The sequence below is a fragment of the Meriones unguiculatus genome, chromosome 1 (genome assembly GCF_030254825.1).
Source record: "Meriones unguiculatus strain TT.TT164.6M chromosome 1, Bangor_MerUng_6.1, whole genome shotgun sequence".
NCBI classification, from domain to species: Eukaryota; Metazoa; Chordata; class Mammalia; order Rodentia; family Muridae; genus Meriones; species Meriones unguiculatus.
In genome coordinates this window covers 179,384,206-179,526,316 of record NC_083349.1, presented here as the reverse complement: position 1 = coordinate 179,526,316, position 142,111 = coordinate 179,384,206, and the positions used below count along the sequence as shown (strand labels likewise).

The window sequence follows — 142,111 nt, the reverse complement described above, 5'->3', positions numbered from 1 at the left end:
AAGCATCAGGAAGGTTGATAAGCACTGTAGGAGAGGGTTCTGCCAGTCCAACTGAAGCGGAGCTGGAGAAGGGCAGACTCCTCAGGAGAAGGGAGGATTAGAGCCAGGAGTATGGGGTATGGTGCGTATTGGGGAGAAGGGGAGAGGTGTGTGTGGTAGGGCCTGAGGAATAGGTGCTGTCCTTGAGTGGAAGATGCAGGGTATAGTCTGGCTCCTCTTACATCCCTGGGGAGGCCTGTGCCTGCTAGGAGGACTGGGCAGCTGGCAGAGAACAAGATGGAGAAAGTCTTGGTGGGGATTAGGGCAGGCGCAGCTGTCTCATTACATCAAAGCGATTATTACGGTGTGCCTTGGCCCACTCTACGGAGGATCCCACTGGAGTCTACCCACAACTCTCCAAATTTGAAACTTCCATCATCTCTTCTCCCTGTGCCACAGCCTGGGCCCCTCCTCCCTTTATCCCCTCCCACACTTCAGTCTCCAGATTGAGGAGGAGGGATAATTTTGCAGATCTCGGAAGGGGAGTGGCTTTCTCTTCTGGAAATGGTGGGCCTCTCCACTCTGTTTTAGCTCACCCACCCTCAGCCACCTTGCCCACTCTTTACCTTGCTGGACTGGGCAGGCAGACGATAGACCTGGATCTACTTCCGTACCAGTGGGAAGTTATGGGATTTACCTTAGGCTCCTGTGTCTTCCCTTCACTCCCTGCATGTCTGGTGGTCATGCTGGCTGATGTACATGCAGCACAGAGGGCAGGATCCCAAGGACCTGGAGGGTGATATGTGCTGTCCTCAACTGATCACTGGGTGGTCTTGGCTCAGGCTCTCAAGTTCATTGAGCCTCAGTTTCCTAATTTATCCAGTAAAAGTCAACAGGGCTTGTGGTTTAGATTGTTGTAAGATTAAATGAAATAGTGTTTGTAGAACACTTGGCAAGAGGCCTGGGACCCAACCAGCACTCTTCACTCTACCACTCTGATTCCTTCTGTGGGAGCTGGCAGGGCCATGCTGGGCAGCGCCCAGTGGGGATGGGGGTTGCTCTCTGAGGAGTCAGGTTCATGTCACTTCTTAGCTGACCACCTAGTGGCCTCTTGCACCCTACATTGTATCAGAAGACTGGGCCGTTCTTCTGGGTGCAGTCTCCCAGAAGGGGATGTATCTGGGGCCAGGATTTAGCACCTAAGTTGGGCCTTCCCTGGCACTTCCAGCTAAGAGGGAGGATAGCTGTGCTGAGGAGACAAAGGCCTGACTTGGCTACCAGTGCCAGGAGAGAGGGTGTTATCTTTGGGTCCAGCCGTTCTGGCCTGGGTCTCCGGGTTGGCACCATATGGATGCCACCTCCAGTTCCCAAGCCTTCTGAAAGGAGCCGGCCGTGGGCAGAGGGAGCAGCCATTCAAGTGGTGCTGGCCCTGTGAGCAGCTGGGAGTGGGGCCAGGAGAAGGGGCCATGAAGAAGCTTTCTGGTTGTGGTTAGAGCCCGGAGGCTTAGGTGCAGGGTGCAAAGCTGGGGCTGGGGCTTGGGGGAGTAAGAGCCATCAGGCTGCACTTAGCTTTCTTAGAAGTCTTATCTCTCCTCTGATATATGTAGGTTGCAGCTCCCTTTTGCCCAGGGTCACTGAAATGGAGGTCTTCCTTCTCTCCATCCCTCCAGGATCTCTCTCCTTTCCTCCCTCCCTCCTCCTCCTCTGTGTGTGTGTGAGAGAGAGTACGTATGTGTGAAAATCATGAAACACATGAGCTATAGCATACACAGAGGTCAGAGGATGATGTGGAATCTGTTCACTCCTACCACCTTATCTGGGTCATCAGGTTTGCCATCCCAAGTACCTTTACCTGTACCTGCCGAGGCATCTTATTGGCCTTTCTTATTTTTGAGACGGTCTGGTGAATCCCAAGCTTTCTTCAAATTCCCTATGTAGCCAAAGATGACCTTGAGTTCCCGCCCCTGCCCCTTCACCTCCCAAATGGTGGAAGTACAGGAGGGCAGCACCATAACAGGGTTATACAGTGCAGGGTCTTGAACTTAGGGCCTTTTGAATGCTAATCATCCAGTGGGAGCACTCTACCAATGATCTATATCCCCAGTCCAGCAGCTTACTCTTTTGTCTGTTTTTTCCCTCTAAAGCAGCTGGGCTGTGGCACTGTCCTAGGGTTTAGCCATCCTTACCAAGGGTCTGTAGGTTGGGGAGACACCCAGGTCATAGTAGGGGGGCTGTAGAGACAGATCTTCTTCCTGCTGTCTCCCCAGCTCTAGGTGGAGACCCTGGAAATGAAAGAGGGAGCTGCACAGACCATCCCACAGCCTGCTCCAGTGATCCTTTCTGCCCTGGAGCTTGCTGGGGATACTTCACCCGGGTCATTGGCCCCCATCTTCACCATAGTGGTGATTGGCTCAGAGGTGATAGTGGTACCCCAGCAGGAGCCAGCCCAGGCCAGGCACCTCACACCTGCTCAGGGTATATTTTGTTTTGTTATTTAGACAGTCTCACGGGGCAGAGTATCCTCTAAGTTGCTGTGTAGCCAAGTCTGGTCTTGAATGTTCTCTCTTAATTTATTTTTTATCTTCCTTCCTACTCTCTCTTTTCAAAAACAGGGTCTCATTATTTAGCTCTGGCTGGCCTGGAACTCACAGAGATCTGCCTTCCTGTATCTCCTGAGTGCTGGAGAGACTGAAGGTGTGAGGTGCCACTGCCTGGCTTGGTCTTGAACTAATGATCCCCCTGCTTCTATATCCAAAGTGTTCTATCTTACTCAGTCCATTCCTGGCTGGGCATTGAACCCAGGGCTTCATGCATGCTGTGGAAGCACTCCCCCAATTGAGCTACATCCCCATGGATGGTTGAGAGGCAGTGAAAGGTTCTTCTGAGGGCCCTTGCTAGGATAACCTGAGTTTGTCACTTCGCAGGGTGGGGCAGGGAAAGGCTTTGACCTAACCTGGGGGACTGACTGGTTCATGAAGACACCATACTCTCTTCAGGGAGGATTCCCTCCCTGAGGCTGGCTCTCATTTTTATCCCCCATTCTTGTCTCCCCAGGCCTGGGATCTTGTCCTGTGCTGCCCTAGGCCCACCTGGATGTCCTCAGGTGCAAGTTGGCTCTGCCTTTCCGGAGGTGGCTCCAGCTTCTGGGAGGGCGACAGGTTCATTCTGGAGGAACAGAATGAAGGTGAGATTAGTATAGGCTCAAATGGTGGGTGGGGGAACCACCTTTTCCTCTGTCAGGACTCCTGAATGTTACCATCCCAAGAGCCCTGAACTCTGGTCCCAGCAGCCCCAAGTGGCCAGAGTCTGAGAAACGGATACTCAGCACGGTGAGTAGAGGCTAAGAATGACCTGTCCATCCTTTCCAGCTGTCCTTGCTATGGTTCAGCCCCATCTACCTTGGACAGTATAGGAATCCTGTGTGTCTCGGGTGTCCTAGCTGCCAGCAATAGTAAGAACTCCAGAGGCTGTACCCAGGGCCAAGGGAAGGAGAGCACAGGGACAAAGTGTGGGTCACAGGCCATCTCGGCCACCACAATAAATCATACTTAATGCAGTATTTTTCAAATGAAAGCTAATGCAGAAATCTGTGATGAACAAAATAACATTTTGCGTAAAGAGAGGATCAGTAATAGCATGCTGAGCCATATTGGAGCCTGAGGCAAAGGGGGAAATCAGTCATTCTAATTCTGTCTCTATTTAAAATGTGGATATTTTGTTCATCTTAGATTTATTTTTACACTGATTTTAATTTTAAAAAAAAAATTGTATTCAAGCTTGGCATGAGGGTTGAGGCAGGAGAATAGTTTGGGTCCATAACTTTGAGGCTAGCTTGTGCAAAATGGTAAGTCTCTATCTCAAATTGTAATAATAATAATAATGAATAATGAGTTAGATATTATTGATGGTGATGGCTAGAGTTTTGAGCGCCTTCATAAGTTTTATACCTTGATAATCTCTGTCCCCCAGTTGGTCAGTGGCTAGGCCCAGTGGTACTCAACCTGTGGATCACAACCCGTTTGGGGGTCGCATATCAGATATTTACACTACGGTTCATAACAGTAGCAAAATTACAGTTATGAGGTAGCAAAATGAAATAATTTTATGGTTAGGGTCACCGCATGAGGAGCTGGATTAAAGAGTCGCAGCTTTAGGAAGGTTGAGAACCGCTGGGGTAGGAGAAGGTCAAACTAATAGTGATAGTAGCTCCTTTGGGCTACAGTTTCCCTCACTGTAAATTGCGCACTTATTTGAGCTGCTGAGGAGAACCTGACTGCCTGAACCCCTGCAAAGGCAAGTGCTTGCTGGGAGTTTAAAAGCCGTAAGGGCTGGCAAGGGAGGTAGGCTTGTCCACACTCACCCGTTGATGTCAATTTCTAACTGGTTCTTCTGTTGCCAGCGGTAGAGAAGGAAGACAGCCAGAGTCATACCAAGGATGAGGACCATGGCCAAGGCACCCCCAAAAAGCCTGACTGTACTTCCTGGGCTCCCCTGGGGGAGGGACTTTTCTGGAACCAACACACCAGGGAGAGAAGGATAGAGAAAGAGGAAGAGGATAGAGAGAGAGAAAGAAAGAGAGATAGAGAGAGAGAGAGAGAAAGAGAGAGAGAGAGACTCATGAGCCAGGGAAAATCAACCTGGCTAGCAAAAACAGAAATTAATAGAGTCAGAACCCAGGCAGGAGTCCCCTGCCCCCACTGAGCTCTGGTCTAGGGGGGTAGTTGCCTGGTTAGGCCAAGAGGTCAGAATCTCTCCCAGAGCCCTGACTCCAGTCTGTGCTTCCATCCAGATCTAGGACATGGAGGTGTTCAGGGGAATCCAGGGTTGGCTGAGGGTGCTCAGAGATGGGGTCCCCGCCCCCTTATTCCATTTCTGGCCCTGCAGGGGAGATCCCTGATGAGGAGTTTAATTCTTTCCCCTCCCCACCCAATTAACCAAGCAAATGAGCTAATTGGAGCCCTGCCCTGAGAGCTCTGGAGAAGCCGGGGGTACTGAGGGGAAGAAGGCTAGGAGATTAGACAGGAAAGGGGTGCCTAGAGGCTCCTGAGGGAACCCTAGTCTCTTCAGTCAGAAGGGGCTAAACTCACAGAGGTCTGTAGTCTAAGGCGAGGGAGCTGAACATGCCTCCTGTCTGGGCTGGGGTGTGGGGTGGCCCCTCTCAGTTTGCTCTGTGTGGGGTATGCCGTGTCTCTGGGCCTTAGAAAGAAAAGGGCCTGGGATTTGCTGCGACATGAGGAGCTAGGTCCCAGTCTGAGCTGAGCCACCAGCCCATCCTGTAGCCAGGAGTACAAGCAGCTTTCTGGTTCTGCAGATTTGGCATGTGAAGACACCGAAGGTGCCAAGTTCTTGCCCTCCCTGCTCTGGGCTCCATGTCTCACCTCTGATCTCTTCAGCACTCTGGGAGGAAGAGACTGAGGAGAGAGTCATACGGAGTCCCTTCTCTGCTTCCTTCCCTTTACCATATTACACCTAATTAAACATGGAGAGGACCTGAATAGAGATGCTAAATTGCAGTTTGCAATAAACATCATGTAGCCAATTTTCCTAAAGTGGATTTGACGAGCATCTCCCTCCCCACCCCATCCCCAGTCCCAATGCTGTGAAGGCGAGGAGGAGGGGGCCTGTCTGGCAGGTACCCCAGCGCGGCCTGGCTCTCATAGAATCTGTGGCTCCCTCTTTGTTCTAGCTTCTGGCATTCAGAGGACAGTCTCTCCACAATGTCTCCATCTATCCCTGGACAGCCCTCCATCCCACCATCCATGCACAGCTGCTGGCCCATGGCTCCACTGGGAGAGCTGTGTCTGCTGAAGGGAGGGAGGCCTTGCATGGTAGTTAACAGCTCTTGGGGCTGGGTTGCATGTGTCTGTGCATGATGTGTGCATCTATCCACAGGGGCTCCGACTCCTCAGGCTCCTTCTTAGACGCTCTGCTGCAGCATCCCGTCCTTTGTTCATAAGCATCTTGGACTGGGATACTACACCCAGATAAACCTTGTCGGTCTCCTCTCACCCCTGGCGTCTTTTGTGAGTGTTGCTCTTCTGTATCTTTGACCTTTCTGCTCTTCCCCACCTTCTCCCAGCTCCCCACTCTCCTGCCTTGGATTTAGCAGACACACAAGCCTCTGAACCCCAGCATTCTTTTCCACCTCCAGTGCTACTGTCATATCTTCAGCTATCATCCCAGCCTACCCTCTCTGAGGCCAGTCATGTCCCCTTGAAGCTGTTTTCCACCTTCCATCCACAGATTATTTCCTTCCTCCCTTCCATCCTTCCCTCTTTTCTTTTTAAGACACAGTCTCATGTAGCTCAGGCTAGCCATAACTTACTATTAGCCAAGAGGACTCCTGATCCTCCTGTCTCTACCCCTAGGGCTCTAGGATTACAGGTGTGTGCTGCCACAGTCACTTTATGAGATGAGCTTGAATGCTGTGTTTAGTGTATGCTAGGCAAGCACTCTATCACCTGAGCAACACTTCCACCCCCAAAACCATCTTCCCAAACTGCAAATTTAATCAGGCCCCTTCCCCTTCCTCAGGAGCTCAGAGCACAGCACAGGGTCTCAGGACAAGGCCTTTGAGGCTCCTTGAGGCGTGGTCCTGATGTCTTTGCGTCCTGACCATGCTGGATCCTCATGACAGAATCCCTGCATCCTCTCTTGCTTGAGTGTTATGGGAGATGCTTTTTGTTGGGGCATCTTCCATATACCCCTCTCTCTGCCAGGTCAACCTGTCGTCTGTTGCCCTCTTATTTTCTTCCTATTTCCTACACCCCAGTGGCGATCCTCCCTGGCACTCTTTTTCGTTGTCTTGTCTATGGACAGTGAGTGCCTGGGTGACTAATTTGAGATTGCTGTCATGTGCGAATCAACTAGTTTAGTGGGGTTTGGCGGGCCAGTCCCCAAGGGCAGTTCTGGGAAAGGGTGGGCCCGAGCACTAGAACCTCACCTTCCAGCAGAGGGCGATCTCACCCTGAGCCAACTTGGTTTCATTTTTCCTGGCTGCAACCCAACTATATCTGATACCTTGGGCCCAGCTGAAGCAGGCTGGCATTTTGGAGATGCTGAGTGGTTGGAGCAGCAGGCGAATAAACACGTCCCCTGTTTGGCTCAGGGGATGTTTCCCTTCTCCCAGTCTAGCTGTGGGGCACCAGCTATACCAAGAGAACAGAAGGGAGGGAAAGCATTAGGGCCAAGAACCAGGGTCTCGGCCCCTTTTACACTCTCTGTTTATGGGTTAAGGCCCTGTCTCCTGGGCCTTCATCATCACCTTCCAGGACTACTTTAACAAGGAAGGTGGCAGCTGTCCCAATAAGGGGTCTGGTATCAAACTGTGTATCACAGAGTAAAACAAAAATATCCGGGAAGAGTTTGTATATTCCTCAAGGGTGGGGGCATTAGGAGAACAAAGGCTCAGAGAGGGTTGCAGGCACTGAGCAAGGCCTCATATGTGCCAGGGCCAGGGAGAAGGCTCCTGACTTCGTTTCCTCTGGTTTACTCCTTCAAAGTATAGCTATCCCCATTATCCCTTGGCCCCGCCCCACCGAACTGGAAGATCTCCCTCCAGCTCTGTGGAATAGGTATGAGTAGAGAGAAGAGAAAAGGAATTAAGAAAAGAGAGGGCCAAGAGAAGTTGGCTTGTGTCCGTGGCTTGCCAGCCACTCTGCCTAGTGCCATGGCTGATTTCTGGTTCATTTGATCTTAACATTAAGCTTGCAGAATTAGATAATGTTATTCTTGATGAACAAAGTCCAGCTTAGAGAAGTGAATCAGTTTGTTCAAAGCTCCAGGTGGTCAGGAGCAGACTGGGACCTGGGTGTGTGTGGCTTTCCTTGGCCCAGGCTATAGTGGTTTCTTAAGAGATCCTGGCTCCCTGACGCAGCATGGACTTGCTGTGGCCTCCTTGTCCCCTTGCAGACAGGGCCCCTGCCCCCAGTGCAGGCCCCTGGTTGCTTTGTCTCTGAGCCTCCTCTTGACAGCTGTGAGGAGGGGGCCTGGCGCTGGCCCCAGCTGGAGCACTGGCACCAAGCCCCCAGACACTCTCTGGTTACACCGTGACAAATGCGTTCCCCCGTCTAAGCTCCACAGGGTTTAGAGCAGGCTCTGTCACCTGCAGGCAGCTGGGCATGGCTGGGAGAAGAACCAGTAGGGCCAGAGGGAGCTGGGAAAGCACATGGAAGAGAAGCAAGGGTTTTCACAAAGAACCCATGGTGTGCAATGCCTAGTCTTTGCCAGCCTTGTGAGGTTGGTTGTGAGACCCTTGCTCTATTGAAAATTCCCAAAGAGGTTAAATGGACACAGTTCCACAGCCATGAGCACCACTTTAACCCAGTATGACTTTTCTTTCCTTCCTTCCTTCCTTCCTTCCTTCCTTCCTTCCTTCTTTCTTTCTTTCTTTCTTTCTTTCTTTCTTTCTTTCTTTCTTTCTTTCTCTTTTCTTTCCTGTCTTTTCCTCTGGCCCCTTTCTGGTCTCATACAGTACAGAATGTCCTTGGGCCTTCTATGTAACCTAGGCTGGCCTTGAACTCCTGCTCCTACTGACAACAGGCCGCTTTATGCACACTGAGTACCTTGAAATCCAGTGAATTACAAAAGAGGCCTGGGCTCTCTCCACAGGCCTGGAGGCTGTGGGCAGAGTCAGATAGGGCTCCAGGTTCCTTCAGGCACCAGCCTGGGGGTTCTCTGGGAGCTAAGGAGCTCCTCCCCATGTGCCTGTCTGGGTGACTGCGCTATAGCCTGCTCCCCAGCTCCTGCTGCCTCTCTTCCACAAGCATACTTCAATTCTAACTGCTAGGCTCTACCTAAGGCAGGTTTTCCCCCCACTTCGGTAAGGTGGGGTCAGACACAGACACTTCAAGATGCTTGCCTTGCGAGGTCTTTACAAAGTTCAGGATGAGTACAGAGAAGAGAGAGATTAACCCTGTGAGCTCAGGTTTCACTGTTCATGGACTCTCGCTAGGGTTTTGAGAACCTAATAAGAGTTCCCAGGAGTAGAAAGGGGCTTCAGTTTAGCGGGGTGACTGTGCTCCGAGGACTTGCATATGAAGTGTGGGGTGTGTATGAGAAGAAGCCTAATTGTTGCATATGGGTCGGAAACAGGCTCCAATTAGATATGGTGGGGCAGGAGCTGGTAGTGGGGACGGGGGCAGAGCATGCTTAGAGGTTTAAACAGTTACAACCTCTCTTATGCTGTCCCTGCCTGGGGAAGGAGACCCTGGCTTCCTGAGCAGCTGAACTGACCAGGCTTTCCCAGTGTAGCCTCCTCAAGAGCCCTGTACACAGGGCTGTCCTGGGTGGGTCACTTCCTGTGAGGCAGGCCAAACAAATGTTTCTGGAGGAGTCTATCAGTTAAGTAGCTGTCCTGATGGGAGAGGAAGAAGGCTTTCTTTTGGTAGTCTGGTTGTTTAGGCAAGGAGGAGGGTGGGGCAGAGGAAGGGCTGGCTGAGTTCTCTGCTCAGGGCCCATCCAGCAGGTCACATGGACACTTCTCCAGCCCAGATGTACAAGGTGGCCTCTGTCTGCTGGGGTGACACAGAGGGAGGTTGGTCTGGGTCAACTCCAGAAGATCTGAGGGCAAAATCCAACATTCCCCTGGGTCACTCAGCTGCCTCTAGGCCTAGGTAGAGCAGGCCTTTCATCATTACTTTTTCTCCTTGGTCTTTTAAGACACGGTTTTGCTATACAGCCCAGGCTGGCTTTAAACTGACTGTTGCAATCCTTCTGCCTCAGCTTCCCAAGTGCTGGGATGACAGGTCTGTATCAGCCACATCCAGCTCATGATTCGTTTTCATGTCATGGAAGTCCACGTTCCACAGGGACAGGATGCTTCTGATGGTGCAGGTCAGAGGCAACATTCCAAGGTATCAGGACTTCTGGTGTGGCTTAGCACAATCTGTACTAAGCAGCCATTGCCCCTACAGGCCTATGGCCTTGGAGGCTAGGCTGAGCTCCTCAGCTCCCTAAGACCATGGGGCTAACTCCTTAGCCTGATCCCAGTCATGTCCCACACAGCCCTGCAGCTTGTTGCTTGTTCCTGTTTTCTCCAACTCTCAGCCTCATTTTAGCTCTGTCTTCCCTGGACCCCAAGTGTTGCCAGCTGCTGTATCAGCATACTTGGGGGTTGCAGAAATCTCCCCTCTTTTGCCTAGAGATGAGTGCATCTCTCCCCTGCCTATAAGAGCCAACTCTTTCAGGCTCTTCCTTTTGACCCAGACTGGTGTAGAATCCATCTAGAGGAATAAGAAGGAGCAGCCATAGCATTCTTGTGTCTAAGCAGCCAATGCCTATCTGACTCAGATACACTCAAGCTCCACTAGTTCTTCCTCTTTGGGTACAGGTCTGGTCTCTATTCTACCTCCACAGTGGTCCCGAGCTTCTCATTCTAGAGCTCCTGCCTCTGTCACTCCCTAAGGTCTGTCTGGTCTTGTGCCTGGCCAGGGGGACCTTCCAGTGAAAAGAGCCTTTCTGCTTGGTCATAAAGGTTGCTTTTTGGCTTGGGACGTGGCTGGAGGTCACTTGTAGCCACCTTCTGCAGTACCCATCTCTTTGCTCTCTTGCCATTGACTTCCGTTTTGCTTACCTGGGGGAGGCATAAGCGATGGTCGGCCCAGTGCTTGGCACATAGTCAATATGTAATAAATGGTTACTATTTTTGTTATTAGCTATTCAATAAGTAGAAATTGATGGTGGTGGTTCTGGAGTTGCTGACGGTTGGGATGAGGATCCTGCCACTGGCTGTGATGGTGGTGATGGGTGTGATGATAATGGACATTTTAGTACCATTTCTAACCTCCTTGGAAGCTAGGTGGAGATAGCTCCTTCCTTCCCTCCTCCCCCTTCTCCTCTTTCTTCTTTTTTGATGTCTTGAGACAGGGTATTATGAAGCCCAGACTGGTCTTTAGCTCATGATGGCCTTGGAGCCCTGATTCCCCTGTCTCTACCTCCCAAATGCTGATTACATGTGTATATCACAATGCCTGGGTGGGAAACAGTCTATTGGAAATGACACTCTTAGCCAAATCATACTTGCCATTGAATTATCATATCAATTGTGTATTATATGTTCTTTTACTTAAATTATCTTATTTGACATCACCGCTGCTTAACCTCTGCAGAAAGATCAGTAACTGAGAAACATAGAAACATAGAAAGTTCGTGACATGGCCAAGGTCACATTGCTGGTAGGGATGAGAGAGGAACTGAGGAGTCCTGATTCGCAGTGCTCCGGGTAGCATGAAGGAGGGTCCTGCCTGCGTCGCCCTAGCTCTCAGTTTCTCTGAAAGGGATACAGGCAGCTCAGCCTTAAGTTATCCACTTTCTTAGCAAGTCACTCAAAACCTCCATGTGCCAGCATCTCATCTGGAAGACAGGAACACTGACACACATGTTTCAGGTGTTAGTCACATAACACATGTATGAAGTGTCAGCACAAGTGCCTGGACATGCTATTTACAGGCATTTTGTTCTTGTAGGGTTCCTTAGGAAAAGATTCATGCTAGTCTTTCTCCTGCCCTTAGCTTTCCTTAGTCTTATGATCCACTCATAAAGACACCATTATGAGTGCCTTTGTAAGCTCAGGAAAGAGGGTTGAAGTGCATGTGTACATGTGTACATGTGCATTTTCATGTGATGAGGACAGTCGCTTTCCACAGCGCCTATGATGTCCCTCCAACCTGGAAGGGTTTCCAGTGTCCCCAGGAGACCTAGCTCCTCCTACCCAAGCTATGCACCTTGAGTTGTCATTAGGAGCGAAGAGGCAACTTAAGCTGAGCCCCCCAATGTCAGGCCCAGCTGGAGAGAGTTACTGGGATTTCATGCACATTCCTGGGGGAGGAGGAACTATCTTCCTGATGGGGACCTTGCCCTGCAGGGACCTGACCCTCAGCCTCTTGGAGGGCAGAGTATGTCCCAGTCAAGTGTGGTGAGCGGGGGGCGGGGGGATCCACTTGTGTCACATGGCCATCCCTTACTCTCCTGGGCACTCTGGTCCCCCTTCCACTGTCAACTCCTGTTTCTTCCCCCACTGGTCTCAGGGAGCTGCCTTGATCTAGGAACAAGGACCCAAACTAGGAGTAGTGGAAGGACAGTGAGAAGATAGAGGCTGGATTCTCCACTTTTAGCAGCATGGCCTTCACTGGTTGTAGCACTCAAGAGAGCAGGCCCTGCACCTGACCTGGGCAACACAGTGGAGCTGGCCCTGATGGGGAAGGAACAGGTGAGCCAGCCCCGAGGGGGTGAGAGCAGGAGAGCTGGCCCAGGATCTCCATGACACAGGGCAACAACAGGATAACCGGAAGGCGTCCCGATGAGGATCAATCTAGACGGTGCCAGAGAAGCTAGAGATCTTGAACCAGACCAATGACTCATCGCAATGAACACTTGCAAATGAAGATGTGTGGACAGTGGTGGATATACTGTGGGACACACTGCGACGTGCTACCACTTCCACGATGATGAGATGTTGTCTATGCTTTGGGTTTTTGTTTGTGTGTGTGTGTGTGTGTGTGTGTATGTGTGTGTGTGTGTGTGGTGGGGAGGTTGCAAGGGCAAAGGGAATATAAGAGGGGACAGAAAGATGAATGGGACTGGGGTGCATGATATGAAACTCAAAGAATCAATAAAAAGTTTTTAAAAAGCTTAAAAGTTGCCTACAGTACCGTTGTTTAAACAAAAAGAGTGGTGGGCAGGGGAGGAAACCTGAGTTCTGGAGCCACTGTCCAGGGCCTAGCTGGGTGGAGCAAAGAGCCCCAGGATTGACCCATAGAAACTAAACCTCACTGACTCAGGGTTGGGGTCACCTGGGATCAATATAAATAGCAGGTTCAAGGCCCCATCCCAGGTCTGGCTAAGATCACTGAAGTTAGGTCCAGGAGCTCTGAGCTTGATCTTTGCCTAGGATAACTATCCACCTTCCTACCTCAGTTGTGATTCTGAGCAGGGACAACATATGCCCCGGGAAACCCTTGTACCCGGGAGTGAGAAACCCCAGGGAAGCCACTCTCTTGTCTAGCCTGGGGAAGGCTCATACCCCAAGGCCTATGTTTCGGGGGTTAGGAGCTGAGCTAAGGATGTTGGGAGAAGCCATCACTAAAATCATCGGCCTTGATGGTCTGGGAACGCCCCTTACTCAAGAGCGTGCTTGTCTAGCATGCCTGAAGCCCTGTGATCTTCTAAGGCAGCTCTGTGGGCTTCCTGCCACTTGAGGTACTTTAATTTGATCTTGAGGTATCCTTTGTGGGCAAGGACCTCAAAAGGTCATTGAGTGTCAGCCCATCACAGCATGGGTGTGGAGGTCAGAGGACAATTTTTGGGAGTTGTGTGTTTTGGTTTGTTTTTTTGTTGTTGTTGTTGTTTTTGTTTTTCTTTCACCATGTAGGATCTGGGAATGGGACTCCATGTGAAGATGACATTCTGGATAGAGGACACTTATTTCAATGTCTCGGGTGGCCTCACAGGGACACTGGAAGAGAGCATCAGTGTCTTTTCTTTACTCTATTAGCTCCAAGTCTCCATGTTCCTCAGAGGCAGCCTTGATGACCCCCCATGACTCCAGACCTGGCTCCACTTCTGTGCCTGTGTGTCTAGGCTTGAGATTCTTGGCTACCACTTCAGACGAGCTCTTCTAAGTTGTGAGCCAAGGGCAACCTGTGGGCCATAGTTTTAGCTCTTTGTTGTTGTTTTTTTAAACAGAGTTTTACTCTAACTCAGGTTGGCCTTGCACTTACAGCAATCCCCCTGTTTCAGCCTCCTGAGTGTTCGGTTACAGGCATAAGCCATTGTTATACTTGGGTTGCCTCAAGTATTTATTGAACTCTTCTAAGGAAGGATGAAAGGTAGAAGGAAGGAGGGAGTGCAAATAATTTACTAAAAGAATGAGAGAATGAACAAATGAACATACTTGTTTCAAGACCCTTCCTGAGTGCTTAATTAAGCTTCGGTATGGTGTGAATTGTCCATAAACCCCTCACTTCTTTAGAATGCCAGTTCTTTTATGGGTGTGTACAGAGGGTCGAGTATAGCTCGGAGAGCACTTGGCTTAGAGTCCCACGGCCTGGGTCTGGGTCCTATGTGTGCTACTCACCACAACGTAACTTTAGGCAAGATGTCAAACATCTGCAGTCTTGGGATGGTCTTCAGTTAATCGGGTTTGGGAAGACCTGCCTCCCGCTTACCTATCCAGGGGGTTAGCGAGATTACAGGACACAAGGTCCCGTTCCAGAAGTCTGAAGGACTGTGTCGTTTAAGTCCCCGTCTACTGTTGTCGTGTTCACGTAGGGCTTTGTTCTGCCCTGGTTCTGTGAATTCTACCATTTTCCCACTTCTATTTCACAAAATCACCCCGATACCATCTTTTCCAAGAAATCTTCCGTCATGGTTCCTGCCTGCCTCTCATAACTCAATTTGATATTAAACATGATTCTCACAAACTCAGACTGTGCCTGCCTGCCTGGGGCATTTACCATCTTTGTGGGTGAACAGAAACATGTATGATGTCTGCATTCCCCTCTCAGGAGTAAGTAATGCCCGCTGTCTATCCTTAGTGTACACACACACACACACACACACACACACACACGCACGCACGCACACACACACACACACACACACACACGCACGCACACACACACACTTTTTTTCTTTTCAGAGTCTCCCTAGGTCGCAGCCTGGTTTTGAACACACTATGTAGTCCAGACTGGCTTTGAACTTATGGAAATCCTCAGGCCTCAGCCTCCTCAGTCCTTGGATTATATACGTGGGTCACTGTAACTGTGAGTTCCCTTTTTTCCTGAATTTGTTCTTTGACAATTTCGTACATGTACAAAGTACATTCTGACTGACTCCTGTAACTGCTCACTCTCACATCCCGTTAGCCTGCCCTCCTCCCTACCAGTTCCTTCCCACGTTCATGTCTCACGTAGCCAGGGCTGTGTGTATGATGTAGCTGCGGGTGGCCTTGAACTTCTGGTTTGCCTGCCTCTGCTTCCCGAGCACTGGAATTTGGGGTTTAGTTGTGTACCATCATATGTGCAGTGCTGGGGATTGAACACAGGGCTCCGTGCAGTAAAGTGTTCTGAGCAGAAACCGGTCCTTGGAGATGCTGTAATTCAAGCTGTTATTAGAATATCTGGTCACTGATTGATTTCCGCACATCATGCAAATGTAAGGAGTTCTTTTCACATGTAGGTTCCTGGGGCTCAGTTTCCTCATTTGAGGATGGGCGGAGATTATTGCTGAGGTATCACTCGTTCTAGTGCTTTATACCATGAGCTCTCTGTGTCTGTGATCTCCCATCTCCGAGTTATATCCTGAGGATATCCAGGAGGCTGCTGAGATGGTTCAATGGGTAGAGAGATGCTTGTGCACACAACCCAGTGAGCTGAGTTTGATATCTGGAACCCATATGTAATTGGGCCTGAGTGTGACTGTGTGTGGCTACAATCTCAGCACGTGAGGGTTAACTAAGTGAGGGCAATTCCCATCCGGGTAAGGGCTAGGGTTATGAAGGCTGAGCTAAGTGGTGAGACTACCTTAAAACAGAAATAGGGCATTGACTACTGTTTGGCTCTGAGAGGTCTGCCATGGACTCCTGTTGAAGATCTGGCCCCTGGTGCTATCGGGAGGCCAGTATGTCACTGACCTCACCGTGGATTGATCCACTGAGAAGTTCACAGCTCAGTGGGCTGTCGGGAGCTGTGGCTTGCCTAGAGGAAGTGGGTCTGTGCCCTGGAAAGACACAATGTGACCGGCCCCAGCTTCCTGGCTGCTATGAAGTGAGCAGCCTTCCTCCACCATGTGGTATTCGGTCTCTCTCACACTGGCCTAGAGACAGAGCAGGTGGGAAGTCTGAAGCCGGGATCCACAAGAAACCTTTCTTCCATTAAGTTTCTGTCATGTATTTTGTCTCAGAGGTGGAAAACTAAGACCACCTTTATGCTGAACATATGCCGACTCTCTTCCTTGTCATTATTCCTGAAACAATGTACCATGACAACTAATTACATGTCACTTAACCGTAACCGGTGCTTCAAGTAATCCAAAGATGACTTGAGGTAAGCAGGAAGATTACGTGGGTTCTGTGTGAACACTGCACCCTTGTGTATAAGGAGCTGGAGCATCTGTGGACTTTGATATATGGAAGTCCTGGATTTAACCCTCTAACGAGATCAAGGGATCTCATTAGAAACTAGACCATAGATCTTTTGCTGGGGGTTTTCATGTGTTGAGCTTTGAGGACAAAGGAATAGGGCACAGGACTCAACACTGGTGGCTGAGGCTTTGGAAATAGTCCCTGACCTCTGAGAAGGGATGGTGGCAGCTGTTGTGGGGCGAGCCTTCCCAGTTAGTTGGGCTTTGGGACTGTCCTTATACTGGATCCTCCAGGAAAGCCAGTACCAACCAGCTGAGTGCCCTTGATGCTATAAGGTTTGGAGATGTCTCCCAAAAGAATTCCATGTAAGGGAATCCACTTTTTGTTATTTAAACCCAGCTTCTTCCTCCAGTAAACAGAGAGGAAACCTCTGGGGACACAGTAAAGGCACAATGTCTGTCTCTGCCTCCGCTGTGGCATGGGAAGCCACCCTACTGTAGTTTTCCCTATAGGAATGGCTTTTCTTCTCATCTTGTCATGGCGGGGGGGGGGGGAGAGGCTTAGGATCCTTCACTTCTCTGCAGGGGAAAGCGGGGGGGGGGGGCGTCACTGATGAGGTGGCTCAAGCAATGTGACTGGGATGTCCCTCCCCCACTGCTGCTGCCGACCAGATTCCTCTGCAAGCCTCCGGCCACTATCACCCCAGGCACCTGGTCTCAGCATCCACCGAATTAGACAGAGGGCATGGAATGGGGCGTGGTGATTCATCACTGTCAGGCTGTGAGGAGCTTGGGCACTTGCTGTCCTGGCCCTGCAGTTTTGTCTCCAGAAGCACCTCAGGGGAAGCTCCCAGGCTCCCACGTCCCCGGCTCTTTGTTCCACATGCAGAGAGGGACCATACCCTGTTCAGTTCTGTCATGGAATCAGATAGCTCACTTGGTGAGATGTGGCTGAGTAGGGGAGGGGAGCCCAGCCCTGGGATTCCATCCAGCCCTCTTCAGTGATTTCCCTGCCTCCTGCCTGGGCCCCAGTGCTAACCAGTGCTCTTCCCCTGCAACTCATGACAGTTGCTGGAGAAGAAACATGAAGCATTCTCCCTGTCCAATGCCATCCTTTCTCCCCCCCCTCCCAGAAATTTGAGTTATTTAGGACTGAACCACGGGGCGGGGGGGGCAGAAGGTTTTTCAGCAGACTCCACCTGCTGTGGTCAAGGTGGCTCCAGTAAAACCTCATGCTGGCCAGCCAGCCAGCCACTCCAGGTTCTTTACTGCTGGTGTTTTCTTGCCTCTCTGGGACAGCAATTTCCCCAGGGTACTCATGGCTTTCCTCCTCTTCTGGCTCTCCCCATCCTCCTCTGGCTCCCAGTACTTCCACAGTCCCTAAGAAGATATCCAGTATCAGGATGGACAGGTACCAATCTCATTTTCTGAACTCTGGGGAACATGTGCCAACAGGCCTCCAAACTCTGTGTGTGTGTGTTCATGTAAGTGTGCAAGTGTGTGTGCACATGGTTTGGAGGCTGCATGTGGGCACTGGGTACCAACTTTCACTCTCCACCTGCTGTTGGCTACACTGATTTGGCTACACTGTCTGGCAACAGTCCTCAAGGATGCTCCTCTCTGTCTCAGCAGCACTGGAATCACAGATGGGCACCAAACTTTAAAAAAAATTTTTTTTTTTTTTTATTATAGAATCCTTTCAAAAGCCCAAATCATTTATAGTTATGAAAAACCACTCAAAACATTACTGGTCATTGGAAAATGCAAATTAAAGGCACAATAAGACACCACTAGGTCCTTGCTGGGACGACTAAAAGCAGAAGGAGACGACAGCAAGGCAGTAGAGCCAGAACTCACGTGATGCTGCAGGACTTCCTCTTAAACAAACCTGGCTGCGTCTGTCTCCAATACACTCCCGGGCGAGGGCAAGCAGACAGAAATGTGACGAGTTCCAGTTACACACAGTGCGTGTAGCCACTGCACGAGGGATCACCTCACACAGGCGGCCCCTGGCCACAGAATACACTGTAGCCTACACACACACACACACACACACACACACACACACACACACACAATGGAATAATACATAATGAGGAAACAAACACCAGAAGAGAACTGACACCTCCAAACTGTCCTCTGACCCCTACACACATGCCATAGTGCATACATATATGTGCAGCTGAACACACACACAAATAATAATAATAATAATAACAATAATAACAATAAATATTTGAAAATCATTTTTAAAAAACACAGCGCATGGCACCAGATGAGGTCATGCCTGGACGTGTGGTGTGTGAGCGTCTGTCTTGAGGGGAGCTGGTGTGTGTGTGTGTGTGTGTGTGTGTGTGTGTGTACAGGTGGAGTCTGACCCCGACAGTCTGAGCACTTTACCCTTGGTAGATGAGGAAGTCTAAAAATTACAACTGAAGAACTCTTACAAAGAGTTCTGATAAGTAAAACTGACCAGAGTTGAGACTGATCCTCTTGCTTCTCCTGGGATAGTCCTATTTCTTTTTTAATTATTTTGCAGTGCTGGGACCAAACGAAGGCCTTCTGCATGCTAGGAAAGGATTCCATCATGAGTTGCAGCCCCAGGCTGCATTTCTACCAAGAGAACTTTGGAGGGCACCTAGAAGTCTTCAGTCTGAAGTAAACATAGCCTTTTGTTTCTGCCGGTTGGTCCCAGTCTCCCACTGATGAAGGTGGACCAGTACGGAGACCCTAGCCAAGGTTACATATGCCAGCTACTACACCAAGCTGGAAGTTGGGATGATGCAGAGTGGGGAGGGAAACACTAAGAAGGTGCTGGCTTCCATAGCTTGCGTGGTGCAGAGCTGGCATCTCACCTATGATTTGACAAGTATCCTGACAGTTGATGTTTTCATGACTGATCCCTACTTAGGGAGACACATAGTTCTAAAAGTTATGGCAAGAAATGATATTGTCTTGGCTAAGCCTGACTGAGCATCCCATCTGTCCAGGGATATATGTTGAATACTTGACAAGAAGGTTGTTTTCAGTTGATCTACACAACAGCTGCCTGTGGTGGGTACCACTCTTATCGGCTCTCCAAATAGCTAGCTCTCTGATATATCTCTACTCATCCCAGCAGCTTGTTGACATAGACTGAAACAAAGCTCAAGGACAGCCAGCAATGTACATAGGTCCATACAGCTGACACTTGGACAAAGGGATTGAATCCTGTCTCCTTCTTTTCACCACATTTCACAAATATTCACCGTAAGTATGTGTAATCAGAACTGATGATAGAATTACCTTCCCCAAAAATGGCAACAGGCTAAAATGCTGACCCTGATCATTGGGATAAAATGTAGCAGAGCCCCATGAAAACCAGAACAGGTGATTCAGAGAGGTGGCCCCAGTATAGGGAAAGGGAAAACAGGTTAGAGCAAGCACACACAAAGACTCAAAAGTCTAAGCATCCGTCCATCTGTCTGTCCATCCATCTACCCACCCATCCATCATTGTTTTCTCCCCATCTACTCATCTACTCATTCACTCATCTAATCCATCCATTTTTTTCTTTCCTCCCTACCCATGCTTTTACTCGCCAAGTCTATCTGTCCCTTTCTCCACCCCAATCCACCCACCTGTCCCTCCTTCTCTTCCTCCATCTTTGCTTATGCACATATCCATCCATCTTCACTCCCTCTTTATCTTCCCCCCAATCTTTCTCCTTTCCTCCCTCTCCATATACTTAGAAATGCCTTCTGTGTTCCATGCCATCACTCTGAAGTCAGCTGCTTTGGCTGTGGCCACTGTCCAAGAGTGGATAAGTCAGCATCAGGCAAGACACAAAATTTCCACCCCTGCACCCTCATCTCCTCCTGGTCGGTCAGCTGCAGGCAACAATATTCCATCTGTGCTCATGAGGATGAGAGGGAGATGGTGTTTTGCTTCCCCAGGAACACTGGAATGACCAGTGACTTGTCAAAAACTGACTTTCTTTTTTGAGTAATTTTAGGGTCACAGTAATACTGAATGGAATAGAGATTTCCCAGAGACCCCTGCCCTTCCATACAAACCGCCTCCTCCACTCTCAGCAGTCTTGCTATAGAGTGCTACATTTGTTACAATGGATGAACCCACACTGAAACCCATTATCACCTTTGGTCCAGAGGTGACTGGGGCTGGGCAATGCCAGCTTGAGTGCTGGCTCTGTACTGGCCTCGAGATCATGCTTTCCCAGGGTTTCTGACCAATTGCACCAAGACTTAAGTGGAGCCTTGCTTGATTCCCTTGGGCAGTTGCCTCACCGCTGTGGTGCTCAGTGGCCTGATGATTATTGTTCAGGTCAGGGAGAAGCATCTAGGTAAACAGTAACCATCTCCTAATCTTCACAGGACTGTCCTAGGAAGCGGGCTGAGTTATTCTGTGTACCCAGATCAGTGAGTGAGACCTGAGAAGGATTTTTTTTTTTTTCTGTAGAGCAGAGAAGAACAGAACCCTGCCTTCTGGGAAGGCAGGGTTACCCATGAACTAAACTGATCCATCATCAAAGACAGCCATCAGATGCTTGGGGATAGCCCTGCCTTGGAAGAGGTTGACCTGTGTGATCCAAAGGTCTCTTTTGCCTGTCACTTTGACAAATTCAATTTGTATTTAATTCTACCTACTTATGTCCCTCTTCGCTTAGCAATGGGAATGAGGTAGACACACACTCTCTGTCCCCTGGGTCTACTGTCCAGTGAGGAAGGCAGCTTGTCTCTATATTACTTGTTGCTCCTCAGCTTGCCGGTTATGGGGTTCTCCTGAGGTCAAGGGTCCCAGGGATGTTGTAAAATGCAAAAGAGCTTATGTGTTGGCTAGCTTTATGTCAATTTGACACAAGCTAGAGACATTTGAGAGGAAGAAAGAGCAATTTAGAAAATGCCCCCACCGAGTAATCCCAGCATTCAGGGAGGCAGAGGCAGGCAGATCTTTGTAAGTTCAAGGCCAATCTGGTCTACAGAGCTAGTCCAGGGCAGCCAAGGCTGAACAGAGGAACCCTGTCTCAAAAAACAAACAAAGAAAACAGGAAAAAGAAAGAAAGAAAATGCCCCCATCAGATTGGCCGGTGAGCAACCCTGTGATGCATTTTCTTAGTGATTGATGTGGGAGGGCTGGCCTATTGTGAGTGCTTCACCCATGGGCAGGCGGTCCTGGGATGTTAAGAAAGCAGGCTGAGCAAGAAGACTTGGGGGAACAAGTCAGTGAGTAGCATTCCTCCATGGCTCCTCCTTCAGCTCCCGCCTCCGGATTCTTGCCCTGACGTCCTTAGATGATGGACTGTGATGTGGACGAATGAGTGAATAAACCCTTTCTTCCCCAGGTCGCATCTGGGCACAGTGTTTTACCACAGCAATAGGAAGCTAACCAAGACAAGCCAGATCCTTCGGCTATGAGGAAATTGGGTGTGAGGAGGTCAGGGGACCTGCAGACGTCTGAATCAGCCATCCACTCAAGGTTTTTATTCACTGTGGAACGCATGTCTTCTCAGGACCTTTGGGGATGGTCCTTAGGCAGGGAGAGGGCTGAAGAGCACTGACACCTTTTCCTTCCCTAACATGAGGGCCCTTTCTCGTTTTTCTAACAGGGCCATAAGGAAACTGTCAACTTCCTTCCTGATGCTCATTCACTTCTTCCAGCCCCATGGATCAAAAACCTTCATTCACAGAGTGCCTATGGAACCTCCTTTCTCTTCTAAAAAATGTCTGGAGCCCCCACATCCGGGAGTGATGTCACATCAGAGCACCTGCTTACAGCTATGCCTATCCCCTGGCACCCTGCTTGCCTCCAGATGGTGGCCTCTGCGACATGCGTCATCATCCAGGTCATTATATCTTGGAGGAGGATGATAAAGGTGGTTAATAGTGATAATAAATGGACTATTGCTACCTAAGCTTCTATGTGTACTACTTTTCCAGGTCACCCAAAAACCCATCTACTTTGATGTTCAAGATACTACACTTGTTACTAGCCAATAGGTAGGTCTCTCTCTCTCTCTCTCTCTCTCTCTCTCTCTCTCTCTCTCCCCTTTCTTTCCTTCCTTCCTTCCTTCCTTCCTCCCCTCTCTCTCTCTCATTAGGATCTTGCTTTCTATCCAAGGCTTGCCATAGAACTCACAATCCTACCCTAGCTTCTTGAGTTCTAGGATTACGGACAAGCACCACCTTGCTTAATGATGCTCCTATCCTAGGACCCTCCTCTTCTTCATGACTGACACCTGAGGATGTTCCCAACTTCATGTTGGAGGCTTTGAATCTGTTTTTTTTTTTTTTTCCTAAACTGTCCCAGGTAGCTTGTTTAAAGCTCCAAGTTCCAAGGCTCTGCCTTATCTGCCTGGGGCAAGGCTTAGTGTTTTAAAACCTCATCTGATTGATTGTCAACTTGATACTATCTAGAATCACCATGGAAACAAATCCTTGGCAAGTCTCTGAGGAAGCATCTAGATTAGGTTAATTGAGTTGGGAGGATGAGGATCCGTTGTGGGTAGCACCATTCCCTGGGCTCAGGTTGCAAACTGAATAAAAAAAGGAGAACTGACCATGAACACTCATTCCTCGACGCTTCCTGACTGTGGATGTAATGTAATCAGCCCTCGAGCTCCTGATGCTGTTACTTCTTCATTGAGATGGACCACACCATCAAACAGTGGGTTGGAATAACCTTTCTTCTTTAAGCTGCTTTGGTCAGCTGTTTTGTCATAGCAACAAGGCAAGCAATTATTGTACTGGGTGATTCTGGATTAGGGAATCTGTGCTCAGTGGAGCTTGTGATGTGCATAGATTGTATTATGTTGGCTCCCGAGGCAGACATAACAATTGTGCTCGTCTTAGCCTGGAGTTTGTGAACTAGATGTGATGTAGCCAGAGGTGGGGCAGGGTATGAAGTGTGGAGAGAGAGTGTGCATGGGGGGGGTACTTGAGGAGGAATGGTTGTGAGAGGGAGAAAAAGAGGGGACAAGGCCTCTGACTGTCATCTAGGAACTGGTGGTACAGATGTGGAATGAGACAACAACCCCCAAAAGACCAGGGCCTGGCTGTCATCAAGTTTATCGAACAGGGTTTGAGGACCGTGAAAGGTAGGACCAGGTTCAAACTCGAGGACTATTCCCTGGAAGCTCCTGGACATGGAGGCAGGTACAGAGGTGTTCCAGCAGCAGAGTCCAACTGGTGGTGTTTACCCCGGCTGTCAGAGGCCTTCCTCCACGCACTGTCCTGCCACCCACAACCCAGTCATTTACTTATCTATCTGTCTGTCTGTCTGTCTGTCTGTCTGTCTGTCTACCTACCTGTATCTATGGCTTTCTCTGTATAGCACTGGCTGTCCTGGAGATTGCTTTGTAGACCAAACTAGCCTTAAACTCAGATCTGCCTGCCTCTGTCTCCCAAGTGCTGGGATTAAAGGTGTGCACCACCATCAATTGACCCTCTTTTTATTTTAAACCATCTTTCCCAGGAAGTGTAGCTCAATGAGTCTAATCTGGCTGGCACTGTACTCAAAGCTCAATGTAGCTCCTGCATGCCTACCTTATGCTCCACTAGGGGCTCATATTGCTTTTTGGTCAACAGAAACTTGTTTTTCCTTCCCCACAGTTTCTTGATACCCTACTTCCCATTCCTCACTCTCAGAGGTGGCCCTGCCCATGAGCCTGCTCAGCATACCCTTACAGGGGTATGTCTGGGTTCACCCCTCATTTCCTCTCTTGACTTCAGCTCTCCACAAACAGAGTGAGGGGGGTGGACTGGCACCGTGTCTTTGGAACAAAAATGTAAGGTCTGAAGTCTTCCCAGAGTACCTGTAACCCACCAATATCTACAGAACCCCTATGTATTCAAGGTCAAGGTAGAAGGTCATGTCACACTCTTTCAAATAAAATTAGCAATTCTCATCCTATTCGGCCACAGCCTTTTGCTCCATAGCCCTTAGCCAGGTAGGCCAATGTCTAATTTGCAGTCTAGGGTCCTTGGTGTCTGAATTCTTGGAGTGGGGATAATAGTGGCCTAGCCTTCAGAGAACCAAAATGTGATGTAGATGTAAGAATGTTTGATCAAGTATGCGAATCCTGAACATCAAGTCTGTTCGCTTACTCATCTGCGACAGGAGACGCTCTCAGAGAATAGCCTGTAGAGAACAGGGTACCAGCTGGGAGTGGGCAATGGCCACACACAGGAGGCAGACTTACCCCTATTCAGACAGGAACTACCTCGGGCCATCCAGCCTTGGGTTCCCTGCTCTGTCTGGCTGAGGCACTGGCCGAAGGTTTTGGGTTTAGACAGGAGAACCTATGGCCTAACTAGCATGAAGTTTCTCCTAAGCCCTAATTCAACTAGAAAGCTGAGCTCGGATGCTGGTATCCGCAACTGGGCATCCGGCCTCAGGCCTAGAGAAGGGGTGGGTCTGGCTTCTCCAGCTCAAAGCTCCGCCCACGAAGGCTGTTCCTGACACTAATTGGCTTGCCCTCCTTCCTTGAAGCCGCAGAAAAGTCTTGCCTAATTTGCTGGAACGCTCTAGTTAAATGCCAATTAGGATGTCCTGTCCACTGCTCTCTTCCAATATATTAATAATGTAATTAAGCATTTATTGCTCGCACAAATTAAAAATTAACTTAAACAGACAGCCTAAAAAACTGAGGAAATAACTGCTTAGACAACCAATTTGCATCTCATTCGAATATCAACACCTAAACACAGCTCTGTCTGTCCTGGGTGCCTTGGTTTAGCCTTCCAGTGAGGAGCTCAGCCAGCTGCCAACAGCTGCAGACTCTTCCTTTTACACGCTGGATTCTGCCTTTCTGTACTCCCCCAATCTTAGGTGAGGAGGAGGTGGACTTGTTCCTGAGTGGACCTAAGGGCTTTTTGCTAAGCAGCCCTCTTGTCATCTGTGGTCCCTCCCCCTCCCCCACCTAGAGCCCATGGCTCTATGGTGTGGATCTTGAAGAGAGATGCCACCAGGGGTGAGTAGGAGGGGCAGTCCCTGAAACCCCTGTCCTCCCACCCTCAGGATCGATTTGTCCTGCATTCCAGCCCAGGAGATGGGAAGCAGATGGTGCTGGCATGGGGAGGAGGAGGGAATGGAAGCTCCAGAAGGGCTCCCCCCAACCAGCCCCCTGGAAGAAAAGGGGTAAGGCTGGGACCAGGGAGAGCTATTGAGAGATGGGGCTGCATCCTCAGAATAGAAGAGGAAAAGATAGAGCCCTCCTCTTCTCTGTCTCCAGGGATCTGTCTAACACAGCAGGTGCTCCACTGCGGGTCTCCTTCTCCTCAGAGCCACGGGGGACCTGGTGGGGAGAAACAGGACTCTAAGGACATGGGCAAGAGGGGAACAACCTGGGGAGGGGTGGTGACTGAGGAAAGAGCTCTGGAACAGGGGCAGCCTGTGGCTGTAGCTAGAGCAGGCCTTCCTCAGCTGGGTACCCTGTCATCCCTCTCTTGATCCTTTTCCCCTAACCCCCACGTGCCTTGGCCCTGGCCGGTGGATGCCAGCCATCCCTCTGTGTCCATCAAGGCTCACATCTTCTCATGGAAGGATGGCTCCATTACAGCCTGCAGGCACTGAACCAGGGATGCCTACCGGGTGGCCAGTGGGGCACCTCAATGAGTCCCTGCCATAGAACCACCGGGTGCCCCTCTGTCCTCCCACTGTCTGGCTGTGTCTCCTTCTCTAGCTTTGCTCACACCCCACTGCAGTGACACCAGGCACACAGGCTTGTTTTAAACACTTTATTTATAAAAAAGTACATTTTTTTTTCTCAGTACATTTTCAACCCATCTTTTTTTTTTTTAATACAAGTAAAAGGGGGTGGGGCAACCCTCCCCCCTCCAGGTCAAGACCAGGATCTGCTGGGCTGTCCCCAGGACCAAAGAGGAAAACAGTGAGGAAGAAACTGAAGTAAAGGAAGCTAGCCACACTCAGAGGTGAGGGTGGCAGCTTCTCCTGGATTTTGTTTCCATTTGTTTAAAAAAAAAAAAAGTCACCTCCCCCCCCAAGCCCATTCCTCACAGCCAGGGTCAGAAAGCAGCATCGGTGAGGCTGGGTGCCTCACCTCTGGGTATCTCTGGCCAGGCTCAACTTGAGCCACCTGCCCTCACCAGGAGAGGGTTTCAGTTGGCAGTCAGGCTTGGGGATGTCTCTACCTGGACCCCCAGAGGCCTGGGAGCACCCCCCTCCTCCCAGGAAAGGGAATGCAGTGTCCTGCTTGGCTCAGAGGAGTGGTCCCAAACCCCCGACATGAGTCCTGATTCTCCCACCTCAAGGATGGCAGAAAAGTTATTGCACCAGTGACCGGGGCACACAGGGGTGGCTGGCAGAGGGGCACCTTCCCGGGGCTTGGGCCCCTGTCCATCTGTCTTGGGCCTGAGCATTAGTAAGGGCTTCTCATTCCTTACGTGTTGTGTGCTCACACCTGCCTGTGCTTGGTCTGTGGAAGGCGTGTGTCGGTGTGCTGGGCGTGTATTCACTGACTATGTGCTGCTGTTTTATTTTTCAGGTCCTTCTGGTAAAAGAGACTCGGAGAATTGTTTCACGTCAGAACAATATCAAAATCTGTGGGTAAATGGGAGTCCAGGAGCAGTGGAGGGACAGGAGAGGGGGGCCAGCGAGGGACAACAACTGGAGAGAGAGGCCTTGGCGGTTGACACACCAAGCTGATTCTCAGCAGTATGACAGGAGCTCAGCTGTGTCGGGGTCATGAAAGTGAAGCAGAATGCCCTCTGCTCTGCTGCACCCGGCCTTCCGCTGTCAGCTGACTGTGTCCACTGCCCCACAAACACAGGAGCAAAGAGAGCCCCGCCTCCTTAGGCCCAGCTATTGGCCCCTCCCTCATGACCTCTCTCAGCCCAGGTGGCAGCTGCCACGGCCGGGATCCTGAATCCTGCTGCATGGACCCTATAAATTGTGCTTTGCTTGGGGGAAAGGTGTGCAGGTGTCTGCGGGGAAACTTAGATGCTTGTCCCAGCCCAGGGCCTCCTCGGGCCATCACAAAATAAGGGGATGACAGTGAAAGGTAAGAGAGGTACAGGAGGGTGGGTCCTTTCAGTCTTTCGGTTCCATAGGGATAAAAATTCCTCTATGAGGGAGTCAGAGTTCTGCCTCCTGCCTTGGGGGTCAGAGGACCAAGCAGAGAGGCCAGAGTGGTGCAAGGAGCAGGGAAGTGGTATGACATGGGAGGGACACTAATACTGCTGGAGGAAGCAGCCCAGCTCCATCTTACTCTGCCCTGTGGCTGGAAAGGCCCCAGAACTTTCTTCAAACTTCACCCCATCCAGCGTCCCCAGTGCCAAGAGGGGAGAGCCGCCACAGGGCTGGCATGGCTTCAGACTTCTGCTACATGGCTACTGGGAGGCCTGGGCTGGGATTAGGGCAGTGAGGGCCTGGCAAAAGGGCCCCAGTTGGTGGGCTGAGGGGCACCAGAGATAGTGTTTGGATTGGGAATTCAATAGCAGCACCGGGAAGGGAGCAGGTGAGGGCTGGGGCTCCCTTAGGAAGCCTATGGCAGGGTGGTCAGTGCCCCTGGGGCACAGAATGGTCTGCCTCCCTCTCCCCAACATTTGCTATTCCTCAGAGAGTATCACCTTGGGCTGAGTTAGCCGAGATCCTAGCAGGCAGGCCCTAGGGATCTTGAAGTCCATTTTGCCTACCCCAGGGCATAGGCATACCCATTTAGAATGCGGGGAATCTGGGGTGCACAGATGGAGAAACTGAGGCACTTTGAGCTTGGGGACGCAGGGTTGGGAGGGGGGCCTTTCTCTGTGCACTCAAGGGAAGGCCCAACCCCAAATGGCTGAAAAAGCCAGAGTCCCATTCAAAGAGGCAGTCTGCATGCAAAGGAGGGCCCTTCCATGGTCCCCCCTCCTCTCAGCGTGGCACCAGGAGAAATTGAGCAGGGATCAGACTGTGGATAAGCAGCAGGCTCCCAGGTGCCCCCGCACTTTCTTTGAGACCGGTGACATCTAGGCTGGCCTTCCTGTGTGAGACGCTAGCAGTCCCCTTCAGTCTACCAGATTGTGTTTGCAGAGCTTCCACAAGGCTGCCTTCTCCACACAAATTCTTCTTTGCCTCAAATTTCTCCCTGGGATCCCAGCCCTGACTTTCCAGAAGAGTCAAGTGTTGCTCACACCTGACAGATAAGGTGAAATCTGAGAAACATATACGCTGGAAGGAAAGGTTGGAGCTCTACCAAAATCTTAGAGTGGCAGCAGCTGGGTGGTTCATCCTAGCTGTCTCTGAATGCTTATGTGGGCCAACACCTTCCTGAGGGGGAGAAGCAGAGAGTGCCGGAGCACAGGCTTGGGCCCAGGGCAGTGCTCAGCCTGGGCAGGCCATGAGAGCACTGGGGAAGATTGGCATAGACCCAGGGGTGTGCACATGGATATGTATGCATGTGTTGGCAGAGGCATATAGGAACTGTGGGTGGAGTCCACCTGGGGTCACCCACTGTGTTGAGAACAGACTTGGGGATAAAGGAGAGGGATATATGAGAGCGAGGCCAACTCCATTTTGTAGGCCAGAAGGAAGAAGGGAAAACATAAAACTACCCTCACCAAGAAAGCACACTGCCCAGGACCCTAGCAAGAACCTCACTCAGCTCCATTATTTCACAGACAAGACTCCCGTGGGTACCGTGGAGAACACCCCTAAAACCTCTTAGGTGCACTGGCTGCATCAGCTTAGTGGGGGGGCATTGGGTTACTTCTCTCTGGGAAGAGGAGCAGCATGTGGGGTGGGGGTGGGGGTGCGCTTCATCTTGAAGCTCCCTTTGCCCTCCACCCCCAATAAAGAGAACACAAACAAATTCCAGTGTTGGGGGGGTGGGAGAGGACTGGCTCCCCAAACCCTGGAGGGATGCCCAAGTACACAAGACAAGAACAGGGCTCCCTACACAGTGGAAGGGGTCCTTAAAGGAAAGATACGGCAACACCAAAGCCACGGTCGAACACAACACCATGGGTAAGGGGGGGTGAGGGAGGAAATAAAAAAACGAAGCCAAGTGGGGTCTGCCCTGAGCTCCCCTGGCTCCCCAGGAGTTTGGGGCTGGTTTTAGGGCAGCTGGTCAAGTCTTTGTCGAGCTCCTGGGGCAGTGGGCTGTGGGGGTGGGCAGGGGGCGTGCGGGTAGGGGCCAGGGAGAAGTGGGCACAGACAGAGGCTTCAGAAGGCGGGGCTACACATACCACTCCTTCTTGGAAATGAAAGACCCGTCGTTCTGAGAAACCATGTTCTCAGCCAAGTCCAGCTGTTCAGGGTCATACTGGTAGCCCAGAGTCCGGTCCGCATAGCCGTCCTGACGGGCCTCAGCTTCATCCACAGTGAAGTAGGGCCGTTTGGCGTCCTCGTCATATTTGGGGTGCGGTCCGCCCATTTTGCGATCACTTCCTCCGCCGCCCTCCTCTTCTTCTTCCTCCTCATAGCTGCTCCCACCCAGTGGGCCAGCCTTCTTCTCGTCATCCGAGTCATCTGGGTACTGCAGGTTCTGTGCCATAGGCGGGTGGTGCTGGGGGATTCCTGCCTTGCTGTAGCCATTGCCGTACACATGCTTCTTGGTGCTGTAGTCACCCTTGAAGGTGTGCCTGCGGCGGCGCAGGGCCACCACGATCCCTCCAACCACAATCAGCACCAGCAGGACACTCCCTGCCACGCCCCCAATGATGGCCGTGGGCATCTGGCCCGCGCGCCGCCCGTGTTCAGGAGACGGGGTGTAGGGGAACTCTGGGTGAGGAAAAGAGATGGGGGGGATACTGTCAGTGTCTGCTCTTCGGAAGTCAGCAGGGGTGTAGGGAGGCAGGGGAGGGAAAAGCCCAGGACAGGATGTCCGCACCCCATTTGAGCAGTCCTGCTTCTAGAGGCCCCTCGGTACCCCACCTTCCTGGGGTCAAGCCTGGCTGCAGCATTGGCAGCTAGAATAAGACAGGTGAGAGGAGAGTGGCAGCTAATGTATGCAGAGCACCCAGCCTTCCATCCTGACCATCCCTGGAGGTGGCACCAGTCCTGTTCTATCCCACCGTGGTGCAGAGACACACCTGCAGGTAGGAAACTTTGTGTCCCTCACTGTCACCACCCTCCAAGGGTAGTCTGCTGTTCATTTCTATTCAGTGCGGGAGGTGGTTAGGGAGGCTCTTACCAAGACCACTTAGCCAATTAGCTATCATATTGGTTTTGTTTGTTTGCTTGCATATAAACCCTGTGCGCACATCACCAGTGTCCTTTTGCCTGACATGTAGAAGTGATTGTCCCGACACCAGAAGCCTAGTGGGTCTTCCAGGACTCATTTCTTTTGCCTTCAGGATACACAGAAAATAGGTTCCCAAGTAGACATCCTGTGAGTCAATTGTCTGCACCCTGTGAGTGTCAATTGTATGCCAATGTGCTACAAACCAGGGCTGTCACTCTTGGTTGTGGTCTGGCTCTGCAAGGTAAGCTGGAGACCTGTTGGGATTGCCAGCTTGGGCAAGAGGATTGAAATACCCAAAGTGACAGGTTATAGGCACAGGGCAGGGACAGGCTGAAAGGGGTTGTAGAGGCCTGTATGGGTATTACAGCTCAGGAACATACACACGTAAGAACATGTTTAATCGCCCACTGGCCTTGCCAGGTACAACAAATGTGTTCAAAAAGAAAATGAGAATAATAGCCAGAGCCGGGTATAATGGCTCATACTTGTAATTTCAGGATTTGAGAGACTAAGGCAAGGGGATTGTTATAAGTTCAAAGCCAAATCTGGGTTACAGAGCAAGACTCCCCCCCCCCCCCCCCGGAAAAAAAAAGGACAAAAAGAAAAAAAGAAAGGACAAAGAAAAGTCAATAATGCAGACAGAGTGGAAATTAAAAAAGGCAACATAAAAGACTAGAAGGAAGAGGTAGGTGGCTTTTTTGTCAACCCTGTCATCTCTTTCTTTCCTTTCCAGGCCTGGGAAGTGGATGGGTGACTATGAAGCTGGGTTAAGCCAGGCCAAGCCAGAGGCCAAGAGGTCCCAGGGCAAGACACAGGGAGATGGTTCCCAGCACTACCACAGGGTGGCACCGGAGACCATGACTGGCCTTGGTAGGGAGCTAGGGTGTAGACCTGGAAGGCTGCTGTCTTCTCCCCAGCCTGGCCCAGGAGGGCCGAGGCCAAGGTAGCAGATCTGTCTGGGCCCCTGGGTCTGCAGCTGGGAGCCTGCTGCAACCAGCTCACTCCCTGATTCAGGATCACTCACTCCATCGGAATCACACTCCTCCCATGGGCCCCTTGTGAGTGTGTGGGGTGCGATTGGCAGGCAGGCAGGAGCAGGGCGGAGGTTCTGAATGGGGGAAAAGCTTTCCCGTGGCTCAGGCTAGAAGGGCTAGTGAAAACATGGGGCCCCAAAGAGGGGTGGGGTGGGGGCACTTGCCTGAGGTCACATGGCCACCCAGTTGCTCCTGAGCCTGGAGCTGGGCGGAGGGAAGCACAAGCCCAGAAGATTCAGCTTCCCGCTTGCCACCACTATGTCCTCCAGAGTGCAGGTCCGTAAGTGTTTACTTTATCTGTCTTTACTGCCTATTTCTGCAACACTCTCTGGGAGCAGTCTCAAGCTCATCATGGTCCACTGGGTCCTGTTCGCTCACTGCTTTAGAAAGGAGGTACCTTACTCTCAGCTTGCCTCCCCCACCCCAGTCCTCAGATCTGGTCCTCTACATCTGCCTCCAAGTCTTCTCGGTTAATTCAAAACAAGGCCTCGCTAGCCCAGGCTGCCTTTGAACTTGAGATCTTCCTATCTCAGCCTCCCGAGGGTTAGGGTTCCAAGCCACCACTCCAGGGGAATCTTCACCTGTCTACTTCCTTATTCGGTCAGCAAATAGGCCCCATATATATCTTTCTCTCTACTCCACAGCATTGCTACAGAGGAACCAAATGACATGCTTTGAGACGCAGCAGCAGGCAGCAAGGGGGCTGGAGGTGACATGCTCAGGAGTGTAGGAGAATGCTGAGGTTTGCACCTCACGTTCACTGGGTCTCCACTCTCTTAGCTGTCCCACCCAGTGAGAAGAGTAATTAATTCCCACTGGAGAGACATGACAACTCTTTTATCTCAAAGACCAGCAGCAACTGCCCATTGCCTGCTGGGACTTAGAACCTGGCCTGCCACCCCCCCCCCACCCCCCACATCACGCACCTTCATGGATGACTGCTATGATTTGGAAAACTTTCCCCGCCACTCTAACTCACATTCTTTCCGTGATGTGCTGCCTCATCACAGGCCCGAAAGCAACAGGTCTAACAATCTTCAACCGCAACTTTTGAAGCTGAGCTAGAATGAACTCTCTCCACGGCCCCCATCACCCCCTCGCATCCATCCCTTGACAAGTATCTCACTGTGTAGCCCTGGCTATCCTGGAACTCGCTAGGCTGGCCACAGAGATGTGTCTACCTCTGCCTCCCAAGTGCTGGGATTAAAGGTGTGCAAACCTTTCCTCTTTCAAAATTGATTATTTTTAAAGATATTTTGTGACAATAACAGAAAGGTGATTAATACGTTATGCTTGCTATCTAAATGTGTTCTGGTTTGTGTGTGTGTCTCTAAGGATTTAATATAGAGCCTGGCACAAGCTAGTATTCTACCACCAGGCTATATTCTTAATTCTTCTACTTTATATTTTGAGGTAGGCTATCACTAAGTTTCTCAGGCTGGCCTTGAACGTGTGATCCTCTGGTTTCAGCTTCCCAAGCAGCTGGGAATACAGACCCAATGAGTCCCTAAATCACCAACAAGGCTTTGCTTATGCCACACACCCTGCAGCAATGCCTTCCTCACGTGGGCTTCTCTTCTGTAGCTCACTTTGTCTCTGTAGACTTTATACGGACCGATATATGCATCCTTCGCTCTATTTTTAACAATTTCAGAGCCAAATTTGTTAATCACAAATTTATTAGGATTAACCACAGTTGGTCCTGGCTCTGCTTTCAGCCGGAACAAGGAAAGAGGTAGGGGAAGTGGCTCTCCGTCCTCTGGGGCTGACTCACTGCAGCATGGCTGCTGTGCATAAGTTCTCCAGCGGTTACTTTCTTGCTTTCCCAGCAAAGAACCAATGAAAAATACCGTGCTCTTACATTTAGCTCAGCTAGATTGGATTTTCTGACCCCACTAATCACAGGATGACAGGGTCTGCTGTACCATCTGTCTGATGAGAATGGTTGGTGTCCCAAACTACTCTGTAAATTATATTTTGAAATAAATCTGGAATCTAACTGCTTCTCACCATTCCATCCCAAGCACCCTCATCTGAGACACCACCATCTCTCACCTGGATTATTTATGGCTATCGACACCTAACTGCTTTCCACCCTTTGCATCTACAGACTACATTTGCTACAGAAGCCAGTAAAATCCCATTAAAGCATAAGTCGTATCCCATCGCTACCCTGTCCAGAGCCCCTAATGTTTTACTATTTTACTCTCAGAGAAGGCCAAAGCCAGGGAGCCTAGAATGTTCTCCATGAACTGCATCCTGCCTTAACCCCTGACACCATCTTGTCCTGCTTTTCAGCAGGTTGAGGGCTATTTGTGAAGGACCTGAGGGAGACTCACACCATCACCTACTCCAGGGCTGGGCTCGAACAGCACTTCCTCATAGACACTTTCCTCATCCACATTTAAAACTGTGATGTGCAAGTCCCTCACCCTTAACACAGTGACCTCCTCACTGTTCTCTTTCCTGTGTCATCTTCAGGATCCCATAAGCTTCACAAGGATGGACTTTGGTCTGTTTCACTCACTGATTTATCCCAAATGCTGAGATCACATGGTGAAGAAATTCTTGTTGACTAAAAGGACATATTCTCTCATGTCACAGTTCCACCTTGGAGGGGAGCCCCACTTTGGGCAGAGCAAGCATTTGGTCCACAGATAAAGTGGATCTGGGACACACTGGGGACCTCAGGGACAGATTATACTTGGTTCTCTACCTCTGACCTCCCCACCCAGGTCCTCTACTTAATGTTTTTCCTAGGCTCTAATGAGGTTTACTGTTCCTGGGGGATCCCTTGGGACCAAAGGAAACCCACGCTATCTTGACTACTTTAAGGCAGGTCTGTGTACAGCAGAGGGATAGCTAAGATGTCAAAATAAAAGCACCAAGTGAGAGAGGCAGATGGAGGGATAGTTATGGGAACTTAATTCATGTGCAGACAAGGAGAAGGTGCCCCTCGCCTCTACCCCTCCATTTGTCACAGTCAGCCAGCAGCTTCTTTCTGTGCCAGAAGCAGAACTGCTAGGGGCAGAGCTGGGTGGAGAGGAAAGAAATGAGCACTGGGGTCATTCGCTTTTGCTGCTGGGGGCCCAGCTGGTCCCTCTCACATCCTCTTACAAAGTAGCCCACTTGGCCCTGCTTCTGAAGGGCTGGAGGCTTCCCTCTGGGAACCTGGGATGGACAAAACCTAAGAGCAATGAAACTTCTCATTCTGGATCCCCAGTTCCCAGACTAAGGGTGACTAGGTGTGTGGGGCTTTGGATGGACCTGAGGTGAACTGGAGTTAGGATTTATAGTTTGGAACTAGGATCTAGGGTCAAAGAAGATGTCTGTGCTTGCTTCCACAACCACTGCATAATGTTTTGGCAAGCAGGAAATGACCTGCATCAGATCAGGCCAGGAGATTGTGAGAACTACATTTCCCAGCATGCAGTGAGGCCAGCCACAGGGAGAGCGGGAAGGCCTGGGGTCATTCCCTGAGAAGCCTTGCTGCCTTCCTGTAGCTGAAGCAGCTATGTAGTTCCTCCATTGTCTGACAGGTCTCCTGCAAGTTGGAGGAAGGAAATCCCAGAGGTACGGACGCAGCTGCATCCTTAGACTCCCAAACATGCTGCCATTTGCTGGCTTGGAGACAGGCACATTCACCCCCAGCATAGCCCCAGGCTTCCATTTGCACACTCAGCATGCAGACAGGGCTTGCCTGCTCACACTGGCTCACAGAAGAACACACCCACACTCGTGTCTGGGCATGCATGCTTGCAGAGACACTCTCTGTGAAGGCCCACCATCCTTGGTCCAAAGAACTGGCCTGACTGGCATGCCTCATGGGATGAGTCCAGACTTCAGTAGTAAGAGTTGGGACAGACACAGTGAATTTGAGTGGCTTTCCTCCCTGCTGCTCTAGATTGGTAGAGGCCAATCTACCACTTTCCTTCTAACCCTGAGGGGCAGAAGCTATCCAGTTTGGTCAAGGTCATACCCTGGACTCCTCCCTACCCTTGAAGTTAGTCCTTGTGGAAGAAGGTAGGTACTACATCTAGTATCTTGTGGCACCACTGACCCAGCACTCTGAAATTGCTTCTCAGCACAAGGGCCTTGCAAATGGGTTTCTCTGAGTGGTCAGATGCTGTTAATGGCATCCACAAATTCCACTGCGTTGTCCGCTCAGCTTTCTCATCCCTATGGCCACAGCTTGTGCCTATTTCAACTAGGAGTCATTCCCTATGACAACCCCTAACTGGCGTCCTGGTGCCACCGCACAGCCACCTGAACACAGTCAGCAACCCAGCCCCGCTATGCTGCTCCACAGTGAGCCTTCCAAAGGCCCTCAGGCCCTTCTTCCATGCCCACCACCGCCGTCCCGCTGCCTCACCTGATCCCCCTGCCTACCCTACTCCAGCTGCTCTTCATTCCCCCCTCCAGATGTGCCCAGGCCAAAGCTATTACCTGAAAAGATGGATGCAATGAAATATTAAATTTCCACTTATCCCTCTTATTCATGCATTGCTTTAGACCAGTGAGGCTGGGAGCACAGGGCTGGGAGCACAAGGCCCGGCTATGCTCCTTGGGTTGTTGCCAGAGATGCAGAGGGCACTTGCTGGTGTGGGGAAAAGAGCAACGAGGGTGTCTGCCACTTAGGAATAAACAGCACTGGATCCTTCAGAAAGGCAACCCACAGCTCCTGAGCCTATCAGGAGATCAAGGAATGTCATGCTTTTTTTTTTTTTTTTTCTCTTCTCTTGGCTCCTGGCTAATAGATATGCCAGCACAGAGCACTTGGTATGGCCCTTTTCCAGTTGGTGCTCCGGGTGGCTTTAGACCACCTGTCCTTGAGCACACTCCAGGAGTTACGTGCAAAAGAGCACAAACCACTTCCCAGACCTGACTACAGGACCCACAGCAGGTACCAGGTACCTATATCAGCTTCCTCCTCATGGCTAGTTTTCTCTTCTTTTTCCTCCTTTCTGCTCCTGGACCTGAGCCCTAAGGAGCAGCCTTTCCTCATGGCCATTGTCTTTGTTACTTGGCTTTCAGAGATGGATGCCACTTTCCGGCATTCTTGGGGCTCTGAGGCTGAGTATACTTGCAGGGTCTCTGATCACTCTTCTCATACTGAGAAGCAGCATCAATGAGAAGATGCTTTTGGGCTCCTTACTTCCTCCAAGTTTCCAATCAGCCATTTTCCCAGAGTTCCTGGGTGGCAGAGTAGAATGTCATGGCATTGGTGACACTGTTGGAGAGAGTACTCCGTGGTCATACAGAGGATGAGACAAAAGTTCGACTATCTCCGAATTACAGATTGGGAAGCTCAGGCTCAGGGGCAAAGAACTTGCTCAAGGACACGCAGCCAACAAGAGTCCTTCCATGAACGCATACCTGGTCCTCAGGTGACACTGTTGGTCACCCTCACTATGATGACTCCTCGTAGGAGGCGGCTGGGATTTTCCTCATCCAACCCCACAGCCTCAGGGCCAGAGCTCAGGCCCGTAAGAGGCTCAACTTGTTCCAGAAGGGAGCAGAGTGTGGCAGGCCTCTTCCGCTTGTCTGCCACCCTACAGAAACTCCCAAACCCCATCCTGGCCTGTCACCTTGCCTGTCACCAGGCTCCAACCCTGGCCCCTCTGCAGGGGGTTGAAGAGAACAGTAAGTGACCATGCCCTCTTGTTCCTAGGTGACAGGGCAGTGCAGTCCCTGGCTATCTCCAAATGCTCTCTGTGCAGACGGGTTTGAAATGTACCCACAGAGGATGCCTCACTCTCTTGGGACAGATGCTCAGTGCCAGCGAATTCTCGGGGCCCCCAAAACCTGTGTCTAGCTAGAACTCTTAACCATTACCTAGTTTCCTGGAGGCCCAAGGCCGCTCTTCACATGTTATTATGTCTCCTTTGGTGGAAGCGGGATCTGCACATGTTATTATGTCTCCTTTGGTAGCAGCGGGATCTGCACGTTATTATGTCTCCTTTGGTAGCAGCGGGATGTCCCTTCCTGCTTTCAGAGGTTCTTGGTGTCATTTTCTTATCCTACTACCAGCTTAGGTTTGATACTAAAAACACCCCCCTCCCCCGTGAAGTTTGGTGGCAATTTACTCCTTGGTGCATTTGTTTTGATGCTTCTGTTAATGATAGTGATAATGATAGGGGTCATGACAGTAATCACAGAGCCCTGGCCACTTACTGACAGACGAGGTTGTGCTAGGTTATGTGACCTACATTATGTGGCATTGGACAGCAGCCCTTCCTTCAAGGCAGGTCACACTGCCCCCATTTTACAGATGAGGCCTGCTCGGGTCATGTTCTGGGTGAGGTCTCCCTTAGGAGCATCACAGAACTCAACCCCCGTTTCCACCCCCCCCCCCCCGACTGACTCACCCCCTCACGTAATGAGAGAAAGATCTGGGAAAAGAGCTGTTTGGTCTTGAGACATATGTATCCAGTGCCTTCAGGGTTCATACTCACTGTAGCCTCTACCTCACTGTCTTATGTTCTGCTTGAGGCGAGCCTCTCCCTGCAGCCCTACAGGTTTCCTCATCTCCACCCTGCAGAACTTGGAGGACATGTGCTCCATCTGCAGACCTGCCCCACCAAGCCAGCATGACTCCCTGGTGCAGGCGGTCAGCTGTTGCCCTTAAACGCCATTGCTAAAAACAGCACTTCCTGCCCCTCTCTCACTGAGGGTCACTCTGACTGTACCCTTTAGCTCCCCGTAAGGCAGAGAGAAAAACACAAAGAAAGAACCATGGCCTGAAATCCAGAGAAGCAAGAGCGGAAAAGAACAAACTTCCCATGATGCAATGAAAAGAGGGTGGAGCTATGGAGGGACCTTAGGATGGGGAGTGGCAGGGGTGGCTGAGGACTCCTACCTGTGATATTGACCTCCACCTGGCCGGAGCGGGTGCCAATGGGATTGGTGGCTTCACAGATGTAGGTTCCTGCCAGGCTGTAGTTGATGGGTCCCCGGAAGAAGAGGGTTCTGTTCTGGGCCTCCACACCCTTGGGGAGAGAGCCATTCAACCTGTAGGTATTGAGAGACACAGTGATGGGTTATGACTCTTCAGCGGCAAAAAGTAGCCCCTGGTGCACCTGCTTGGCTCCGGTGCTATCTGCCACCTCTTTTGCTAAGTGTGTATCTTAGGGTGTGTTTGGAATGGGGAAAAAAAGTAACAACAATAGTCTCTTGCATCTCGAAGTTTTCTATTATTTAGTAATTTATGGGTTTTTGTTGTTGTTTGAGACAGTTTTGTTATATAGCCCAGGTTGGTTCTCAGCTTGCAGCAATCCGACTGGGCTTCTCTGGTGCTGAGATTACAGGATTCGGGCCACCATGCCTGTCAGTTCATGTTTGATCATCACATCACTGAAATGTAGTCAAGGCAGGTGGGTACCACTCCCACACCACAGATGAACCCGAGATCCAAGGCCAAGGACACACAGCTAGGAAGCAGCAGAGTGAGAGCCAGCTGGGTCGGCAGGCTTCAGTACAGCGCTTGCTCTACTGCTCTTGGGTCCTCTTGGTCCTTGGGTCTCCTTGGTAGTGGGCTGACAACAGAGACACCTGGGTCCATAGTTCTCCTCTAGTGGGGCCGCTGGGGCCAAGTGCATCTGGAGAAGCTAATCAGATGGGCAAACTGACATGGCTGAGCTCCTTCTCATCATCTTTCCGTTGCTGTGCGTGTCTCAAGATGTTTCCATGTGGGGTCCATCCTGGGAGTTTGCCAAGTACAGAAGACCTTCATCCTTCCCTTTTTCACTGTTCTTCAGCTAAGCCAGCAGCTACTCCAGCTACAGGGCTGACTGGCAAGCAGGTTCTGCCCACTGTCACCTTCTGAAGCAGTTTTGTGCCTAGAAATGGAGGCTAACAGGGCTCTCTACTGCCTAGAAAAAAGGCTTAGACTCACTCTGAGCTGCTGCCTGCTGGCCACCCATGTCAACGTTCTTAGCTTCCTCCATACCCTGTCTGAGTTCCACCTAGCTCTCTGTGGAAAGGATGTTGGCTTGAGATGTTCAAGTTGGTTGGAGGGGATGTATTTCTCTCTAAAGGTCAAGTACCAGACTGTAATGCCAAGCACAAGATAGTGGGACAGAGGGTCCACTGCTGCCTCCACCCAGAGAACCCGGTTGCTGTAGAGAAGGTCTAGGAACAGAGAAAGACTGGGGTGTTCCAGAACACCAGCTTCCCAGGGGACACTTTGATAAAAATAAAAAATGGGGACTGGGGTGGGGTGACTCAGGCTGAATCACCAAAGGAAAATGGCAATCTTCTTTATTAGTGAGAGAAGGGAAGCAGGTTACAAGAGAAGCCCCTGCCGTCAGGATTATTAGTCCCAAACCCAAGCACTCAAACAAATGCAGAGATGTATGTACACAGTATGTGTGTGCATGTGTGCGTGTGGGGGGGGTGGGGGGGAGGGGGCATCTCTTAAACTACCCTCTATGGAAAAATGTGAGCCTAGATTCTAATCCTCCCTACTCCTCGGAGGTGGGTGGTTGAGCCCCCGTGGCCCAACAAGTGGTATTTTCAGGGGACGGGCCAGCCTACAGCACTCACGTGGTCCAGTGGTACTCAGTGGCTGGAGGGTTAGCATCTGCTTTGCACGTAAGCTTCACATCTGTCCGCTGCAGGTACCAGTTGCCATCAAAGCCCTCAATGGTCACCTCAGGCTCATCTGTGAGGTAACGGAGGATTTTGGAAGAGGGTGAGGTCAGGAGGGCAGACAGGGAAGGGCTAGCAGGGACAGTTAAGGATGGGAGACGGGACGCAGGAGCAGCTTGGAGATTAAGTTGGCATTACGGGACCTCAGCAGAAGTGACAAGGGGAAAGGTTAGAAGGAGAGGAGGAAGTTACCGAGGGAGAGGACAGGGAGATCGCAGCATCTTGGGAGGGAAAATAGTGGGGAGAGACGAGGGGACAGAGGAGGAGGGCAACAGGTAGGAAGGGCCATGACTCACACTGCACGTTGAGTGTAAGGCTCTCCTTGAAGCGGTCCAGGTGATAGTTGACGATACAGGCCAGGGACTGCCGGTGGGCTTCCCTGCTGGGCACCAATCGGTAGCGGCTGATGACTGTCACCGTGCCATTGGGGTTCCGAATTTCCTGGTACTCTGCCTCGCCCTTTAGCCGTGTCTCCCAGGACACCACACTGGGAGGCTTCCCGTTGGCTGAGGTGCAGGTGGCCACCAAGACCTTGTCATCCTGACCTTTCCTGGCTCGAAGCACTGCCTGGGTACCCTCGATCCAGTTGGTAGGCTTGGCTGTGGGGAACAACACCATGGCATCAGTTGAAATGGCCTGGGCGTCTGCTAGGTAGTCACCCTGGCCACCCCTGCTTCTCAATCATGCTTTGCCAGACCCCTTGCCAGAATTTCTCTTGGGAAGTTCTTCATGTCTCCTTGCTCCACAAACAGTCCTGTTTTTAGGCTTCTTAGAGTCTTGGGATGCTTAAACCAAGCAGCTTCCTTCTTTACCATGGTATCTAAAGCACCTGCCTGCTTCCTGGTCTCCAACACATGAGGAGAGGTCTCTTGGAGGGAGCCCCAACCTAAATACAGTTCCTGACCCTGTCCAAAGCCACGGCTCCCCATCCCTGATCCTCGGGGAATTGTGGACAACACAATTCACTTGGCTAGTCAAGTGAGAGGCATTGTACCTGGAGTTATGGGAACATGCCAACCCAACAGGGATGTCTGTGGCCACTGAGGTACATGCTAAGGATAGCCAAGCCATTTAGACAGGCAAGGGAAAGAGCCCCAGGGCAGCTTACCCATCACAGTGAGGTTGAGCTGGCTTTCACGGTTGCCTGTAGGGAAGGTGGCAAATTCACAGATGTACATGCCCTCGTCCTCCAGCTCCAGGTGGGAGAGGCGGATGGTGCCATCGATGAAGGAGGGTCGCAGGAACTCCACTCGTTTCTCGTAGGGGGGCAGCACCGACACGCCCATGGTTGGGTTGTAGATGGCCATGTTCTGCTTAGAGCCGTTGGTGGCCTTCTGCCAGGTGACCTGGGTGATCTTCACACTGGGCAGTGGGTTGGCAAAGCTACAGTGCAGAACCACATCCGTGCCGATGAAGCCATACATGGAATCGTTCACCTGCACCACCTGCGTGTGAGAGCCTGGCAGAAGGAAGGACAGGAAGTGGTCAGTGCCAGGCACTACCCCCCAGCCCCACCCTTCTCTGACCCCTGGTCTTGACTTCCTCAGCAGTCACATTCCTTTTGTAAATCTTCTTGTGGAAATAATCACTGGGTCTGGTGTCTTGTGCCTATAACTCCAGCACTTGGGAGGCTAATCAGGATGTTTGCTATAAGACTCCGAAGCCGGCCTGGGTTACATATACATAGTAAGTTCCAGGACAGCCTGCGCTACAAGTGAAACTCATTTCACATCCCCCTCAGAGTAGACAAATCACTTCCTTGATATAAAAACCACCCATAGGCTGTTAAGATGGCTCAGTGGGTAAAGACATTGGCCACCAAACATGATGACCTAAATTTGATACCTAAAACTCACACAGTGGGAGAAGGTACTTCTATAAATGGTTCTCTGACCTCCACACATACCCACCATGGCTAATGCATACACATGTAAAAATAAATAAACGAATTTAATAATAAAATCCCTCTCTGGTATCTTTCACAGAAAGATACCTAGACGACGATGAATGACATCATTCACTTGTAGCTCAGAATGCCCTTGAACTCACAATCCTCGCCCGAGCTTCCTGAGTGCTGGGATTCTCTGTGTGTGCCACTGTCATGCCTGGCAATGATCTGTACGTATTTTTGCATGTGTATGTGTTATGCATGCAAATGTGGGTCTGTGGTTGGTGTTAACTATCTTTCTTGATTGAGTTCCAACATATTTTTTCTTGATTTTTCCTTTTTTTTTTTTGACAGTGTCTTCCTATGTAGTCCTGGCTGGCTTAGAATTCGCTGTGTAAACCAGGCTGGCTTCAAATTTGTAGATATCTGCTTGCCTCTACCTCCTCAGTGCTGGAGTTAAACACATGACCTTCTCAGCCTCATATTTTTAGGCACGATCTCTCAGTTGGACCCAGATGGGGTTAGCCAGCTTGCTCCAGGGACCCCATCTTTGCCTCCTGGCCAGGCCACTATGCCCATCTGGCCTTTGTGTGGGTGCTGGGGACCCTCAATATGCTCCTTTTGCTTTTATGGCAAGCACTTTGCCCAATAAACCATCTCCCTAGCTCTATACATTAAAAAGAAAGCCAACCCCTCCTCTCCCAAAAAAACAAACCAAACCAAAACCAAACCCCAAAATCCAAACAAAATCAGAATCACACTGTACAGATTGTTCCAAATGCTGCTTTTCACGGAGTGATACAGGCCAGTGTTCCAAACATACGCATTAGTATCCATATATCCACACCCTAGCTTTCCCCCTTTTTTCTGGTTCTTTGGATGGAGCCCAGGGCCTTGCTCAGGCCTGTCAAGTTTTCTCCCACTGAGCTACATTCAAGCTCTGCCTCCCCCTGCCCTCCCAAGATGCCTTTTAAGGCGGTTTCTGGCTTTATAGTCAAGTCTGATCTTGAACTAAGCAACTTCCTGCCTCAGCCTCCAGAATGTTGGGATTACAGGTAGCAGCACCATATCTGCCTAGCTTGCCATCATTTTGTATGAAGGTCAAAAGCTCTCCTTTCCAAGAATAGCTCTAACTAAGAACTTTCCTGGGCTTCGGTTCCCTCATCTGACAAATGAGCCAGATAATCCAGTGTTCTCCACCTTACCCGTTGCTGGGGAACCAGGCGGCATACAGGTAAGAAAGGACATGGGGGTGGGGGCAGGAATCTGGAGAAGCTGCTGAGGATTCGAAGCTAGAGGGCCCTTCCCCTTCAGCTCCTATGAGGAGCCCACACAAGCCTTTCCATTCAGAAGCTGCCCAGTCTGGTCCTCCAGGTTCCTCTGAGCACAGCCCTCCCTGTCTCAGAATATGGCTGCTTATACCCCTGACTTCTCTCTGGACTATGAACTTCTACAGTTGGTTCTCTTCCTGAGTCCCCAATGCCCAGCGCAGCTCAGTAGCTGGCTTACAGATGCTTCTGTGTTTCATTTTCTCTAGTATAGCAAATATTTATCACTGGGCAAACTGCAGTGGCAGCCAAGAGAATGGGTATTCCCAGGAAGGGGCAGGCAGCTGGGGCTCCCTCATCTAGAAGGTTTTTTTCCTTGAGCCCCCTTAGCCTGAGTTTGGTGCTGGCCTGGGGCCACCATGCCAGACCCAAGCTCTGTCCTCTACTTCTCTCCATCTCTAAGTCTGTCACATCCCCAAAGCTGCATCTTTGTCACATGACTGTACGTACTTCCTGTCATTGATGAGAGACCGCGTTTGTGGGCTTCGTATCTTGCATCCTGAGTGCCATCAATAATACCAGGCCCTCTACAGACCCAAAGGCAGGGGGATGGCCCCAGAGACCTGGGGTCCTTGCCTCCTCTGTGTGATGGAGAAGTCGGGATTGCTGGGTAGGTCCCAAAGCCCATGGTCACTTTAGTACATTGCTCCCAATTTCACTCTTCCAGAGATCACAGTGACTGTGGGATCTCAGGGGCTTAGAATAAAGCAGGCTTTCAAGAAATGCATGCTAAGCCAGGCATGGTGAGACGTGCTTGTAATATTAGCATTCAGGCAGCAGAGTCAGAAGGATGGTAAGTTCAAGGCCAGTCCGGACTATATAGTAACACCTTGCAGGTGAGTGGAGGAAAGAAGGGGAGGAGAGGAGATGGGGGAGGAAGAAAGGGAGGGAAAGAGAGAGAATTGCTGAAGATATCTGGTTTTGGCTTTCTCGAGCCATGCCCTCAGCACTGAGAATTTTCCATATCCCCGTTCTTTTTGCCATTCATACAGCCTTACCAAGCACACTGAGTGTTCCTAGTCCCCTAGCTGGCCCTTGGCAGCAACAGACGTCTCAAGCGGAGATGTTGGGGGCTGGAGAAGCTGCGAGGGGGGAAGTGTGGCACATAGTTGGGGACTGAATTTCCATCCACTTGTGGGATCCTGGCAGCCTTTAGAAAGGAGTAGGCCGGATGCCCTGGGTCTCCTGTTTCCTTCTGGCTCTGTCTGACAGCAGCCCAGCCTGTGCCCCACCCAGAAGCAGCCCTGAGAGAAGGTCAGTGGGTCAGATGGTCTAGCACTCTTGCTGACTGGTCAGCTGGCAAGCAACTAATTCCTCCATCCTCCTTGACAGGATAAATGGGTGCTCCCTGATGCTCCTCCAGCCTCCACTCCCCAAGCCTGCTGGAGGCTGCCCAACAGCTGAGATAATGTGGGCATAATTGGGGAACTTGCGCCACATAAAGCCAAGAACTGGAAAAGCCAGTTGGGAGGGCTTGGGCCACAGGTGAGAGTTGGAGGAAGGGGCATGGGCATCAGGAACCATCTTGGTGCTAGGTCTAGTGGGTCTGAAGGGGCACATGGCCCACTGAGCTCCACTACCCCATCTCCTCTCATCCGTTCTGCAGGTGTGGGGAAGACAAGGGGCTGGCCCTTGTACCCAGGCTGAACCTTCCTAAGCAGTGACCTCACCCTTCAGGGATACATCAGTGCCAGGAGGGGAGGTTGCTAATGATGCCCCATGAAAGTTGGGGTGGTTTCTGGTGTGTGTGTGTGTGTGTGTGTGTGTGTGTGTGTGTGTGTCCCCTCCCTACCTAAACCTACCCTGGGTAGAGGCCGTTTTTCTCTCCACTGGGTTTTCCCAGAAGCAGCTTCAAGGTGGTGCAGAAAGAAACATTCCTGGCATCCCCTCACGGTACGCAAAGGCATTCCTGGCCCTTTCTGTCCCTATGATGGGCTGGGAGAGGACAGGGAGGACCTCTTGGTAGCGGGCATGTTCACTTTCACTCTCGGCCTCTCCCATAGCAGGCTGTTAACAGAGCCTAGGGGGTGGTTCATGGGTGTCATGTGGGGCTCCTGGAATATTGAGGGTAAAGACCCCAGTGTCCTAGAGTTGAAAGAGGATGATTAGCAAAATTAGGCCACTCCTCAACGCTCTAGCTGGAGGGACCTGGTTCCCAAGCTTCTGCAGGGGCTCCCTGGCTTGGCCAAATCATGTCAAGTCAGGTCTAGGTACCCAGCTCTTAGACTGTGTGGCTTTTTTTTTTTCTTTTTTTTTTTTTTTTTCAAGGGTGCAGGGCTCACCCTTGAACATGGAGAGGAGGGGCTGAGGAAGCCTGGGAAAAGGAACAGGATTGATGGGTGCCTGCTGGGGCAGGTGGCAGGAAGTGGGGGTTTTAGAATATGCTCATCTTTCTCCATTTCTGTTCCAGCATCATAATCTGGAAAATGATATAGGTGGCTGCTGAGCTCTGAAGGGACTTTCTGGCACTCTCTTTTGCGAACAGAGGGGCTGGGAACAGTCTTCGGTGTGAGTTTGCATTCTGCCTCTGGGACATCTAGTGGGCTAATGCTTAACCTCTCCATGACTCAGTTCACACTGAGGTGCACATCTGCCAAATGGGGATTCTAATAGTGTATGCCTGCCCCTAAAGGACTGTTGCAAGGATGAAATGGAGTACATAAGCAGAAAGCAGTATTAGGACAAAATAAATGCTCAATCAATGTTGGTTGCTGCCATCATCATCATCATCATCATCATCACCATCATCACCATCATCATCTGTGAAACAGTAGGTCTCCCTCTCTGGAACTTCATTCGACAAACGTTTACTGATCATCTACCTAGCGGTAGGCACTGTACAGGTCCTCCTCTTCTAGGGCACTATGATGGTTCTCATTCCTGACTCTCTGATGGGCACTTCTGCTAGGGCCTCACTGGCACAGTACCTGCAACTATACCCATTACTAATTCCTGCCCTTGTTTGGAGTCTATACTCTGTCACTTAATGGAGGTCTAGCTACCATGGAAGAGCAAGGACATGCTTGACCTTGGGCTGTGTTGACCACATTATGCCTGACATGGCAGGCCCAAACCTGGGGAGCCTGCTGACTCTCTGGTTACCCAAGCAGTAGGTCCTCTGGCCCTGCAGACTACAGACTGGAGCTTCTGACGTGTTAGTACATGAGAGTTCAATGGTTCAGGCAACTTTCCACTAGCCAAGTCAAGAGGGACTGGGTCATCTGCCAAGTGACACAGAACAGCAGCCCCCTGACCTAATACAATGCCCATCCTAAACCAGGGTCTGGCTCAATCTGTCTCTCTAGGAGCTTTATTCTGTGTGGTGTCCTTCAGAAACCCCACAATACTTTGAAAATGACACAAATGCCAATTTGTGTCAAATGACACAGTACTCTTAGGTAGCTTGTGCTGGGGTCCAGAGACTGTGGGTCAAAAACTGGAATCCGGGAAGCCCAGTGCTGGAGTGCACATAACAAAAAGCAGTTATGTACACAGTGGAAAGAGTAAAGGGCAGGGGCAAAGGATGCAGAAATCATGGGCCCTGTACCTGCACAAGAGGGGTCTTACACCCGAGGGTACACAAACAGTCTTTTCCCATCACTACCCAGATGCCCCCTGACCATCCTTAGGTGGTCAGGTCAAGGTTCAAGACACAAGCCCTTGGGACTCATGCTCTGGTGCCTCAGTTTCCTTAACAGAACACAGGCTAGACAGTTTGGGGTGACCTGGCTTCTCAGAAGTGCTGAGCCAGCAAGGCAAGCATCAGACCAGCCCACCCCTCAACGTCACAGGCCTGCAAAAGCCCAAGCTCAGCAACAAAACACAAAGGCTCCTCAGTTGTGGCGGACGAACCTGCTCCCCAAGGCCCTGCCCTGCCTGCCGTGGAGCTAATCTGTAGGGGGGTGGCAAAGGTTCCCACGCATCGGGCGTGGCCATGTGAGCTGCTTGTCTCCATGCCCTTTCTGACTTTAGAACTCCTGTCCTAGCTGGGCAAGCTGGGTCTGGGCTCAGAAGGTGGGTGTGTAAATGGGAACTTTTGTGAGGACCGCTGTGCCCTGGCCTGGCTACGCTGAGCTTCTCCGGGCCTTCCTTTCCTGAAGTTTTCTTCCGTGTCTCCAGCAGTGGCTTGAGCCGAGGGTTGGCACGCAAGAAAGGAGAAGTCTGTGTGTATAGGTGTAGGGGGCTGGGCCCTCTGACAAGGACCTGTGCCAAAGCGACGTCCCTCTTTTCTTTTGGTTTTACTTTGTGGTGAGAGAAGAGTCTCATTACTGTAGCCGAGGCTGCCCTAGAACAGGACTATGGAGCATAGGTTGGCCTCAAAGTCATGGTAGTTCTCCTGCCTTAATCTCTTGACTGAGCTTCCTGACTAATGGGATTAGTTACATGTGAGAGGTACCATAACATCTGGCTAGTGAAAAAGTCAACCCTGTTTCCCCCAACTCCGTGTGTGTGTGTGTGTGTGTGTGTGTGTGTGTGTGTAGATCAGGGACCACACTGGAAATCCAACCCAGGACCTTGTATATGCCAGCTAAGTAAGTGCCCTACCAACAAGGCACATCCCCAGTTGAAGCCAATATCCTTTGCTTCTAGGGCTTTCTAGGCATGCTCCCTCCCTCCCCTCCAGGAACTGGCAGGCAGGACAGGACTTCCGGTGGTGAGAAACAGCTAAGTGTAAGTGGGAATGACTCACTGTGGGGAGGGGGAAGGGTCCCTGAAACTCTGCTGAGTCAGCAAGGTGACCTAAAGCTTTAGGACCCTCCCCTCAGCACAGCTTCTTTCCCAAATGTCAACTCTCTGGAAGCCCAGACAGGAAGCATTTGGGGAGCTGGCAAGGAAAAAAGAATGGGATCAGGAGGGAACTCCCTTTCTGGGGTCACCTCCTCTTGGAAGGTCTTGCCAACCTGTCATCTGGACCCGATCATTCTGCCAGGAAGAAGCCATAAGGGCAGGGTGCTCGCTGAAGCCCTTTGAACTTGTTCTTTCCTGTATCTATGCCCCAGGCATGGTTCCCCATTAATTCAGGAGCTCCTTGGCTCCCAGGCTGCATCACCTCCTTCCAAACTCCTCTTCACAGCCGGGATGGGACGGGGCCACAGTGACTTAGCCTACAGGGCACCAGGAGGAGACACAGGCAATAGCTGTCCTATTCCTTGTCCCAGTTCCCAGCCAGTTCTCTGGGGAGGCACAGCAAGAAGGCATAGTGCGTGCGCTGGCTCAGCACAGTGGTTCGCATCTCCAGTTCAGGGACCTCTGCTGGTAAGAAGGCCTTGGGGGAATTCTCTTGGGGACAGAGCTTCTGGGATGACTCTGTATCCCTTCCACTCACCACCAGCCACTCACAGTAGTGATAATGTCCTATGATCCCACAGTCAGGGGCTAATTGCTACTGTCTGAGCCCAGGCGCCTCCACCCCCAGCTCTGGGGTCACAGAAACTGCCCATGTTTTCCTCTTGGCTGAAGGCTTGTTCCCCCCTCTCCCCGACTCCCCACATGGAGTTGGTTAATGATGGGCTGTGGGGCTGGCGCCCAGTTGCCTTGGGTGGGGGAGCACAGTGCGTGGGAGAAGAGGGGGCGCGGCAGCCTGGGAAAGGACCTAGAAGGAGCCAGGGCACAGGATCTTCCAGACAGACTGGGCCAGCCCCACTTCCCTGGCAGTACAGAAGCCCTGGGGGGTGGCAGCAGCCATAGGGGTGCCCTGACAAGCTCTATCTTTCCCTGAAACCTGGCAGAGCAGGATGGGGGACACAGATGAATCAGGGAGCTGGGCTTCAGGCTCTCCCATCAAAGAACAAGGAAGGGGTTGGGATTCTGGACCACTCTCCTTCAGGCCCATTTCCTGTTGTCACCCCATCTCCAGGGTCTCTGGTAAGCAGGGACTCTACTTTGGCACACTAGGAACATAGTATCTCATTCCTGGCTCTCCACCTGTCTCCATCTCAAGCCTTCATGTTGTTAGCTCTCAGTCCACTCTGCTTCCTCTCTGGTATCATTTCCTCTGGGCAATGCATAGGGGAAGGGTACCCTCAAGAAAATGGACGAGGCAGGCTCTAGCCCCTACTATCTGGTCACTGTTTCCACCTAGGCTTGAGTAGGGCCAGTGTCCTTTTCTGTAAATGTGAGTAGCTGGACCTGAGGGTCGGGGGCAGGGGAGGGGGTCGTTCTGTGGCCCTAACCTGCTCTGCTCACTCTGCCTCAGCTTTTCTCCTCCTCTGGATTTACCTTCGGGAACCTGAATACTGACCAGTTGGTTCTCAGTCTTTGTAGGCCGGCTAACTTCTCCTGGAAGTCCTCCCAGATCAAATCCACGTTGCACCACAGCAAAGCTGGGGTACAACAGCTCTTCCATAGCCAGGCAGTCACCCAGACCAGCCTATGGGAGCTCCTTAACATCTTTGTTCCCTCTGCCGCATTAGTCCAAATCCGAACTCCCCCTAAGCTCCTCCCACCAGGACCCTCATCTCTGCAGTCTCTCACTTCATTTCCTCAACCCTCCTGGGCTGGGACCCCATGCACAACCCCTTTGTAACTTCATCACCCAGGTCTTCTGCCTTCTTCCTCCGAAAGCCTTGACCCTGAGTGGCCCACCTCTCATTGGTCCACTGCAGGGCAATGCTGAGTGTATCGTCCCCTGGCTGGAGCTCCCATGTTGTAAACTTCCTGAACCCAAGATCAAGCCCAATGCTGCCTAAGTGCATTTATGTGTGTGTGGTTTTGTTTGTTTGTTTTTGTTTTTTCAAGATAGGGTTTCTCTGTGTAGCCTTGGCTGTCCTGGACTCACTTTGTAGACCAGGCTGGCCTCGAATTCACGGTGATCTACCTGCTTCTGACTCCCGAAATGCTGGCACTAAAGATGTGCACCACAACACCTGACCTGCTTAAGCGGGTTGTGAACTCATGGCAATCTTCCTGCTTCAGTCTCCTGTATGCTGGGACTATAACTGTGAGCCACCATGCCCAAAGGAAGGCGTTGAACAGAGTTCCAGACTAGAAATGTTGAGAAAATGAGGGCATGAAAGAAAGACTGCTAGAGGTCTGTGACTTCTGTACTTCCTGAATCCCCTCAGGGGAGGTAGCTTCTTGGAACCTTCTCTTCTCGCCCCTGTCATGGGGTAGGTGGTACTGTATGCTCAGAGTTGACACATGGTCATGTACTTGTTACAGCATGTCAGTACAAAGCCTGGCACTCAGAACTCACAGGGCATCTCCACTGGTTTTTGGAGAAGGCTGTGAGCCAGTTGTGGTCCTAAGCCAAGGCTAACCATCATCTCAGGGCTAGTGGCAGCTCCTGGGAAATGCATTAGCCAAGGGGCAGAAATGGAAGGTGAGGCCTGACCTATACAGAGGGGACACAGCTAAAGGTCTGACTCCTTCCTTGCCCGAAAATGGGAAGTTACATCCCCATAGGGTGTAGGTCGTTTTGATCACTTGCCCACCTTTCAATCCTATATCGTCCTGGTTGCTTCCCAGCTGAGAGTCTTGATTCCTTTTCTCTCTTCTGTCCCAGTTCCTAGTACCCTTCCTTCCTCACACCAGAGCATAAGGTGAAAAATAGTTTTCTCACTTAAGCAAGCTGCTGCAGAGAGGCCTTGCTCCTGCCACCTGAGCCTGTTTATGTCTGTATGTTCTCCAGCTTCACCCCGCCCCCCCCCCCCCCCAGCCCTGGGTTGCTCCTGCCTGACCTGGCCTTTCTTGACTTGCAGGCCCAGAAGCCTCTGGCTCTAAGGCCAAGATTCAGAAAGGTTTGGTGCCATGACGGCAGCTGACGCTGCAGCGAACACTATTGTCTCTCAGCAGACGCAGCCGGGATTTCCCTGTGAGCTTGCATATATTGCTACTGACACATTTGGGAAAGTGTAGGCAGCAGCCTCTTTGGAAGACTGGCGTTGAGGAGGGAGAGGCTGGGGGCTGCCGAGAAGGCAGAGGAAGAATTCCCTCGGCTTCCCCAGGGGAGACTTCACAAGGCTCAGGATTGGCATGTGCCTTCTTTGCCTCAGTGCTCAGGGTTCCAAACTACAGCGAAGTCCAATCCCTGTTTGGCAGTGCAGGCCTCTCGGGTCTGCCTTGTGTCAGGAAAGGCAAGGTGGGCCACGCCAACACCCAGCTCTGCAGATGCTCTGACTTTCCAGATGGCTGCAGGGAAGGCAGGCTAGCAGCGGGTACAGCTGCCTGCCTACAGGGATGGCTCAGTCTAAGAGAAAGGGCTTGGGTGGAAGGTGTGACAGGCTAGAAAAAGGGTTGAGAAATAGAGTGGGGTCTAGAGACAGGGTTGGGGTACCTGAAGGAATTATTAAGTCCATGAGCTCTGACTTTCATTTCAGTTCAGGCAGAGGAGGGTTGTGTCGCTCACATCAAATTGCATGGATCTGTCTAGGCCTCAGTTTCCTCACATATAGAGTGGGGATAGTGATAGTACTGTTTCCTGGGGCTGATATGAGAGTGAAAGGAGCCCATTCCTAAGTGCTCCTACATGGCACCTGGCACATGGAGATGCCACATAAGTGGTGGCATTGGCAACACGCAGGGAAAGAGCTGCCTGGGATTCAGGTGAGCTGGCTCCCTGGGCAAGAGCACCTAGATCACTGCTGACCTTTTTGGGCTGGACAAAAATGTGGTGGGGTCTGTCTTGTACCCTGTAAGACACTTATCAACACTCCTGGTATCTACACACTAGATACTAGAAGCACCATCTTCACTTGTGACAACTAAAAAAAAAAAAAAAAATCATATTCAGACACTGTCACATGCCCTTTAGGGGAAGAAAATCACCCTAGCGAAGACCATGGGACTAGAAGAGGGGCTGATGAGCTCAGGCTGGGGAGATGAAATGTATGATGGGTATGTAGGGCCAGCCATGGCAAGCTGGGTGTAGAGGGAGTGAGGGATGCCCCTCTGGGATTCTCTGTTGGGGAGACCTTCCTTGTATGTCCTGGGTAAGAAGAGAGAAGCAGTCCTTCCTGTCTGAAGGACAGGGTAGAGCTATGCATAGAGACACAGGTGGTCAGAACAAGGGGCTCAAGGGTTGCTGTTTGACAGACACAGGCTATAAAGAGGCTTTCGTGTCTTCAGAGGATACAAGGGATGCCAGCAGGGAGACCTGCTGAGGGAGTGTGGCCAGAACCTCTCTCTACTTAGGGAGGGTAGGAGGCCGTGAAGGCAGAAGGCTGGGGTGTGCTCAGGGCTGTGCTCAGCAGAACCAAGGAGAGGCAGTATCTTCCTTCAAGGGTAAACTGCTATCATTTTGGAAGGATTTTCACCTCATTTGGTTCCTGCTTAAGTGAAATCCACAACATGTGTTCTCTGCATTAGTGGAGTGTTTGTGCTTAATTAGTGGCAAATTCTTTCATATTAAAGTCATTGAGTTTTGCTGTTTGTTCTCCTCACCCTGGGCCTGGCTCTCCTGTGTTTGCTTTAATGTGGGAAGGCCTGACTAGAGATAGCCAGGTCCCTCCAGTGTGTTGAAGTCAGAAGATACTCAGGCAAACACGCGCATGCATAAACACACCCATGCACGAACTCTGTGGTATTCAGAGTCCACTGCTCCCACCCTGCTGGCTGTCCCACCCAGGACCAGTGTCTGTCCCTCCTGGCCATTTGTACATATCCCCGGGCAGCTGCACGTGGCTGGCAGCTCTCCTTTGGCCATGCCCCACCTCTGGAGGTACCTTCTAGGCCATGTTAAGGGTCAGAGGAGTGCTCCAGACTGCTGAGTGTGGTGGGCCTGCTCTTCCAGAGGAGGGACAGGAACAATGCAATGTGGAAAACACTGCATAGGAGGCTGAGTTCTCATAAGCCAAGTGGGCAGGGGGACTGATAGCAGACCAGCGCCAAGGGCCACTGAGGGATGCTGGGATGGGGGAGAGGGCAGGCTTTGCTCCTGCTCCAGCCTCTCTGGAAGGACTGTCTTATCAGTTCCAAAGACTGAAATTCATAACTTGAGAGGGAGGCTTTGTAGCCTAGAAGGCATGGATGCCCTTCGACTATTAGGTTTAGGGGTCGCAGCCCAACTCCCTAAACACACCACTGTAGACCTCCAAACCACTCTCCCCCAACTGCCCAACATACACCCTCACAACAGTTCCAGCCTGAACTAGTGGCAACCCAGACCACAGTGAAACCAGGGTCATGACCCCCACCTGAGTGCTAACCTCTTCCAGGTTTTAACCACAGAACACAGCAAACTGGGGAGCATTCCAGCCCTGTGGTGACAGTCCTAGCCTCTCTCCCTTTTAGACAAAGGTTTCCCAGGGCCCAGAATGGAGGTCTTGGGGGATTCTCTTACCTCAGCTTTCTGAAAAGAGCCAGACTATAGGTGGGTGTCCCTTTGTTGGCTGCCTTTCAGCTTTTGTGGAACTCTAGGTCTAAATTCAGCCAAGCTTACCATCACAGGGAAACGGGACACTTACGGACTTTTTTTTTTTTTTTTTTTTTTAAATTTAGCAGCCCCCAAGTGATGTGGAGAAGAAGGCAAGATATTCAGAGGGTCCGATATGGTGATTTAGAGTGGAAGATCGACTCACTGGAGCATACCGCTCCCACCTTCAGCAGGCCTATGGTCATGTCCAGGTTCTGCACAACTGTCCCTGGTGGCCTTTTCCCCTAACACCCAAGAGGCTAAAGGTGGTCGTGGTGGGGTATGGGCTTTCCTAGCTGACCTAGACAGCTTCAGTGACTTCCAGTGTCAGTGCCCATGCCACGTTTCATGACCATGCCCAAACCCAGCCTTTTCACCTATACGATGAGTCCCAGCATATCTATGTCCCTCAGCGGGGGTGAAGTCACCTCCCCAATACTGGGCAGCTTCCTGTGTTCCTGGCACATGGTTGTCACCGTTCCTTCCCTCTTTCTCCACAGTACTCAAACCATCACCTTACACTTGGCAAAATGCTGAAGGAACACCTCCCTGCCTCCACTGCCTCCTGTCCTCTCCCTGCCCTGCCTGGCAGGGATGCACAGGGTGAGGAGACCGAAGGGTCAGAAAAGTCTCTGAGCCCAGCCACCAGCCAGCAACCTTCCATGTCTCCTACCCAGGTTCCTTTTGTGGCGTCACGGTTTCGAGTGTGGGGTCTTTCCCACTTTGCTCCCCACACCGACCATCCCTCTGCCCCACAGTCTCGCAGGGGCCTCACCCAGTTCCTCTTCCAGCTCAGACTTGTCAAGGTTTCAGGAGTCACTGGTAGGGGCTGGCATGCCAGGGCCTGTTCCTCATCCTGCCTCACAGAAAGAGCCAGCACGTAGGCACAGGGCATGGCGCCCAGCTGCGGAGAGGTAGCCGGCCTCTGTGGCCACCTGTTTCCCTTGACTGTCCATCCTTCCTATTCCCTTGTCCTTCTGACCCTGCCCAGAGCAGCCTGAGAGCCCAGGGGCAGCCTACGGCAGTGGCGTGCTGTGTGTGTAGGCACCCTGTCCCCTTGAACACCCCAAGGTTGGGCAATAGCCTATGTAACAGAAGCCTGTGGGTCCCTGAGAGGACGTGGGAGGGTCATGTTCCCCGCTGGGCCCTTCCTGGAGATGGTAATTCTCAAAACTCCTAGGTGCTAGGTGTCATATGAAGACTTCAGAGAGGGCAAAGAACCTGCCCAAAGCCAAACAGTTTGTGAGGCCAGCTCTGACCCAGACAGCCTGTCTCCAGAGGCTATGCCCCCCATCACCGAGCCTGTTGTTATCTGTGTGTCTTGCTTCTGCTCCTTCTTGAGGTAAGCGGTGGTCTACACCTTCATGGCAGACACATGGAACCTGCCTGGGGCAGGATGGGTGAAGAGTCCCTATGATAGAGGGAGTGTGGGCATCACCCCTCTGCCTGTGACCCTGGGAAAAGGCTGAGTCCCTCACCCCTGACCCCCACCTTTGCCTCTGTCAGGCCCGAGGGCCAGCTGAGCCACAAAGAGACCTGACTGAAAACTCTAAGCGCATATAATCTCCATTCTTCCATGCTGCCTGACTCCAGCTTAGATCTCTATCTTTCCAGCCCTCAGCTTCTTAACCTGGGAACTGTAGCACGAGCTCTAAGGAGACAAAATGCCAAGTATTTCCAGGAATCATGGAGTGGAGGGTAATGTAGCTCCAAGCACCAAGGAGCTACAGAGTTGAGAGTGAGTGAGTGCGTATGTATGTATGTATGTATGTATGTATGTATTCTTCACAACCATCCCAGGCAGGGAATTCCCCTCAGCCTCAGACCTAGAAAGGTGAGTAACCGCCAAGCTGCCTTTTCCCAAGGCTGGAAGTGGAAAGTGTTCTTTCCTATCTCATCTCATCCTCGCCCACCCTACTCTCATCAGCCAAGGCTAAGGAAGCCAGAAGCAGGGGATACTCATGAGACCCCGGCTCTTCCCTGAGTGGACCTGGAGTTCCAATGCAGCTCTCAAGGTGAGCGGGGCTTGTTTCACCTCTACCACTATCACCAAGTGTTGGCCAGCTCCATTGCTGGCCTTCCCACTAGAGGCTGCTGGGATAGCATGCCAAATTAGCTTAATGAGTGAGGCCCCAGCTTTAATTGGGGCCCTGGGCCTTGCAGCACTGGCTCCTGTTTTCGTTTTTTTTTAAAGCTGGGAAGGGGTGGGTTTTCTCTCTCTCCCTCTCCCATGCATTTTTCACCCTGCCTAATGGTTCCTCACTCAGAAAGGCCCCTACAACTGCTAATTGGGTTTAATTACTGGGGTAATTAATGATTTGATTGGGAAACTGAAATGTGGTGGGTGAATTCTGGTACGTAAATAGAAAAGTCAAAGGGACAGAGGACTCAGACTGAGATCTAAGGGAAGTCTAGGGGAAGAAGCAGGGTATGCCCCCTTCAGTGGTCTCCTTAGTGGGGGACCAGCTGCTACCGGCTCCCCAATTGTCCACGAGAAAAGAAAAATAAAAAGTCACAGAGGAATTAACTGGTCCAACAGCTGTAAAGAAGTTGGGTAGAGATTGGAACTGAGGAGCTGGCTGAAGGAGAGGGTTAGGAAGGTATGCTTGGCCTGGGACGGCTCAGTGTGGCAATAATAACCATGAGGGCACCGGGGGAAGACCTATCAGCCAGCCTGCCACAAGACCATAGAAATGTACCATGCTTGTTTCTCTTGTTGTGGTAACAGAGGCCTTGCCTCTGGGTCACCAGATAAGCAGCTAGCTCATCCAAGAAGCCAGGTGCAGCAAAGGAGCAATGCACAGTGTGTGTCTAGAAGGCCACCACCTCTAGCCATACTTCTCTCTCCCACTTTGGCCTCTTTCTCCAGGTTCAAACGTTTCCCAAGTCTCTTGACCGCCCATTTCATGCATTGCTGACTCTGCCGGACTTCAGCATGAAGTGACAAGAGTTCAAGAGAACTTCAGGGAATGAGGATGGCAAAGCGTCAGCTCTCGGAACTTTACAGCGGCTTAAGGACTTTCTACCACTCTGGGAAGAGGCAGATGGGGACGGAGTTAGAGAAAATAGAGGAGTGGGTAGCTGGACTGCAGCTGGGTCTTAATCCCAGCTTCTCAGGGACGCTGAGGTAGGACTGTAAGTCCAAGACCAGCCTGAGCAATTTAGCAACACCTTGTCGCAAAAGCTAAAGTAACAAAACAAAACAAGGACATGAAGACGAGATGGCACAGGCTGCTCTTACGGAGGATCTAAGTCCAATTCTCTGCACCCATGTGACCATGGTGGCGCACAATGATCTGTAATTCCAGTTCCAGGGGATCTGATGTGCCCTCTTTTGGCCTTCATGGGCACTCTAATGAATATAAAATAAATGCCACTGAGCATATTGCCTGCCAACTAGTTAGTTCCTCACCACCCACAAGCTTCAATTCTTCAGTCACAGAAGTATAGCAGTTTAGCCCTCCTTGGGAATTTCTAGACCTGTGCTTGAGCTTCCTATCTTTATGAATTATGGGTAATTCTGAAGACATAGAAGCTTTCCTGAGAGGCAACCACCTCCAATGGTGTGAGGTTAGGCAACAAAGCTCATGAACACTCTGTTAAGGCAGGTATCATTTGTCATGCTGGGAAACTGAGGCTCAGGCTGGGAAAGTGATTTGTTCAGGTGACACTGCTAACAGGTGGATCAGATCTTATGACAGGGCCTCCTACCCTCTCCACTGCCTGAGGGTAGATCTAAACCAGTATCAGGCCTTCAATCTAGCGATGCTTAAATTCCCAGCTTCCTCTCCTACCCCTCCCATGTCCCCACCCACCACACCTCCTTAAAGTGGAAAACTCCTACTTCAACACTCAGGTCCTACAGAATATCTGTTCTGATATTCCCACAGCCCCTAGCTCCGCCTTGCTCAAATAACAATCCTTCCCCCATCCTCCCCACACCCCCAACCCATGATTGGCTGTGCCAGACTCCGGAAACAGAAGTCCCAGCCGGCCTGGTGCCTGAAGTCTGCACTGGGAACGCACTCCATCAGATCTCCATAGCGAACTCCTGCACAGGAGGAGTCAAACCCTAGGGAACAGACTCGGGGACATTGGTCCCCACTGGCTTCCCAGGTCACAGAGAGCTTTTAATCAAGACTTCTTAGGAAGCTGCCTGATCAAAGAAGCACCTGGCTCCCTGGCAAAGACCAGGGTTAAGTTGCCAAACGAGAAGATTCTCTGCGAGAGGAGGGCTGAGAGCCACAGGGGTGCGGAAGCTTCACTCTCAGCTCTCCTCAGCGTGAGGAGGACAACCCTCTTTCCCTCTGCTGGCTGGGGTGTGTGTGTGTGGGTGTGTGTGTGTGTGTGTGGGTGTGTGGAGGGGATGTCACATCCTACCCTACCATTATTCTGTCCAGCCTCTTCAGCTTTGAGCATCCAGAATCCTGAAGCAATTTCAGGATGATAAAGAGTGAAGCGGCTTACAGTTATACAAGGAATGAAAAAACCAAGGAAACCCCCTGTTCAAAGGGGCTGCTCAGTTTCCAAGGGGGTTCCCTAGTAAGGGGTACAGGGACTATCTCTGGCATGAACTCAGTGGCCAGCTATTTGATCACCTTCCCCTGGGTGGTGCAGCCTTGCCAGGCCACAGAGGAAGATGATGCAGCCAGCCTTGATGAGACCTGATAAGCTAGGGTCATACAAAAGGAGGAGGTGCCCCCCTCCCATGTCAGGGGACTAAGGAAAGGGCATAGGGGGAGGAGAGGGAGGATGGGTGGGACTGGAAGGAGACAAGGGAGGGGGCTGCAGCGGGGATACAAAGTGAATAAATTGTAATAAATAAAAATATAAATAAAATTTAAAAAAAAAAACAAACAAGGAAAATCGAAAACCCTTTTCGCTTTGATTGCAGAACGGGGAAGCGGGGCCAGCCACTGGCTGACAAACAGCCCTCTGAGAGTGCAGGCTTCCTGGTAAGGGTCTCTGGGAGACAGGGTGTCATCCTGAACACTGCCGAGAGGCCCAGAACAGCAGGATTAGGGCGAAGAAGTGTGGTGCCCCATGCCTAGGCTGCAGGTGTCCCAGGCGGGGCCTCTTATGGGTGCAAACAGGAGGTACTCTAGAGTTCAGTCCTGCCTGCCCCCCTCAGGGTAAGAGGGGGGAAGGAGGCCTGAAGAAGCAGGTCAATGCCAACTCTCCCCACTGCCCCACCCCCAGCAAGAGCAGCACAGCCAAGCCTGTAGGACCAGAACCCAGCACGCTGTCCTGACATGTCCTGGAGACACAGCCTGAGTGGGAAGTGAGGCGGTGAGTCAGGGCTTGGAGGTGGGGTAAAGGGGCATAGAAGGGAGGACAGAGGTCTGTCCACCTTAGAGAATCAAGGGGCTGGCAGGCAGCAGGCCAGGGCAGCTTCCCCAGGTGGGAAGGCGGCACCTGGACTCAGGGGTTCCTCATCCCAGACCTCTGCCTCCCTAGTATGGCTCAGGTTGTCAAGCAAGGCTGCCTCTGATAGATAGGGGCTAGGAGGGAGCGCCTTCTTGCCTCCATTGTGCAGGGAGAAATCAGGCCTGGGCTAGATAAAAGTGAGAGTCGAGCCTTGTACTCGGAACAATGCGCTTCAATCAACAGGAAGCCTGGCTGAGTGTCCCCTCTTTGCCAGCACCCCAGGCTCTGCCCCTCATGGTGGCACAGTCTGGCCTTAGGAGTGGCAGAGCCTACACTCCCCAGAGAAAAGCCGCTTGCCCACAGTAGAGGTGGGTGCAGGGAGGTCCAAGTGAGGATTAGGGCGGGGAGACGCTTTGAACCCCAGAAAGACTGGTGGGAACTGGTTCTTGACTCATGGCAGAGAAGGGGGGTGGGGAATGGCAAAGCTCCTGCTTTATTATTATTATTATAGATGTGAACTCGAGCAATTAAAAACACACATCTGACTTTAGGCCCCATTGGAACCGCCAACAGTTCTCAGCAACTTTTTCTTTCTGAAACACAGATTGAGTAAGCTTGTCCCCCATCATTTCGAGACTCTGAACCCTAAAAATAAATAAATGCTGGAGGTCAGAGCTTGTGCTTCTGGCCTTTGGAATTGCTCTATTCTGGACTCTTTTTTTTTTTTTTTTTTTTTTAATGCATTGGCTACCCAGAAGTGCTTCTCTTTTTCTGGCATCTTCTACTTTCGCTACCATCTTCTGGAACTAGTCTTGACACTCCTATTTTACAGAAGAGGAAACTGTGGCCTGGTGTTGGGTGAAAAATCCACCAGGCTGCATAGCTGTGGTAGTGAAACCAGAATTCAGCCCTAGTCTTCCTTCTGAGCCATGTTCTGGGTCGAGGCCTGGAGTCCTCTTCTCTGTCTTGCATGGCAATGTCTTTGCTCAAGTCTGTAAATCTCTTTCCTAAGAGAATAAGGCTGAAGCGCTCAGTGGCATACCTAGCCTGGGGTCCTTTTGGTCCCTTTTCAGGGACAGGGAAGGACAGAGGGGCAGTGCTCTCAGCAGAGAGCCAGCTGGTACCCTGACAGGTAGCTGGGCCACACCTGTCCAGCCTGACATACTACCCCAGGCCTTGGCTAGCAAGGGTCCCCAAGTGGACTGGAACAAAAGTCTTTGGGAAAGTGACGCTCAGGTCAGACTCTCCTGGCCAGGTAGCAGCAGACAGACGTCAAGCCTTTCTGACTCTCAGAAACCTCCCAAAGGGAGAGAGGGGCTGCCATACGCCACACACTGTGTCTGGCAAGGCTGACCTCTCACTCAATCACTAAGTTTTTTCTTCTTTCGATGTCTCCAGAGAAAGGTACTTTACCACTGCCCCTGGGAGACTGATAAACTGATTTACACTCTTTCACTCCTGATGTCTGTCCTCATTTCTTCCTGCTGCACTGGAAAGCTCACCCTGTCCCACGGTGTGCCTAGACCTGTTTGACTAGCCAGCAAAGCTGGGGATCAGTAAGCTCTTCCTCCTAAGGAGAGAAGTGGTGGGGGGGGTAGGGTGAGAGCTTGGTAGGCAAATAGAGCTCGGGCTGGGTCCTTCCATTCCCTGGCAAGTTGCCTCAATTGGGAGCCTCAATTTCCTTATCCACAAAGTGGACTTGATATCTTAGCTTAAAAAAATGGGGGGGAGGGGGGAAGCATGTGATTATCCAGTTGCTTGGCTAAGGAAATGCTCAGGACTGGGAGCCTAACAGAGCTACTGTGGGGTCAAGGCTGGAGCCACAACCTGATGCCAGCTTTTCCAGCTCCCTAAAGTGGCGCCTAGGTTCATCTGTCTGGATTCTCTAGGCTGCCTCAAAGCCGGGCAGCTCAACCACTCCCCATCAAACCCACATTCTCATTTTGACTAGAGCTGGGCCAGGTCTTAAGGACCCACGGCCAGTGGGACAACAACCCAGGGGAGCTCCACCAGCCACTGGGTGTCCTTCTTGCAGAGATTAAGTGCAAGTAGCCCCTAGCCTGGGTGCAAGGGTGTGGTTAGAAGCTTGAGGGTGTGGCTCCACAGGGCTAAGGGGCCTCTCAGTCTCCCCAAGTCCAAGACAATGCCAATTGGCCTCTTGGATGACTCCCTTCCATGTCCAGCCCAAAGACACAGACGCCAATCTTGCCAGACGCTCTCTGTCTCCAGCCCCCTCCTCACTGGCCATCCAAAGTCCTCCTGCCTAACTCTGAGAGTGGGAGTACAGAGGCCCCCATCCCCGCTGACTGCTCCACCCCTGTGCTCCAGCACCTCTTCTGGGCAGGTGTGTAGCAAGGCAGCCGGGCAGCCCTGGTTAGAATCATAGGATGGCCGCGAGGGCCCCATTCCATCTCTGCCTGATGTGGAGGGAAAGTGGCAGGAGGCAGGGAGGAGCCTTTTGAAAGCCACTCTGGAGATCCCTGGGCACTGGATCCGCCCCAAGGGCACCACACCCATGGCTCCTGGAGTCCTTCCATTTCAAAGCAGGAATTCTAAGACAGCTGGAAAACTGAGGCTCAACTGCATTCAAGGACAGCAAGGTCACAGTTGCGGCAGAGCCAGGATGAAAATCCAGGTCTGCTGATTCTAGATACTGCATACTGCCAAAGCAGAGATGTGGCAGGGCCCTAAAGTGTCGCCAAAATCACAGGGAATACATCCAGAGCACATGTCTATAGAGGGTGAAACTGACTTTACCCCTGGACAGTCTGTAGTCTGACCCCACTGGGCATATGCCCCATATGGGTTTTCTTGGTTCTGAGAGTCCCTGATGTGACAAATTAATTTACTTCCAACGTCACTTACGAATCCCTGACACCTGTTTGTGAGAGGCATGGCCTGGGAGTCAGGAGACTCAAGTGCCAATTCTGGGGCTACTTTGACCTAGTAAGTTATAGCTCTTTCTCTCTCTCTTCAGTATCCTCATCTGAGCTGTATACAGGGGGGCTTACTCTGCCCTCTCCCCCTTTAGCCTCTTCTAGCCAGTCGGGGGTGAGGGGTGTCTCAGGTCTGTGTGACCTCCAATCAAGTCCAGGGGATGACAGGCCTGGGGAAGAAAGTTCATCTCCACAGTTTCTAGGCTCCTAGGATCTTGTTGGCTCTTGTCAACAGAACACCTCTAGATGCTGTCAGTTCAGTGGGACCCAGAGAATACACTGGATTTCGCAACCCTCCAAGGCAGTGTCTACTACAAGGCATGGCCATGGAGAGGTTTCTCAGAAAATCACTCTGACACAGCAGGGCTGGGCCCGACTCTGGGAAAGGAAGCCAGGCTCTCACCCAAATCAAGGGGCAGCTGGGGCGGCTTTCCGACTGGGAGAACTTGCACTCACAACCAGGAAGTGAGACAACTGTTAGTAAGACTCCTTGAAGTGAGTCAGGCACTGTGGTGAGTGAAGTGGGCAGGGAGGGCTCAGGAGACTCTGCCAGGGAGCTCTTGGGAGCTCTGTCCCTTTCCAGCCACGAAGGCACATTTAACCAATTAATCTGTATCCTGGAGACGACTGCTAATGTGAAACCCTAAGGACCTTAAGGGTGAAGACTGTTTTTCTTTTTTTAAGACAGAGTCTATATAGCTCAGGTCTTGAAATAGCAACAATCCTCCTGCCTCAGCCTTCTGAGTGGAGGATTATAGTGGAACCCTTCCACAAGGCTTAGGAAGGAAGAATTCTGAAGTGGTTTCAGTACTTCCCCTACGCTCTGTCTCCCAAGTAACACTGAGTCCTGACTGTACCCAGAATGGCCCTGGACACTAGGTACTATCCCCACAGCCTTGAGTGGGTCAGGCTTAAGTAGAGTCAGCCTTAACTCTACTTCAGTGAGTGTGATCTGAGCGGAGACAGGAGAATGACCACCATGCCATGACAGACAGGGATGCTCTGGAGGCTCAGCAACCCAGGGAAATGGGCAAGGGTGTTGGGTCTCTCTCAACTGGACTCTAGGTGGCTTTGCTTTGAGTGACCCCTTTTCTGTCCTCTACTCTAGGGTTAGGTGCTGTCAGGAGTGGTCAGGACAGGGACCCTGAAGCCCAAGCCTGACCTCTGGCAGTCTTTCCTCCTTCCTGCTCTGAGGGTATCTGGAGAGGAGACAAATCTCAGGGAGATGTTAATTAGTTCTGACAAATTAATAAAGAAACCCTAATTTATTTTCCGTATCTAATTTCCTTTTCTGTGTTTTATTTTCCTGCCCAACAAGCTGGTGCTGGGAAATGGAGGGGAAAGGCGGCAGCAGTGGGGTTGGTCTGAAGACAGCCCAATCTACCACCCCCCATTTCTAGCTCCCTACCCCACCCCCACCCCACCCTGCACTGCTCTAGGAAGCCAGCCCCAGACATTAAGCTGTCAAAACGCTCCCAATTATCTCCCTCTATGCCCGCCGGCTCTAGGGGCGACAGTTGTAGCAAGGCGGTGTTGACTCATCCTGTCACCAGCCTGCCCTACTCTGGGAAAATGCAATTTAATGAAGTCCAATGGCAGGGCTGGGGCAGATGGGGTCTTGGCAAGAGGGTGGTACCAGTGTGGGGATGGCCAATAGCCTCTTGTCCCTGTGGGACAGCATCTTTGGTCTGAATGACATGGTCTTACCTCCAGACCCTTAGAGAGGTCAGCTGCGCACCCTCCCTCCATTCACCTCTCCAACAGCTCTGAGCAAGGACAACATTAACCTTCTCTGCAAGGGCCTCCACCTTCCTGGGCTGCCTGTTTTAAAAGCGTATGGTCCTGACAGCTGGGAAGTTCTTCCTGCTGTTTAATCTCCATCCTTTTTTGCTGAAGGGAAAGTCCATTTCCCCATGCTTTTTGATACTGAGCCCAGGAGTGGATCTGTTACTGCCAGACACCACCCAGGCTAAGGCTAGAGATGGATACTGTCTACACAGTGTCCAGCCACATGCTAAAATAGTGGGGGATTCCCTTTTGTTTTGGGTAGGGTCAGGTTCCTGCCTCATGTTGCCTTCCTGTTCCATGAAACCAGGGACTTTTTTTGTCTCCCTGTATAGCAGAGAGCTTTCTATTTCCAGTTGCTGAATCCAAAGCCCACCTCTGTAATTGCTAGCTTGTTTGACTTTATACTTTTGACACCTGTGTCCTCATTTATGACAATGGAAAGAAAGCGGAGTATGATGGCACGTGCCTGAGATCCCCATATCTTTAAGCTAGCCTGTGCTACCTAGCAAAACTGTTTCACAAAGGGAGAAAGGAGAGGAAGAAGAAGAAGAGGAGAGAAGACTCATTTCCTTATTCATCAGTTGTTGGAAAGGTCAAATGAGCAAAAATAAAAAACATTTTAGGTACATTTTTATTTATTTTGCGTGCATGTTTGTGTGGCTAGGTGTGTGCCATGGCATATATGTAGGTCAGAGAACAACTAGCTGGCTCTGAAAGATCAAATAACTCTCTATAAGCTGAGTCCAAGAAGCTGACCCTGGCTCAAAGCAAGTGCTAGGTAATGGCTATAAGTGTCATGAATACACATAACTCTGCCTTGCCAAGAGTGAGTGCTTGGAGCCTGCCAGGATGTTCACTTGGGAGACCAACAGTGAAGAGCTGACATGAGCAGTGTGACCAGGAGGCCAGGGCATTCTGATGCTTCCCCGGCCCTAGTGGAAAGGACTGGGGCTTAGTTTGAGAAGAGCTTTGACCTCAGGTTTCTCTTGTCTAACTCTTTGGAGGCCCCAGCTATCAGGAAGGGCTCCTGAGCATAACAAAGATAGCCAAGTAAAGGTCTTCCATAAGAGACCCTTCCAGGTCCTGCGCCTACCTGTAACTTGGCTGGCTAACTGTCAGGAGGGCTCAGAGTGAGTCCTCCTTGAAGAAGGGCTGAGGTCTTGGAGACGTGGAGAGCCCTCAACCCTCAGAGCACCTCAAGAGATTCTGGGGCAGACGGAAGACTCAGAAAAGGGACAGAAAGCTCACTGTGGCCATGTCGATACTGTATCAACGCCAGTTTCCTGGAGCCAGCCCAGGTGAGCAGGAGATGTGTGCACATGCGTGCAACATGAGCCCGCACAGGAAGGTCCATGCGTGCAAGGGCTTTCCTCTGGGGCGTCCACTCGTTAAAACAATACTGGAATCACAGGGTTCCTAATAGGTCCAGGGGTCTAGCACTAGATAAAACACGAAAATTCCCTCTTCCTGGGAAGCTTGGGTGTCAACAATGGAAAAGGCAAGAAAGGAGAGGAAGTGTCTGTAGGTTATCTGCGGGGCCTGACTGAGAAAAGACGTTTGAGCAAAACATCAATCGTGACAAGTATTTATGGGAGAGAGCAACGCCACAGTGGAGTGAGCAGAAGGTGCAAAGGCTCTGAGGCCAGAGGTCTGGAATTTCTGGCCTGTGTTGGCTGAAGTGAGAAACACAGGAGCCGCATGAGGCAGGGCCCAGACAGTTCCTCTCAGTGCACTGGGAGGCACCTGAGGGTGAGCAGAGGAGGCACCTGATCTGGCTTGTTCTCACAAGATCACTGATAACCGCTGAGAATAAACCTATAGGGAATGGGGGCGGGGAACCATGGTAGGCTATTGTATCAACTAGGACACTCCTGTGGCTTACTGAGCTCATGGTGGAGCAAGGCTTGGGGAGGCCTCCAGCTTTCCATAGCCTACCTCTCCCACCTGTGCAGGTGACAGCTGGCAGCCCACCCTCTGTCCCTGCAGACAAGCTGTCTTATCCATCCTGGCCTGAGGGAGGAGGAACAGGGTAGGGGTTGGGGGTGCACTGCATAAACAATGGCCTTGGGTCAGCTGTCACACAGAGAATAGAGCCTTCTGGGGTGGCCTCCCCAGGGTCTGTAGCCTGGCCCTACTCCTCTCACTTTTTACACTGTTCCTGGACACTCAGAGATCAAATAACTTTTACTCAAGGGGAAGTTTTCCTTTCCACTCAGCACCATACCATCAGCCCCACACCCAGATTAAAAGGCAATTTGGGGGCTTGGCTTCTGTTGGGGCAGGGGGTCTGCTTGACACCTTTCTTGGGAACTGAATCCCCCTCTAAGACAGTAACCTGGGCCCTGGGCCAACCCCTACTTCAGCTTCAAGAAGTACAGAAAGGCAGGTTTCCCTATGCTTTGAGAAGTCCTGTCTCTAGGCTTTTGGACGGCCCAGGAAGACCCTGCAAACCAGGGTCCTGCACTGTCTCTCTGCTCATCTGTACCCTCGGAGCAGAGGTGGTAGAAAAACCCATTCCTTCCCATACTCAGAAATCACAGCATGGGCTGCTTTCCAGTCAGTTTCAAATGCACGGCCTAGAACTGCCCCCAACTGGGGCTTTCAAACCTTTGGGAATGGCACAGAGGACACCAGAGGCTTTGATGTGGCCTCTACTTCAGCTATTCAGTTAATGGTGTCCTCAGCACACCTGAGGGAAAACTCTGGCATACCCTTCCAGTTCACTGGAGGCTGCCATTTCTTTCAGTCCTCATGAAATCCCTAAGGAGTTGGTAGCGTTGTTATTTTTTTTGTGGGTGAGTTGAGAGACAGTGTCTCATGATGTAGTTCAGGCTAGCCCTGAACTCCTGATATTCCTGCTCCAGCCTCCCAAGTGCTGGGGTGACAGGTACACATCACTATGGTCAGTACTCCTGAAAGAGAAACTGAGGGTCAGGGGTCTGGCATAAAGCCCAAGGGCATAGGCTTGCAGGTGCCAGGGACCCTAGATCTACTCTTGTTCCTCAATTCATTTTTATTTTTAATTATGTGTGTGTGTGTGTGTGTGTGTGTGTGTGTGTGTGTGTGTGTGTATCTGAGTACACATGGCATGAAGTCAAAAGAGATCGTTGGCCCTCTGGAGCTGCAGTTACAGGCGGTTGTAAATCATTTGACATGGGTGCTGGGAAACAAACTTAGGTCCTCTGCAAGAAAAGCAAGTCAGCAAGTGCTCTTAACTGCTGAGCCATCTCTCCAGCCCCAATCCCTTTATGCTTCCACTAGGGGCTATGTGGGTGAGGAAGGAAAGGGATTAGTATCTACCATTTGCATTCTAGCATTCTCCTTCAAGCAATCCATCCTTAAATGATCCTGAAGGGTGAAAGGTGTGATGGGTAATATCAATTGTCAATTCGACAGGGTTTAAAATCACTTAGGAGATAAACCTCTAGGCCTATCTGAGAAGGTAAGGGACTTTCTAAATTAGGTTAACTGGTGTGAGCAAACCAACTCTCAGCTATGGACTGAGGTCCAAGACTGAATCAAAGGGAGAAATCGAGTAGAGTTTCAACCAGTCTCAGTCTGTCTCTGCCTGCCTGTCTGTCTGTCTCCCTCCACCCCCACTTCTTGAATGGGACTGTAATGTACTCACCCACCTTCTTTCCAGCTGTTATGCCTTCCCAGCTATGATGGATTGTATCCCCTCAAACTGTGAGCCAAAATAAGCCCTTCTACCCTTGAGTTGCATTTGCCAGGTATTCTGTGTGACAAGAAGTCACACAGGGAGGTTCCCATCAGGTGCAGGTGTAAAGAGCAGCTGATGCCCCCTCACTCCATCTGCCCAGATTCACCACAGCTCTTTCCCTCTTCTATGCCAGCATATTTTCGGCCTTGGCTCTTTCCTCCTTGTGGGCCTTTGCACCTTCCCTGTCTGCAGGAAGTGTCTTCTCCTATACCCACTACTCCCACTTTCTTGCCCCATCTTTTGTATCTAAACCCCATTCTGCTCCCACCTCTGCCAAATTTTCCAAACCCACTTTCCAAGCTACTGACCATCTGGACATATTACAGAAGCACCCAACTTAGGACATGACCCACCCACCCCCATCCTTTGTCCCTCAGTGTTTCTCATAAGACACTACTGACCACACACTGTTACAAGGTTGTTATAGGTAGGGATGACAACAGTGATGACCACAAGAAAACAGAGAAATGAGAAAGAGAGAGAGATTTTATTTTTCTTTGGAAAACTCAGGCTAGCAAGAGTCCCAGACATGAAAACAAACAATTACTGCATGCCAAGTGCTGGCTTTTGTTGAACCAAAACTGAGGGAGTTTTGAATGAGGGAGTGTGCTGTCTGAGAGCAATGAAGGTACTACTACAACTAAGATGAGGATTTTAGTTGGGTCTCATGGAAGTCCCTCAGAGAGGAAGACAAGAGGGGACAGAAGAGAAATCGTGACTTTAAAAGCATGTATGTGTGTGTGTGTGGGGAGGATATCAGGATCTCTGGCAGAAGGGAGTGATGGGGAGGAGGAAGGGAAGGTAAAAAATAACTTTAAAAGAGTCTTGGGTAGCTACCATGCTTGAATCCCTGGGTTCAATCCCTAGCACCAAGTAACACTGATAACTCAACTGTGACATTGGGAGGTAGAGACAGGGAGGTAAGAAGTCCATGGACAGCCTCTGCTACATGGTGTATTCGAGGCCAGCCTGGTCTACACGAGGCACTGTCTCAAGACCAAAACAAATAAGTAAATAAGTAGGTAAGTAAATAGTCCTTGTATTAGACAAGGTTGTAAACTGTACCTATGAGCCACTTGGGTACCATTAGTGCTTTCTGGGCAGAGTCGTGTGACATAGTCACTTAAGGAGGAGGCTTGTGGTATGTTAACTCAAAGAGGCCAGTCATTGTATGCTCTCACTTATGGGATGTGCTTAAATAGGAAACAGAGTGGATGAGTGGGCACGTGGGCAGGAGGGGAAGGGGTGACAGGTCTAGGGTTTTTCTCTGAGGAGGCACAGATGTTTTGAATGCCAGGATGGTGATGGCTTCCCAGCTCGATGAATATAATAAAAGTATACTTTAGAAGGGTGACTTTTATGCTATGTCAATTATATTGTTTTTTTAATGTACACGGAGAAGGTTGGACCACACTAGCATACCAACAGCCCCCTGCTACAGTAAACATTTCATACATGTCCCACGCATGATGTCTGGGACCAGCATAACAAACAGGTCACCTGACAGGCTACAGCACTTATTTTTGAAGACAGGCAGGTCCCCTGGCAATAGAGCAGGCACGGAAAGGCTTTGCTAGACATGAGGAAATTAGGGCAGAAAAAAACATCATGAAAAGAGAACTGGCTGGTGGATATGAGAGGGACCCCACACCCCCTCACGTCCCAGGAGACCCGTTGGAGCTCCTGGGAGATCAAGGGTCACCTGACTTCAGACTGCCATATTGTCTCCATGGAGTCAGAGCTGTCTGAGCTATGGTACCTACAGGGGCCTAATGTGCTCTCTATGGCAGGAGGGGAAGGGATTCAGAAGCCAGGTCATCTTCTAAAGGTGGTCCCTGAGGTAGAACACTGAGTCACAGGCTCCGGGTCTGAAGACACTCCCCAGTGGGGAGACACAGAAGGCCTTACTCCTTACGTGGTTCATACGTGACAGTTGGGGTTCCTCTCACACTAGCTGCAGACAGCGAAAATGTGAGGGATAGATGCCATAGGGAAACTCTGGATGCCTTGAGGTGGGGTGGGTAGGTAGATAGAAAGGTACCGGGAAGACTGTGGCAGAAGATGTAGACTCTGTCTGCTGGGGCAAAGGACAAAGGGAACCCTACAAGCCCCAGGGTGCGCGCATGGAAAGTACTCATGAATGGAAGTGAAGGGAGGGGGAGCAGGGTGTGTGGGAGGCCAAAAAGAAGCCTGGCAAAGGGCTGGGGAGTTGACGGAGTGATGCAGGGAACTCCAGCTCTGGGGCAGGGGCGGTTTTTATGGAGGTGAAGGCATGGCAAAGACAAGAGGATGAGACAGAGCAGGTTGAGGGGGAGGACCTAGCTATTTTTTCCCGGCATCCCCCAGGCCACTTCTCTCACCACAAACCTCAGTCTCAAGCCACTTGGTTGTCATGGAAACGGGATGGAATAGAACAGATGGTCTCCACTAGCCAAATTCCAATTAAACAGGGCAGAGATAGATAGGAAAGGGGGTGTGATCTGATGGGGCCAGGAAGGGCTCTGGCCCCCCGACCCACTCGACATATACTCAGGGCTCCCTTAAGATGGGGGGGAGGCCTGGGAGGAGAGTCTCACTGCCGGACACCCCTGCCCTCATGGCTTCATTTCTTGAGGATGTGGGGGCAAGGAGGTTGAGGAAATGTCAGCCGTGGGGAGCAGCACTGGGGGATTCACCTCTAAATTCAGAGCATCAAAACGGAGGCACACACATAGACCCAGGCACGCCTGTGTACCGAAACACATCTACATGAACAGAAGCATGCAGGAGCCGTGCGGAAAGGTTAAGCAAAGTCATTACAGAGACACACTTTTAACACAGTACCAAAAAAATGCTTTGGAAACAAAATAAGCAATTTATTCCCATTTATTTAATTAACATCTTGGAAGACTCTTATCAAGAGTCTGCAAATAGGAATATAAACATACACCTGTGATTGGATATAGTCCCTGGCCTCAGAGACACAGGACAAATGGACTAATAACATGAGCATTGCTTGGGTCAGACTGTTCGCAAAGCGCTGTGGCCACAGAGGAAAGAAATGATTAGTTTGTGGAAGGCGGCTGGACATGAAAGGCCATATCCAGAGAAGGCGCTGGGCTTTGAAGGGTGAGTAGGAGCTTGCCAGGCAGTGAGGCAGGGTTCCCCAAACAGAAATGACAGCCAGAACAAAGCTGGGAAAGGATGTAGCTTGCAGAGGAATAAACTCATTTCAGTGGAACTGGAGTGCAGAGCAATTAGTGGGAGAGAAGACCCCTAGACAAGGCCTGGCACAAATGGCATCATTTCTGATGCAAATGCCAGTGCCTGACACACAGAAACATGCCACCACTCGGTTCCCGCCCGCAAAGCCACCCAGCCACGCAAGGCTTTGCACATACAATCATGGTGCCCCTGTACTTAGCACATGGAAAAAGATGATCTTGTTTGCTGTGTGTGGAAAAAAAAGCGAGGTGGGTATAGAGGTGTCAGGGAAAAAGGAGCATCCAAAGTTCTGTGTTGGCTACGGGGTGAGAAAGGGTGCCAGGAACGGCACAGAGAGGGGGTGCTCCAGAGCCAGCTGGCTTCCGTGGTGTCAGACATTCGCGAGGCACCTGCTGCTTACAAGGCACTGAGATGGGCCTTGTGAACACCCTTCTACCCCACCCCATAAGGAGCGGAGGGTCTCGAGGAAGGCACAAGAAAAAGTCCTACTGAGTAAACTGGGTGTTTCACGGGCAGATGTGCTAGGGCTCAGGGCTCAGCTATCAGCAGGAGGCAAGGCCCAGGAACAGGAGTTAGAGCTGTTCACTTTATGCTCAGGTAACAGTGGGGGAGTTAGCCTTGGAAAAACAGGTCTGGCTGCAGCAGGGGGCTAGACCAGCAATGCTCAAGATGCTGCCTGTGGGAACTGCAGCCTTGTTTTTGGTGGTTTGTTCTGCTTTGGTTTTGTTTGCTTATTTGACTGAGACAGGGTCTTCTCACTCTGTAGCCCAGGCTGGCCTCAAACCTACAGGGAACTGTCTGCCTCCACCTCCCGTGTCCTGGGAGTACAGGCATGTACCACCATGTCTGGCTTAAAGACATCTATTGTCATAGTACTCAGGGGTAAAGGAGTGGATGCTATTGGCCTCTAGTGAACAGAGGCGAGGGACATGCTAAACATGCTACAGTGTGCAGGATGGCCCAAAACTTGCCTGGCACCAAGAGAGCAGCGCTAAGGCTGAAAGGCCTGGCCTAGGTCATGCAGCATGAGCTGAGGTCAGCAGCAATAGAGTTCATGAGCACTTCAGAGTAGGGCCAGTGATAAGCTCAAACTTCTCTTCGTTCTGCCAGTGATGAGTGGCTGCTTGGGAATGGGGAGCGATACTGGGGGGAAATAACGGTACCAGCTCAGAGTTGTCCGAAGGAGGATAGTTCCAGGTCCTGCAGTGGCAAAGTGGGAAGAGTGAAGGACAGGGAACAGAACTGGGTGTGTATATATGTGTGTGTGTGTGGGGGAGGGGTTCCAATAGCACAAATGGGAAGAATTTAGGGTGAGCTGTAGCTTAAGAAGGGTGTGTGTGAGCATCTTGGGGTGAGAGACTGCACACGGTCAGGCTGAAATAAGTGGATGGTTTGTGTCTCTAGGGTCTCCCGAGGCTCCATGCCCACCTCCATCCACAGACTCCAGAAGACACAGGGCTTCCCCCTGGAGCGGTCCTGGTCTGTCTCTGGCATCTGGGGACCCACTCTCACAAAGGCCAGCTCCTGCATCTCCACCCCAACCTCTTCTGCATCCTTCAGCCACTGAAGCGGCTCTGCCGTTCTGCACCATTCCCAGCAGCCAGGACCCACCTGTGGGGGACTGCCCAGCAGTGAGCACATGGATGCCAAGCATGAGGGAGAACAGGAGAGCTCACCCCGGTGCCCTGACTTTACCCCTGGTCTTCGTCAGGCTTCCCTTCCCGCCACCCTGTCCTCTGAGGACAGGCTTGTAAAACCAGCTAGGAGAGAACCGTTCTAGTGGCCATCAGGATAGGATTATACCCAAGATCATAAGTCAGAGGTGGAAAACCTGGCCAACCTCCAACCAGCAGAAGTGCCCTACCAGGCAGAAGAAGAAAATTCTGGAATCCCAGAACATGTGACTCTCTCCTCTTATTACCCTAAATGGTAGGATCTGGTATAACTGGTCTCAGGTGCCCTCAACATGTACCAGCTGAATAAAGTCTCTAGTCTCTTTTTCTAGTTGCTTAAAGCATTTCTTGTTGATACATGGTACCCAGCACAAAGGAGCTACCTAAAGACAATCTATTGGCTCAGTCCTCTTACAGGCACCATAGGGCTGTGGAAAGGGTCCACATGTAACAGGGCATGGGGCTGCTGGTCACTAGGGCACCTGGAGACCCTCCATGGGTGGTCTGCTCTCCCAGCAGCAAGGATCTAGGGGTATCCACAGCCTGTGGGGGAGGGCAGTGAGGGCAGGACACTAATCTCTCTTGGAGATTACACAGCAGGCCGATTCTGGATGCCAGAGACCAGCTGGGGGGTGGGGACATGATGGGATGCTTTTGCCTGGGGATGGATGGTCCAGGATGGGGCAGATGAGGCTTCTTTTCTGGACATAGCCAGAAAGACCCCTAGGCTGAAATTTGGGAACAAAACTGCCAATGATTTATTAACCAGAGTTATCAATGATTAACCCACCAAATGCCTGGATCTTTAGAGCTGAACTCTTCCCTCCCCTCCAGGCCATTTCTGGTCTGGATCTTATCTTCCGGTGCCCTGATGGCCACTGCTATTCGGTGAGCCCCTACACCCAGGATTGACAGTTGTTTGGGATAGGTCCCCAGCTTGTCTGAGTGATGGGGAGGTCCTCAGTCTTGTCCCTTCATTTCCAAGCTCCCCCACAGCTTCTCAGGGTCGGGCCAGCAGTCTGAAGGAGAGGAAGACCGCACTCTCAACCAGTGTCTCTGCTATAGGGGGATGATGACGGAGGGTGGCAAGAGGAGTGAGTGTCCTGGGGTACAGGTTCTACCCAGGGCTGTCTCAGGGGGAGGGGGGGCTGGATGAGGTGGAGGCAGCTGGGGCAGATCCTGGGGGACCCCTCACCTTTCGCTTGGCATTCAAAAAGGCTTCTGACTGACCCTGAAAGTAGAGGAAAGTCGATTCTTCACCTTAACCTTCACTCTGGAAACTGGGTGGCCGGTGCCTGTGTGGGTTTCTAGGCATCCTCTGGGAAACGGCCTCCCTGAGGCAGGCAGTGAGGCTCACCTGGACTCATTTCAGGACAGTTCTGTCAGATCCAACCCTGCCCCTGACTTCAGAATTTGCTTTAGTATCCTAGCGCCAAAAAGTGAAAACGCCCCACCCTGCCACATGCTGGGGCTGGCCCTTTCTGTGCTGTGACACGCCACAGAGTTGCTGGACTGGGTCATGAAACACCAGACAATGATAGAAGAGACTGACAGATCACTCCCCATGTAGCACCCCCTTCCCAGGAAGTCACCACACTCTCCAAAGCAATAAGGAATCTGGTCCTTAGGAGGGCAGAGGCAGCTTGTAGCCCAAGTCACCCACCCACAACCTCCCCCCACCCAGGTAGTAGATGCAGGCAGAGAGGGTCCTAGCCCACTACCCTGACTGCCCCCCAACCACACACCCTGATCCTCTGCAATATGCTCCCTCCAACATCCCTCTCTCCCATCACTAACTTAATTCCTTAATTCCCACTGGAGATAAGCCGATCTTTCACTGCAATTTATAGTTAATCCAAAAGAAAACAGGGATGGGAAGGGGTGAGGGCTAGGAGAGAGGATGTGGTGAGGATGGCGGGAGGTGTGAAGCCAGCCTGCCCACGCCAGAGATCCACTCAGATCTCTCAGTCTATTGGGAATTGAGGCCAAAACGCCAGGCTTCTCAGTCCACTTCAGGTGCACTGGGCTCAGTTTGGGGCAGTTACTTGCTCCCTGTCACAACAGGGGTTCACACTGAAGCTGGAAGCTCTGTCAACTGGTAGGGGTCCAGGATGTGAACGTGACAGGACTTTATTTGATTTTGCCTCCAATGCTGAGCTTCCAGGATGTTGACCCACCTGCTCTGCCCTCTACTGCAGGAAGTCGTGCAGAGATGGTGCTGGGAGGCCATCTCTAGACCTGGGTCTGCTGGGGAAGCAGGGACTCTCCCTGAAGGGTAAAGGAGAACACAGCACCTTGCCTAGCCCTGCTGTCCTCAATTTCTATACAGAGAAGATTCAGCGAGGTCAGTGCTGACAGGACCCACCAGGTTGCTGCAACACTCTTGTCTACACTGCCTTCCAGGCATCTGTGCTGTGGGCATTCTCACTTAAAGAAGCTGGCACCCTGAGGTGTCATGTGCTGTGTTTGAGGGCAGAGGGCAGAGGGCAGAGGGCTGATGCTATCCACTGCTGGCCCGGAATTATGTCTGCTACTGTGTCCTTGGCTGTCATCTCCAAGAGAATGTAGGGATGAACTCGCCCACCACTGTTGCACAGTGGTCAGGAGTGTGTGGGAGAGTCAGAATCTTGAGCCTCTCTCATTGAATCCTCACTTCCAACTACCTCTCAAGAAAGATCACCATCTGAGGTGGGGGCACACCTCTAAGGGTACATGTTTGACCCCAGCCTGAAGGAGGGAATCTCCTGACAGTGTGGTACATTAGTGCTGAGAGAAGGGGATCCTCCTTTGGAGTCCGAACCTTTCCCCTCCAGACTTGGCGTCCTTAGGTGAAGAGGTAATGATGGCTGATGGTGTGATGTCAGACTCTCTCAGCCATCAGTTACTTTCCCATTAAGACCCTTCACCCCAACTTAACAGTTAAGGGAGCCCACATTCAGAGATCATATGGCATCGATCCAGAGGCCAACACAGGTCACTCATAAAATCTTGACAGCAAAATAACTTCAATGTTGAGAAGAAAAATAGTGAAACAAGTTGTTTGTGATCCTATAGACAAAACAATGATGTGAGTGACCTCCGGGTATCTCTGCATGACACTGGAGGGACAGAGCAGATCCTGGCTGGGAGAGTCAGCATCTCTGGCCACCTCTGACCTCCAGTTCCTGGGCTCTGTACCAGCATCAGGAGACGCCATTCTATGGTGAGCATCTAGCTGGGAGCACGTACACAAAGCACACGATCTCATGTGTGCACACATACACACAGCCATTAACCTCCCTAGCACACACACAGAGGATATAAAAACGCTCGTGAAGAACACACATAAACCATACCAATTATTACCACCGTGCAAACTGCATCCACGGTGCTGAGGGGGGTGGGGTAATGGAATGATAGGAGGCAGACAGGGTAACAGGAGACACTGCCTGGGAATGATATGTCCATGCAGAGATCAGGGCAGTGTCGGTATGGAGACTTCCCAGCTATCCCTGTGACAGCAGCACTGTGAGGTAGGCGCCAAGGACGGTCACTGCCTCCCCTCCTTTATCACCCCTGCTTCTCTTCAGCACAGACCCAGGCCCATTATCTGCCTCCTGGGAGGGCTGAGAAGGGTGCTGTGGCAGAGGGACAGAGGAGGGAGCAGGGGGGCAGGGCCTGCTGCCTAAATTCCCCTAAAGGCCCATCCATCAAGCCATCGGAGATAATCAGTACTCAGCTGGTTGAGGACACTGATGACTCTCTGGGCACCATAGACACAAAGAATAAATTTAGGAAGGGGCTGTGTATGAGGAATCCGGGTAGCAGGCCTGCTGCCCTGCCTGGGAAAGGAGAGCAGGCCCATCCATCATTGTGAGAGATGCAGCAATCTAGGCCAATGAGATGGCGACGCTTCGGGGCGGGGTGGAAGGCAGTCACAATAAAATCATCCTGCGCATGGTGTGGCTTCTCTGTTAGCATCCTATTTACACTTGGGAGATGCCTGCCCTTGCCTGAGATTCCCCAAAATACAGTCACCATTGATGCAAACCCCTCCAGGGAGTAGAGAAAAGGAGTGTGGAAGGACGTGACCCAAGAGCAAGCCCTGGGTAGGGGCCCCCTTTGTGATCACTGGGCAATCCCTGGGTTTGGGGAGGATCCAAGCAGGTCCTAAGCCTGCTTCTTCTAGGGGCTTTTAAGTCTGGGGAACGCAGAGCATGGCTCCGGCTGGTGTCTGGGCCACAGGGGCCACATCGTGATTCAAGCTAATGGAGCATGGACAATCAGAGGGTCTGGGAGGAATTTCTCTTTGGCTTCAAAGCTGATCAGATGACTCTGCTTCAGCCCAGCTAACTTCCTAATTAAGCCAGTGGAACTTTGAGGCCAGAGTCCACTGGGTGACCCATACGGTCATGGGTGTCAGGAAGAGCTCCAGCTCTGGGTGACACTGAGAGGGCAATATGTTCATGCTCTGTGTGCAGGCCACAATTGGTCCCCAGACACAACACGGGAAAGGTCTGATTTTTCTGCTCCTAAAATTGTCTCTGCTAGGCTCAGTCTCTATTCTGCTGTGCCCTGCTGCATGGTTGAGGATCCCAGCCTCCTGGGGGCGCACTGACTCCACTCCAGTTCCTGGCCCTCAGCCTCCCTGGGGCAGAGGAAGCACTGGTCCTTTCATCCTAAGGGATCAAAGCTTCCTACACAGGTGAACACCCTAAATCCGCCTGAGCAGAGGCCCCTCCCTTTCCATCTTTTGGGATCGCTGGGAGACAGCAAGAGAGACCATAACCTTCCAGAAGTCTGGGATGAGCTCTGGACCCGCCCATGATCCATGCCCAACCCAGGAACCTTTATAACTGCTGCGAGCAGTTCTTGGCAAGTTCTTTCAGAGAAGCCACTGCGCTGTTTCTTGGCTCTGTGTGGAGCATGGTAGGAGGCCCCCACGATGAAAGAATGATAGCATCATATCTATTCCATTCCAGCACAGCCAACAGATACTCCCAAGGTCCAAGAGGGGTAGGGACAGGAGAGGGGCAGGATGGCCCAGGAACATATTAACTGAGCTTCTACTACTTCTAATGTAACCAGAGGACGTCACAGGACTCTTGAACATGCGATGCTCAAAGGCCATGCAACCACAAGAACTATGTGGGGACCCTTTCAGGCTGTGAGGAAATGCTCAAAGGGACACAGAAATAAGCGGTATAGAGAGTGCTATGCACAGGAATTGAATGGCTCTTAATGTACTGTTTTGTGAGTACTCCAGGCTTAGCAAACAGGCTCCTCCACCACTTGCCCAAAACGCCTTTGAAAGAGAAGCTTAGCCAAGTGGAAGCATCATGGGCACTGGGTCTGACTGGCTCTAACACTCATCCGCCCAGTGGCCACAGGCAAGTCACCTAACCTGTCTGGGCCTCCTCTTTCCATATATAAATCAGGCAAACCACATCTATCGTGAACATCATGTGATCCATGATGGTCATTAAGTTATTAAATGATGCTCCCAACAGTGCCTAGCACCCAAGATCTCTGAATACAATTTTGCTTTCACCACCATTTTCATTCATACTCATGTCTATCCTCACAACACCACTCTTAGCTGACTTATGGGGCTGGCTCTGTTAGGCTATGGGAGAGCCAAGCCCTATCAGCAATGGCACTCTTAGCCTTGGGAAGAGGATGAACCAATGAGGTACAGGAACACTTCAAGATGAGAGAAGTCATCCTCAGCTGGAGGGCAGACCATGAAGGCTTTGATGCTACTGGCTTGGATTTAGTGCTTAGAATTGATATTTAAAGGAAATAGTGGACAATGTGCAGGGAAAAGCATGTGCAAAGGCACTGGGGTGGGAAACCTCTTGGCACAAACTGAGGAGTGTGCAGGTGAGAGCAGTGAGAACTTGCAGGGAGGGAGCAGCCATCACATTGAGCTCATGAGTGTCCCTCTCAGGTGTATCCTGGAAGTGTAGGCACACTGAAGCCACAAGTCAGGGCCTGATGTAAGCCAGGAGCTGCAGTAGCAGCCCTCCGTGGAGATAAGGTCATCAGAGCCTCATCAGAGCCATCACAGCAGTGTCTATAGGGCAGGGTTGGCCATGAGGCCCCTTCTCTAACACTCTGGCTCAGAGACAGAGAAGGGAACCACCTCCTCACCCCAGTGTCACTTATATACCAGAAGTGGCTTGAAGGGGCTCAGAGAGAATGCCCTGGAGCCATTGCTGGCCTCTTGCTCCCTTCTCCTCACTGCAGAGTTGACCATGTCTGCCCAAACAGATCTTGCTCCCATCTCCACTGACTCATCAGGCGGCCATACCAGCTTGCCTGCCAAAGTATGGGCTCCCCTGCATGACCCCCTTATGGGAACAGGGCAGACCAGGGAGCCTGAGTGTGAGCCTGAGTTATTTGGGTCTGCCTTGCATTTTCCTAATAAGCCTGAGGCAGCAAAAGGGATTGTGTTTGTTTTTCATCACGACATCCACAGAGCCATGCTGGTGTTCTGGTATGCTGGGTTTCAGTCAAGAAGCATAACACAGCAGCAGAGGGTACAAGCAGAGCAAGGCTGGAGCCTGCTATGAAACAGACAACCCTATCTTTGGGGGGAAAAAAAACTCTAAGGTGGACTCTGGGTCCCTACCAGTTACTAGGGTCAAGGTACCCAACTCCAGGGAGGAAGTGGGACATGAAGACCTAAAAAGGCAACTAGGCAGTTCTTAGTAGCAGTTGGCTCTTTCTTTCAGTTCTGGATGAAACTCCAGTTAGAGATGGGGAAAATGCTTTTACCACAGGGTCTCTAAGTCTCTATCTAATAAGTCTCTAAGCCTTTGGGATGGAAGACAGGCCAAGATTTTGCCCAAGCCCACTGAGGACTCTGGTTCTAATCCCACCGTGTATGTGGGGTTGGTATGCTGTCCCTGTCCCTAAGGTCCCTCCTCCATAGAATGATGATGGGTGGAGCCTATAGTCAGCTCCTTCCAGAGAACAGCCTGGAAAGGAGTTGGCTCTATTCCTTTGCAGGCAGGGGCAGAGCTGAGAGTCCATTTGGTTTCCAGCTTTAAAGCGCATGCCTTCCAGGACTCTAGAGGGATGGCCTCCATTTAAGTCCATTGATTGACCTTAGTCCCTCAATGGGACAGTCCTGTGCCCATGCCCAATGGCCCATTTTGCTTCCCGGACCACGCCTGCAGCTGGGTCCCAAAGGAGCCACGAGCCAGTGGAACTAATGTCCTCTAATGAGATTCGGGCCAGAGTGGTCAGGCGGGTTTTATTGTCTGTGGCTGGGTAATGAGACTCCTCATAAAATGGGAGTGATTTGGGGTCTGTGCACACTGGAGGTGGCAGGGGTTGCCTGGGCAAGGGAGTTGACTCAAAGTGCCAAATTGTTATCTCCAAGCCCCTCGTGGGTGCTCCATCCACCCCCATGGTGCTTTCTGGGTTCCTGCTTCCTGCCTGAGCCAAGCCCACGCCATGTCCTGGCATGCCCATGGCCTGGGGCTCCAAGCTCACACCTCAGGGCCCTGCCCTTGTCTCAGCTCACATTCCCAGAGGAGGATTCTCACTGTCCCCCTGCTCCTTCACTGCTCCCCTGTTAGGCACACTCTGTGCCAACCTGGGCTCTCTGGTCATCTCCAGCAACACTTTCTACTCACCTATTACCTCCCCCAGACCCGCCATACCTGCCCTAGGCAGCGACAGTGGAAGCTGGGGGCAGCTGACAAAACCAATGACTGCATCATGGACACAGTGATGCCCTGGCTCAACCCCTTCTGTGTGCCCATCCCAGCTTGTTTCTCCTGTCTGGTCTAAGGGATTTACCCTCAGAAGGCCCAGTCTCTAATTTGGCCACATGAGATAGGCAACAAGTCACAAGGCTAGGAAACAAGTCGTTTTCCTCATCTGTAAAAGGGGAACGCTATTAATTCTAACACAATTCACGTGAACTCTGGGTGAAACTCTGAGTGGAGAGGGGTACCAACATTACTGCCATGGCCACACAATCCCAGGGCTCCGTCTGCAATATCTTCATGACAATTTAGTGGAAGTGTTCCATTTGCAACAGGAGACCAGGAAGAGAAGGGGACAAATCCAGGAAGGACTCTCTCTATACCTGGCCTCTACCACCTCACCAGAGCTGTTACCTCCCCTCCCCTCAGATGCGGAAGATTGAAGAAAAAGCGGGAGCAGAGAGCCCCAGGCTCTCCCTGCCAGCCCCTGGCTGCTGCCTCTGCAAGCACTCCAGATGGGCAATGGCGCCCCAGCTGGGCTGCATCCAGGGAGCAAAGCGGGTGCCTGGAGAGCCCTGAGTGACAAGCTGCGGAACAAAGGCTGCCCAGCCAGTGCAGTACTCCACAGCCTCCACAGGACTGGCCTGGGCAGGTACCTTCAGCCAGTCAGGCCACCCGAGTCCTCCCACCAAGCCCTCAGCTGCCAGGTGGCTGCTGTAGCATAATATCCAAAGAGGGCCAGGTTGCAGAAAAAGAAAAGTGAGGCTGGCAGTGGGCAGGCAGCTGACTGGCTTTCTCACAGTAGCATAACGGTGGTACTACCCAACGAACAGACACTGAGGGGCAGGGACACCCAGAGACCCATGACAAGACCCGGGGCTCTTCATTCATTTCACATTTTCACACACTAGCTAGCCTTGAGCACTTTCCATTCATTAGTCCCCACCTTGTCTTGCAATCTTGTGTAGCATTAACAGAGCCCCATTTTGCAGATAGGAAAACTGAGGTTCACACAGACACTCTGCTAAGGTTTCTCAGCGAGTCTTCAGTAGAAATGGGCCTCCAGCCTAGCTTGGCCATTTTTACTAGGCTGGACCACCAAGATGAGTTGAACACCTGGTTACAGGAGAAGGACAGCTAAGTGACCTGTTTCTCTGCCCTCCACTAAGAGAATGGGAAAGGCACAGCTCCCATGCCCCACCCCTGAAGAGGAAAAACCTATAACCCCCCCTTCTGCATTTCCCAGGATGAAGACGACCTACCTATCCATTACCTCAGGACCCTACACCCTGTCACATCTTTGTGTCTGTCTCGGGTCTCTTCTGCTACACTGGGGTTCACCTCCACTTGTAGGGAGGGTCAGTGCTCTGATAGCATGTCTTGCTTCACATTTCTCTTCTTCTGGCTCCACCAGGCGCTTGGGGCTTAGAGGGTTAACTGGATGCAGGGGTGTTATCTACAGCTCAGGGCATTCCCTCTGCAAGGTGATCCGCTCAGATCTTAAGTTACCTCCTGCGCCAGGCAGCACATCTGCTGTTGGCTCTGCGGGCCTGCTCTCTGTGGAGTGGGGCTGGCGGCACAGGGGTATACTTGCATGCTGGGCTTGGGCAAGGAGGCTAAGCTCCTGAGACTGCTGTTTACCTAGTCCTTGTTCCTCATTGCCGCCTCCTTTTCTAACCAGTGGGCTCTCTCCTGTCCCCCAAGCCTCGGATTCTATTCAGGTACATTCCTGCTGCTGACCTGGCCACCCACCTGGCTCTGCAGGCTTCTTCTGGGGACCAAAACTCTTACTCCTGTTGTTTTAAAAAGGACGGTGAGGTACCGAACTTCCAAAAATTCCTTTTCCTAAGTGCCCAGGCAGGAAGCAAAGATGCCCGAGGAGGAACTGAAAACCTATATCCCTTGGCCCCTTCCAGACGCTTCAGGATCTTGAGAGCCTATGGAGCAGGCTCTAGCATTGCTCTGTTGGCCAAGGAGACAAGAGAAGGCTGACGAGAGGAAAGCCTTTCCAGGTGTTGTCAAGGTCTTGTGTTCCTCCCAGCAAGGATTTAGTGGAAAGCCAAGGACAGACACATGAAACAGCATCAAGGCTTCCTATCCCCAAAGGACTGGGATCCATTAGCTTTCCCTAGAGCGAGTTAGCTAAGAGCAAATCCTGGGTCTCCTCCCAAAATCACCCTCAAGTCACCGACACAGACACAGGCATCATCAAGGTTCAACCCATGCAACCCATATGAACGCCGTAAAAAAATCAATTATGTGTGAACATGCATTTGGTACTCACAGCTCCAGTTCCGTGGTAATCTGCAAATATACACTCCCTAATTCTAGTCCCGACAGATTTATACTCATAACAGTGAATTGTAGGTGATCAACACCATCACACAAAGCCCCGGGCATATGTATAGCACACCCACGCTAGACCAAAGGTGAGGCTATCAGAAGTGTTAGAGGCCAAGTGCCACAACTGGCTAGTGCCCATTCTCACCTGGTGGGCTGGCTAATGTTCAAAGTTAAAAAAAGAGAAATGCCCAACAGGTGACTCTGCAGACACCTCTCTGCTCCTCCTTCAGTTAGGAGGTGTTCAATTTGCCAAGTTAACCAGGAAAGATACAATCAGAAGAGTGGAAGCTACAGTCACACCTCCCTTGGGTGTTTTCTATTTGTGCTGAACAATGAACATTAGTCAGCTGCCAAACAATGGCAGCATCATAGATGCAGCAATGCGAGCCAGCCCTCTGACCCTCCGTGCTGGCCCCCTGGCTCAGCTGTGAGCACAGCCATGCTGGCAGCCTACAACCGGGCCCACGGGCCAGGCAGTGCAGGCAATCCAGGTGGACTCATTGTGCAGAGCCAAGCGGCCAAGGAAGGAACTGGCAGCCTACAGATGGTCCCTGCTTGCATTAGGGAACCAATGGCTACATGTCCTATGGTCCAGCTTCAGAAGCCACTCTCTGGGCCACTTGGTCAGGGCTGCTGGGTCCAAGCTCCTCAGTGCCTAGCCTTCCTTCCAGCCTTGATGAGTAGGCCTTGAATCTGACTCAGATGCTCTCCACAAGGCTGCCTGACTGAGAGGCCTAGAGACGGCTGTGTTTCACAATGCAAGCCCCAGGCCAGCAGAATGGGTTCTGCTATAATGCCTGCCCAATCCCACCATGTCTGTGAGCAACAGGGAAGAGGAAAAGAACCCAACAGCGTGGCTCTAGAGGCTTCAAAGGAGAGCACCAGGAATGACAGGTGATGTGCACAGGCAGCCTAAAAGGAACGAATGCTGAGGCATGACAGGTCTATGCATGGTGAGCTTGACACCTAGGGTGTGGGGTTTCTTTCTAGACCAAAGGTGTGGGGAAGCCAATTAGAGAGGGTGTGGCACAGGTGGGACACTTACTTCCCAGACGGCTTCCCCACCCCTTCCTCTTTTGATTTTCACCCCTCAGTGGGTAGCTCAGACCCTCTCCTCTAAGTGAGGCCTCTGGAAGGAGCCCATCATCCAAGGAAACAAAGGCAGAAGCTTCTGGGCCCTTTCTACCTTGCCTGTGCCATCTGTCACATAGAAACATACTCCAAGAGCCAGGCCAGCTGTGTTAATAAAGTCAGGAGCCATAATCACACACTGGAGCCTCCTTCCTCTCCACTTCCTCAGTGCTCCTTGCCACAGCCCCGGAGAACCCAGGAATGCGCAGCAGACTGGCAAATCCCCAGAGAAAGGCAGGAGCAAGAAAAAGCTGAGGAAGGGAGGGGGGGAGGACAGAGCAGGGACTGGTCACCAACTGGTCCTCCTAGCTTTCTCAGCCCAAGGATCAGAGTGACCGTAAGAATGTCCATCTGCTTTCTGCCACAGCGGACCTCAGAAAGCAAGCAGAGGAGGCAGCAGGTGCACAGAAGCAGGCTCCATCTAGGAGGCCGGAAAGTCCAGGAACTTTGGCTGCCTCGGCTGCACCCATCCACCAGTCAGTCAGCAGCAGACAACTTCCATTTTAGGGCCTCCTAGTCCATGGTTGGGTTTTTGGTGGGAGAGCATCTCCTGATCAGAGCCAGGTAAGAGTCACCTCTCTGTTGTCTCCACCTCTTGTGTGGGTGGAGCACGGCCGGCCTCTAACCCCCAAAGATGGAATTGAACATGCTTCAACCCAAAACTGGGGAAAGGGAGCAACAAATAGAAGGTAGGGAGCTGATCCTTTCTCAAACCCTCAGGGCCCTTTGTCCATCCCGGGATTAGGTTAACCCCTAGTGTGCTAGGAATACTCTGGGCTCTCAGCAAGTTGCTTGCCCTGGGTTCCAGGAAGCTTTGAGGATTTAAAAGGTGCTCTGAAGCCCAACCTATGCTGACATGTAAATTCAGAGGCCGAGTTGAGTTTCTGCGTGTTCTGCTCTTGACACCATCGGCAAGAAAGTGAATGAAGATCTCTCACTCCCACCCAGACCACAGCGCTGGAGGGTTCAGCATGCTCCGGAAGTGGACAGTGCTGTGGAATTTTCCCACCTGGGACACCCACGAGGGGTGCATTCCACACTGGCCCATATTGCTTCCCTGGCATCCACCACTAATGGAGAGGTGCAGTGCCCCGGCAGTGAGCTGGCTGGCAGGAGGAGGGGGTGCTACGGGAAGCAGAGGAGGCCAGGCTCTTGGCTTCCAGGAGTGCATCGAAGCCACACCTGGACAGTCAGGCCAGCCTCTCCCTAACAAACTGCCTGGCAAGCCTGCAGAATCACAGTGGCTGTGAGTCCGATGTTAATCCAGGAGGCTCTGTCTATATTCCAGCCCCCTATTCCGCCACCCGTATTCTGCCCCTATTGACGACCGCAAGCTACCTTCAGGCTTTCTCTGGCTTCCCAAGACCCCATCTTGCTAGGGCCAGAGCTCACCTCAGGTTTCTTTACAGGGGGTGGGGTGGCTAGAGAGCTACTTTCCCCACTTTGACCCAAATTAGTGTCCTGATGGCAGCCTAGCTACCTCCCCAGGGACACAAGGAGTTAAACCCAGGCGAGGGGACTCGGTAGGATTTGCCTCCTAAACGCATTTTCCAGTTCATTCCCCAGCACAATATGCCTGGGCCGTCCCCGCCTCCGCCCCCACCCCATCCGTCAGAACGGGCCGCCACGGGCCACCCCAGGGTCGGGCACGGGGTTAACCCCTCTTCTGCCGGTAGCTCGCACCTCGCGGAAAGACACGCGGGACAGCCCTCGGGGCCTCTCGGGAAAGTGGGTCATACGGCCACCTGGCTGGCACGAAGCCCGCGGAGCCTCCTCCCGGGAGAGCCCTCCGCTTCAGAAGTGGAGTTCTAAAGGCGGAGGCCGGTCCCGCGCGAGGCCGGGAGTTTGGGATCCCCGGGCGGCCCGGCCTCACCCCTCCAGGAAAGGAACCGCAGGTGAGCAAGAAGCCGCTGGTGCCAATGCCGCAGGAGCCGGCTCCGAGCGCCCGCTGTGGGGCGATGTGGGGCAAGAGGGGGCTCCCGCGAGCCCGAAACCCTCTGACAAGAGGCCGCCAAAAGCAACGAAGTCCGCCCCCCCCCCCCGCCACCACCCTCCAAGCCCACAGCCCACCAGCCAGGAGACTGACGCCCTCCCCCTGGGGCTGTTGTCTCATACCCCAAGCCCGTGATTACCGTGATTATTTTGCATTTATGTAACACGCAGTGTTTCCAAACTGCTTCTCGCGCTGAGAACTGGTTATTAAATAAATAGAACCCTATTACATATTATTATTTTTGTGAAGAACCGAGCGGAGAAAGTGCTTTCTTGCCTCATGGGGACGTGCATCCGACTGCCTCCCTGCGGGCAGGCTGTTGGGCTTCTCAACCCCTTTCTCCTCGGTGCCACCTCCTTGCCCCCCCATCCCCTTATCCAAGCGTGACCCAACTTTTCTGGCTCCGTTCGCTCCCTACAACCCATAGCCGTGCCCGTCATCCAGGTCGCAGTCCCGGGGAGGTTCTGGTTGGGTGGGGAGCACGGGGCGGGAGGGGGGGAGGAAGCAGAGGCAATCGCCTTACCTGGGAGGAAGAAGGCGGTCAGGCTGAGAGCGAGTCCCCACCAGCGTCCAGCGGCGCCCGCAAGCCCCATCCGAGCCATCGGGGGGCGGGGGTTCGGCGAAAGGGGCGGCCAGGAGGGCGCTCCTCGAGCTCCAGAAACCAGCCTGGAAGACGAGGGCGGAGGGCTGGCGGCCGGCGGGCGCTCGGAGGATCCAGGTCAGCCGCAGCCGTCGGCCGGGGCGGGGTGGGCCGGGTGGGATTCGCGCGGCCGCAATCCGGGCCCGGGCTGCCGCCGGCTCAGAGCCTCGGCAGATGCCCGCCGCAAGTTGCACGAGTCATGCCCCCTTCGCCTCCTCCGCTGCTCTCCTACTTGCCCCGGTCCCCGCCCTCTCCTTCCACGCAGAGCCGGGCTGGGGAGAGGGACCCACCCCCGGCGCGCCCGGCTGCCGGGCTAGCGCGGCGCAGGCTCCCGGCCCTGGGCGCGCTGCTCACACCCTCCCGCTCGGCTCCAACTTGCAAGCGTCCATGGCCGGCCGCTCTCCGAGGGTGGCCGGGCGCTGCGGAGGGCTCCGGGCCCAGGCTTGTGGTGTGCGGCTGCGGCGGCCAAGCTGCCCGCGAGGCTCGGGGCTTCGCGGTCTTGGAGGAGCGTGGGGAGAGGGCCGGGGGGCTCCGCGAGTCCCCGCCGCCGCCGCTGCGCCCGGTGCGGGCGATCCGCAACAATGTGGAGCTGCCCGGGCGCCGAGGCGAGCCGCGCTCGCTGCTCTCCCTCTCTTTCTCTCACTCGCCGAGCCAGCCTCTCACCCGCTCTCCCGTGATGTCAGCCCGGGGGGAGGGGTTAGCGTTAACCCCCTCCTGGCTCCCACGCGCCCGGCCCAGCCCTGGCCCGGCCTCCGCCCGGGCGCCCGCACCTCCCAGCCCTAGGCAGCGGCAGCGGCTGAGAGCGTGGTCGTGGGGTTCTGCTCAGGGCCCCTCGCTGGCGGGATACCCCTTGGATCGCCTATCCATCTTGGAGAGGGCCGGAGGGCGGGCTGCCCTCCTCGGTCGCTGACAAAGGGAGGCAGTGACCCCTAGCGGCCGGCAAGGGGGAGAGGCTGCTCGGTAGGGGTGGAGTTAAGATGGGGAGGGGGCCTGCCGTGGGAAGCCGTGTGAACGCAGGATCCGGCATTGTCCAATCTCCGAAGGCTTTCCGAACCCTCTCCTCCTACCCTGAGCCCATTTCGCAGATGAGGAACCAAAGGCCCAGACGGAGGCGTGGAGAGCGGTCCCGGGAAGAAAGAAGCGGAGCACAGTCTAGAACCCAGCGGCCAAAGCTTCTGCTCCCTGAGCTCTGCACGCCAGAACGAAGCTCCTTTGCGGAGGTCCAACCGCAAAAGCTGTAGAGAAGCCGAGGGAAGGCATCAGTGAGTGAGATCAGGGCACTCAGATTACTAATGGGACTTTTTCTAGAATCCTCGTTGCCTTCAGGGGCTTCCTTGTCCCGAAACTGAAGCAATCTGCTTTCCCTCAATGGACGAGAAATCAAGTCGGCTCCCATTGCCTGCACCTCATTTCCGAACGATTTGCGGGATTCCCGCGAAAGTGGCCCATCCAGTCGGTGTCCCAGACAGGCCAGGACTCTCCGCCCCATCCTGTTCGCCACCCACCACATCCGGGTGGCTTCTTGCCAAGGTGACTGAGCCCGAGGGGCCCATAGCACCTTCAAGCCTGGACCGTCTGTCCCCATCCTCGGTCTGGGAGAGGCGGAGACAGGGTTTCCCAGTCTAGAGATCTGAACATTCCTCGGACGCCTCCTTTGCCCTTTGCCCAGCCCCAAGGGCACAGAGGCATAGGGAAGCAGCCAAATTCTGATAAAATGTAAATTTTCCTTTCCGAGAGGGAGAGGGGGACAGGAGGATGGAGGAGGGTGACAGTTTTCTACTCTTGGGCCACTGACCTCGGTCTCCTAAATAAGTCACTCTGCAGGCTTTTCTGTTTCAGGCGTGTAAGTCAGGACGGACTTTGGACCACACTGCTGCCTGACCTGGAAATGCACTGCGCGGTCTCATTGTTGGTCCTTGCCCCACAGGAGCTGGGTCTACCGGGGGGGAGGGGGACTCGGAGGGGGGAGTTGAGGGGAGGATGACACAGAAACAGAAGTTCTGGAGACTCATTCACCGCAGCGTGGTATGGGATCTCAGAATCAGGACGAAAGCATCTAGCTTAGCCTGGGCTGGGCTGGGCTGGACCAGAAAGACTTCCGTGAGAAGGGATCCACAGGGGCTGACAGAGGTATCTATCAGACACAGTCCTTCAGGTAGCTGGATGTAAGGGAGGGGTCAGTGCAGGGAAAACCGTGATAGTGAGCAACAGTTAGGGTCCTGGGGAAAGGGGCTCATAAATACTTGCCTCAGGTAGAGTCAAGCCTGTAAATGAGAATCATGCCAGGTAGCCACAGGAGGGTCTTAATCCAGGGAACGCCCTCTCAAATTCAGCAAGTTGGTGGCCAGGCTGGCAGCCAGAGATCTCCCATCTGGCTGGCAAGTGTGTTTAAGCCTGCCAAAGCCAAAATGAGTTTCTTGCTTGTGCCTAATATATCATAGTTGTTGAATGGTTGGGTTGAAGAGGGTAATTCCAAGCACACCAAGTTCTGTTGGTTCTACTTTCTTTACACTTGCTGAGCATTCCTGGATCTGTTATTCTTAAAACGGCATCCAAGCCCAGTAATCCCAGCATTCGAGAAGGCAGAGGCAGGCAGATCTCTGTGCGTTTGAGGCCAGCCTGGTCTATAAAGTGAGTCTAAGACAGCCAAGGCTGCACAGAGAAACCCTGTCTCAAGAAACAAAACAAAATAAAACAAAAAGGCATCTAAAGCCAGGGATGGTGGCTCACACCTTTGAGGAACTCAGGAAGATCTCTGAGTTCAAGGCCACCTTGGCCTACAAAGCGAGTTACAGGACAGCCACAGAAAAACCCAGTCTTCAAAACAAACAAACAAAAGCCAAACTAAAACAAGGCATCCAAAGTGAGTGTGTCTTCAGGAGGGACATGGTTGCCTAAGGGTGGAGAATAGGCGGGCAAGTGGCTGAGCCAGTGTAGCTACACTGCAGTCAGCTATAAACTTGCAGGAAGGCTGCTTGAAGAGGTGACAGTTAGCTGCTGCCCTTGAGGATGAATCAGACTTGAGCCCAGAGAGGCAGAAAAGAGAATTTCAGGAAGACGTACAATTTGTGCAAGAGTGTGGAGATGTTTGAAGGCAAAGGTTCTGCCTTTGTGGGAACAGCAAGTGCTCTGGCTTGTTTTGCAATCTGAGGGAGTGTGAGAGGGGCAGGTAGGAGCAATAGGATTGCAAAAGATCGGAAGATAGGATCAGGCATCAGGAGGGCACAGGCTGTACTCCCAACCCCACCCCAACACACAATCACACACCCCAGATGGTTTCTCTCTGTAGTCCTAGCTGTCCTGGAACTCTCTCACGGACTAGGCTGGCCTCAAATTCAGAGATCCTCCTGCTTCTGCCTCCTGCGAGCTGGGGTTAAAGGAGATGCCACCATTGCTAGGAGCCCAAGTGTCACTCTTGCTTCCTCCTGCTTAGCTGTCATCTTTCAGCTTGAAAACAAAACCTGATATTTCTGCTGGGTGGTGGTGGTGCACGCCTTTAATCCCAGCAGAAGTAGGCAGATCTCTGAGTTCAAGGTCAGCCTGGTCTGCAGAGGGAGTTCCAGGATAGCCAGGGCTACGCAGAGAAATCCTATCTCAAAAACACCAAACAATAACCCACCCCCCAAAAAACTCAAACAAAAGTGATGGTTCTTCCATGTCTATGCTGTATACATGATGATACTTCTTTTCTTCTGCTTTTTTCAGCCTTGTCCCTGTGCACATTTCTGTGTGGTCTTCACACCGAGGAGAAATATATTGGAAGATATATTGATCAGGCACATGGGACTTTGATGCTCAAATGCCTGGATTCAAATTCATCCCCCCCCCCTTTCTTTTGACAGGGTTTCTCTGTGTAGCCCTGACTGTCCTGGAGCTCACTATGTATACTAGGCTGGCCTTGAACTCACAGCATTTCTGCCTCCTGAGTGCTGGAATTAATGGTCTGAGTCACTACACCTGGCTGAAGAGGTGGTATTTTGTTTGTTTGTTTGTTTTTTCTTTTCTTCTCCAGTCCTAAAGATTCCATTCTTGTTATTTGTTTTGTGTTTAAGACAGGGTCTCTTTATGTAGCCTTAGCAGTCCTTGAACTTGATGTATAGACCAGGTTAGCCTTGAACTCACAGAGATTCCCCAGTCTCTGCCTCCTGAGTGCTGGAATTAAAGGCCTGGCCCACTACACTGTGTTTTTTTGTTTTTTTAGACAGGGTCTCATTGTGACCTTGGCTCGCCTTGAGCTTGCAATGTAATTGAGGCTGACATCTTACTTCCTGCCTCCACCTCCCAAGTGCTAGTCTTATAGCTATGTATCACCATGGCCAGCTCTGGATTCAAATTATTTTATTATTATTTTTTTTTAAACTCTGTGTATGTGCATGTGAGTGCAGTGACCAAAGTGGCCAGAGACATCGGAGCTCTTAGAGCTGAGTTACACGTGGGTGTTGCGGGGCTCAGGGGCTAAGAGCACTGTCTGCTCTTCTTGAGGTCCTGAGTTCAATTCCCAGCAACCACATGGTGGCTCACAACCATCCATAATGAGATCTGGTACTCTCTTCTGGTGTGCAGGTGTACATGCAGACAGAACATTGTATACATAATAAATAAATAAATAAATAAATCTAAAAACAAACAAACAAAGATCAAAAAACAAGTGGGTGTTAGGAACTGAATTCAGATCTTCCAAGAGGATATTCAAGAGGGCGACTGAACAGTCTCTTCAGCCCTGGATTCAAATTCTTTTGGGGGGGGGGGCAGGAGCATTTGTTTGAGACAGTTTCTCTGTGTCACAGCCCTGCTGTCTTGGATTCATTCTGTAGACCAGGGTGGCCTTGAACTCACAGAGATCCTCCTACCTCTGCCTCCTGAATGCTGGGATTAAAGGCTGGGATTCAAATCCTTAAATGGTAGCACTTTTCAGTAATTATGTGTCTTTAGACCTCAGTCACTGTATCTTTAAACAAGCTCAGTCCACATGCTTGCACAATCCCATTCACCCACAATTCTCTCTTTTGCTCCTCGTGGTTCAATCAACTGTCAGCTTAATTTCCACGTCCTCAGCTTCTTTATCTGTAAACTAGGAGTAGGTAACACACAGTTCTCAGCATTGTGAGGCTTAAACCCGGGACACGCTCGGAACAATGCCTAGTGTACGGAGAGAACTGTTAAATAGTGTTGGTCATCATGGATCCTGTAATCTGCATTTCCACATATGCTTTTGTTCTCTGTTAGGGGGATTTATGCTACACACAACGCATGATGCAGACATTGCCTTCCCGTACTGTGCATTTAAGGTATATTTTGTTTTGAAATAGGTTTGGATTTACAAAAGAAGTATAAGGAAAGCTAAAGAAATGTCGCCACGGTTAAACGTATTTGATGCTTTTCCAGAGAACCGGAATTTGATTTCTAGAGCCCACATCATGTGGTTCATAAACACCTCCAATTCCAAGAGAGTGGATATACTTTTCTGCATTTACACATGCCACAACCACATGTGCACACACACACACACACAAGCATAATTAAAAAAAAATCTTTAAAAACAACAACAACAAAAGATTGTAGTTTTCATTTATCCTTCACTTACTTTCCTAAATGTTAATGGCTTAAATATGAACCATGTAGCAAAACTAAGAAATTAGCATTACTATGTCACTATTAAATGAACTACAGAATTTATTTGGATTTTCCTCGGTTCCTCACTGATGTTCATTTTTAATTCTAAGGTCCAAATCAGGACAGCACGTGGTATTTGATGCAAGTGACCTTGTAATGCAAATGGTCAGCTCTGTGCATGGGAACTTCCCTGGCCTGCTGGACTGAGGCCATTGTCAAGGCTTGAGGTTTGTGATTGGATCCTGCCTCCTCCAAAAGCCTGACATTCCTCTGTCTTAGGGATTTGAGTAGGACTGCGCTTTCCTGGGGTGCTGGCCATCAAGTTTATTTCCCGTGCAACTCTCTCCCACTCTTTTTGGGTCAGCTACCTCTTCTTTTGGCCTCAGAATACTTATGTCAAGTCTTCATGGTAGATGGGGCTTGTCTTCTGTGTCATCCCACTCTTTGCATTCCCACAGCCTTATTGGTGACTACATACTTTGCTTGACCTGCTCTTGGACAGAGACCATACCTGTTTTGTAGCTAGAATACATCTCATACCCACTAAGCACTAGATGAAACTGTCTTTTTGCTTGCAACCTGTGTCTCCTTCTGCCAATCACATGCCCTCTCTGGCTCTCCTTTTCTTCATTTGCAGGCTGAGGAGGCTGATGTGCCCACTAGCTTTCAAATTGTATTTTAAGAGTCCTACAATGTCTTTGGGTCCCAGATCCCTGCTTTAATATGAGCCATATTTAAAGAGCATGTTGTTTTTTATACACTGTAAACACTAGCTTTCCTGAAAAGTATTTCCTTTAATGGAGTTTGAAAATTTGGTTGTTCAAAAAAGTTTGAGACTCCTAATCATTATTGCATTATATGTTATGTTTGCACAAAGGTGCATGATTTCACAATTCCATGATGGTTGGTTTAAATCTTTTCTTTCTTTCTTTCTTTCTTTCTTTTTTTTTTTTTTCCAATAGTGAGCCATTGAAGATTTCTGAACAGAGAAGTGCTTATTGGGAACTGGGCTTTCAGGAGATGAATCTGGCAACGCTGTGGGTAGGACAGATAGATGATGATTGGTCAGTGAAGGAGGAGGGGAGCAGAGAGGATGGGTTGTCATGGAAGCCAGTAAGAAGAGGAGGGGATTTAGCTGAAGAAGAGGAAGGAGAGAGAGGGGCAGGGTGGGGGTGGGGTAGGGGAAGGCCACCACCAATAGTGATTCTGCAGGTGCAAGGGATCAGACGGCTCTTGAAAACAGTGCCTGAAATTCCAGGGACCTTTGAAAGAATGGTGTTGACCTCCAAGTCGGAGCAAAACCCAGATCCTAGTGGGGTGGGGGGTTGGGTGGGGTGAGGAGGGGATGGGGGTCAGGGAAAGACTGAGGGGAGTAGTAAGTGTCCTGCTTTTTAGAAATTCAGTGGGAGGAGTAAGCAAGATGATTAGAAGAAGCTGAGAGAGTTAGCCAGACAGGTCAAGGGGCTTAGTGTCTCCTTTTGGGTGGGAAATCAAAAACTACCAAGCATCTTAGCATCCCAGGGGGAAGAGCTGGTGGACAGTGGGGGCTGGGAGCAAATGGTGGAAGAAGTGAAAGTGAAAATCCTTTATGGAGGGAGCCCTGCAAGGCGGTGGGGGTGGGGGAAAGGTGGGGCCAAGGGTTATAAAGAGATGAGGCCCGTATATCTGAGCCTGAAGGAGGAAGTGAAGAGGGCAGAGGGGGAGAGAATTTTGGGGACAGAACACCGGAAGGATGAAGAATAAGGTCACTGCAGGGAGGTGAGGGCTGGAGTTACCTGCCAGGAGAGGCTGGAAGGCGGCTTCAGATTTCATAAATGGGAAGGCTGGAGAGAGTAGAAGGGAGGTGGGATTAGCAGTCTCCCAGCACTATGGAGGAAAGTAGTTCACGTGATGGGTGTGCCTTTCCAGGGGAGTTGGGACCCAAGGCATCTGTTTGAGCAAAGTCGGATCCAATTTAATCTGGCAAGTACTACTCAGAGATCCTGGCTGGGGGGGGGGGGGAGATGAACTCCGGGTCTTCCCTCTGAGGCTGCAGTCCATCAGGAATGCTCCTTGAGGAATTTTGTTTTGGCTTGGACACCAGTGGGTCCTACTTCCCTTTCTGGCTCTGGGACCTGACATGACACGGTGTAAGAACAGGCAGCTGGTCTTTCTTTTCTTGCCTAGTCCAGAGATAGGGGTGGAAAAGGTGGCAACTGAGCTGCTGGAGAGTGGCTCTGAGAAGGAGCCCTCCTAGGAAATTCTCCCTGAGGCACTCGCTTAGCTTCCACAGGCCCTTTCAGACAGGCAGCTGTTGGGCTTGGAAAAGGCCCAAAGTCAACACAATAATGACTTCCCCTCCCAGCCATCTCCCAGGCCCCTCTGTGTCATTCAGTAATTAGCTAATAAAGCTTACTTTGATGTAGGAAGAAACTTATGAAATCCTCAAGTTTCCCCTAAACCCTGAAACCTATTGGCAGGAGAAGATAGATCAGAAGCGCTATCTTTAAAAAGTTATCTCTTCCAGGGTCACCAGCCCTCAGGGTAAGGTCAGTTGAGGCTGAGGTGTGAAGGGAGGAAGATGAGGGTTGGAGAGGAGGAGGAGGAAGAGGAGGAGCACAAGCAGGATCAGAAGAAGGGATCCCATGGAGAAAGCATGGCCAAAGCTCTAGAATCCCAGAGATGCCCCACCTCCCCTTCCCTTCCCTGACAGGCCAGCATCACCCTAGGCTGTGCTCCTGGGGGCAGCTAGAAACCACAGCCCCTAATTACTGTTATCATCACCATGGTAGCTGTGGTGATTATGATGCTACTTTCTGTATCCCACAGTGCTTAGCAGCAGTTAATTATTGTTATTCCTAGAGAGATCACTGTAGAGCTTCCCCATTGCTATGGCTGCCATTGCTCTTGGGACCGACCAGCTAAATACAACTGCACCCCACCCCAGCACCTGAGATCAAGTGGAAACTGAACCAAGATGGTTAACTGAAGGGCGGCCTCAAGAGATGTTCCGGGAACTTTAATGGCTGGTGGAACGGAAGTCTAAGTTCCAGGGATTGTTGTTGTTTGTTGTTTTTGAGACAAGTTCATATAGGCTTCAAATTTACTTTGCAGCCACGGGTTACTTTAAGCCTCTGCTCCTACTGTCTCTAACCCACAAATGCTGAGATTACAGGTGTGTGTCACTATGCCTGGTCTCTGTACTGCTAGGGAATTGAACCCAGGGATTCATGAACACTAGACAAGCACTCTACCAACTGAGCTACATCCTGTCCCATCTTGAACCATGCAATTCTCCAGAAAGAATGAAGTCTGGAAGAAAGTCAGTGCACTTTTGGCTTCTGGCCAAGAGGTCCTCCTAGCATTCCTGCCACTCTGAATCCCAGGGAATTCTGCATGTGACCGGAAGTGATGTACCTGCCTTGGGTGGGGCTTCTTAAATTCTGCAGTGGTTCGGAGAAGAGGGTTATGACAGGGTCTGCATAGACCAGTGAGCTTAGGTCATGAGGGCAGGAAGGATTGGACAGAGCTTCAGTGGCAGGGAGCGAGGGACAAAAGATTTTGAGAAGGGGACATTTCATCTCCCTTTCATCTAGGGGTCAAGGAAATTATAAGGTGGTGTCCTTTCAGTTGGGGGTCAGACTTTCCAAAAGCAGTATAAAGTTAAGCAACAGAACTCTTAAGTAGAGAAGAGTGTCCAGCGCAGATCCTGTCCAGCAGAGAAGGGCACAGTGTGGACACTTGTCCTGGGCCTGCGAAGCTGAGGCTGGCCCAAGAATTAGGCCTTTCAGACTTCTTAGCCTCAACCTTTCCCAGGAAGGATAGAAGAAAGCTGTATTCCTCTGCCTGGTTGCCCACTCACCTGTGCAAGGGCTGTGTCTTTGTGGCAAGCTGGCTCTGATGAAGGAGGAGTCTTTTGCAGAGCTGCTGCCCTGTGTCCAGGCTTCCTGTCATCTGACTTAATGAGAGAGAGAGAAAGAGAGATTAGTGAGCCAGAGACTCTGGCAAGAAGAGAATCCATATCAGATTTTTGTGGTGTGAAAAAGGAACAACCCAGCAAGGTTCGTACACCACATTGGAGTTCTCAGAAGCTGGCAGCTATAAGGGAGGCAATGTGGAGAAAGGAAAATAATTTGTGGGTGGAGATTTCTTATTTTAATTTTATTTAAATTTTTAGTTTAATATCATTATAGAGTTACTTTAATAATAATTTTAATTTTTCTGTATCATGCAAAGTGCTTCTCCTGCAGAAATGAGCTCTGAATTATATTTGATTTAGGTTAATGTCTGTGCCCTGCACTCCTTGAACACATGCCTCTGAGAAGAGGTGCTCCAGGGAGGTGGCAAGTGGCATGGGGTGACAGCCAAAGGGTAGACGCAGCCCACGCAGGTAACTGAGTTTTAAAGGGCCAGGGCATGAGGGTGTGATATGAAGTCAAGAGAACTGGGATAGGGTCCTGGAGCAGCCATTTGCTAACTGTGAAGCCTGGGACAGAAGAGTCACCCGCCTGTATTGGTTTGCCTGGTATTGGGGGAATCCCAGGACATGAGGCTTCCCTTTGTTAAAACTGGGAAGGTAATGGACAAACTAGACAGGCCATTCACCTCTTAGTGAGCTACTGGATGACTCAGGACCTGCACCTCTGAGATGGTGCATTGCCTTTGAGAATCTCTCTAAGTGCACTGCAAACTCCATTTTTTCTTACTTGTTGGGGATGGTGGTCAGTACTGGGGTGCGGGTGGATTTAGGGGAGGAAATGGGGGAAGAATGCTTCTCTCTGGGCTCAAAATCCCGTAGATCAAAAGCTTGTTTGGATTAACACTGCAATTTATATGTGGAGGGTTTCTATGTATGGGGACCAAGGGACTAGCTCAGTGGTAGAGACTCGCCTAAGGTGAGAGGCCCCAGGTTTAATTCCTAGAATCCAGAAAAGGAAGAGTTACAGCCCATCCACGACCGGGCGCTATGCCCCTTCTTCTTCCTGGGAGCAAAGTCTAATGGGTAGGCAGGGCTCAATGAGGAAGTGGGATCATAGGGAAATTAGGGATCTGTGTGAATGTCATGTGTGCAGGGACTTGTTGCTAGTCCGGGAGATTGGGAAAGGCTGGGAAGTGTCCTGCCTAGGTGAGCCAAACCCTCTGAGGTGAGGACAGCTCAGAGTCAGGCATGTGAAACTGAGAGGCAAAGCAGGTTGAGGAAAAGCAGGAAGCCCACAGGCTGGGTGTGTGGTTGCGGGTAGGACAGGGGGCTGCAAGAGGTTATTGGGGCTGAGCAAGAGGAGAGCGTGAGGGGGCTTGCTGAGGAGATCCTTGCCTCATTTAGGGGATTTCTGCGCTGCCTCCAGAAGTCTAGAGTGAATTCCGGGGCAGCCAGGAGCTGTGGTAAGGCTGCCCACTCAGCAGCCCCTCACCCCACGGCTGCTCAGACATTGCTTTTGTCCTGTCCTCACCAGGTCCTTTGAACATGGTGGCACTGGCTCTGTCTGTCTTGTTCTGAAGGCTTTGGAGTGTTACCCCACTGCCCTCCCCTGTAGCCCCTAACCTGGTGCATCAGCCTAAGCCTTCCCCTGGCAGGAGTCCCTCCACCTTCACAGGCAGTGACTCCCGAATGCTGAGTTACCCCTCCCAAACACGCTGCTGTCACCACACTGTGTCTGTGTGGGCTGGATGGCTCACAGCGATAGTGTTCAGAGCCTGCCAGGGGACTGCTCAGACCAGGCAGCTGAGAGACAAGGAACAATTTTACTAATCAGCCCAGGGGTGGGGAGGTAGGTGTGCATCAGTGTGTGTGTGCATTCACACACACACACGCACACGCACACACACAATTAGTCTGCCTGTATGCTTACATGTGCACTGAAACTCAGGCCCTCCCTGCTACTTGGGTGAAATGAGTAGATGTTAAATTACATTAGGTTCACTTGTGACACTCCTTCCAACGCTGACGTACCTGTGTTGAAAACACTATTATGCAGTCTCGGTAGACGCTTGTGTAATATGTTGGCCTGTGGGCCTTTTTGTGTCCTTAAAGACAAGTCAGAGAGGTTAAAAGGTGCATCCACACCAATGCCTGACATGTAGGAGTTTTGTATTTTACTGCAGTGCTATTATCTACAATTATGTGGAGACACTTCAGTGTGCGTGCACATACTGGCACACGCATGTGTATTGCCTCATCTGTTGCCTTTGGAAGCAGGTGCAAATGTGAGAACCCCACCCTTCCCCAGAACAGGTGGGTGCTCTCCCTCACCCTCATCACTGCCTCTCCTTGTGGCATCTGCACAGAAGCGCATCAGCAAGGATAGTCCTAACAAAGTCAGGTTTGGTGACTGCTTTATCTACTTCCAAGGCCTTTTAGGCCTGGAACCTCACTGGAGTCTCACAGCCAGTCTTGGGGTAGGTGGGAGGAGCGACACATTTGCAGAATAAGAACCAGGGGGGTGAAGTTCCCCATCTGGGAGGCAGACAGCTGTCAGAGGATGAGCTTTTTTTGGTAGTGAGCTTCCTATGTTCCTTGGATGCCAGTTTGATGACTTCCATCCCTCATTAGGAAAAGTGGTGACCAGGGCAGCGCCTGCTGGAGTCTTGATTCCTGGTCAAAACATTTCCTGGAGTCAACCCAGGCCAGCAGAGAAGTGGGAATTGGAGGCTGATAAAGGGAAACCGCCATCATTAGAAATCCCATAAAGTCTCATTTACAATCCCTGTCAGATGAAAGGAGCAATTGAGGGAAAAGCAAATACCGATTTTCCTTAGGGCGCCCAGCCTCACACAGCTGATCCCAGAGGCTCCAGAAGGGCGTGTGTGTGTGTGTGTGTGTGTGTGTGTGTGTGTCTTCCTTAGGCTCTCCCTAGCTCTCCATACTTCCTTGTCCTTCTGTCCAGGCTGTCTGTGAGTCCCCAGGCTCTGGTTCAGGGAAGAAAGGAGGAAAGGACAAAGAGTGGATGTCCCCTCCCTCAGGGCCCTCTCGTGCCACACTTACTTTGGCTAAAACGAAGCACAGATCGCAAGCCCCCAAACACCCACTTGTCATGTTCTCTGAGGCTCTCAGACTCATCAAGAGGCCATGAGGGCAGCTCCTTTTCAAAGTAGATACCAGTAAGGAGGCTGGCAGGGAGAGTGACTGTCACTGACGTTTCACTCTTCTTGGTCATCACTATGGACCTCAGTTTCTGCAAAATGGCGCCTTGAGGGCGGGCACAATGAGGTGTGTAGAGCTTGGAAAGGTGCCTGGCACAGAGGGCTAAACCGTGCCCTCTGTGTTGCCAGCTTCCTGGTGAATGCTTCCACTGACAAGGCTGGGCGGTGTCCGGGTGAGAAGCATATCAACCAGCCTCCTGGGTGTGCCTGATGGGGTTGGGAAGGAGGGAGGAAGGAGGACCGGGAAGGAGACATCTGTTTGACACTCTTGTCGGCATCCGTTACCTGGTGTGTATTTTCCCAGGAGCTGATTACATTACAGCATGTGTTGATAAACATTTGGAGTCGGAGCAGAGGGAACTGAGCGGAATGTTAAGCGGATGGTGGCACGGTCAGGAGCTCGGAGAAAGGGCTGACTTAGGAGAGCATCCTATCTAGAGGCTTCTCAGCCTGCCTGGCCCTGATCTCCTGATTTCTCCCCTCCTCCGACGTTCAGGCTCTCAGGAGCAAGCCATAACGTCTTGGGCCAGAATCAGACAGACAGGACCTATAGCAGAAGAGGTGTGGGACTCAGCCTGTCATGGATCCAATTCCTCACTCTGCCATGGATTGGTCTAGTGGTATTCTGGGTCAGTCCCCCAAACCTCCCTGAGCCTCAGACTTCTCCTCTGTTGTGGTCTTAACACCCATTCCACAGTGTGGGGAGGGCTAAAGGAGAAATTATCCACCGTGCCTTGGTGGAGTCAGGATCTGCATTTCTTGGTCCAGTTTACCGAGGAAGACAGCCCCTTCAGGCTAGACGGTGTTCTGGATGTCAGACAACCTTTCTCATCTCAGCCTTGACCCAAGAGGGGAATGGCTGGTGTTCCTTCTGATACTCTGCTCCTTCCAACCATGGCTGGGACTGCAGCCTAGGCTGAACATGGAGGGCATTGTCCCCGGAGATGAGTGCTAAGAGCTTTCTCCGCCAGCACTTGAGCTCCAGGGCACAGACTGTCTGCCGGGTCACAGAGCTTTGGCTTCGCTCAGGGCAAATGGGACAGGATAACCCATCGGACTTTAGGAGCGTCTCGTTCCTCTCTGGGTCTGAATTCCCAGCTTTCCCCACAGGACCCTGGGTGACCATTTCCTTTGTGCGGCTCTCGTCTCCGAGGTTGTGACCTTGAGGACCGAAGTTTTTCGATCTTCGGGGAAGTATAACTGACTCTCTCTCCAACTTAAGGGACATGTGCAAACAGGAACGAACGAGTGACTTAGTGAATCTGGCCTCCGATGTCCCTCTCATCCTTCTGTGGCCACCATTTCCAGGTGCTCCAAACACCTCTGCAAGCGGCTGTGCCTGCCCCAAGTGGGCTGAGCACAGTGGGGCTAGCGCCACCTAGCGGATATGGGGCACGGGGACGGCACGTCCGGGTCTTTCTCAGTGTATGGGACTGCCCACCACTACAGGCACAGAGCAGCGCCGGGGAGACTTTGGCCACTGCCCGTGCTGGTCTCGTGTTCTTTGCTCCCAGAGAGTGCACAGACGTTCCCAGAACGAACTCTTCCCAAGCTGCGGGGGGGCACCTTAAAGGCAGCAGGCTCAGGTCCCGCGCCCGGGTGTCCCAGAGGCAGCCTGAACCCCTCCCCCAATACTGCGTGTCCTAGCTCTTCTCCTCTCTGCCACAATGAGGCCATTGATTGGCAAGAGTAGCCGAGGCTGTGGTAGGGAAGCTGAGGGGACCGGAACGCGTGCATGCGGGAGTACACACACACACACACACACACACACACACACACACAGCCTCTTTGCAGCCCCATCACTGCGCGGGAGGACAGAAAGACAGAGTGGGGATCGGGTGTGGAGGAAGCGATCTGCTTCGCGATTGCAGGTTCTCCGCCCCTCACCCTCCACGCCTCATTTTCACACGCGTCTTTGGATGCGTCCTCTGCGCTAAACCTCCATTCTGGCCAGCTAACCACCCTCATCTCCCACCCTCCCCTGCCGGCTCTCCACTCCCTGCAAAGCTCTTCTGTGGCACTTAGGGGCCCTTTTTTTAATACCAGGCAAAACCGATCCTGCTAGGAAAGAGGAGCTGCTTGCAGCTGCCGCAAAGACAGATACGTTGCAGCAAAGTGTGTCGACTGCGGTGCCTCACCTGGCCCTCCCCAGGGATGCCCAGGGGGAGGCTGTGTGCAGGAAGAAGTCTTGAGGCTGGGCAAGGTGGGGGGAGGGGAGGAAAGGGAAGAGAGGAGCTGGGGCAGAAGTCCTTGAGGCCTCGTCTACCTCCCTAATTGGAAAACTGCCAAAGCCTAAGGCTGGCACTGGATTTGTGCCCCTGTGTGTCTGTGTGTGTCTGTGTGGGGGTGCTTTCTGACCCATCCAAAAAGGACTTCATAACTCTCGCTGGGATAGCAAAACTTCAACATTCTGGGTCCTATGACTGCCTGGTTCCTTATAGGTCCATCTACATACCCAAAGAGCTGGCCTTGCTCTTCCTCCCTGCCCCCACTGCCTCCAGCTGGACATCTGGGGTCAGGGTGGGGGCAGGCAGCTGGTAAAGGTAAAAGAGAGCTGTGGGAGTGGAAGGGAGCAGACTGCTGCACATGCTCCTTGGTCCCTCCCTCAGCTCCTGCTGGCCACCTGCCACTGGTGTGTACACAGGAGTTGGCTATGGGGTGCTGGCTGCCATAGTTTATAATGTGTCTTCCTGTTATCCCCAGCCAGTGTTGAGGGAGTGTCCCAGTCCATGAGTGTCCCAATTCATTCTCGTGTGGGTGCTGAGAGTGATACTTCTCCCGCACATTCACAGACTTTCAGGACTGGGAAGGACTTCACACGCACACAGGCACGTGCACACACACATACACACCACACACATACAGCCCCACACCGCCACCACCGCCACACACACCACACCGTACCACACTACGCCATACACACAACTAGACCCTTCTTGATTATTCGCGGTGATCGGGAGCTCACTTCTTCTCCAGAAGGCCCATCCTGCTACAGGATGAAATGCTGTACCGGAAACTGCCAGGCTACCTGAATGAGAGCTTCCCCCCTCCCCCATCTGCAAGAAAATAGGGCCAAGACCACAGGACTGGGAACAGAGGCCTGGAAACAGTACTCGGAGGTAGTGACAGGTGGAATTTACTGCTACTAGTCTGATGCCGTAGGAACCTATCTTCACTCCCATGGTGGTCAAAACACTCTTCAGAAGCATTGAAGAGGTAACCGAAGGGGAAGCTGAGGGAAGTGAAGGCACTTACCTAAGTCTCATGGCCAGAGAGTAGCTATGCTTCAATTCAAAGCCAGGAAGTGTGTATCTGAATTTAATCCATACACTATATCTATCTATCTATCTATCTATCTATCTATCTATCTATCTCAGTGCTGTGGACTGAGAGGTAGAGGGATAGTCATGTTCAGAGAATGAGCAACATCCAGAGAATGAGTAAGCAGGCACATACACACACACACACACACACACACACGTATGTTTGGGTTCAACACTGTTTGCAAGAAGTAGAGCTTAGATGGTTCCTGGGAATCCTAGGTAAGAAACTAAGGTGTTGGGAACTGCCTTCTCCTCCTCCCTGCCCCTTTCTCCTCTTCCTTTTTCTTTTGCCCTGGTTCATAGTTAAATCAAGGGCTTCCTGCATGGGAGATAAATGTTCTACCCCATGAATGCCCCAGACAGACCTCTCTCCTTTTTACACTTCTCTCTTTCCCTCTCTATCATCATTGTCATCTTCATCTTTGAAAAACAAAACCAAAACAAACTGCCTTTTTTTTTTTTTTTTAATATGGTCTCCCTCTGTAGCATAACGTTGCCTCACTATGCAGCCCAGGTTGACTTTAAACCCATGGTAATCCTTCTGCCTCTGCTGGGATTATAGACATGCACCACCACGCCTAGCTAAATTGAAAATCTTCTTTTCAGCGTGAGGTTTTCCTAATCCCAGTAACTCTGCCTGGGAGTTGCCAGGCCAAGCAGAAGGCACTAGTCTACCCAGACATTACGTGCGTTACTCACTGAGGTGCTATGTGGAATGAATGTGGTTGGTAGAGGGAAAATAAATAGGGGGCTCTATATTTCTGTTCCATGCCAGCCACAAGTTGGGCTGTGCATGGTTCAGGGAGCTTTATGTTCAATTTTATGTCTAGACAGAGTTTGGGATGAGGTTATCACTTCTCCTCTAATTGGTGCAGGAAGGCTTCCCCGGGCGCTGCTTTCGGGAGCTCTCCTGCTGTCTTGGCTTCCTTTGCCATCTGTCCCCAAGAGTAAGACTTGGGTAGAGAGGGGCAACGGAATGAACAATGAAATTGTAGTCAAGGTCTGTAATTTTTTTTTCCCCCAACCTTGGTTTTGTCATCAGATAGCCACATGGCGTTGGATAAATTATCCTCTCTTTGGGTCTTCACTTTCTCGTTTGCAATATAAAGGGGGGGAAGCTGGTTCTTTTACTGGGTGTGTTTCCTGAAGTCTGTCAAATAGGATTATTGTGTGCAGATAGGCAGGCTGTATCCTGTGCGAAGACACCCGGACCAAGGAGTAGACAGGAGCTGAATCTAGTCTGTGAACTCACCAATCATACTGCCTTTTGGGTCCCTGCATCCACTTGGCAAAAGGAGCACCTTTTCTGATTTATGGGGCGGTGCCATATGGGCAGGTAGTAACCCTGGGAAATCCTTTTTCAGCTTGGTGTCCTGCAGGTGGAGCTGGAGCTGGGGTCCTAAGGAGCTTATCAGAAGGTAAGATGTGAGTCAGGGTTAGAGCAAGGGCAGTGGGAACATGTTAGCTTGGAGCTTTGGATATAAGGAAACTTGGGATAGAGAGGCCTCCTAGGCCACCAGTGGCTCCTACATAGGATGGGTCCTTTGACAGAGGGTCAGTGTGCCCCACAGAGCAGTGGTTTCCCACCCCACAATCTAGCTCACTTCTGCTTTGTTCTCACAGGCATCTGCTCTAGCAAGAGTGGCTCCCCCTTGAGCTCCCTGCTGTAGGGGCCCTGGGCTTTCTAGCGCTCCTCTTCAGTGGGCATGTCCTTCTCTAACCCCTGGGTTTGGGTTCCGTGTTGATTCCTAGTCTCCTTCCTGTGGGAAAATACAATAAGGGCAATTTCAGGAAGGCGGGGTTTGTTTGGGCTCACCATTTGAGGGTGCAGTCCATCCTGGTGGGGGGATGCATGATGGCAGGAGCTGGTCATGCCGAGTCCACAGTCAGTAGACAGAAATGAACGCTGGTGCTCACCATGCTTCCTCCCTGGTCCCTCTTATTCCCTTTGGGATCCTTCTACATTGGATGCTGCTACCTACACTCAGGGTAGGTCCTTCATCCTCAGTAAGACCTCTCTAGAAATGCCCTTCCAGATGCCCCCAGATGTTTCCTGGGTAATTCCAAACCTAGTTAAGTTGACAATGAAGATTAACCATTGCAAACCCACCTCTTGTCAACTTGATACCCAAATACATCATCTTAAAGTTGTAACATCGCACCCCTGCTCCTCAGTGCTTCATGAGAATCTTTTTCCCCCCATGGGAATCTTAGAATAAATTGTTTAAAGTAGCCTCTGAGACTCAAGGCAATCTCCTAAGTGTGAGCTCCTGTAAAATAATTTAAAAAAAGTTAATATACTTCCAATACGCAATGACATAGAATCAACATTCCCACTGGGAAAAAAAAAAGAAAAGAAAAGAAAAAGAAGAGTCAGAAGCATACCAAGGAAAGATTGGACCGAAGCAAGACTGAAATCCAGCAGTGCAAACTCCAAACCCTGAAGATCCACAGCAGCTGGGATTATGGCGGCCTCGCCTGGGCTCCCACAGCTGTGCGCAGCCCTGCTTCTTTAATTCTGCATGTGTATCACACATAGCTGCTCTCTCAGCTTGTTCCACACAATTCTTATAGCTTCCCTCAGCAGACATCCTGTAATTGGAATCCCCCAAACCTGGGATCTTCGCTGACACCTAAGGTTCATTGCAGCCTCACACAATTGTCTCTGAGGCCTTTCTTGCTAGGAAATCCATCCCTGCTGCATACTCCATGGCCTCAGCAGCTTCCTGGAACTTTGGTGTAAATCTCTCATTATCTTTTAACCCCCCCCCCTTTTTTACACACCTGCAAAACCATCACTGTGTGAAAGCTGCTGCCAAATTCTGCTATCAGCTCGAGATGTATTCTGATATTCTCTACCATGGCTGTGAGAGTTGGAGCCGAGGAAGATGAGCATGTAGCATCTTCAGTCAGGAAGCAGAGTGATGAAGGCTGATGCTCAGCACAGGACCCAGCTCACAGGATAACGCTGTGCATATTCTTTCTGGGTGAGTCTTGCCTCCTTAGTCAACTTCTTTGGAAACATTCTCACAGACATGCCTAGAAATTTATCTTCTAGGCTATTTCAAATTCAGTCTCAGCTGGGCACAGTGACATATGCCTTCAGTTCTAGCACCTGGGAGGAAGAGGCAGAGGCAGAGGCAAGTGGATCTCTGTGAGTTTGAGGCTAGTTTGGTCTACACAGTGAATTCCAGGACAACCTGAGCTACATAGTGAAACTCTGTCTCAAAACAAATCAAAACAAAAACAAACAAACAAAACATTCTCTCTGGGGATCCTATGGTGAATAAGTAGCCAGCAGCAAGCTCTTATCACCCAGAGCCAGTGTGCCATGGTCTGACAGAAAGTGTTCCTGGCCCAGGTAAGTCTGTGAGCACTAGACCATTCTGCTATCTACACTGGGTTCAGTCTGCTTACGTAAGAAACCTCTTACCTTAGAACCAAGGATTATGAAAGGCTACCAAGTAGAACATCCCACGGGGGACAGATGTCTGCATCTCTTCACTCTCTAGGGAAGTTGTGAAGTTACTGAGGGAGAAGGCTGGGATCTGCAGAGGAGAATGTGAGGCAGGCGGGAGGCCCTGGGCAAAGCCTCACTCTTACTGGCTAGAGTAGTAACTGAGAGGTGCATCCTGTGAGTGGGGTGACCAATAATTGATTAGCCAGACTAAGCTTCTGGGGGCCATCTCATCCCCTTCCCCATTCCCGCCTTCAGCTCATAGCAGGACAGAAGAATAATTAGCCCTTCTCACTTATTCGGGTCTTCAGAGCAAGTCCTACCTTATCTGGGCACCAGAGAAGTTCTCCTTTTGTCTAACTTCAAGTCCTACATATGGCATGTCTTGTTCATTTGCACATTGCACAGTGGGTACAAGGTTTGATGCCAAACCGTTCCTAGGGCCAAGCCTTCCTCAGCCCCGTATCCCTGGCAGTTCCATTGTAAGAGGTAGGATGGGGTACAATTAAGCTCCCAAACATCATCTCTGCAGGGGCAACTCTAGCAATATCTTTGTGTGTCTATGCTGGATGGGTCCACCCCTCTCTCCCGGGTGCCCAGCACTCCCATTCTCTAAAATAAAGGACTGCAGGGATGGTTATCATCTGTCTTATATTTACAAAGTAGCTGTGCCAAGTGACATTTTGTTTCAAGGCTGTCCCTATCCACTGGCAGTATTACTTTTAGTTTCCACTCTCCACAAGAGCAAGATACAGGTTCTGAGCAGTTCACATAGGAAGCAACTGCACATCCTCCGTCCTGTCCAACCATAAGACAAGGAAAGTGACAATTAGATGATATCGGTTGAGCTCTTGTTGTGTGCCAGACACTCCCAAAGGGCTCAGCATGTGTTTCCTATTGATGCTATTAAAAAAAAAAAAATGGTGCAAACTAGGAGCTTCCGGCAACACCCAGTTCCTATCTTACAATCCCGTCCAGGGTTAGAAGATTCTCTTGGATAAAAGTCAAGGTGTAGCACCTGTTTCTGGGCTCCAGAGTCTAGGCTGGGCTCTGCTCAAGGGAGGCAAGAGCTGGGTGTCTTGTTTCTTAGGGGACCCTGCTATATCAGCTCGAAGTGGACAGGCTGGGTCAGCTGTGGGCTAATGGGGATGGCTTATTGTTCCTGGCCATCCGTCATGACAGAGAATGGGCCTTGGACAAGCTTGGGACCTGCAAATCACAGAAATTATGGCCAATTAAAGGGGGACGCGGCAGCCCCTGGTGGAGCTTAGGGCCACAGAGGCAGCTCTGGAGCTTTATAGATGCTCTTTCACATTTTGTGGTCCAACTGGGAGGCAGAAACTTGCCAGCTCAGCACAAGGCCACGTTCGGATGCTCTGTGTGAGACGGGAGTGGGTATCCTTTCAACAGAATCCACAGTTCCCACCTGCTGCCTCTCGCAAACATCCACAGGGACTGCTAATGTCAGCATTCATTCCGTGGAGCTTTTTCGCCTCCTGCTACAGGCTACTTTGTCTCCACACTGGCTCTGTCCTTCACACAGACCTCTAGAGGGTGGATCCTGGGGACCTGGAGGAGGAAGGAAGCATATGTCAATCACCTGGAGGCTGTGGCTCAGACAGATCATCTCTGCTTCTGCCTCCCTCGGTGAGCCTTCCCCACATCAGCTGGAGGACTTTATTTTGCTTCCCGGTGAGGATGACTCTGGAACAAACCAAACATCTAGTTTTATATTCCCAGGAAAAAGGAGGGGTGAAGACCCTTTGCATTTGTGGGGCTCTGGCCACATAGTTGCCAGAGGCTAAAAAACAAAATCCAAGTTAATCCTTCAGGTTCCCACGCTCTCTACGGCTCTCACTCATGTCTCCTTATGCTCTAGCATTTCATTAGACCTTCCCTATTCTCTGATGAGGGGAACAGAGCTGGACCTTTGCAATAGGGGAGAAGGCTGGCTCTGAAAGGTCCCTTGAAAAGCCAGGACTGATGGGAATTGGGTAGAGTGTGTGGGATGAAGTTGAGCTGGTTATTGACCACCTTCTTTGTGTGGAGGCAGATACTGCAAGGGGCACCGCACTCTCTCTGTCCTGGGTTCTGGGTTCTCTGTCCTGGGTTCTGGGTGCTGGGTTGAGGTCAGCTTCTGAGGAGATAAACCCAAGCAGAGTGGTAAGAGGGGGTTTCAGTGTTGGGCCACCATCTATCAGAAGCCTCTAAACAAACCATCAGCTGATTCTTTTTCATCACTGAGGGCAGAGGAGCCCTGGAACTCCAGCCAAGCTGGTGGATGACAGAGCTGGTCAAAGCAGTACCCCAGCCATCATTAGCCTGGGAGAACTGGAGGGGAAGAGAAGGAGCCAAGTCCAAGAGAGAGCAAGAAAAGTATTCTTGTGGTGGGGCAGGCTGGGCCCAGCCTATCGATGTCCCACCCACTCCTGGACCTATCTCCTCCTCCTTCTGAGACTGTGGTCTAGGCTGGCTAAGTGGCTCCCGCCTCTTCCAGTCTGACTTTGGACAGGAAGACTCACCTTGCTGACCTGGAGTAGGTGGCTCAATCTTTCTGTGTATCAGAATGAGCCCTTGTCTCACGGGTTATGACGGAGATTAAATAATTTAAGAACGTACAACTTGTAGAAAGGGAAGTGCTATGTAAGTATTAGCTATAATAACAAACATTACTCATACTATTTAAAAGACCGTATTATCAGGCCAGGGAGATGACTCAGTAGGTAAAGGTTCTTAGCTATGCAAGCTTGACAACCTGAGTTCAACCCCCGGACGGAACTCATGGTGGAGGGAGAAAATGGACTCCCCAAAGTTGTCTTCTGAGATCTACATATGCTGTGGTACGTGCATGCAAAAACACATATTAAATTTAAAAGAAAAGCAAAGAAAAAAGTACATTATGTCAGCTTAAGGTTGCAAAGTCCCAGGGAGGGAGACAGGGGAATGAACATCATCAAAATACATTATGTATACGTACAAAATTGTCAAAGAATATAGTTTAAACATTTTTTTTTGAAAAGGAAGAAGATTGCAGGGTTTCAAAGCAAGCAGGGTTTCCTCTCTCAGCTGTGACCTTGGTAAAGTGACTTCTATGTTCTGAGCCCATTTTTTCATTGGTGAAGGGGAAGCAGAGCCTGTAACACACCTTGCAGGGACACTGTTGTTGTTGTTGTTTTTTTTTTTTTCCTCCTGATGGGTCGTTGGCTTGGGACACTGGGCAGTAAACTGCTGTGACCCACAAGGAGGCCAGTTGGTGCAGGACACCCACAGGAAGAGGACCTGCTTACAAATGGACAATGGAAAGCATGGGAGCAGGAAGCCTGGCTCGGCCATGCCTCATCACTGAGGCTGCCCTCAGTACCCCTGCCCTGGGACTCTGAGGTGAAGTAGCAACAGCTGAGGTGAGAGGGTCTTAGTTCATCGACCGTACGTGCCTTGGCTAGACCAACAGGGCACCGCTGGGCTTTGCTCCCCTCATGTGCCTGTGGATGCTGATGTGCACACAGATGGGCAGACTCAGTGAGGGTAGGTGAGACTTGTCCCTTCCAGAGAGCCTGACCCAACCCTTCCAGGCTCGTTTGGTTTCATATTAACCCCCTCCCCCCATAGTCGATTCTTTACTTCATAATGACTTGTTAAATATTTAGTTTTTACATGATTATTGAAAGATTCAGGTGGGATGGAGGTTGGTGGTAGAGTGCTTTCCTGGCATGCTAGAGGCCCTGGGTTCTTCTCCAGCATTCCACCTATGGTGAAGCCCCTGGCAGATGAACCCAACACTTTCTCTTTGATAGCTGAATAATAATAATCACAGCTAGTGCTTACTTAACTCTCATTACGTGTCGTGTTATTCTAAGCTCTTCATAGGCCTCTATCAAATTAAACCTCATAAAACACAACAGTTGTGATGATTTATGCCTATAACCCCTGTGCTTGGGAGGCTGAGGCAGGAGGATTGCTGCATGTCTGATGCCCATCTGGGCTACATAGTGAGTTCTAGACCATCGTGGAGGGAGGAGCCTCATCACTTGTGGCTCGTGCACCTAGTCCTCTCAGAAACCTCTCGGGCAGGGTGTGACAAGCCCAAGCAGGAACATGGCTCCTGCTGTCCTCAGAGCATTCCTCCCCTTTCCTGGGACTCTTGCTCAAGGGAAGGACAAGTCCCGGCATAGACCTGCTATCCTTAATGTTGTTGGTCTTGTGGGTCAGAGCTGAGGTGAGGAGCAAGGTAGAGGCAGGAAATGGAGGGGATCTGACTTGGACCAGAGCCAGAACTGATCAAGACTCCTGAGCAGGGCAGGGTTGTATCCTGAAGAGTACCTTTTTTTTTTTTTTTTCCCTGACCTTTGACTCCCCTCCCACTTCCAGGGCGCAGTGTTGCTTCCAAGCCAAAGGGAGCCAACCTGGGAAGATCGAGGCTGTGCCTCTTCTCTGGCTGAAGGCTGAATGCTAGGGCTGCCTGCCCAGGTGACTGCTGCAACCTGTATGCTGACCTCTGCTCCATTATTAACACTCACGCCCCTCCAGGAACCAGAGTCTTCATTCACAACTTGGTGAGGTGGGGCCTAGAACACAAGACTTCTGAGGTCACCCCCAGTTTCAGGCAGTAGGTGTGACTTGGGAAGCCCCTGGAAGTTTTAACTGATTTACTCCTGGGAGAGTGAAGTACAAGCTGAAAAGGAAGTGTTTGCTTTGTAATTGGTGCAATGTCAGGGGCTTCACATTCTTTATCTCCTTATCTCATTTAATCCCTTATGAGGAGGAGAAGGAGGAGGAGGATGAAGAGGAGGAGGAGGAAGTAGAGGAGGAGGAGGAGAAGAAGAGAACAACAACAAGAAGAACAAGCAAGGGGGCTTGGGTGGGTCTAAGTAGTTTGCACAAGATTACAAGTTTTCAGAGTCAAACTCTGATGCCAAGGCTGTGTCTCAGTGTCTTTGTTTATTAGGTCCATTATCTGGATTCAGTCACATGAGGTGGATGGAGATGAGATTGGAATAGGCATTTGGTGATTGCTGTACTGGCTGCAATGCCATTGCTGTCCCCAGAACAGAGAGACTTGTCACAGAGTTAGGGACTGTCATATTAGCCTCAAGAAAGGAGGAAGTAGAGGGCAGAGGAGCGTCTGGGATTGAAGGCAGGACAGGTCCCGAGTAGTAACTTAAGGAGAGTGTGTGTGAGCAAAGACCCCAGAAAAAATGGGCTCTGACTAGAAGTGCCTGACTCCCTCAAAGTGTGAGAGTACACTGTAGGCTGTTGGCTGCAGGGGCAGCCACGGGTTCCTGAGGCACATACTCATGTGGGCCACAAGTACAGACATGCTCCGTCCTCTTCTGTCACAGCCTGCTGTCACAGGCACAAACAAGTCAGCTCTTGGCTCACTCTGACAGCAGTTCAACTCTTGGCTCTCACCTTGGCTTTCTCATTCATGGTACCACCTACACGCAGCCTGTGCGCATTTATGTGTGTGTGTGTGAATGAGTGCATATGTGTATGTGTGTATGTATATATATGTACATATGTGTGAACACATGTATGTGTATATGCATGCCTAGTTTGTGTGTGTTTTCCTTGGCCTGCAGAATTCTCTGCTAGCCTTTCTTGGGTGTGCAAACCCTTTCAAACAACACAGCTTCTTGGCTGATGTCTTCTGGTCTTTCTGTCCAGTCCATACAGAGCTCTTGGTTCTGGAGAATCCCTTCACCTTAAGAGCCTGGGTGTGGTCTCTTACGTTCTTCTTTCTATTGCCTCCAGATTTCCCAGTGGGCTCCGATTGCTGAGGAGGCTGTCAGGCCTGCCATTGATCCTGAAGTCCCTGGAACTCTTGGACCACCCTCTAGGCTGGCTGCAAGTGGGGCAGGTTTCTTCCCGGAAGTGGCATCCTTAGGAGCAGCTGGCCAGGGTATGGCGACGTGGGTGGGGACGGCACGGCTGGAAGGGATTTGTCTGCTTTTGATTCTTTCTGTGAAATTTTTGTCTCTTTGCCACGGCACTCCATTCATTTCAGCTGATGTAACCGTGGTGTGTGGGAGCTCCTTTGACATCTGTGTAGAGCTAAGGCAGATCTCTGACCCAGCAGCAGGAAACCTTGGTTCCAGTTGCAGAGGAATCCCTGCCTTCTTATCAGATCCCCTAGGCCCAAGAGTCTCGAGGCTAGGAACTGGGGGTCCAAAGGGTTTGGGAGTCTTCTTCTTCATCCTCTCTGTCCCTTTTTCCTCCTCCTCTCCTTTCTTCGATTCCTCTTCCTCTTCTTCCTCCTATTGTATCTCCTCCTCCAACTCCTCCTCTTCCCCCTCCTTTTCTTTTAGACGAGGTTTCATTACATAGTGCTGGCTGTCCTGTAACTTATCATGCAGGCAGACTGGCCTTGAACTCACAAAAATCTGCCTGCTTCTGCCTCCTGAGTGCTGAATATAAAAGTGTGCTCTAATAATATTCAGCTTTGAGGAGGCCACTTTCATTTAAATTTGTCTGTACCCTGATCACTCCAATCAAAACTCTCTTGGTGATTTTTTTATACGCAGAGGCATCACATATACTTATTGCTTTGCATGTGTAGATGCCACTTAACCTTGTCATGCTTTGCAGGAACTGCCTAACCCAGCTGGGTTCCAGGCTATTTATTATTTATTTCTGGAGGGGATCTTGAGCAGAGGAAAGAGCCTGGTGTGTGGGTGTGTGTGTGTGGGTGTGTGTGTGTGTGTGTGTTTGTGTGTTTATAAAGCCATACTACATCATGGTGCATCCCTGTTGAAATATGCCTGAGGACACAATGATCTGGATCTGGAACTCACCAGATTCCTCTCCCCTCCCTATGTCGTCTCCCCTATAATTCAACACCTGTCTTTGTTTTCTGCACCCCTTGGTCATGAGCACAGGCAAGCTGGAGGAGCCTGGGAGGGGTGTGCAGGGACTGCAGGATTCTGGAATATCCTGGCAAGGGACTTCCCTGACCTCTCTTTTAGTTGTCGGGCTTCCAAACTTTTTTTTTTCAGCTTGGACACTCAGTGGTTATTAAGTCTTGCTTAGACATGTAGACAAGCAAAACCCATAAAAGCCATGACGCTTGTGGTAAGGTGGGTCCTGCCCAAGTCTCTCCCATCTGCATGCCTACATGCCCCTGCTTGAGCTTCCTGCAAACACAGCCTTCTTCTGGCAAAACAGTTCAAACCCATCTGCTAGCCCTCCCCCTCTCACAAGCTCTTCACCATCGTTCCCTTGGCAGGAGCCTCAGCACCTGGAGACGTATTCTTAGGTCAGGCATGATAGTGTAATAGATGTAAAGCTCTGAGCCCAGCACTTGGGACACAGGCAGAAGGGTTGCTGTAAGTTCAAGGCCATCCAGGGCTACCTAGTGAAGTGGAGACGGAATGCAGATTTGGGCCCTTCAGAGCTGTTCAGTCAGAATGATGGGGGTAGGCCCGTTTGAGAACCAATGGTTGTTGGCATAGCACCCTCCTTCTCTTTACAGGTGACACCCAGAGGCCTCGAGGGCAAGATGTGCCTTGCTCAAGGTTAGCATGCGGCGTCATGGACAAGCCACAATGCCGGGTGTCCCACCTGTGATACCCGAGTGCTGAGGCTGGGGGTCATTCCTCTGTCTTCTCCCCCGAGTTGGCATGGATATTCAGCAGTGGCTGTGTTTGGAGACATTTTGCTTCAGTTAGGTTGAGTGTTGCTTGGTGAGGGGGACTTCCAGGCCTGGTCATTCAAGGAGGGGTGTGTACAAGAGCCCATTTGGGGTGAAGACTTAGAATGTGGCTTGTCACCACTCATAGGATACGTCTTGGAAGGCTTCTGGGAACAGGTACATTTAGGAGAATATAAAATTTGAGGAAGGAGTCATGTGTTTCAGAACAGCCAGGGAGAGGAAGTTCTGGGAGCCTGCTGGGCATGGAGAAGGCCCTAGTATGAGCATGGTGAAGAGGGGAGGTGTTCGTGAGGTACAGTGGTAGTAGAGGCCCTGCTACCAGGTCCCCAGAAAACCAGCAACTTCTCTCTCCTAGAGCCAGGGAACATTTAACATCTCCAGCTAATTAGCCAGTGCCTGCTAGGGATGAGGGAGGAGAGGGTAGCTCAGAGCCAGGAGGCTTTGAAAAGGAAGGGCTGCTCCCTGACAAAGCCGGCCTGCAAGGTTTCAAAGGCAACTTCTGAGCAGCCTGCACGTTTCATGTTCATTACACCCTCACTTCCCAGGTTCCAAAGACAAACAGTGGGATTTAAGGGGTTTCGTTCCTTTTTAGAGTCATTTCATTCTGAGCTGAGCTTTCAGCTGGGAGGAGGCACAGCAGCCCTCTCAAATCCCCAGCCTAGTGGGAACTCAGCTCTAGCCTCTGGGTACCCTTCAAGCTTCCAGCCCCTGCCCCACCCCCTGCCCGTAGTTCTTCAGGGCTCCTGCTCCAGACTGGGTGAACAGATGCCTCTGGCCAGCTGTGGGTGTATGATGTAAGATACAGCCCTGGTACTGCTGGATCCTAAGTGCTTTGAGGACAAGACCCAGCATTCTTCTTCAAATCTCCCTGCTTGTTGATGCTCAATAAATGCGAATGAGTGAATGGTTGGGAGGAAGAGTGAATATACCCATCGTTTGCTTCCTGATCACATCCTGCTGTTCCCAGCTCTGGTTTGTATATCCCAAGGAAACTACATTTCCCAGACTCTCTTACCTTCTGGCTTCTGGATGAATCCAGGCAATTAAAGAGAGCCACTGGAAGAAGGTGGTGGGAAGAGAAGCTGAGATCTCTCTCTGTCTCTGTGGGTCTACAGTCTACACTATCTTCCTCTCCTTCTTGGCTTCTGTGAACAAGCCCCTCCTCTCATAGCCCATTTCCCTCTGGTTGACTACACTGGCTCCATGTCCTGTCTGGTGGTCTCAGCATTGAGCCCTTAGAACATTGCTTCAGTTTTAGCTCCATGAAGGGAATGGCTTCCTAAGTTGCTAATGTGGGCTCCCTACCTCTTCTGTCGTAAGCCCGAGTTGAGCCCATCAATTAAATCCCTCTGTTTGAAAGGCCTTGAGTAGTTTCTGATTTCTCCCTGGCCTCCCTAGGGTAAGTACACTGTGTGATCTCTTCAGAAACACATTCTACATGAACTTCCAGCTTTGAGGGGGCTGGATCTGTTGGGGACCTGGAGCCCCCCTGAGGTAGTAGCCTGCCTGGTGGGAGCCCTCGAAGGCCTTTGGCAACTGAAGACACCACAGCCCAGGGGACCCTGCCTTCCCATCATCTTGGGACAGCGCTTTCATTCCCTGTGAGCCTGGTTCTGCTCCAGGCTGAAAAAGTGCAAGCTGGCCCATCTCACACCCACCAGGATAAATTCTAGCAAAGAGTCAGGCCACAGTAAGTGTTAATGAAGCCCTTACACAGCTGGTAATGGGGAGGGGAAACGGTGCAGCTGGAAAAAACTGTGGGGGTGCCTCAGGAAGTTAAACATAGAAACCATCACATGATCTTGCAATTCCACTTTTGGGTATATATTTTTAAAAACTGAAAACAGAGTCATCAAAACTTATTGTACACTCATGTCCTTAGTAGCTAAAATATAGAAATAATCCATATTTCACCTGACCGCTATGAGATAAATAGACACGAAAAATGTGGTGGTACAACCAGAAAAAGGCTATTCACATTTTTTTTTTTTTTTCGAAACAAGGTTTCTCTGTGTAACCCTGGCTGTTCTGGACTTGCTTTGTAGACCAGGCTGGCCTTGAACTCATAAAGATCCATCTGCCCCTGCCTCCGAAGTGCTGGGGTTAAAGGCATGTGCCACCAAGTCCAGCTTACTATTCACACTTAAAAAAGAATCTACCTATCTATCATCTATGTACCTATGTATTTATCTATGTATGTTTGTATGTACATATGCATGTATCGATTGATCTATCTATCTATCTATCTATCTATCTATCTATCTATCTATCTGTATGAGACAGGATACTCTGAAGCCCAAGCTGGCCTTGTAATTATAGCAATCCTCCTGCCTCAACATCCTGTGTTGCAATTATAGGTGTGAGCCACCTATAATTCCCATTCCTGACAAGGAATGGGAATATGGCATAGGCTACAACAAGGATAAGCCTCAGGATGTTTTGCTAAGTAAAATAAGCCAGGCACAGAAGGACAGATTTTGTGTGATTCCACTCATGTGAAATAAAAACTTCAGGAGTCAAAACTCATAGAGACAGGAAGTAGAACTTCGGTTGCTCGGGCTGGGGGAAGGGCAATGGAGTCAGTGTTTGCCAGGTACAGGTTTTCAGTTTGCAACAGGAGCATAATTATGGAGATGGATGGTGATGACTATACAGCCTCATGCATTCAGTATTGTGGAGCTGTGTACTCGGCAGTGGTAAGTTGTACCTGTGTATTTTTGTGATATATATAAATTAAAAGCCCAATAGTATAAGATGTGGCACAAAGGCACAGCAAGATGCAGAGAGAAAAAGCCATCTCTGCCGGCCAGACCCTGTTCTGGCCTTTCAGTCTCCCTCCACGAATGCTCACAATGACCCTGCTGGGTAGTTCATCTTACCCCTCATTTTACAGAGCAGGCTGAGGCTCTGAGAGCTTAAGTGACCTCTTTCTTCATTCACAACCAAATGGCTGCTTCTCCTCTCACTCTTGGCCTTCCTCTGATACGTGCTGATCTTCACAGTCCCCACCCCCTATACTGCTTCGCTCTGCTCTCCTCCCATCTCCTAATGGTCTGCCTGCCCCAGCTTCCCTTCTCCCTAGCCCATCTTCCTCACCCCTGCAGGACCATTTTCCAACGCGGAGATGAAATGTATCTCTGCTTAAATCCTTCCAGCAATTCCAGTTGTCTGGGAGTAAGGTCTGACCTCTCTCTGGCAGGAAGATCTGTGAACTGTCCCAGCTCCTCCCCTTCACACCCTCACCTGTAATCCAGCCTCATAAAACCATGTCTTGAACAGAGAGCAGAGGTGGGATCATGTATCCTTATCTTTGTGAGGGTTGTCCTCTCCAATCAGGGATCCCCCTTCCTCATTGCCATAGGGTACTCTCAAGGCACGGTCGCAGCATCTCCCTCTCCAAGATGCCTTGCCCAGCTTCCCTGAGCTGGGTTGGGTCCCTTTCCCTTTGTCTACGAACCATCTATCTCTTTGTTCTGTGTTGTGGCATCCAACACAGAATATTGTAAGAGTCCATTCATATCTCAACTTTCCCTCCTACATGTCAGGCTCTTGGGGAGTAGGAGTGGTTCAGCCATTCATTCATTCAACCATTCATTCAGTCACTCACTCACTTCAGACTATTGCTTAGTCACTAGCTTTATGTCAGGCACCACATCTGCTTACACCCTGGAACAGCCTACTGTGTGCTGAGCAGGCACAACCACAAGCACGTGATTATAGATCGAAGGGGAAGCCAAGGTCATGGAGCATGTAGATACATCACACATTCTCCTTCTTCAGGGTACCAGAAGTACTTAACAGTCCAGAATACTCGCTCCTTTGTTCCCTGTGGGCGGGACTCCCTCTAACACATGTCTTCGGGGCCTGGAGTACAGAGACACAATAGAAAGGTGAGTTGCCGTGACAGTGCTGAGGTGGCTCTAGGTGCGAATAAGGATGAGATTCGCCACCTGGATGAGCCCAGGTTACCGGGCAGGGGGCTCAGGGCAGACTTCCCTCCCTCTCTCTGAGCACACTTCCCAGGAGGAGAGAAAAAGCAGAGTCCTTCAACTCCTCCCTCACTGTGTGACCTTGGTTTTCTCATTCCTTAAGGGGAGGTAAGCGGGATGTTGAGTACAAGGAGGTTTAAGTTGATAAACAAAAAGCTTCAAACCGAGGCCTGGCCTCGAGTGCGAGCTCTGAGCACCTATTGTTCTTCCTTGAAGGTTCCCAGCAAGTACCCAAGTCATGTGGTGCTCCTTGCAGACCCCAAGCCCGCTCAGATCCTTCTGGCTCCGAGTACAGCTGGAGTCCCATCTTTTCCTCTCGCTCAGAGACGGGGGCTTAATAAGCATGCTTGACTGGGGTGTGGTTATGGAGCTCCGGGTGACTCAGCAGAGCGGCCAGGGTGGGGACAAGGGTGTTAGGGTGGCAATTGCCTGGGCACCAGAGTTCTGTTCACTTGTCCACGATGTTCATCCTGGGCAGGAAGGTGAGCAGCCCTTCAGTTGTTCCTGTTTTCTGAGCAGCGGTCACCGAATGTCCTACCTCCAGTGCTAAGACTGCACTTGAACTTGCTGGGCGCTGTGGGTGTCTGAGCGGAATGATCAAAAACGGGTCCCATGTCATCATCGCCCTCATGAACCATCCCCATTGTACGTAGGGATAGGTTAGATCTCCACCCTGAGGCACATGGGAGATCTACAGGAAAAGAAAGAAAGAAAGAAAGAAACAAACCACAAAACCCTTTCGGCCTCTGGTTACCCTGTCCTAAACGGCCTCCCAGCATGCACTGAGCTGACAGTATGTGCTTACCATCAGTCTTCCCCAGTGCTGTAGGCCCCCCGGGGACACGCGAGAGAGGCAAATGCCTCCAGGTCTTGACACAGGCTCAGAGTAGCTGTGCAGTCTCGCCTGGTTAGTTGGGTGAACCTCAGCCCAGGCAGCAACCGGCTGCTTGAATCCCCAGGACAGGGGTCGGCAGACTGTATCTGAGGCCCAAATCCCACCTGCGGCCAGCCTGTTTAAAGGTGACCCTCAAACTGGGAAGACACAAAGTCTGTGTGTGTTTGTGCATGTGTTCCTGTGTGTGCAGCCCCATGTACACACGTGTGCACACACACCTGGAGGTCAGAGGCCAACCCTAGCTGCCATTCCTTAGGTATTGCTCACCTTACTCCCCTGAGACTCACCACGTAGGTCAGAATGAATGTCCAGCAAGGTTCAGGGGTCTGCTTGGCCATAACCCCCCAGTACTGGGACTAGAAACACACAGCTACCCCTGGCTTTCTCACACGGACTCTGAGGATCAAACACAAACTGGGCACTTTAGTGAGTCATTTAAAATGAGCTCTTAATTGACAGGTAATAATTGTACATAGACAAGGAGTACAACGTGATGTTTTGACACATTTACTCATTGGGAGTGTCTATGTTGTTAAAAGAAGGAAACAGCAAGATCTGTTAGTGGGTATTTGTTGCCCGCCCCGTTGACTCAGATTGACCCCCAAGACCCACATGGCAGAAGGAGAGAACTGACTCCTGCAAGATGTCTTCTTCTCTCCACATGAGCTCCATGGCATACGCCTACTACCCCCAAATAAACAAAAAAAGCGGTGACAGAGGTGTAATTCTGTGTTCATCTTCAGGGGGGCCCCACTGTGCCCCTCCTTCAGCATCAACACCCCATCGGTGTGTACAGCAGGGGCTCAGGAAATGCTGACTGTCGATGGTAGGGCGTGGTCATCTTCGATTCCCCCAGCTCTCCAGCAGACAACACCCAGCCAACACCCTCCCCTGGGGACCCCACCTGTTCCGAATCCAACACCCTCATGCTTTGTGGCCTGTAATGTGTAAGGCATATGCAGGGCTCTGTGAGGACTTTCCAGGGTGTGGAGGATGAGGAGGGAGCACTCACTCAGAGCTGGGCTCCGATACCACAAAGTAACGGGACCCTCAGAGACTTCGTGTCTGCTCCTGGCACATATGGAGAGTGGTTCCATGCCTCCTTTGCAGGGTCCCGGGAAGAACTAAAAGAGGCCATTAACGGGAGGCAGGCGGTTTGTGATGCGGGGAGCTGCAGGTGCCATTACTGTGAGGGCCGGGGGAGCTCTGTTTTGCTATTAGTTCCACTGATATGATAATGTAATGTATTAGGTGGTCCTCAGAAAGGCAGCCAAGGTGGAAAGTCTCAGGGTGAGTGGGATCGAGAGGTGTTTGTGGCCTTAGGGAAACCTCTGACTATTCTCTGTCTTCTCCTCTAAGAGGCCTGAGTAACATGGGGAAGGAAAGTACATAAGGACTTGGGATGGGCCCCCTGATAGAGTTTTCCTGGAGATAGGATAAAATAGGCAGGGCCTTCACCATTGCCTCTGCCTATCAGGAAGGGAGGTCTGGCTTTGCTGCTTAACCCCATTACCCTCCCATTCCCTAGCAGCTTGTACTGATGTAAGATCTGGCTTCATCTTCCCAGAATCTGGTCTTTGTTTGGCATTTTCTTTCCAACAAATGGCCTGCTCTTTAAACAAAACAAAACAAAACAAAACAAAACAAAACAAAAGCTACCAACAAAAACTAAACAAACCCTATATTGACAGGAATTGTAACACCCTCCTCTGATTTTCATAGATGTAGATAGATACTGATTTCTATAATGGTGAAGTCACTTACTTAAAGGGACTATCCCAGGATACCCTGTCCCTCATGCTCCCTCCCCTTCTCCCCAATAAAAGGGTCTCAATCTGAAGCCCAGGCTGGCCTAAAACTCATGGCAATCCTCCTGCCTTAGCCTCCCAGAAGTGTTGGGACAGTATTGGGACATGTTCCACAATGCCCATCGAGGTTCTGATCTCTTTATTTCTAGGGTTCTCTGTAAACACCCAACTGTCTTTCTTCATCTGCTTCTGGTTTTCCCAAGAATCCATCTCCTTCTTGCCCCACCAGGGCTGCGGTCCTTCTGCCCACCCGGGTTGCTACAGTGCAGCTGGCTCCTGCTACATAGCCCATGGTGACAAGGGTGGAGCTTTGGGGACCTCCCTCGCTTGGCCCTGACACATGCTGGGGCAGCAGGGAAGAGCTGTCAGGCTTGATTACCGTGACGTGGAATATTGTGCTGCCAGGGGGCCCTGGTGTCACACTGCATTAAATGGCACTCAGGGCCTTCTCCCTCCAGCCAGGAGATCAGCTGGTCAGCCCTCCCCTTGTCCCATTCAATCCATTGCTCAGTGGCACTCTTGACCCTGGGGAGACAGTCAAGGCCACTTCATAGCAGCTGAGTGCCCAACTTGGAGACATCTCGATCCCTCGACAGTCTTGTCTGGCTTCTCAGGGACCAGGTTGTCACCCTGTGGTTGGTGGAGAGCTCAAGGCTTAGGGACTTGATCCTTCTCCCTATGGGCTCATCTCACAGATGCTGTCCAAAGGAAGGGTGGGTGAAGAATGGACGAAAGCCTCAAGCCCTCCTGACCAAAGAGGGGACTGCCTGTGTCCCTTAGGGCCCCCTCACCTGCCTCATTCACCTGCAGCCTGTCTGTACCTCCCCCTTTCCTCCATATGCAGTGTTAGGTGGGAATACCAGGGCGAGATGAGAGTACAGATACAAAGAGCCACAGTCACCGGAGAAAGCCATTGGTGGTGGGGGTCACGGCTTTGGGTGGCCAGCAATAGGAGAGGAGACATGCGTACTGAGGGCAGATGGCCTTTGCTGTCATCTGCCCTCCTCATGAAGCCTTCCCAACTGCCCCCAGTCTGGATCTGACAAGGACCCTAGACCTCGTCACTGTTACCAACATGTCAATGTCTCCAGTGCCCTTCTGTCTCCAGCCTGACTTCACCCCCCACCATAGCACATAACAGGGTGCTGAAACCCTAAAATGTCCAAACCTTCCCTGGCTTCAAATTCCTTACTAGGTCCCACCACTGAGAGGCTGACATATTAGCCTGTGAGCATAGCACATATACAGCCCATAATGGGTCAAGTTCAGCCTTGTTCTCTGCACCTGCCACCCCTACCCCATGCAGCAGCCTCAGCCACACAGTGCTGGCCCGAGCTGACGCCACTGCCTGGACTGACGGTAACCTGTTTGCACTTGGAAAGTCCCGCCATGCTTCATCTCCCAAGATAACACCCCCCCAGTGTGCAACCTCTGCTGGTCTCTGAGCCCAAATGAGCTCGCCACACAATTGGTCACAGCTGTGTTTCCATGTTCACAATTATTCATAGTGTTTTGGTTGCTTGATGTTTCTCTCAGAGTCCTGACAGGGAGCCACTGAGTTTTGAGACAATATCTTAATCACCTGTACTCTCACCAACAGCTCTGTGCCCTGCCAGCACGGCTGAGACTGCCAAATTAACACACTCATTAAAGACTAGGGTCACTGGAGAGTTGCTTCAAAAATCCTTCCTGTCCCCCATTCCTGCCCCCATACCATGTACTGAGAAATTTGGGGTTCAGACCATCCAGATGCCCTAGAGGGGATTTGGAAACCGATACTGCCCCTACAACAGGAGAATGGGGTCTCCAAAGAGCTATTATCCCCACTCCTATTGCTAGGCTCTGTCTTCATCACTCTGCCCTGGGTAGCACTCTGCCCAGGTTCCTGGCATTCAGAACCAAAGCCAGCCCCAAAGTTCGAGCTTCACTGACGATGACATCATTAGCCTCGACCAGCACTAAACTAGGTCAGGGCTTTCTGGCAGGGGCAGCTAGCACTGACTGCCTGGCGTGTCGGCCATGTAGTTGCAGTTTTTGATGGTGACAGCCAGAGCCTGCTACAGTGGGGCATAGTGGTGAGGGGACGGTGGTGCAGGGTAGAGCAGAAGGCCCAATGCCAGGGCCAAGGCAGGCTAAGGGGCTTTTCCTGTTCAGTGCTTGTGAGCCAGTAAGCTACTCGGCTATTCATTCTTCTGTTTCTTTGTGTGCATGTGTATGTGTTCGTGCATGTGTGAGTGACTTCGTGCATGCATGTGCGTGTGTGTGTATGTTTATGTGTGTGTGTGCTGCATGCTTGAACATACATGCTGGTGCTCATACACTTGCTTGTGCGGATGCATGTGAGGCCAGGAGTATCTTTCTTTACCGCTCTCTGAGACCATATTCTTTGAGACAAACCTGGAGACCACTGATTTGGAAGGACTGATTGATTGATTGATTGATTGATTGATGAACTCCAGCAATACTTCCTGTGGCCCACCCCACCTCTATCTTCTGGGGTTATGGATGCTCACTGTCACGCCTGGCTTTCACGTGGGCACTAGGGATCTGGATTCAGGTCCTTGCTGCTTATGTGGCGGGAGCTTTACTAACTGAACCGTCTCCCCAGACCTCATGGTTTTCCCCCTTGTTCTTTACATAGAGCAGCTGGCCTCAGGCTTACAGAGATCTGCCTGCCTCTGCCTCCCAAGTGCTGGGATTACAGGTGTGCGCCACCATGACTGGCGTTCTCTTCTACCTCTTTATTTAGCAAATAGCAGCTGCTTGTCTTGTAGTCACTGTTCTAGGTGCTGGCGTAGGAAGAAGAGATCTCTGTCTAGATACGGAGGTAGAGACGTAGCCAACCGTAGTAAAACAAGCTGAGTGACTCCAGGGAGCGAGTGCATGTCTGGGATACCCTGAGAAGGGAAAAATGGAGAGAGCCTATGGAGGTCAGAAGACTATATTCCAAGGGCTTGCTGCTTGTGTAAACTCAGCAGCCAGCTCTGGGGCCCATTTCTGCTCACTCACCTATAGTGCGTATTCTGGATCCCACCTCTGGATCAGTCTTAAAGGCGTCCTCTCACTCCACTGCTGCCTTTGTGGTCCCAATGTCAAACCTAGTGGCCGCAGACTTCTCCAAGCCCCTGACTTTATGTTATGGATCAAACCCAGACCCTTTGGCCTGCTAGGCAAGTTCTGCCCAGTCTTTAACCATCATCTCTATCCTTTTCTTTCTCCTCGTTTTCTTCCTCCTGCCCCCTCCTCCTCATCTTCCTCGTTGTCAAAGTCTTCTCAGGGCACTAGGAAGCCCTGACTAGCCTTGACCTGATGCTCTTCTTCCCCAAGCCTTCCACGTCCCACACCCAGCTGCAGTTACCTTGGGGCCTCCCGCTCCCATTTTCACTCATTTGCGACCTAGTCTCCACATGACAGTGGAGCTAATCTTGTTTTCAATATACATTTTATTCCTAACAGATAATGCATGCCCTTGGTACAGAGCTGAATGATTAGAAACAGCAAATCAACAGGAATCAGATTGTGCCTCTCTGTTGAATGACATCTACCCACCTACTTGGAGTAAAGCCCAGACTCCCTGCTGGGCCTGCAGATCCCGCCCTGACCTGGAGTCAGTCTGCCTCTGTAGCCTGAGGCCCACAGCAGCCCTCCCAGTATATCTGGGACACCCTCTCTCTTGTCCATGAGGACCCTGTATTTACAGTTGGCTCTGCTTGGGGTGCTGTTCCCAGACTTCTGAGCCGCTTCCTGTCAATCAGACGGATCCAGCTTAATGTCATGACAGTAGTTATTTTCTGGTTGCTACGACAGAATGCCTGATAGAAGCAACTGAAAGGAAGGAAGGCTTGCCCGGGCTCACAGTTTTGGAGGGACTTAGGCTGTCAGTGCAGGGAACGCACGGGTTGAGTAGTCCACGGTGGTGGCAGGACGTGGTGAATCTGCCCCATATCTTGATGGACTGGAGGCAGAAAGCGAGGCAGGAACCAGGGTAAGGCTAATCTTCACAGGCCAGACCCTAGTAACATCCTTCTTCCAAAAGCTCTCTAGCCTTTAAAACAGCCCTGCAGGCCGGGGATTGAGCATTTAAAACACAAGTAACAGGGGTCATCTGAGATTCAAGGAACAGACTCTGCTTCCTCAGAGAGGCCTTCCCTGGTGGAGCACCTCAGTAGCTACCAGACACCTTCTATCACGATATCAAACAAAAATAGCTTCATTGAGGTCTAACTGACATTAAAGGCTACACACATGTCCCATGTTCATTTGAAAATGTTTTGACATATATGTACTCTGCGAGACATAACCACAGTCAAGGCCATGTGTGAAGAGGCTGAGGATCAGCTCCGTGGTAGGGGACTTGTCTAGTGAGCATGCAGCCTTGGGTTCTATCTCTAGCACACACACACCCTGCCAAAAAGGAAACAGTTTTCTCATGTACTTTTTGTTCCTTTGTGCACTCCGTAGTTAAGCACTAGCCTAGCATATGTGAGGCCCTGGATGCCATCTCAAGCTCAGAAACAAAGGCAAAACACACAAAACCAAAACTTTTTTTTCTTGGATACGGTAGTGCGTGCTCTTAATCCCAGCACTCACTCAGTAGGCAAATCTCTGTTATTTTGAGATCAGCCTGGTTTACATAGTGAGACTCTGTCTCAAAAACAAAACAAAACAACCAACCAACCAACAACAACAACAACACACTCACTACAGCCACCATTAAAACCTCCAACAACATGAGAAGAAACATCTCGGATTCTTTCCCAAATGACTGTATTATTTTATGCTCGCAGTAGCAACCATGTACAGATGAGATCAGGCACAGCCTCAACTAGAATCAACATAGTCACTCTTTCTGGTTTTAGTAATTCTAATAACTGTGTCATGGTTCCTCATTACGATTTTGATTTGCAGTCCCCTGGTGACTATTAACACTAAGAATCTTTTCATGTTCTCCTTTTCTCCCCATATAGCTTCTTTGGTGAGCTGTTCAAATATTTTGTATCTTCTGTTTTAATTGGGTTATTTTTTGACCGTTGAGTGCTTGTTTATGTTCTGAATACAATTCCTTTATCAGCTTTGTGATTTGCAAATATTTCCTCCCGGTGTTTGGTCCCCTTTTCATTCTCTCCACAGTGTCTTTCCAACTCCGGAAATTCTAAATCTTGTTGAGGCCTAATTGATCACTTTCTTCTTTCATGATTATATCCTTGATGTTATAGCTAAGAAATCTTTGCCTAATCCATTGGTCATGAATATTTTCTCCTAGGAACTGTATAATTTTACATTAAAGCTTATGATGTGTTTTGAGTTAGTTTATTGTTTTTCATTTAGTTATCAAAATAATTTTTCATTTTGAGTATACAGTTTGTAATACGAATAGGTGTTCCTTTTTTTTTTGAACCTATGAAAAATAGCAGCTGACCAGACATGGGTTTTTCTGTTCTATTTATTCTTTTCAGTGACCTATTTGTTTTTCTTGGCACTGGAACCACAATATCCCAGGAACTGTGGCTTTATGATAAGCCTTACATCAGATCATGTGAGTCTTTCGGTTTTATTCATTTTCAAACTTTTTGGTTCTTCTAGAGCATTTGTATTTCCAAATAAATCTTAGAATATGCATGATGATCTTGATTAAAAAAAGACTGGGATTTTGATCAGGATTACACTGATAAGTCAATGTAGATAAATCAATGTGGATAGGATTGATGTCCAAGTAATAATGACACATTATGTCTTCACAATTATTTATGTTTCCTTCTATTTCTTTTAGCAATATTTGTAGCTCTCAATGCATACTTCTTACACATATTGGGTCAGACTTATCCCTAATTAATATTTCATACATTGCAAATATGTTATTTTTTTAAGGTTTTAGTTTCTAACTGGTTGATGACAAAATACATTTGATTTCTGTATCCTCAGATTGTAGCCCATAACCTTACTGGGCCTGATTATTAATTTTTTTAAGGTTCTGTTAGATTCTGTGGGTAGATGATTCTCTAATCTATGAATAAATATGACTTAAATTCTTTTTTTTTTCTTGCCTTATTGCATTGGCTTGAGCTTCCAGAGACAATGTCAGACAGAGGTGATGAGAGCAGAGAATCTTGCCTTGTTTCTGATCTTAGAGGAAGAGCAATCAGAATTTCATCATTAAACCTGATGTCGCTAATAATAGCACTGCGTCTGAGCTACATCCTCTGCCTTAGATGTTATCTTAATCTTTACAAGACTATCACATCATGCTGGGTATGGTGTTGCATAACTGTAATCCAAGAGCCTAGGAGACTAAGGCAGGAGAATCATTTCTTCAGGTTAGACCAGACTACATATCAAGATTCCATCTCAAATTGACACACACACACATACACACACACAAAAAGCATAAAAGAATACTGTGACATAATGTTTCTATTTTATCCTCATGAAAACTGAGGCTTAGAGAGGTGAAGTAAACTTCTTAGTACTCCATAATCTAGTCGGTGGGTTGAGTACATTATGTAGCTCCTACATAGGTTTCTCTTTTGTGTGTGTGTATGTGTGTAAACATTCTTGTGTGTACACATGTGTGTTATTGCATGTCGAGGTCAAATGTTAACTTCAGGTGTCTTCCTCTATTGCTCTGTGGAGACAGGGTCTCTCACTGAAAACAAAGCTCACCAATTCAGCCTGGCTGGCAAGTTCCAGGAATCCTCCTACCTCTACTTCTGAGGTTACAAAAGCCTGCTGTGGTGCTGCTGGCTTTGACTGGGTGCTAAGGATTAAGACCCAGGACCTCATGCTCACTTAGCAAGCTCTTTACTCACTGAGCCATCTCCCCAGCCTCTTACACAGGTTTCCTATGGTTAGCGCTTACCTGATAGGACAGTAAAAAGTTAATGCGGCAGAGAAACTAGGCTGAGCTTTCAAACTGCAGTGTGAATGAGGCTCACCTGGAGAACTTACCGAGGGAGCCAGGAATCCCCCCCCCCCCAAGTTCCTCCGGTGGTTTTGAGGCACATCTACATGAGATCCATGGAGATGCCTGATTCAGCCTGTGCAAACATAGGGAGGCGATGTCTGGTATGAATGGACCTAGAAACGCTGGAGGGAGGGGAGAGACCTGAGACTTCATCCCTGAGGATGAACCATTTGCAGACATACGTACACAAACCCAAGAATCCCTAGGGCAAGCTGTAAGTAAGGTCAGGGGCTTTTATGAACACTCCCCCTACCTTCCATTCTGCTTTCCCAGCTGGCTAGTGGGGTTCCTCAGCTTTTAATACATATAAACTGCAGAGGTTTTCAGGCTTTCCTTGTCGAAGGTTCTAGAAAACTTACTGGTTTCATTTCTTGTTTCCTGCCTGGCTTAATGGGAAGGTGGGGCAGATGTACACGAAGCAGGTGAGGAGAGATGCTGGGTTATTTCCAGGATAGAGGAATGTCTGCATTTCTTGCATTTCTCAGGGACCGTGCACAGCAGCTTTCTTAGCATATGAGAGAAGGACAGAGACACTTGAGGCCCAGGAAATTGCCATTGGATATACTCTTCTCTGGAAACAGTCCCTGCTCCCTCTCAGGAAAGGAACTAGGAAAGAACTGGGATGCCTGGGATGGAGCTGGGAGGTAGTCGGGGGAGAGCATTTGAGTAAAAGACACAGGGATCAGCTCTTTCTTGTCCCCAGGGGCCTGGTACTGTGAGTTCTAAAGCCTCAGCTGGTGGCTGCCCTCCCTGCCCACAGTGTCACGCTGGATGAGGCTTCTGCTGTAGTAAGGAGGATGCGGCAGCCAGGACTGGTGCCCTGTGGAGCAGGCGTGGGGGTGGAGCAAGAAGGACATGGGAGGAGAGTGGGTGAATTTCTGAACCAGGTGCCAAGGTACACTGCTGTGGGGCTAGGGGGGTGAGGCACCCTCCCCTCCCAGAGGCAAGTGACATAATGCCTGGCTTGGCTGTCAATTGGCCTGGAAGCTTACAGAGTCATTTGCTTGTTATTGCCACATTGGCCAGGACAAATGGAAGGGCACTTGTCCCCTGGGGTGGCCCCTGCTATTCTGCATTGGTACTGGGCTGGACAGATGTCATTGCCCTCATGTCTAAAGAGGAGACTCTCCTCGGTACAGTGGCTCTTTGTTTTGTACCATGCTCTCCATGATGGGTTCCGAAGGAGGGGTCTTGGGTAGCTCCCAAATGGTAGAGGAGGCAGGCCACCTGTGTGGCATGGGAGAAGGACACAGACACATTTTTATTAGAAGATGTGCTTTGTGTGCCATTTTATTTGGTTGGTAGCTGTATTTGTGTAATCCAGTAATAAGTCACAAGTGACCACGGAGGAAAACAGCAGCTGAAATCATGAATGTTACCATCCCATAGCAGCTACTCATGAGTCTGAGCTTAATTCAGAGAGGATGTCTGTTCACAGTGTTACCAAGTTGATATATATATATGTGTGTGTGTGTGTGTATATATATACAATAAATATATATGTATATATACATACATATATACATGCATGTATGTATATATACATATATATGTATATGTATGTATCACTGTGGTTAGCCTTGGACCCAGGATCCACCTTCCAGGGCACACAGATGTTGGCAGGATTCAGGCCCTATTGTCAAGGATAGAGATCTTTTCATAATAGCTGCCATCCCAGGGCCTCTCTCAGCCCCGTGGTGCTCACAGCTTCCTGCGGCTAAGCTCCCGTGGGCACTGTCATGCGGCAGCTCGTTTCATCGCAGTGGCTGGGAGAACCCGGCTCCATCCTCAGGAAGGTTCAGCTCCAGTTTTAGAAGCTATCACCTGATTAAGCAGGTCCACTCAGAGCGATTGTCAGTCAACTGACTTCAGTCAACTCAAAGTCAGTTTATTTTCAGGTCTCAGATTTTATGATTTATAATTATAAATTATAGTACTTATAATTCCTGTCTTGCACTTTATATAAGGAAGATAATACATATTATATATGACATATATCAGTATTTGTATATATTTGTAGAAACATAAGAGAACAGTGGACTTGGGAGATGTCTTAGAATTCTGATATCACAATATTTAACTTCATGAAGAGAGAGAGAGAGAGAGAAGAGAGAGAGGTATGCTTGAGTGTTTAGAGGTGAAGGGATGATGGATGCTAGCTCCTATTAGTGGAACCAGAGATATGAAGAACCGCTTGTGATTCTGTTCTGCAAGCTCTCCCTTCCTTGCTTATAATGACAACAGTTGATAATTCAGAGTTTTCATTATAAACAGTGACTGTAGCATGGATCAGAACCAAAAAGAGCATTTGCTGTATGTGCTCATTTCTTACAGAGAATTGGTGGGAACCCACTCAGCCAATGACTGTTGCTGTTAGCCATCTGCTGGGACATGCAAATAGCTTATAGAATCAGAAAGCCACAGACTTTGGAGCCAGAAGGGGCTTTGGGGATGCTGTAATCTAATCCAGGCATTGCACAGATGACAGATCTGAGACTCAGAGAGGGCATGGGAGCTGGGCAAGGTCACACAGTTGGTTGGTAGCAAGGTTTACTGGAACCGACCCACCCGCCTGCAAGCAGGTCTTGGGTGCAGACTGGGAGAGGCAGTTGCAACCTAGACTATTTCGTGCACTTTCTGTGATACCAGTTTGCCTCATTACAGAGTCCCTGGCCCTCTAATGGGACCGGCTTCACAGCGCTCTTAGTGTGTAAATTATTAATCAGCCATTGCCTTGCCTGTCCTGGTTGGCTCTGGGGATGAGACAGAGGGGGCTGCAGTGTGAGCACAGATGGGGTGACAGCAGGAGGAGGGGGGTCCACAATCTGCACCATGGCAGTGTTGGTGTGTGTCTGCCCACGCGTGAGTGCCTATGTGTACAAGTGTGTGAGTATGAGTGTGTGTATCCAACTGAGATTAGTCCTGAATGCAGGACTTACCCTTGCCCACTCCTTCCGCACAACGTCCATCCTATCCAAGACCATGCCATCTCCATCCCTCCGGCATCTTTATCAGTATCACAGATGCTGATTCACAAGATGCTGGTTGCCAGGGAAGGTGATTAATGATGGCAGCTGTGGTCCCTCACACTCTCCCAAGCCTCCCTGACCTTGTTCAGCCCCTCCTTCTTCCTGGTTGCCTGTCTCTACCATTCCCTAAGGAGAAAGATAAACATTCAAGGGCAAGGCAGAGGGAAGGAATCGGGCCCTGTGGGATAGATGCCATGGACCAGGCACTGTGCCAGGCTCTTTTATTTATTCTCATTTTCCAGCACATATAGAGAGACGCTGTGGGGTACGCTGGAATTCAGGAGGACTGGACTATGTTCTTCCCATGTCCCCACAGAGGGCAGTGCCAGGCTGGTTTCCTACGGGTGGACATATATGTGGCTCCTGTTCTTTAAATGTGCATGCTGTCAGCACGCTTAGCCATAAAGATGAGTGCCAGAGACCTTCACCATCTCTCACTTAACTGGAAGGGTGAGGATATCCCTGGAAATGACTTCCCCAAGGTCATCCAGAGCTTGCCTCTCTAGCTTCTTCCTTGATGCCACACTCATACCCAGTTCCTGGTCCTCTGCTGTACTGGCTGCAGGTCAGTTCTTTAGGGAAGGAGAGGCTTCAGCCATAAGGATAGAATCTCTCATTACCCACTTCTGAGCAGCTCTGCCCAGTCTTTCTGTTGAGAGACGCAGAACCTGCAGCCACAGTGACTAGAATGGACAGGGCCAGTGTGTGACAGAGTTTCTGACACTGAGACAACTCTACACAATAGGCATTCATTTCATTGTGCCATGTGCATGTGTGGGGGTGGGGGGGGAGAACTGCAGAGTGAGCATGGCTGTCATGCTAATGCCCACCCAGAGCCTGGTGCTCAGTTTCTGAGCTATGCTACACAGCTCAGGGTCTTCATCTGCTCTCATATTGCTCGGGCATCCAAGAGTCATGGAAGTGGGTGACACAGTCCAAATCAGGGGCCTCAGGGCTATTTTTCTGCCTCTGATGACTGTTTCCAGTCCAGGGTGGCAGATTGGGAAGGGGCTGTCACAGCCCTAATTTTTCTGCTCCCAGTCTATAACTTGGTCCTTCAGAGATTTTGGATGAGGGAGATGTTAGGGAAGAAGATACAGTTCCAGAAACCATGTCAGGCTGGTCTGAGAACGCAGGGAAAGACCATGGCCACGTTGAGTTTAAAGCTGGGTGTGAGCAGAAAACCTTCTCTTTTCTTAGCCAGGCAGAGCCGTGATTTCAGCACAATGGACAGAGCCCAGACCAGCCCTAGGAAAGGAGGGAGGCCCGCAAAGCGGGTAGGTACCACTACCAGGCCCACCCGGGTGCAAAGCTCAGAGCTGCCCAGAAACTCTGGGGTGTGAGAGGAGGTAGTTAAGGGGATGGGCCCCAGGCTCCATGGTAGACTGGAATTTAATGAAGGGACGAAGACTTTACTTCTTGGAACTGACTGGTAAACAGGAAGGGTCCTGGGATCAGAGTGGTCGTTCAGGAAGGACCCTGGACAGCAGCAGCTGGGACCGCCTGAGGTCCGGGCCTCCCACTATGATCTGCTTGCTGTGAATTTCCACTGTTCAGTCTTCCTTGCTGTGAACGTCTTGAGGACAGGAACTAGGAAGTTCTCATTCACGGCGTGTTCTCAACACCTAAGAGAATGCCTGGCCTGAGGTATGTGTCCCCAGTGGTTACTGATTAGAGCTGAGGAGATAGAGCCACAGACAGGGGAGTTTGGATTGGAACTAGATGGGACAAAACCAGGGTCTCTGCTGGTAGTTCTTCCCTACCACTCCGATCTTATGGGACCCTCTTCCCCAGCCAGTGCACTTCACCTCATCCCACATCATCTGGGCTCCTCTCCTGACTTCCCCTGGCTCATCCTTCAAGCCTTTCCCAAGGCCACTACCCCATCCTCCACTGCAGTGAGCTCTTCTGTACTAAATTCCCAGGGTGCTGACTCCCTGAACCCTGCACTAAGGGGCATTGTGTGGTGTGTGTATGTGTGTCTCAGTTCTGGGCTGGGGGTCTTGTATTCTGGCTTGGATCTGAAATGTCCATCAGACACTTGTGTCTAAGGCTGGGTGCCCAGTGCAACAGTGCCCAGAGGTGAGACTTTGGGGAAACAATCAGGTCATGAAGGCTCTGAGTTCATCAATAGATTAATCCACTGATGGTTCCAAAATTGAATGGATTATGGGGAGATAGAGGGGATTGTAGGAGGTGGTGAAGAATGCTCGGAGGAAGTGAGTCATTGGGGGTGCCCTTGAAAGATCTTCTCCACCCTCCTCCTTTCCTCCCTTTTCTTCTTCTCCCTCTTTCTTAGACTATCTCTTCTGCTCTGTCTTTCTCACCCTTCCCCACTCCTCTCTCCCATCCACCAGAAGGCCCTACCACAGTTTCCCTATCATGATAGCCTTACTCACTTCAAGGCCCAGAAGCAATGACTTCTGGGTGACTGAGAAAAGCTGGGAGTGAAAACTCTGAAACTGTGAGTTCAGACCAGCTTTTCTTCCTTGAACTTTGCTATCTCAGGTGTTATGTCACAGGAAAATGCTGTCCAGCATACAATACTTTAAAGTTTTCTACAGGCTTTTCTAGTATATTTTACTTAACCCAAAATATTCAAGACAGTCAACGTATGTTAAATATTTAAAACTTATGAATGCGACATTTGCATTCGTGGCAAACCCGTGATTCATCATATACATTTGACAGCACCTTTCCTTTCCTAGTGCCCTAGGTGTCGTGTGGGCTGCACAGTGCATTTTAACAGCTTTAATACTGAGCAACCATGATCCTCAGCCATCTGCACTCAAAGCAACTGTCCCACTGACATAAGGTAGAGCATAGCAGCTGGTGAATACTTGTGACAGAAAGTGTCCATGCATGCCTGTGTGCTGTGTCAATAGGTTAAGAGAGCCCAGGGAGCCAACATCCGGATTCATGTTTCAAACCTCCTGTGCCTCCCACCATGACCATCAGCTGGCATTGGCCCACATTGCTTCTGTTGCTGTTCCTCTAAGGGGATGGGGGTTACTTTGCTTCCTCTATATACCACAGAAGGCTCTAACCTGTTATCTCAGCTTTCCCACAAATAGAAGGTGCTATATTTCTTTTGCATAACAGATTTCAACCTATATGGCCCTGCACTCTGCTTTTCATTACCCTTCCCTCTTTTTGCTCCCCCAGCGTGCCTTACAATATTGGAACGCTCTCATTCTACTGCAACTGCCTACTCACAGATAGAAAAGGTACTTTGAACAGTACTGAGTTCTCCATTGCTGGGGTGACCTGGGCTCATACAATCCTCTGTGATTATATGGCATATACACATGTGTTTGCATGTACATGCCCCTGTGCCTGCATGTGCAGAAGCCTGAGGAGAGTTTTGGTATCTTGCCCTATCAATATCTGCCTTATATCTTTTGAGGCATGGTCTCTCTCTGAACCTGAGCTTCTTTTCTTTTCTTCTCTCTCTTTTTTTCCAAAAGATGTCTTTCCCCATCATAAAATTCTATCCCTTAATCCAAACCAGTACCCACAGGGCAAGTAGACAGGAGGGTCTGAAGAGACATAAGAAGGCACTCTCTTCCTGTCAAATATATACAGTTTGATTAGGTAGATAAAAACAGGCATGGAGGAAACTTCTAAATAAGATTAAGGCTTAGCACAAATGCAGCGGGATACGGAGGGGGGATGTGGGCAGTGGTGGAGAAGAGAGCCCTGGAAACAGCACTAGGGAGGAGGAAGTGATCATGGCTGCACAGCTTGCTCATAGGGCCACCTTGAAGAAGACCTCTAAGTTTCTGCGCTTTGATATTTTTGATATCCCCAGGGGCCGATGGCAGTGCCAGCCCCACAGCATCGTCATCTGGGGACGTGGCAGCAAATGTGTTTGCAATAGTAAATGCTTACGTGCTGCCCCCTCAGTGCCTCCCCCGAGGCTCTGATGATTCTCCCGAGCAGCAAGTAGTCTTGCTTATCACCATCTACTTACGATCGCAGACCCAAGACCAAGTCAAACAGCTTCAGAGCTAGAGACTTTGACCTCCTCCACTGGGAGACTGTCCCTCTGTGGGTACTGCCCAGGCCTGGGTACTTCTGTCTTGTCACTGATGACCTCATTAGCTTCTTAGGTAAAGTCAGTTTTCAATAACATGTTGAATCTATTTTCCATGTGCCTCTGAGAGGTGAGTTCTGCTCTGTTCTGTACCCATACAGTCAAAACCTGAATGGCATTCTCTCTTCCTGTTCATCTGCTACCATGGAAGAAACCCACTACCCAAGTCTTTTTGGGCTTTGACTGGATTTTCATGTTGATATAGGAAGCTCTCTTTGCTTAGGGCTATCTGTGGGTGTGGCTATGGGCTACTGTTCAGGCTCCACTGGGCCAGCCATGTCTCTTGACACAGAGATGACATGGAAAGGAGCTGGATCACCTTTTGCATATTGTTTTTAGCCTTAATGGTTTGCAGCTTTCCTTTGCCTTGACTAGAGGGTCATCCAGTACTTATGGGCTGTGTTTCTGTTCCCCATGAGTCTATATGACAGGTACCCATGTGACCTACCAGTTTGACTACCTTCTTCTGTCCCAAATGCTGGACCTTACCTCTGAGATTGCTGCAAATGTACCCTTCCATCTTGCTATCTGGAAGGCTGTGGCCTCCAGAATTACAATGAGGCTCTCTGAGCAGCAGGCAGCCCCTCACCCCTGCTTCTGCCAATTGAAGTAGTCCTACTAACCTCTAGAGACTACTTATGTTCATGCTCTGAGACACGAGCCTCTCCCACCCCACTAGGTCTGGGAAATGTCTCTTGATACTACAGTTCAGGTAGAGTGACACCAGGGGCCACAGGTAGAAGTGCTGGGGGTGGGGGTGGGGGTGGGGACAGATGATGATGTAGAAGCAGCTGGGACTGCAGTCAGAGGTGACGCTGTTGAGCAGGGTCTCTTCTTTTCTGGGATTCTAGAAGTGGGGTGGGCAGGTAGAGGAACCTCCTAGCCCAGTCCCTTCCCTTTGTAGGTGAGAAGCTGGGACTTGGGGCTGGAGAGAGAGCTCAGTGGTTAAAAGCCCTCAGTGCTCTTCCAGAAGACCCCCATGTTCAGTTCTCAGTACCCACAACCAGCTGTAACTCCAATTTTAGGGAATCTGATGCCCCCTTCTGGCCTCTTCAAGCACTTCATGCATGTGAGGCACATTCATACATGCAGGCAAACACTCATATACATAAAATAAAAATAAATGCAAATTGTAATGAAAAGAAACTAGGCATGGGGGAGGGAAGGTGACCACCCACATGGCTGGTTTTACACTGGCATTATCATGAATGGACCACCAGCATGCTCCATGGATGAAGTTTATTTAGGACCTTGTTTAGACTTCAGGGTCTGGGACACTCTAGTTGTAGTTCTGCAGGTTTGGAAGATGCTTCTACACCAGCGGCTGGAAGCCTAAGGTGTAGCCACTTCCCAGGTATTGCACATCAGAGAAGGGTGGCGCAGTTGGGGCGACTCTTAACACATAAAACCACATGTGAACTGTTTGCCCCACCCTCGGGGGTTTTGTCTGAGTGGAGAGGACTTTCTGTTGGCTCTTAGCAGATACATGGGAAACTGACTTCCTCTGCAAGACGGATGGTTCCTCATCCAAGTTAGGAGCAATGTCTCTAGCTAACTTACTAGCCAGGCAAGGTATTCAGTTTCTCCAAGTTTCATTTGTCTGATCTGAAAATGGGGGTGGCAGGTCTCTCCTCCTGAGGACACAACAGTGTCTTAAGTCTATTCAGGCTGATATAACAAAGTACCAGAGGCCAAGAGTCTTCTCAACAACAGAAGTTTATTTCTTACAATTCTTGAAGCTGCCAAGTCCAAGATCAAGGTACCCATAAGTCTGACATCTGATGAGGGCTCATTTCAGGGTTTCTAGATGGCCACCATCTTGCTTTAGGCTCACGTGGTGGAGGGAGAGGCAGCTCTATGGCGTTATTATTATTTTTAAATCTGCTGCTGCTGCTGGTGTGTGTGCATGTCAAGGCACAAGTGTAGAGGTTAGAGAACAACTTTATGGATTTGGTTTCTACATTTACGTGGGCCTGGGGATTGAACTTGGGTCACCAAGTTTGTTCAGCAAGTACCCTTACCCATTGAGCCATCTCACCAGCCTTGGTGTGTGTGTGTGTGTGTGCGTGTGTGCGTGTGTGTGTGTGTGTGTGTGTGTGTGTGTGTGTGTGTGCATGTTTTAATAAGGGCACTGATCCAATCTTGCCCGTGAAGGCATCATTCTCATGACTTAACCACTTCCCAAAGGCCCCATGCCCTAATCCCATCACACTGGGGATTAGATTTTGATAAGAATTTGGGGGCACATTCAGTTCTCAGCAGGCAGTAGTGAAACGGGTGAGAGTGCTCAGTGAGTTGGCAAGTTAAGCATCGCTGTTTGGAGGAGGGGAGCCAGTCCTCCTCAACCTCGTATCCCAGTATCCTGCCAGTCTCTATTGCTCTGTCATCCCTTGTCATCTGCCCTCCAGGGACTGCCCACGTCCTCTCTTCTCTGTTGAAGTACTTCCCCGGTGTGGGATGTAGAGCGCTTCCTCTTGAGTGTTGCCTTATTTCTGGACAGGCTCCTTTCAGTTTTTCATATGACCCCCCTCCCCACTCTCTGACATCCCAATCTGACTCTCTAGGTTTTCCCCAGTTAGCAGCTTTTTGGGGAAGTTTTGAGTCTTTAGAGAGAGCCTCTCGATGTCAAGGTGAGCTATAGCCAGGCTGGCACTAGCAAACCAGCTCTGGCATGGGGGAAGCTGAGTTCTGCTACTGTGTCCGGAAGGTGAAGATGGCCAGGTCTCCCAGGCTGAGCAGCCATGGGGCCTGCCTACCTGGCCAGCTTAGCTCAGGCTTCTACAGCAATCCCTGCACGTTCCCTGCAGGCGACAGGCTGTGAGGCCCGTCACTGTCAGACAGCAGTTTGCAATCCACCTTCTGAGGTGTTGAGGAAACTCTAGCTGTATCACCTGCCCACCTGCCGTGTCGCGCATGCCTCTGCCATATGCCAGCCTTGCACGTGTGGGTGTGAGTGCCAATGTGGGTCCTCCCAGTCTTCTAGGTGGAGGAATGTGGTGCCTGTAGGGCAGCCAGACAGTCAGTGTGAGCTGGGTGCTCCTCCCTGATGGGGAAGGTGGCAGGGACTCTGCCAGCTGCTGAACATCGGCAGGGCCAACCAGATGTGGGGCACCCTTGCCTGAGACCACGCAATTAGGGAGACAGTGTGGGTTGGCATGGGTGTAGTGAGTACAGGGAAGCTGGGCAAAAGGAATCACCCTTTGAGGAGACTTCCCATGAAAGGTGCCCAATATGGCGAGACCTGGAACTCTCCTGCCGGAAGCACAGAAAGTTCTAGGACAGACAGCGAAGCAGCATTCTTAAGGCATCATGCCAGGAGGCTGAGCCCTGTGCAGGCTGATACAGATTTGTGCTCAGACCTAAATTCTATACATTCCATTAGTGACTGCCTCTTTCAGGCTGGGTGGTGGGTGGCTTCAGAGCTTGACAGACTGCCTGTGAAGTGGAGGGGAGGCTTCAGCTGGGCAACTGGAGCCATCACCAGAATGACCTAGAATACAAAGCAGAGCCAAGTTTGCAGGCCTGGATCCTGTCTTTGTCTCTCCTGTCCAGGCTTAGGTCTGGCTGGGTCACCTCATACCCACTATCTGATCACCTTTTGTTCCAACATTTCTGAAATGAAAATATGGGTCAGCTGGGCCTTTAGAGTGCCTTCTGCTTAGACGACTCCACAGACCTGTACTCCTTATCTATCTTCTTGTCCTCACCTCACCCTGCCAAGCCTTTCCCCCTCCTGGCTGGCAAACCATCCTTTGCTCATGGCCTCCCGCTTTGCGAGTGGCCCCCAAGGGCCATTCCTCTTGCAGGGTTATGCTCTGCTCCCATTCTGCTGGCAGGGTTCTGATCTGGGACTGTCCCCCCTCCCCCTGCGTCAGCATCCATCACTCTAAACTCAGTCTCCTGCTGACTTAGAGAATCTGTCATGTCTGTGCTTTAGTCTGGCCTTGTCATTTTGCAGAGAAAGCCACGGAGGCCAGAGAAGGGAAGTGATTTGCCTGAGGCTCCAAAGCTGTCACAGAAGAGTTGCAGAAATGGCTCTATCTTGGGCCTCCTAGGTCTCAACATGGCAAGCTGGGCCCTGTCCTAATCCATACTTTGAGCCTTCTCACCCGCCCCTTCAGGGAGTGCTTGGTAGACCATGGATCCCTTCTAGAATAGGAAAATGGGGACAATGGGGAGGCCGAGAGGCAGCTCCCCTTTTGAGTAGGCAAGACAGGTCCTGTTCTACCCACATGCTCCAAATGTGGCAGTGCCAGCCTCTGCTATCGCCTTACACCAAGTGCCCAGAGATGACCACATCAGCAGTCTCCAGGGAGACGGCAGGATGCTGGTGGCATCGGCGCATAGGTCCTAGGCCTGGCCATACTGGGGGTGTGTAACAGCTGAGCTCATAGGCCAGTGCACGCTGGAGGGACTACTCCTCTTCCCTTGCGTGACTCGAGGGCCAAGAGCTTCCAATGCCACAGCTGCCGCCCTGCTGGGACTGCCACCACTGATTGCAGTGTGCACCATTCATTCCATTTTTAACAGCCCTGCTCAGCCTAGGATGCCTGAGCTGATCCAGAGGCGGACCCAGCTTTTGATTGCAGTGCTAAAAATACTGGAAAGGCATCTGATGAGAGCCTAGGGCTCGGCCTCCCCTTCACCCAGACCCTCTGTTCTCTACTGCCTTCCTACAGAGTGGGTTGGGGGACCCTGGAGGCTAGGGGAAAGGCAAGCCCCATTATGTCAGTGCGCTTTGCAAGCATCAAGGAAAACAGCAGAAGGGCCTGTAACACATATTTGGAGATTTGATGGCACAAGGGTCTTTCTAAATATGAAGGTTCCATTTTTTAAAAAATACATATTTGTTTGTTTAGTTAGTGTGTGTGTGTGTGTGTGTATGTGTAGGTGTAAGTTAGAGGACAATTTATGAGAACCAGTTCTCTTCTTCCATGTAGTCTTGGAGATAGAACTCAGGTCATCACAGCCAGTGCCTGTAACCTGCTGAAGCACCCTGCTTTCCTTTCTGAGAGGGGCAGACACAGCCTCTGATGTTTGGGGCTCCAAGTGACCAGCTTGCTATGTCTGTGCTGGGGAGGAAAGCTGGAGCTTTCCCTGGCTTCTGTGTACTTCTCAGCTTGTTTCCCACTTCCTGTGTATGATCAAATCTTACTAGCTCTACCTCCTAGAGATCTCTTCTACCCATCATCTCCTTTACAGCTCTCAGCCTCTGCCTCACTTAGGTCCCTTTTGGCCCCTAATACTCATTTATGTCACTCATTGCTGTTGGTATTTTCCAAACCCTCAACTCTTGGTAGGTGACTATTCCACCCTTTAAACATAATTCCTTGGCCCAGTATGCCAGCTTTTTCCCATGGTCTGACCTTGGTAGAACATTCTAGCCTGATTTTCCTCCCGGCTCCCCTCAGTAACCAGTCATAGTCTCACTGATCCTAGAGCTCAGTAATTTGGCTAGAAGGCTGGCCACCAGGCTTTGGGGTTCCTTACCTCTACCTTCTCAGCAGCTTGGGGTCACAGGTGTGCTTGGCCATTTATGTAATGCTGGGAATCCAAACTAATAATTATACAACAGACACTTTGTAACTAAGCTACTTCCTCAGATCCTGGACCCATTTTTTTTTCCCCCCTTGAGACAGGGTCTCATGTAGCCAAGCTCCCTTGGGGCTTGACTGAGGATAACTTTGAACCCCTGATTCTCACTGCACTTATCAAGTGCTGGGATTGCAGAAATGCCACCCTGCCTAGCTCACTCCTGATATTTGAAAGCCAGGCTATTAAGTCGTTCCCTGAGCTGTCAAGTGGTCACCCTTTTGACATGGGCGAAACTAAGACCGAGATTGGAGAAAAGAAAAATTTCCATTAACGACAGCCCAAGTCTCCTGGGTTCTTGGCTTTTCATCTCTCCATATCTTTGTTTAGTGCAATCAACCTGCAGCCTGTCTGTGGATGCATTTGGCCAAGGACAGCAATGAATGCAGCCCAACACAAAATTGCAAACATACTTGAGACATTATGTGATTATTTTTTCCACAATATTTTTTGGTAACTCAATTGCACTTAACTGTGGACTTCGTAGATGACAAATCCCATCACACTGTTAAAAGGTGACTCTTGCCATTCCTCCAGCCTGCTGTATCTGTCCCCTTTTGATTACGGGAGCCCCTTCCTTCCTGTCTTTTAGGGGGGGCAGAAACAGTTATGGAGTGCCTTAGAGCTGTCCCTGTCTTGGGGTCCTCCCTTAGTCTTCCCAGGAAGCCCTATTTCTTAACCTTAGGAAGGCCTGTGATGCTCTATGCACCTGGACCTTCCTGAGGACCAGCCTGAGTTGGTTTCCAATGTAGGTTGGGGATAAAGAGCTCATTTGGTGCTGAGTAGGGGAATGAATAATCCAGGGTCTGCTTTGGGCTCTCATCTGCACACCCACACAGCTGCTGTGTCGGCTCTGTCCTCCCACCTCCCTTGGACTTTGCTACACAGTCCAGTGCACATGCCAGCCTGGGGCAGAGGGCTTCCCTGTCTGTCCTTTCCCCCTCTGCTTGAGGAGGTAGTAAGGCAACTGCCTGCCTGGGGTCACAGCTTTTTCTTCCCATGCTGCAAACCTCAGCCCTGGGAAAGTAAGTAGGAGCAGAGATGCAGATTAGCAGTCAGCCTAGGAGCTAAGTATTGCCACGTCATTTCTCCAGATGTCATAGGCACAAAGGGACTGGGCACCAATGTGTCACATCTATTCCAAGGTCATCCTAGGTGTGGCTTACAAAAAGACCATGCTATTTTCCTCTCTTGTACTTCTCCAGGTCATAGGCAGGGAGTATTTGGCTGCCCAGGATATGGCCTGTCGTTCCTGCCTCAGGATAAAAAAAAAAGCTTCATCAGAAGACTCAAGAAGACCTTCTAGGTGAGAGAGGGCCACGATGCACTGCCCTGCCAGTACCTGGTCCTTTAAGGTCATGGAGACCCTCTCACCTGCTCCCCGGCTCTGTTTTCCTGCCCTGCTTTGCAAGTCATCTTCTTTTGCTAGCTCATCAACACTTGCTCCTAAAATAGTATCTCCAGTCTTCCCCAGCCACTCTGACTGCCCAGCCCCAGCCCCAGTCCCAGCCCCAGCCCCACTCTGGACTCCCTGGGTCTGTGTCCCAGAACAGCAAACTCCTAAGAGAGAGTATCTATCTGATAGAATCTCCTGCTGGGTCAGGTGTACACTTTGGATCCAATTGCCCTAGGCCAGGAGCCAAGGATAGTCTTGAATTTCGGCTCCTCCTGTCCTCACCTCTCCCCCTAGTGCTGAGATTACAGGCATTGGCCACCCTATCTTATTATTTTTAATATTCATTTTTATCATTCTCTGTGTGTGAGTGTTTTACCTGCATGTATGTCTGTGCACCACATGCATGCATAGTGCCACCTGAGGTCAGAAAAGGGCATCTGATCCTTTCAGTCTGGAGTCACAGATAGTTGTGAGCTGCCAAGTACGTGGTACATGCTGGGAACTGAACTCAGGTCTTCTGCAAGAGCAATGAGATTTTTTAATCACTGACCCTTTTCTCCAACTCCAAGACTCTGAGACAGAAGTGATGGCTATATGAGTTATGAGACAGGGTTACATGAAGTGTGGGACTCTTCTGGCTCTGGAGATGCCCTGCTGTGATATTATCTCAGCAGCCATTTGTTGAGGAATGGAGGCCCCTGTTCCCACCCTCATGAGTATGACACTTGGAGCATCATCTTGGCCTGAGCAAGCCTAAATGCCTGTATCCCTGGCAACGTCTTGACTGTAACCTCAAGAGAGGAATTGTACCAGATTTACGCAGCCAATGTCTTCTCCCAACCCTGTGGCTTCCACAAACCACGAGACAGTGAATTTCTCTATGTCAAACCCAGTGAGTTCGGGGTTGTTTTTTACATGGCCAGTTCATCCCTGATCCCTCCTGACATTTTGAGGAAAGGATTTTATTTTCTGTCATTTCTGTTCAGGGTGGGACTGGTGCCCACTGTCACTCTTTGGTCTACACCCATTCACCTGCTTTAAAAGGACTAAAGTCACTGTTCTATTGCTGTGAAGAGACACCACAGCAACTCTTCTTTAAAAAAAAATCATTTAATTGGGGTTTGCTTACAGTTTCAGAGGTTTAGTCCACTATCATCATGGCGGGAAACATAATGGGCTGCAGACAAAAAAAAGGCGCTGG

The 142,111-nt window shown here is 50.8% G+C and overlaps 1 protein-coding gene and 2 long non-coding RNA genes across 4 annotated transcripts; 2 read left to right on the top strand and 1 right to left on the bottom strand.

Moving 5' to 3' along the window:
* Nucleotides 1-25,779: 25,779 nt before the first annotated feature.
* Nectin1 (nectin cell adhesion molecule 1) lies at nucleotides 25,780-86,750 on the bottom strand. The gene is made up of 6 exons (XM_021636903.2): nucleotides 85,868-86,750; nucleotides 41,030-41,380; nucleotides 40,218-40,520; nucleotides 39,817-39,934; nucleotides 38,132-38,283; nucleotides 25,780-29,775 (listed from the first exon to the last, which is right to left on the bottom strand). Exons 1-6 carry the CDS (start codon nucleotides 85,944-85,946, stop codon nucleotides 29,231-29,233), a joined length of 1,548 nt encoding a protein of 515 aa, XP_021492578.1. The 5' UTR covers nucleotides 85,947-86,750; the 3' UTR covers nucleotides 25,780-29,230.
* Nucleotides 86,740-91,648, top strand: LOC132649091 (uncharacterized). 2 transcript variants are annotated; one of them, XR_009587526.1, is made up of 4 exons: nucleotides 86,740-87,514; nucleotides 87,824-87,892; nucleotides 89,690-89,953; nucleotides 91,294-91,648. It is a non-coding gene; the product is annotated as an uncharacterized LOC132649091 (long non-coding RNA). The 2 variants fall into 2 exon arrangements; XR_009587525.1 differs by having other exon boundaries at nucleotides 86,740-87,700.
* Nucleotides 91,649-100,502: 8,854 nt separating this feature from the next.
* LOC132652363 (uncharacterized) lies at nucleotides 100,503-105,020 on the top strand. Its single transcript, XR_009589874.1, has 3 exons — nucleotides 100,503-100,587; nucleotides 103,404-103,457; nucleotides 104,849-105,020. It is a non-coding gene; the product is annotated as an uncharacterized LOC132652363 (long non-coding RNA).
* Nucleotides 105,021-142,111: the final 37,091 nt, after the last annotated feature.

What these genes read in the sequence shown, in the direction of transcription:
- Nectin1 (XM_021636903.2), bottom strand. Translation starts at nt 85,946, where the DNA reads ATGGCTCGGATGGGGCTTGCGGGCGCCGCTGGACGCTGGTGGGGACTC. An exon ending in GACCGCCTTCTTCCTCCCAG is followed by an intron (nt 41,381 to 85,867) that starts GTAAGGCGATTG and finishes TCCTTCTGCCAG; the next exon opens with GCTCTCACACGCAGGTGGTG. An exon ending in CCTTACACTCAACGTGCAGT is followed by an intron (nt 39,935 to 40,217) that starts GTGAGTCATGGC and finishes GTTACCTCACAG; the next exon opens with ATGAGCCTGAGGTGACCATT.